Source organism: Hemicordylus capensis, chromosome 5, assembly GCF_027244095.1.
Source record: "Hemicordylus capensis ecotype Gifberg chromosome 5, rHemCap1.1.pri, whole genome shotgun sequence".
Lineage (NCBI taxonomy): Eukaryota > Metazoa > Chordata > Lepidosauria > Squamata > Cordylidae > Hemicordylus > Hemicordylus capensis.
This window is the reverse complement of record NC_069661.1, coordinates 170,281,171-170,420,203: the sequence shown is the minus strand read 5'-3', so window position 1 is coordinate 170,420,203 and position 139,033 is coordinate 170,281,171. Positions and strand designations below refer to the sequence as shown.

Genomic DNA, 139,033 nt, shown 5'->3' with positions numbered 1-139,033 from the left:
GACATCTGAGGGGGCCCTGCTCCGGGTTCCGACAATGAGAGAGGCCCAGCTGTCGTGCACTCGGGACAGGGCCTTCTCTGTTGCTGCTCCTAGACTCTGGAATGCTCTCCCAGTGGCCATTCGTTCCTCGGACTCCATCACGGCTTTTAGAAAACTTGTAAAGACTTGGCTTTTTACCCAGGCTTTTACATAATCATTTTTACTGCTGCTTCTGTGTGTTTTTATCTGTTGTACTGTTTTTATGCCTGTTTTTAAAATGTTTTTATACTTTTTAGTTTGATGTTTTTATTGTCTTTTTATTGTATGTTTTAACTTTTGTAAACCGCCTTGGGGTTGTCTTTTAACGAAAGGCGGTATATAAATGCAAAAATAAATAAACAAACAAACAAACAAACTGAAATCAAAGGAAGGAAGGAAGAAATATCAAGCAGTTTTGTGTCAGTGGCCAAATCTGAACCCTGCAAAAGAGCTATAGCATGGTGCTGTCCACAATATCTCTTCATAAGCCAACCATGTTATGCAGTGGCCTTTCTGCCACTATGCAGAGGGTGGAGGAGGGCCTCTTTCTTCTTCCATTGTGGAAGATACTACACATCTTTGGTCTAGTGGAGTTGCAGAAGTCAATGAAAGAGGTTGGAGTTTTCTGAGTGAGAAGAACTAATTTTGTGATAGCAAGCATGTATTGTCCACTTTGCTAAGCAGGGTCCACCCTGGTTTGCATTTGAACTGGAGACTACATGTGTGAGCACTGCAAGATATTCCCTTTAGGGGATGGGGCCAATGTGGGAAGAGCATCTACACGTATAAGGTTCTAATTCCCCTCCCTGGCATTTCCAGATGGGGCCGAGGGAGACTCTTGCCTGTAACGTTGGAGAAGTTTCTGCCAGTCTGTATTGGCAGAAAGCAGCTTCTTATGTTCCTTAGAATAGCAGAGAAGGACAGTTCAGCACAAATCCACATCTCAGTACCAGGCCATTTCCAGATTATCCATAGAACTGAGATGTCTGTCCCAGTCCTACGTTGATTTCACAAATAGTAGAGCAGCATCCGTATGCAGCTGACACTTTGATCAGACGTTCCAAATGCTTTCAAGAAATTAACTCGGCTTGCCTATAAAGACATGTAAAAAGGCATTTTCTGTTTGGGCATACAAGAGACAAATGAAGGCTATTTCATGAAGTATTATATAAACAATTTGCTTGTGAAATGCAGTTGCTGGAACTGCATGAAAAGAAACAGTAAATTAAAATTAGCAAGAGAATATAAAAGAGTGTTATTAATGGCAGATATGCTGCTAGACAGTCATTAGTGAGGAAACCATAGGGAACAGCTTTAAGGCTATTAGAATGCCTTATCTATCATAAGTGACAGAAAGTGAGGGAGTGGAAAGTAAGATATTTAAATGGGCTGATGACGATAACTGAACAGATGATCAAAATTAGTGACAATTTCTAGACTCAGCAGTATTTTTGCAGATTAACAAAATGATCTGTTAGGACACTGACATCATTAATCAAATTATGAGAAAAGGAAATAGATTAAGGAAGAGTTCCTCCAAATGGGGAGTTCTTCTAAAGTGGACCTATTTTTAAAAAATGGTGATTGCCAAGTTAAGACTTCAGTAGACAGCAAATGCTAAGACATTAGGCAGGCAGCAACGCATTAGATCAGTTAACAATCATGCTGGGGTGGAATGTTTAAAATGTTGTTCTTATGTGTTTTCTAGAATTTGCTGCATTCTGCCAAAAGTCAAATCCTGCCAGCAGTGATGGATATTCACATAACTTCCAAGCAGCTCACTACAGATTGATGCAGTTTGAATCAAATGCTTAGACCACGGGGGGAGGGGGGGCCTGTTGCTTAGTGGCAGAGCACATGCTTTGCATACAGAAGATCCCACACTCAGTCTCTGGCATCTCCAGGTAAGGCTGAAAAAGACCCATCTGAGATAATAGACAGCTCCTACTAGTCATGTAGATGATTTGGAGCTAGATGACCCATTTTCCATGTATGGCACATCTGAGAGCCTAAATTGCTCTCTGTTTGCTCACCTTCCTTGAGAACACATGAGAGAAGAAGCTAGTGGGAGCTCTAGTATAATTAGGAAGCCTAGCCAAGGGATTGAGATCCATCAGTACTAGTTTACGGCTTTCAGTGGGCAAAGTCCATTGAGACTAAGAGCTGTTCATATGTGACCTCCACCTTTTAGAAGAGATAGGGCTGTTGCTCTGTGGCTGAGCATATGCTTTGCTTGCAAAGGTCAAAGGTTCAATCCAAGGTTGGGATGTGAATGGACCGGTAGCGGAGCTTCGGTGCACATTCGACCAGCTGGGCCCGTCAAACTGATGAACCAGCTCGAACCATTTTGGAGCAGTTTGCGATCAAACCTTTTGAACCAGCCCAGTTAATGGCAGACTGGTTCTGCACATCCCTATCCATGGTATCTCCATGAAGAGCTGGGGAAGATCCCTGCCTGGAACCTTGGAAAGCTATGATCAGAGCATACAATATCAAGCTGGATAGACCAATGGCCTGACTCATGTATGGCAACTTCTTATGTTCACATCTCACATGTGTTCAAATGGCTATATGATTACTTAGAGGAGGAACAATCAGGATTTAGATCAGGACGTTCCACCATGGATCATGGGCTTGTTTTGCAGCACTTGATGGAAAAATACTCTTCTAATTCCAATAGGTCACTTCATGCAGCCTTTGTAGATTTCAAGGCAGTTTTTGATTTAATCTCTAGAGACATTTTATGGGCTAAACATAAGGATTCTACGACTGATAAATTTCTATTGCTACTTATTTATAAACTTCATGAGAACACAAGTCTGAGACTCCTGGCAGCTAGCCATGTAAATCCCTCTCCCCTTAAACGAGGTTAACGGAAGAATCACTCCGTTAACCTTATTTTTGTATTCGTGTATCGCTGCAGCACACAGTGACACACGAGTAGACCCCCCCCCGACCGGGAGGCTGCAAGCAGCCTCTCAGGCTCAGGGGTGTCTCCAGGATGCCCCATGCACTCGCGTGGGGCATCCTGGAACTTCTGGGGTGCACGCGGCCCCCAATCCTAGCAGCCCCCTCCAGGCCCGTGATAGATCCGGCAGACATGTAGGCGGCTGATTCGGCTGCCCAGCTATGAGCGGCTGCTCATCTGCAGGGAGAACGGGCTAAGCCCACTCTCCCCAAAGAACTCAATCAGGCGCTTCACACATGTTGTTAAAAGATTCAAGTACTTGGGTATTGTTTTTCAGGCCTCAGGGAGGAAGATGGCCCAGGTCAACTACATAACTGCATCAGCACAAAGGAGTTCCACAGCCATTCTGTTTTCCCGTTCAAATAGTCAGAGCTATTTACTAGTGGTTATTAAATTATTTGTGGCTAAGCTACTGGCGCATTTCCTTTATGGAGCCCAATTAGGGCCATATTCTAATGTTGCCATGCTTGAAAGGACACAATCTGGATTCCTAAGAGCATTGTTTTGCACCCCAAGATGGGTCTCAAATGCAGTTCTTCGGCTGGAGTCAGATTGATGAGGGTTGGAGCCAAAGACTGGATGTCTATTCTTGTATATTGGCTGAAGTTAAATTTTACTACAGTAGGACTGGCTGCTCTAACACTTAACAATAACGTTCACTCAAGTTGGGAGAAGGATATTGCAAGGAAATTGTTAGCCTATGGCTTCTTGGCTGAATACCTATTACCTCTGGGCTTTGAAGAGTCTAAAGAAACCCTCAGGCAACATATTATGGATGTGGAAGTTCAGAAAGACTTAAATAAAGCTCCCAGGCTTAAATAAAGCTCCCAAGCTCCAACAGAGCCCTCAAACAGAATCATAGTTTTGAGTTGGCCAATTATCTGATCACCTTGGATGTGCCTAAATACTGGAAGGTCTTTTCCAGAGTCTGCTTCAATGCCCTTCCATCAGCACTTTTGAAGGGCAGATACAGAAAGATCCCTTTTATGGAGCATAACTGTCCTTGTGACTCCTGAGCTGTTGAAACCATTGGCTATGTTCTCCTCTATAAAATCTTTTATAGCAACCTGCGTATTGAGTTAATTTCACCATTGCTAAAACATTTTCCAAGTCGTTCAGTGGAATTTTATGTTTCATTTCTTTTAAATGATAAGCAGATAGTACATGTAAGGTAGCCACATTTGTTGCTTTAGTTTGTAGATCCCACCAAGACATTTTATCACCTTTATAATATTTTAGCAATGCATCTGGGAGTAGCTGTTACATCTGCATGGATGGTATATATAATCATATATTATTTTATGTATTAGTTGTTTTTCTTCTTCTGCTGGTCTTTGACTGCAATAAAGGCTGATTGATTTATGATTAAGTTCTCAGCTGTGAAAAGCCTTGGTAATTTTTTTTTTAAATGCTCTTTTTGTAAGACAAAGAATTCTCAATAACAGTAGACTGGAAGAGTTGGATCTTTACCCAAGTTCTGTCAAATCTGAAGATATGCTGCTGGCCAATCACTGCTATACTACAATCCTAGATTTCTCATTTTTGTGTGTGGACAACATTGTCATTTCCACCATGGGGGAGAAAAAATGGTTTTTCAGTCAGCGATATTGTGTAATGAAAAGTCTTGTTATAAACAATAATGTTCTTGATCTTCAGTGAGTCTTTGCTTGTCCAGTTCCTGACCGTGACTGACATACTGCAAAACATGTACGTGTTGCAATGTAATGTCTGCACAGTTGCGCAAGAGGGTGAATTGGAAATAATGGCCATCAGTTGCGCAAATCTGTTTACAAAATTCTTGCATTTAGTGCACAAGCATTATTGCTGAACTGCGCAAATGTGAGGTTGCAACATGCACATAACATTGCACAACATGTAAACCCATGAGAGTAAGCCTTCATGGAAGTTAGATTGTGAGCCTGCTGCCTGCCTCCTAAGCCATAATTAAGTAGACTTTAAACATAGCACAAGCCCCGAGTATTATAATGTGTGAAGTGGTAACACAAATACACTTGTGTTCACCATGCCTTGCCAATACTTCCATCAACTACAAATAAGGTTTGGCCTGAGGAAAGAGAGAAAACAGACAGTCATAACAATTAACCACCAACTTTCTTCTGCAATCGCTGTTACTATTTGCTATCCAACGTTTGTACACCAGATATGCAACATCCTGCAATCCAAATTCCTATGAGATTGCTTGCTTTGCTTTATTAGACAATGTGACTTCGTACTCTGCAGCCATGTTTATTAGTCATTTCTTTGCAGTTTTCTCCCATATGTCATCATAACTTTTGCAGGAGTCTTAGCTCAAATATGCAGGCATTCTCAGTACCTGATGGATGAACTAAAGGATTGCTGGGAACTGAAGACTTTGTGCCATTATAGCTAGAATTGCATATTAATCAAGGAGCAATCTAATGGCTGTTTTTCATATATTAAGCTTATATTTACCAGCCATGCTGTCAAGAATATGTAAATAATTACCGTAGACCAAACTAACCAGTCATAAAGCAAGATTAATTACGTTGCTTAGCCTGGTATAATGATGCCGAACCTCAGAGAGAAGCCCACAACAAGCAATACACAATGTTGGAAATGGCTAATAAGTCTGAGTCTCCTAACTCCAAACAAACATACTTCAATAATTATGACACAGTGCACCTCTTGCTCATGAAAGCTCAAAAGCAGTTCATCATTTGATATGTTAGTAAGGAACACATATAGCCCTTACAGGAGCACTTAGCTGAAGCTATAGATTTTGTCTATGTACATCCTGCTTTTGATGAATGGAGATCTGATATAACCTATATATATGTACGTAAATAAATATGTGTGTATAAATATACACACACACACACACACACACACATTCACCCACCCTACTGAGCTGCATGGAAGTCTTGCTGAACTTTTGGCCTGCCAGAGATGACAAGGTTCCACACAAGGATCTATCATGCCTCTACCTATCCCAGTTGTGTTCTCTAGCCCTGCCCATGGTGGCGGGTAATTTCATTTTTAATTCTACTGTTAAGCCAATTTAAAATATGCCTCTGAAAAATGTCACATAATAAAGTATGCTCTCCTGTGTAGCTACTACAGCATCAAGCCCACTGTAAAACAACTATTGTTTTGATGTGTGAGGTTTTAGAATTGAAATCCCAATTCATTATAGTCTGGTCATAACCATTTTACCTTGTAAACTGTTCCATCGATTTTCCTTAATTATCCTAAGTGTTTCTCTAGAGACCTTAGGATAATTGACATTCCACTGAAGTTCTCTGTAGGTATAGAACTTTAGGAACTGTCTGTCTGTCATTTTAATAGGATTTGAAATGGAATTCAAGTTCAATATACATGGGTGACACACTTATTTGTTTAAACTGGGCCTGCCCCAATGATAAATTGAAAGCCCAATTTTAAGAGCAAAAGGAGCAAACAGGTGAGGGAAGCTGGACCCTGTCCCCTTTTACGCTTTACCTCCTTATTATTTATTGCCCAGACTCCTTTATCTGCTAGCTGGGAAGTGAGTATGGCACAAAAGTGCCTGTGGAAGGGGCTGCAGGAGATAAGCTATTGAAAGGTGTGTGGGTTCAACATCCTCCATCTTTGTGCCCCTTTTACTTTTTAAAATTTGGTAACCTATCCCAAAAGTCACCCTAAGTGGTGCAGCGGGGAAATGCTTGACTAACAAGCAGAAGGTTGCCAGTTCGGATCCCCGCTAGTACTATATTGGGCAACAGTGATATAGGAAGATGCTGAAAGGCATCATCTCATACTACGTGGGAGGAGGCAATGGTAAACTACTCCTGTATTCTACCAAAGAAAACCACAGGGCTCTGTGGGTGCCAGGAGTTGAAATCGACTTGATGGCACACTTACAAACAAACAAACAAACAAACAAACAATCCCAAGACCTGGAACCCACAAGGCATGCCATAGGGGGTTGCTGCACCATGGATAGCTCCTAGTGAGCAACTTGCTCTGACAAGGGCCAGGAGAAGAATGAGGTCTTACATATCTCCAAGCTCAGACTGCCCCTACCTAGCTCTTCCTCCCTGCCTGGAGAGCAAAGAGATTTAAAAGGATAGTCCTCTGGCTTGGTGTCTAGAAAACTGCTCCATCAAGTCACTCCTGTCCTGACCCATTGCTGGTGCTGTTGTGCAGGCTTGGGGATTGAGAGACATGACGTGGAAGAGGCTGGTTTATTGGAGGGCTCAAGCTCTGTGTGTCTCCATTTCCAGGGCCTCTGCTTCCAGGGTTTCATCTGGCTCAGGCCACAGCCTAATGACAGGATCTTCAACCTGGACTGGAACAAGAGCTAGCTTCTCCAGCCTGACTGCTCCCCTCCTCAGGTTCAGACTCCACACTATGCTAAGAGCTGAGGTCATGACACTGTATCTCCACTCTGGCTTTATTTATGATCTGGGATATGTAGGTTAAAGAAATAAGCCTGTCAGCATCACATGTAGTTTGAGCCATATGCCACATTTGCATGTAACACGGAACCAAGGGTCTAATGGACCCACAATTCTGATCCCCACCCATTCCCCACTCTCCTCTCTGAATTCACATGTGATGGAGAATACTCGCTCTGCTGCAGTCAGTGAGAATACAGAGAAGAGATGGGAATGGCTGTGGGCTTCCTTCTGCCATGAAGGACAGCCAGCACAGCCAATCATTATATATAGGGGAGTGGTATTACCATAAATGATACAAAATTAAATACCACTACACAAACATAATGTAAATTATTTATGTAACAAAAAATACAACTCTCCACAATGTTATTGATATATCCCCAATACAACAAAATAAATGTGTGTGTGTGTGTATGTATGTATGTATGTATGTATATATAGATAGATAGATAGTATATTTCAACAAGATTAACAAGATTTCACAATAAATCTTTGTTTCACAAATGCTGCATCAGAAATCATTATTTACAACCAAAAGTATATACCTGTAAACAGTTTCTTAGAGACAGAGTCTTCACCCTGGTTATGATATGTAATATACATTTATTTTGTTGTATTGGGGATATATCAATAACATTGTGGAGAGTTGTTGTATTTTTTGTTACATAAATAGTTTACATTATGTTCATGTAGTGATATTTTATTTTGTATCACGCACAGCCAATCATGGCTGGAGAGACAGAGGAGCTTCCCTGCTTAACGCCAGTTGAAGGGAACACAGCCTGAGGTTCTGAATTTAGATGCAAAGCAAGCTGCGTTGAACCTTGGGTCGGGGTGACAAAACTCACTACAACCCAAGGGTTCAGACTGAAGTTTCAAAAACAAAACCTTGGGTCGCTCACCTCACAGAATTGGAATTTCCTGCATTCAAACTAATGGGAAGACAACCTCTGCACACTTAAACCCCAGTTCCATGCTATGTACGAATGTGGCCATAGTTTGCAGATAGTGCAAGACTCACAGGACCTCTCATTGTTTTGTCTATGCAAAATTACATCCCAAGAATACTTTGTCTTTTTACATTGTACAATGCTGTCATTGTTGCATTTCTTGGAACAGTGTAGGCTATACTCTAACTACCTCCATTTTTGAAGAATAATTGACATACCTCTAATGGTACAGCTTCCAAACTAATTCCAACAGCCACTCTACTAAGAGGTGTGAAAGGAGAACATTACTTGTTATTACATTGCATGACACCATAACCAATCTCTCAGCCCTGGCTCACACATTAAGTGAAGCGGTGCTGCAATTGTGTGCTGGAGGAGTGATGTGAGTTCTGTGCAGATAGCTTGCATTATGACCTGAGCCCTCCATGTCAACAACAGCTTTTGTGGAGGCCTGATTTGTTTATTTCTCCTCCTCAAAAAAAGCAGAGAAAGATCTTACAAATTGGGGCTGGCCCACCTAAGGGCTGACATGCAGGACCAAGTCACATTGTGAGCTGTGTGGTGGAGAGTAAAGGCTCCTGCTGCTCATCTTACAGCCATCTTTCTGATTTCCTAAAGGGACAACATGTCTGAGGAATAGAAATGTGTAGTTCATATTAATATCAAGGCACAGTGAACAAAATATAGGCTGAGTTTGCTGAAGAAGCAGAAATGTAAATTCAAGGTTCATCTATCTGCATTTGCTATGTACATGGCAATAATATCACATTATCATAGTTGATGCAAATATTTGTGCTGACTTGAACAATGTGGTATTGAATGAATCAATATGGAAAGTGGTGCTTAAGTAGTGCTCAGCACTTCTCATTGGCTGGCTGCTTGTGAAGGATAGTTTGTTCCACACAGGATCTGTTTATTAAAAAAACAGACAAAAATTACTTCCCTTCTGGCTTAGCTCCCTTAATCTTTAAGAATGAACACCCCTCTGATTGGACCCTCTTAATCACTGAAAAATTAAAAGTATATGGACTGTCAATAGTATTTATATTCCCCCTGGGCTATGATAATGTCAGAGTGATCCTTAAGCAGCATATTATCGATATGGGACACCAGATAGATTTAGGTTGGGCATCAAGTTACATCAAGTTTGGAGCAGTTAAGCCCTTGCAAAAACCAGCCAACTATCTGTATAATCTGACATATCCAACCCACAGAAGAGCCCTGACGCTAGCCCAGATGGATGTGTTGCCCTCTGTGCTATTAGAGGGTAGATTTAGGAGGGTTCCCTTTTTGGAGAGATTGTGTCCTTGTGGGAATGGCGATGTTGAAACAGTAGGTCATGAGCTCCTGTATTGCTCATTTTATCGTGATCTGCATCTTAGACTTATTGTTCTTCTTGTTTTTAGATATCCAAATAATTCTGATGAGTTTTATATAAACTTTGTTTCTGATATGTATACCGATGTCTCGCATCTGGTGGCCAAATTCTGTACAGCTGAGATTAAGACCTGCATTCGGTGTGTCAGAGATGGTTAATACAGAGGCGATTCTCATGATTGGCCAAAATTGGGCTAAGGGAGCCTAGCCCGATTGCAGCCAAGTGTGAGGACCACTGCGAGCCCAGTTTCTCCAAAGCGAGTGACCCGCTGCGGCAGCCCTCCCCTCAAATGGGGTTAGCAGAGCGAGTGCTCCGCTAACCCCATTTATTTGATTGTGTATTGCTGCTGCACGGCTCCGCGCCGTGGCAACACATGAGGAGATCCCCGACTGGGAGGCTGCAAGCAGCCTTCCGGGCTTGGGGATCTCTCCAGGGGCATCCTGGGATTTCCGGGGGCCACACGGTCCCCGATTCCCACAGCCTCCGCTGGCTCTGTGATAGAGCCAGCAGTTGTGTGGGCAGCCGATCCGGCCACCCAGGGCTGCAGGAACGATCGTCTGCAGGATTGTTTTTCTAAGGGGAAGAGGCTACAAATCTGTAGACCTCAGTAAACTACAGTTCCCAGAATTCTTTGAGAAAACCATGGTATAAAACTGACATATTGTAAATGTGTAGCATTGATAGGGCCATTGTTTACCCCAGTTTAGTTCCAACATCTTTGTTGGAAGCATTGTGCCTTTTATTAGGACAAATAACCCTATGTCCTAGCTTCTTTTCTTGTGAGCTGGGATGGCAACTCCCAAGAAAAGAGAGTACTGTATTTACCTGAATCCAATACTAGTTTCCCCCCAAGTTTTTTGATATTAGAAATTGGGAGGTCATCTTAAATTCCTGTTCCTTTTGAGTAAATACAGGTATAACCTGCATTAAACCTCTACTTTTTAAGGGGGTGTTCTTCAATTCAGTCATCTTCAATTCAGGTAAATATGGTAAGAAAGTCAGTTTATATCCTCCTTTACTGCACACAATAAGAAAGAAGCACTAAGCTTGAAAATTCACAAGCTTTCCCCCCAGGTATCCAAGGTTAAGTATTGTAAGTTGATGTTCAAGCACAAGAAAGGCCTGTTGATTCCAAGATAAAAGGTTCATTGGAAGGGCAGCCAGAAATATTTCTGTGCTTCCTTTGAGCTTTCCTATAGTGCATGACATCACTTTATTTTATAAATGAAGGACCATAAAAACAACTTTGATTATATTAGACAGCCATAGATGCCTAAGTGTTTTTGAGAGATTTTGCTTCTTGTATTATGTCCAGCTCTGATGCTTCTATTTTTGTCCTGAACATTCTTCTTTAGTCACTTTTATTACTTTATGAAACTGAGGACTTAGCAGCTACTATCTACCACTTGATATACTCTAACAGGAAAACTGTCAGAAATTAAATATATGATGACTGCTGTCTGCAGTTTGCCTTGTTGCTTTTATATGGGGAAAGATGAATGCAGATATCTTGGTTAGATTTATAGGTTTTGTTGAACCAGTTTCCATGATGTTTTAGATTTTTTTCAGATTACCATCCTTCCTTGATAACCAGAGGAAAGGTTATTGCCTGTCATAGGCTGTGCTTTAAGTACACTTCATTTCATGCTACAGTATGTAGTGCATCATAACTAAACTTGTCAGTGTTCGGTTTTAGGTAATGAGAGATGATCATATCTTCACTGGCAGAGGTTTGACAAGGACTGGTGTGGTGTGTGTGTGGGATCATGCCTAATCCCTATTTTTTCACCTGTCTGCCAATATTTCTGCTGAGGGGCTGAGAAGGTCGTACTCTCTTCTGCTTCCTAAAACCATCTGTCTTTCCCATTCCCACTTCTGGGAATATAGACAAACACAGACATTTATCTGGCAGATGGAGATACGCTTAGACAAATTCTGCTTCAAGTGAGAGCTGAAAGTTTCATAGGCTAGAGAGATATTTTGGCATCCCAAGCATGTTTCCCTCCCACTGCAGTACACTCAGGTAGTGGGCCAGATGGCCACAGGTGGATGAAAATGGACTGTGCATGAGAATGAGATCTTTGGTTCTTCCTCTACAGCTGGACAGATACAAGTTACCTTTTTAACATTGTGGTGGCCTCCTGAATGTGTGATTATTTGGGATTTGATGAAGAAATCACGTAACTGCTTTACAAGTAGCTGAAGTACAGCAGTGATCAAATTAATTGACATTCCACCATCCAAAAGCTGTTGAATGTGAACTATGTCTCATAATCACTTTTAGAATTATTTTCATTAGCTGCTTATGTTTTGTATTAGCCTAGGTTAAGCAGTAAGGTTACTGAATACTTGCTGGAGTCCTCCATCGTTTCTCTAGTATGCTGTTGCAAATGCTTCACCCTCATCCTGTGGCATGATTTTTACTCATGAATAGGATTTCCCACTCCCAAGTAATCCCATTGGTTACATTGGGTGCCCGCAACTTTCCATTCCCCAAATGAGAATGTGAGTTGTTAGCTAAGAAAAATGAACATTCCAGACCCTACAGTAATGAGGATCCAGGCTTTGACATCTCAGTTCTCAGTATTTTAGTGGAAAGAACACAGCGTGACTGATCTAAAGGCAATACTTACATGTCTGGGAGCTGGTCGTGTATATTCTACATGCTAGTCTCCCACAATCATCACACCTTTTGTTTGTTTGGTCATCCTCGGGCAAACACTTCATATACACATACAAAACTGATGTCTTCTGTCCATCCAAGCCACACACAGATGGCAATGATTCCCTTTGTGAATGTGGTTGCATCTCTGGCTTGTGTATAATAGGGCTACATATGTCACCTCCTTGTTCATGAGAGCTTCTGCCAGCTGTACAATGCAAAAGTAATTATCCCTATCACAATCCTCTGAGGGCAGGTTCAGATGGACACATCCCTGCACACATGATAACACCAGGATCATGGCAGTCCCTTTTTAAGGCTATGTCCCACTAGGAGAAATGGGAAAAGCCCGGAAGCATACTGTGGATGGTTGATCCACTGATGCCAGGCTTACTGAAGCTGACATGTTGTGGTTGTTGCTGTTGCCATCCTTCTGGCTTTGTTTTGGAGAACTGGTCTGTAAGCATGATTTGTCCCCTTAGCTAAGCAGGGTCTACCCTGGTTGCATTTGTATGGGAGATTAGAAGTGTGAGCACTGTACAAGATTCCCCTAGGGGAATAGAGCCACTCTGGGAAGAGCAGAAGGGTTCAAATTCCCTTCCTGGCTTCTCCAAGATAGGGCTGAGAGAGTTTCCTGCCTGCAACCTTGGAGAAGCTGCTGCCAGCCTGTGAAGACAATACTGAGCTAGATAGACCAATGGTCTAACTCAGTATATGGCAGCTTCCTATGTCCCTGCTTCTCTGAGGTCAGATGCTTCCAAATGCTTTACTTGTTCCAAACTCTAGGTCTTACATTTTAGGAGGGATTGGCTTAATCTGCCATAACTCAAGAGCACAGAACTATACAGTGCCTCAGACTGGTTTTGATACACTATCATCATCAAGGGAAACAAAACTGAAGTTTCCAAAGAGAAACAGGGTGTCCTCCCCAATCCCAAAGGGCTGAATATGGGAATGGGGTAGAAATCACCCCACCATAGACCGGGCCAGATTAAGCTAGTGCAGAGCCTGTAACATATATTATAAAGGGGCCCTAAATTTTAAAAAATGCACATAAATATTAAAACATAAATTATTTTTACTATTGCATAGTAAAGTAATTCAGTTTTTTCATTTGCTATATTTTGGAGTATGGGAGACCAAGCCACAAACTCACACTTATTACAACAACAGTGAACATTTATATACCATTTTTCAATCAAAATTCTCAAAGTGGTTTACACAGAAAAATAAAGAGTGGATAGATGATTCTCTGTCTCCAAAGGGCTCACACTCTAAAAAGAAAAATGTGGTAGGCACCAGCAACAGCCACTGGACAAATGCTGTGCTGGGCCTTCTCTTAAAAGGGACATTTTGCAGAAAAGGGATATTTTATCTAACATGGACCAAATAAAGCAGGTAAAGTTTTAATGTTAATTCTCAGTTGGAAGCTGGGCATGCGGGGCCCTCGAAAATGCAGGGCCCGTAGCAAATGCTACATTTGCTACTATGTTAATCCGCCTTAGACTATAGAAAGCCCATTCATTTTTGGGGTGGTTTCTACCCCATTTTCTATCCAGTGTCATATTTTTTATTCATTACATAAATATCATAACTGGTGAGCGGATTTATTGTGTACCAAAGTACAGGTAAAGGTATGACAACAAAAACATAGCTGGGAGTGTAGTGGTTTGCTACCTCCGAATCCAGATGCAGTTCAGTTCACATGATCAGCATTAGGGTAGGAGAAGCCTTCTACCCTAATTTGGGAGCTCTGTGCAGTGTGTGTGTGTGTATATATATATATATATATATATATATATATATATATATATAATCAGTTAGAAACAAGGGTAGAGGCAGGGAGTTTGATTGTGAGGTAAGCTCTGATGGGTAGAGTGATTTTTCTTTCTACCTGGTTCTGAAGCTGGGGACAGAATCTGGGTAGGATGCTCATCCTACCTGGCTGGGACTTACCTTACGATCAAGCACCCTGCCTCCAACCTTGTTTTTAATCGATACACTATGAAAATCAGGAGTTTGCAGAGCTCCCAAATTAGGTTCCCGCACCCTAATGCTGATGGTGTGAACTACCCTACTATCTAAGGACTGATTCATACATGCATCCCCTTTGGTGGTAATGAGAACAAGACTGTTCGCAGCCTTGAAAAACCTGAACTACTCTTTTCACAAGGCAGTGGCTTTGAATGGATGCCTTATTATAATCCTTGTGAAGACAGCACCATCTCAAAGGGGGATGTATGGATCCTTTTTAACCTGCAGCAATTAATTCTTGAACTCCCCTCTCCTCTGGAAGTAGATTCTTCTCCATACCATTATCAGTAATATTGTATTCAGGCTCTTTTATGCAGTGATGGTTCTGCCCTCCAGGATAACTCATCCAATAAAAGGAAGCGATTCTGGCATGCTGGAATCTTGCTTTCTGAGAATGGGTCTACTGTTGAGAGATCTGTAGGCACTCTAAGCATCTTTCCCTGTACATCTTTCCCTGTACTTTCCCTGTTTGGAAGGCTCAGACTGTGGGGGAACAAGCAGTGGTTGGGTTAACCGCATTACATTGTCTTTCAAATGGTAAAACTGTACACTCTCCATTTGCACTGAGTGCTTTGGTATTTCAGTTATATATGTTCCACTGGATAGCAGCCAAGAATGAGTAAAGGAGAAAATGGCTGTAAGTGCACTGCAGAGTAATACAGAGAAGGCTGCCTATGTTCTTTGTGGAAAGATAAACCTTTTCAATTAGTTCTGGGAGCGCTAAGTGTTTAACATGTGGCCTCAGTGGGGAGATAATAGTTTCAGCACTCAGTACTACACAGATGTTCCTATTTTCAGGAGAGCATTTTTGTTTTGTTTCCTTTTTTAAAAAGGATTTTTATTTTTCATATAACACTTTGCATTTCTTTCCCATCACCTGCTGTTTTGAAATTAATGTGAAGGACCTCTGATTCTGTGTATATCTAGCTCAGCATTGATCTCTGGGACAATGCTCTGGGACAGAGGAGCATATTTTCAAGGGGGGGGGAACCACACACACGCACGCCACAAAACATTTTTACATGGTGACTATGTAATGGATATTCACTCCCTTTGGGGAAAGTTTATATATGTATAGGTTTCCTACCATGCAAAAGTAGATAACTGCAAAGTTCCGTTTGCTTTTCTGAGTGCTTTTCTCCTTGTGTCACCTGGAATCTGCTTAGTGGGTTGCTCTTTTCCATTGTAATCTCCAGCTGCCTAAAAGATTATTCCTAGAAATTAAACTCTGATGGTGGCTGTTAGGATATGAATTGTTTCCTCAAAAGGGCCCCGAGTGACCTTTAAGATCTGGCATTATCTGAGGATTTATAATGTCTTTGTTGAGAATACGAATCACTAACTACACTATAGTAATGAGCACTTCACTTTGACAAAATAGATTCCACATGTTTGGATTCTGAAGGAATTGCATTACCTCTTTAGTTAGATATAAGAGGCATAACATTGAAAATAATGTTATGATTCCCAGGGTCAATTCTGCAAAATGACATTGTGTGATAAAACTGCAACATAGGGAGCTCAACAGGGAACTACCAGAATGCTCACAATCAGGCAAGCATGACTATAGAAGCATGTTTTGAGAGTAAAAGATGTAATCTTGAAAAGGTATGATTTATGGAGAAATGATATTACAATTGGACATTTTCCCATAGTTACTCACGATTATAAATATGCCCATGGTGCACATTTGCAACCATAGAAATGCAATTATAATATAATATAATATAATATAATATAATATAATATAATATAATATAATATAATATAATATAACATTGCATTTCCTATGGTTGTATCTTGGTTTCTTGTTCTTGAAAGGACATGTGGGTGGATTAGAACATATTTAAAAGAAAAAATAACTACAGGAAAAAGGACAGGAAAATGTCACTTCAATGGAAGACTACATGAGAGCAATGTAAAATATTCCCCTGAGAGGATGGGACCGTTCTGGGAAGAGTGGCTGCATGTTTGCATGCAGAAAGTACCAAGTTCCCTCCCTGTCATCTCCAGGCAAAAAGAGAGTTTGAGGAACATTTAGCTAAAAGCATCAAGGGGAATAACAAAAGCTTCTTTAAATACATCAGATGCAGGAAACCTGCCAGGGAGGCGGTTGGACATTTGGATAATGAGGGAGTGAAAGGGATTATTAAGGAGGATATGGAGGTTGCAGAGAAGCTAAATGAGTTCTTTGCATCTGTCTTCACAGCAGAGGATACTGAGCATATACCTATTCCTGAAACAGGCTTTTCGGGGATGGAGGCGAAAGAACTGAGTCAGATAGCAGTGACAGGATATGATGTTCTAAACAGCTTTGAAAAACTGAAAACTAGCAAATTGCCAGGGCTGGATGGCATCCATCCAAGAGTCCTCAATGAACTTAAATGTGAAATTGCCGGCCTCCTTGCCAAAATATATAACTTATCTCTGCAATCAGGCTCTGTACCGGAGGACTGGAAGGTAGCAAATGTAATACCGATTTTCAAAAAGGGATCCAGGGGCGATCTGAGAAATTACAGGCTGGTTAGCTTAAAATCCTTTCCAGGCAAATTGATGGAAAGCATCCTCAAGGATAAAATTGTAAAGCACATAGAAGAACAGGCCCTGCTGGGAGAGAACCACCATGGCTTCTGCAAAGGTAAATCTTGCCTCACCAAACTTTTGGAGTTCTTTGAGAGTGTCAACAAGTGTGTGGATTAGGGTGATCCAGTGGACATAATATACCTGGACTTCCAAAATGTTTTCAACAAAGTTCCTCATCAAAGACTCCTGAGGAAACTGAGCAGTCATAGGATAAGGGGACAAGTATATGTGTGGATTGCTAACTGGTTGAAGGACAGGAAACAGAGGGTAAGTATAAATGGAAAGTTTTCACAATGGAGGGAAGTAAGAAGTGGGGCCCCACAGGGATCTGTACTGGGACTGGTGTGTTTTCATTTATTCATCAGTGATCTAGAAGTAGGGGTAAGCAGCGAGGTGGCCAAATTTACAAATGATACCAAACTCTTTCGGGTAGTGAAATCCAAAACGGATTGTGAGGAGGTCCAAAAGGATTTCTCCAAACTAGGGGAGTGGGCGACAAAATGGCAAATGTGCTTCAATGTTGGCAAGTGTAAAGTGATGCACATTGGGACGAAAACCCCCAACTCCAAGTATATGCTGATGGGATCTGAGCTGTTGGTGACTGTCCAGGAGAGGGATCTTGGGGTCGTGGTGGACAGCTCGTTGAAAGTGTTGACTCAATGTGTGGCAGCTGTGAAAAAGGCCAATTCCATGCTAGGGATCATTAGGAAGGGGACTGAAAATAAAACGGCTAATATTTTAATGCCCTTATACAAAACTATGGTGCGGCTGCACCTGGAGTACTGCGTACAATTCTGGTCACCACATCTAAAAAAGGACATTGTAGAACTGGAAAAGGTGCAGAAGAGGGCAATCAAGATGTTCAGGGGCCTAGAGCACCTTCCTTATGAGGCAAGGCTACAACACCTGGGGCTATTTAATTTAGAAAAAAGATGACTGTGGGAAGACATGATAGAGGTCTATAAAATCATGCATGGAGTGTAGAAAGTGGATAGAAATTCTTTTCCCTCTCACATAACACTAGAACCAGGGGTCATCCCATGAAATTGATTGCCAGGAAATTTAGGACCAGCATACAGAAGTATTTTTTTCACACAACGCATAATCAACTTGTGGAATTCTCTGTCACGAGATGTGGTGACAGCCAACAACCTGGATGTCTTTAAGAGGGGTTTGGCTAACTTTATGGAGGAGAGGTCTATCAATGGCTACTAGTCAGAGGGCTATAGGCCACCTCCAGCCTCAAAGGCAGGATGCCTCTGTGTACCAGTTGCAGGGGAGTAACAGCAGGAGAGAGGGCAGTCCCTCAATTCCTGCTGTAGGCTTCCAGTGGCATCTGGTGGGCCACTGTGTGAAACAGGATGCTGGACTAGATGGGCCTTGGGCCGGATCCAGCAGGGCTATTCTTATGTCCTTAAGATAGGGCTGAAAGAGATTCCTGCCTGCAACCTTGGAGAAGCCGCTGCCAGTCTGGTTAGAGAATATTGAGCTAGATGGACCAATGGTCTGACTCAGTATATGGCATCTTCCTGTGTTCATATATTTGATGTTTTCCCATCAAAGCTATCAATGTATCTTTGGAAAGAATGGTGATGGTAAGTCCCATTATTAGATTTCGATATGTTTCCTAACTTTATGACAGTCATGTTAATACCATTGGATCTATTAAAACATTCAATATTCATGACTCCAAAGGAGTAAGGGAAAACAAAAATAGTGAAAGCTCTTTTTATTATGAGTTAGCTGGGTTAGATATTGCATCTGATAGAAGTCTCCTCTTCAGAAGTATACTACCCTGTACTGTTGTATACTACCCTGTGATATTTTGCACTTTGCTTGTTTGGACATTTGTCCCAGGGTATATCCTGTAGAGAGTGTGAGGAGGAGTCAGAAAGAAAAAGGGAGGGAAAGGAGAAGGAGAAAATGGAATTTTTCTGAATAAACCTTTAGTTAAATCTACATAAGATTTCCTTGTGTGTATGAGGGAAGTAGCTATAAAAGAAGTGAGTAACAAGACCGTTGACAGTGGTTGTCTAGGAAAAGAACAAGATTCTGTGGCATATGTAACTCTCGCAGTTCTTTGTATCAGGACTAATATATTTTAAAATATAAAATGTAAAACAGTTATAAAACTTTGTGAAACAGTTCTTTGTATCAGGACTAATATATTAAGAATCAGTCTACATTTTTATTGAATTCAATGTAACAATTCCCAGTAGGCTGCAGTCCTAAAATCATTTAAAATTCTTATCCTTAGATCACTGGGTATAATATTGCCAAAGTGAATAGCTTTTAGGATTTATTAATTTCAGTTAAAAAAAATGTAAACATGTGTTCACCTATCCCATTGAAATAAATAGGACTTAAAAGTATTAAATAAAAATAGCTCAATTACAGATATTGGCTGACATCCTGACTAATGCAGAGTGCATGCAGCAAAGTAATGGTGTATACAGCTGCTGCATTTCAGACCACAGCAGTGTGGGTTCTTGTACCAAGGTGAGAGTGCATTTGCCGATCTATCCTTCCTTCAGAAAAACTCTATGCCACTAAAAAATATGTCCTACACTAGGGATGTGCGAACTGGTTCATACTCAAACTGGTTCAAATTCAAACCAGGGTGGTTTGATGGTTCGAATTCAAACCAAACCAGCCATCAGGTTCGAGCTGCAGCTTCAAATTCAAACCAAACTGAAGGTGGTTCAATTTGAACCAGTTCAAACTGGTTTGAACCTCCATACATGGGTGGTGTGGTAGCTGGCACCCATGGGTACCTACCTTCCAAACCCCAAAGCAATTGGACACTTGTATGATTTTTTATGAATTTTTGAAATCTATTTTTATTTTCCTCTCATAGGGTATAATGGGACTCAAACCAGCCCATTATTCCCTATTGTGGAGCACCCATGGTTGCCAACAACCACCCAAAGCCTGAAGCAATCGGACACAATCAAAGCAATCGAACCAGCTCCACAATAGGGATTAATGGGCTGGTTCGAATTCCATTTAACCCCATGAGAAAAAATAAAAATGCATTTCAAAAATTCATGAAAAATCGTAGGAGTGTCTGATTGCTTTGGGGTTTGGGTGGCAGGTACCCATGGGTGCCAGCTACCACCCCACCCACTTTTGGAGGTCTGAACCTGTCCAAACCAGTTTGAACCGGTTCAAAATGGTTTGAGTTCGAACCGAACCAGGGGGAGGTTCGAGCAAAACCAAAACTGAACCACCCCCTCCTGGTTTGAACCTGGTTGTAATTCGAACCAAACCGGGCAAATCAGTTTTGTGCACATCCCTATCCTACACTCTCTATAGGATTCCCACTGGGACAAACTTCCAAACAACAAAACACAAAAGATTACTAGATAGAATGCAACAGTATGTTTTCCTCTCCCTCTCCTCATTTTTAGTGATACATTTATCCAATGAGTAGAATTTTAAAAATTTAGTCATTTACATCCCAGTTGAACTCTAATGTGCAACAATGGAATATATGCACGTCTGTTTGCACCAGAATGCTGTCAGGGATGCACATTCATCCACTGAAAGTAATGTAATGCAAACAGACAACATCTGTACTCTGATGTGCATTCCAATGCACAACCAAATGGTGTCCAACTGAAATCTGTTCTTTTTCATCCAGCAAATGATATGCAATCTTCTTCTTTAGATTGGGATGCTTGAATAAGTTGACTGTACCTGATCACTGATCTTAATTTTAAAAAATCAAATAATGCAAGGACATCTTCAACAGGTTAGACTGCAGTTATCATATAACCCACATTATCTTAATGCAGTTAAACAAACATTGCAAGTTTTGCTGGTCAATGACCGAATAAACTTATAACTTATAACATTGCAAGCTATGTTTTAAATAGTGATATTAAAAACATGGAAAACCTGACAGACTGGCAGGATTAAACCTTCACATTTAGCAGTTGGAGGTGCCATATTAAATGACGGAAACCTTTTGGAAATTGTCTCAGTAATGTCCTTTGGAATGCTACCAAGGTCTCGGGATAAGAAATGGTTCATGGAGCTCTTACACACATGGCTTTTACCTCACATCTGCTCCGAAATGGAGGATGCGAGTTCACATATCAGCTGGCTTTACCCCAAAGACTCAGTAAGCTATTAGGGACGAGTTCTCACATGATTCTGGTTTCCCCCAAATTAGGGTTACGCATTCTAGCTTAGCCCGAATTATGTCTGGGGTTTAAAAAATCCTCTATTTTTAGCAGGTTTTTTTTAAAAAACCTGGAAACTGAAGGCTGGAGAGGAGAGAAACTACCTGTGATCAGTCATGCAGCTTTGGAAGTGTTTACCTAGGACAGATAGTGGGCAAAATAGAGCCAGCCACACATGTTTTCACTGGCTATGGGGAGGCAGTGTTGTGGTGCAGGGAACACAACTTTTGCGAGTAGGCTTTGGGTAGGGGGAGATCACGGTTGCTTCTGGCTGTGTTAAGAAAGTTTGGTGAACTTAGAAAATCCATTCCACGCTGGGCTCAGAGACAGTCCTGGCAAGTTGTGGTGGTGGTGGTGACTGGTGCAAGGTTCATTTGTGTGTCTATTGTGGAAGTGTCTAACGGAGGGGGCAGCTTTTCACTATGTGTTGGTGAAAATGTGTTCCAATGTGTTGGAAATTTTAAAAAATGAGAGGTTGTGACTACAATGATATTCTGCACATATTCAAGGGGCTTTTTTATTGCTACACATAGTTTGAAATGGTTCTAGGTGGGTCCTAGTACTAATTAAGCCCTGTTGAAATGTGAATTGTCAAGAAGTTAGCTCAGGATAGCATCTCTCCAACTTCTCATTCATTTTTGCAAGTTGAGAAAGAAAACTTTGGGATAATTCCTGTGTGTAGTGGGGGAGTAATCACTGAAAAATAGAGCCCATTGATTTTGTTCACACAAATAAATTATCCTAGAGGATCCCTCAATTGTTATGCATGCTGTAATGATAAAAATGAACCCCCAAAATTGGGAGTGATTTATATGGACATCCACGCAGATACGTTCACTGAGATAATGCTTCAGGTTAAGCGTTCTGTTGTTCTGACGAGTCAATCTTGCAGAACACTGCCTGCCAAATCATTAAAAAACGGTCTCTAGCCTCCTCCTCTGGGATGTGATTGGTTGGAGAAAAAACCCAGAGCAAGCTGTGGGAACGCACACGGGAAAAAGATCTGCAGGGAATGTGGAGAGCAGCCAGCCCTATGTGAATGGTCCATTTAATCCCCCAAATTAAACAGCTGTGAATCTGCTATGAAGCAGATTAGCTTTTAGGATACCCCATGGCATGAAGCCATATCTGGAAAAGCTCCTGGAAGCTGCTGAGGAGGAAAAATTCCTGCAAAATCACTATAGAACTGTAAATAGTTTGGTTTAAAAAAACCCAACATGCAACATCTATCATCTATACAGTAACTTTCAGTTAATCATGCCAGTTAGGGATGTGCACGAACCAGTTCGGAGGCCCTTTTATGACGTGCGCGCCTGCGACGTGCACATGCGCACCGGGCACTTCCAGCCAGTTCCGGTCAGGGAATCAATGGGGCAGCAAGGAGGTATGCTGCCGCTCCACCAGACTATTTTTACACAAAGCACCAGAGGGGGAAGCACAGTGGGGGGGATAAGTGCACCCTCCCACGTCCTTAAAGCTATCCCCTCCCATCGGCTCAAAGGGCACTGGTTCTGTGCACACCACTAATGCCAGTCATCATGTTTCAAAATAATGACGTGGTGAGTGTAATGACCAGACCAGTCTGACCACAGGAAATGTAAATTTTCTAGGGTCCAAGTAATGGCAGTTTCTATGAAGACCAAGAATCATGATGGTGGGGAGTAGAGTAGAGGTGGGAGAAAAGGCTGGCAAGAAGAGCTGGTCTTGTGGTAGTAAGCATGACTTGTCCCCTTAGCTAAGCAGGGTCTACCCTGGTTGCATTTCAATGGGAGACCAGAAGTGTGAGCACTGTAAGATATTCCCCATGGGGGATGGAGCCACCACTCTGGGAAGAGCAGAAGGTTCCAAGTTCCCTCCCTGGCTTCTCCAAGATAGGGCTGAGAGAGATTCCTGCCTGCAACCTTGGAGAAGCCGCTGCCAGTCTGTGAAGACAATACTGAGCTAGATAGACCAATGGTCTGACTCAGTATATGGCAGCTTCCTGTGTTCCTATGTACTTGAGTCCTAAGAGACCTTTTGTCTTTCCAGAGAAATGCAATGGCTTAAGAAATTGCACATCAGCTCTTTTTTGGGGGTGGGGGGCAAGGATTGCTGTTTGAATCTACTGTAGCCAATGACTGTGATATATACAGAGAATCTTACTTTATGTTCTTTATATAGTTGCATTTAATTTAACTAATTTAACTTGGACTCACACATATCAGATTGATGCAGCCTTGTTTCAAAGGCAAAACTTTCAGACAGGACATTGAGAACATAGTGCATCTCAAATCTTAAACTGTGTTTTGTTTAAAATGCCATGCTTCAGTTTATGCAAAAATTGAATCACACAAGTAGGCACACAAGGCGCGAATTAGTCAGTTGCATGAATTCTGAAACGTTATTAGTTTGGGTGGAACAGAACATACCCCAGTAGCAGATAACCCCTTCCGGTAGATGGTCCAATAGCAGCAAATTTTGTAACATTCCTTGTTGACATTGAATTGAAGCCTCTAAACAATTACAATACATGCTTTGCTAACTGAAAGAAGGAAATGTTTAGCGTTCACTTCTGTATCATTCCCTTCAATTATTAATTACATGAATGTATTTTGGATAGTAACCATTTTCATTACTCCTCTAGCTGTGCACCATCTTACACCCATTTGTGTGAGGTACTGTTGGAAGTGTAAGGCGAAGAGAGTGAAAAAGCCAAACGTAGTATAAACCTAAAAGCAAATAATTACATGAACATTCTTTTCCCCCATTTTTGCTTCTGTTTCAAATTCACCAGAATTACAGTATATGAACTCCAAGAAGCTGAGAAGAAATCTGTTTGTTTTTTCATCTGCAGGCTGCCATTTTCCAGCCTCTTTAGGCTGGAACATTTTGTGTGTTATTATTTAATTGTTTCTTCCAAGGGCTTTTTAAAAAATCGGGTAAATCAGCTGTAGGTGTCTTCATATTGAACAGAGGACCAACAGGGGTGTGTATGTGTGGGGGAGAGTATAATACAGCCACTAGTCTGCTCAAAATCACCCACCCCAAGCCATTTTCTCCTCACAAGAGATGGGTACTTTTTACCTATTGGGGAGAAAACCAGTTGTGGGGAGTTGAGTAGGCAAATGGATATGAAGGAAAGTTAAATAGTTACCTTCCATCCCATTGTAAACCTGAAGCCCCCCACAGCTGCTTTAGCTGATAAAAGAACAACAATCACACAACATTTAGTTCTCCCTTTACTCTTGATTGACATCAGCGTGGCTACAATGGCACACAAATGTTGAGGATTGTGATTGTATTGTACGAGGCTTGAGTGGGCTGCAATAGCTGGATTGTGGTGGGGAATTTTGTTCTTCAAGGACACATTAAAATGTAAAGAACTCAGAGGGCCTTTGCTTCTGTTGAATGGAATTTGCTGTTTTTGGCAGTTGAATATTGTAAATATGTCAAAACATGCACAAACTGAATTATTTATCAGTTTCATGCTGTGAGAGAATGGGAATGCCATGTACACTGTTTTAGTCTGTATAATATAAATCACTTGTTATGGCAGCATTACTGGGGTGGATATAACTCACACAGAGACAAATGTAAATTGGAGTCCATGGTGCGGCCTTCTAGAATTAATCTATGTAATGAGGTGATAGTCAGTAATCAGCTGGAGAGTCTTCAGGAAGAAAGACTGAGATGTGAACGGCTTGGCCCTTGGAGTCAGTTCAGCAAGAAGAAATGTCAGTATCCTTGACTGTCCACAGGCCACGGTGAATCAGCTCTTGGTTGCCATTCAGCTCATTTTTAGCATCTCAGTCATAAAGTAAAGGGTTGGGTTTATTTGCCGTCACCTAACTTCAGCTAGTCCCAAATGCTGCTGTAAACATACTTGTGGGTCCTTGTTGCTTCACATGCATTACACCACTCATCCTGTAGCTGCTTCATTGGTTACCAGTCTGCAAGTGCTGGTCTTAAAGCCCTACACGACTTGGGGCTGGGGTATGTGTCAGACCACATTTACTCATATGAACTTGCCAGGGCTTTTGTGCCACCACTGACTGAAGTTCTTTCTTTCTTTCTTTCTTTCTTTCTTTCTTTCTTTCTTTCTTTCTTTCTTTCTTTCTTTCTTTCACACATTTTTATTCCAACGGACGTTTTCTGGGTGGTTTGCAGTAGGTGGGGACTAAAGACAGAGCCTTTTTGGTTATGGCCCCTTGGCTTTGGAATGCCCTGCCAGAAAAACTTTGCCATACTCCCTCTCTCAGCGTTTTTAAAAAGCACCTGAAGCCTCATCTTTTCAGAGAGCAGTGTTTTATCTGAAGTTATATCTGGTGGGTTTTTAACTTTCAACTTTTACATTTGGTTTTAACTGGATCTTGTTTTTAGTTAATTTATACAAATTTTATTCACATTATTAATGTTATATTGTTGTATCATGTTGACTGGTTTATCATGTTCATTGTTTTACAGCATAGGGATGCAGAGGAAGACCATATAAGCTGTTGGATCCAGGCTTGATAGATAACTGCATGGCTGTGGTTTCTTTTCTTCTGATCACAGCATCTTCAGGATGTCAGAGGCTTGCTGGAGGTGTGTTTGTAGGAGTTCCCAGTTCAAGCTTGCTCCAGGCACAATGAATGAGTGCCTAGCTGCAAGCCCCCGCTCTCCCTTCAAGTGGAGACAGACTGCCTTGCAAAGATATACATGAATTATGAATATCTTGCATGATTATTCATCAAAGCAATCAAATAAATGTTGCAGCTCCCCAAGGCAAGATGAGCAATACAATCCAAACAATAAAAGCAGATTCTTATTGATGCTTGGTAAACCGTAAAAATTTATTATCAACAAAAGTAGTAGTGTTGCGTATTTTTTGTTTTGGCTGTTTTCTAGGTACTTAGTTGTTCTATATGTTGCTTATGGATTTTTGTTTATTCTTGTATATGTGGTAAATATACCTGTATACTTTGTTATGGACCTTATGTGGTGTGGTTTGTCTGACACCTCTTGCTTGAATATATGGGATATTATCAGATATTTTTCAATACTAATTTTGTCCTTTTTTGTAATTTGGAGGGAAGAGGAATGCTTTTATTTATGTATTTTATTTTATTTATTAAAACATTTTTATACCGCCCAAAACTTTTGTCTCTGGGTGGTTTACAACAGAATAAAAACAAAGTAAAACATTAGTTAAGACAAAAATGAAAAAAATTAACACATTACAACAATTTAAAATTTTTAAAAGAATATTTTAAAGAAATATTTAAAGAAAGACCACTAGGAATGTCTATAGATCATTCTGTTGTTGTTTCCTTTTGTTTGCGGCATCCCAGAGTGTTGTTTCCTTTTGTTTGCGGCATCCCAGAGTCAATTTTTGGAGCAGCGATCCAGGTGGACCATAATAGGCAAATGGCATCTCTAATTTAGTTGTTTGTTCCAGTATCAGATCTGGCCCTTCCCTAGCGTCTAATTACCATTAGAACTAGTAGGCATGAGACATAATGAGGTATTGGAAAATATCTCCTTCGAGCTTTGCTAAAGATACTAATATTTATTAAAATGTGCTTTATGATTTCCAAGGTAGTCTTTTTACCCCTGTTAAACTGCAGATTGAATAAGTTTTACTGAGCAAAACTCCCTATGGAGTCTGATAATGAATAAATTATTGCTCTGAGCACAACTGAAAACGAGGCACTAAAAATAGCTTCCATTTTACCTTGGGTGTCAGCATTAATATTCAGTGCCTTACTCTTCAACCTGACTGTATTGTATTCATGCCATGGCATCTACTGGAAAAAAGCCACTAATAGCTGTGTCTTAGACCATTCTAAATGGAGAACATTTGCCATGTGCCATAAAAGAAGTCATTGGTCTTGTTATTTTGAATGAGCTACTGTACACTGCTTGCATAACATTGCTTCTGGAGACCTGAAAGCCCTTTAAATATATTTCCTCCCCTAAATTTTATGGTCTGTAGTTCCAACGTAAAATAACAGTGGAAATATATTTCTGTATAAAACAATAGAATTGGGACAGCTTCTTTAGAAAGATTTATATTATCAAGGATCCACATGAGCATACCTGTAATTTCAATTGTAGCTTTGGGAAATGTGTTTCCAGAAAGATGGTTTAACCACTTGACAGGCAATTATTCTTTGAAAAATGTAGACTAATTAGACAGTTCTTCTTTGTCATCGATAGTCTGCCATTGTTCGCCACAGGAGCAGCTAGCTGACAGACATGCTGCCACATTCACAGTGAGGCACCAGGAAAAATCTGTTAAAATATAATATAAATGTTGATATTATTTTAATGGAAACCTTTACTACTACAAGAATGAATGCTTTGTAATTAGTGAAGAACATTTCTGCTTGTTCAATGTAACTGAAATATGAATGAAATCTGTAGTAAAGAAATGAACACCATACATGTCATATTTTAAAATAAAATGATAAGAGTAGCAGGGCGTTTTACTATGCAATTCCATGGCTACAAATGTACTGAAGGACATCCAAAATAATCAATTCACCCTAAAGTTTCCCTACATTTGGAAAAATGGAGCCAGTGAATTAGCATACTTCACATATATTACCTATTAAATTAATTGTACTGATATTAAATTTTAAAATCTGCATCAAAATATATTAGGTGTAACAGACCCGACAAACAGCTATTTATGGAAAGGCTGCCAAATGGTGAGTGGAACCTGAGATTGCTAAAATTTTTATAGTAGCTAACCAGTAATGAAGTCATGTTAGATATTAGGGCCATTCTGTACATTTCTTTGGAAAAGGTGCCAATCAGCTTGATTCTAGCAGTCTCTGGACTCAAATGTGGCTCTAAAAGTGCCTGTACCTGTAATATATGATGTGTGCTCTGCAAAACAAAATGAGTGTTTCAGAGCAGCAATTTTGCTTTGAAGATGAAATACTCCGTGAAGATGATACTGTGAGGCTCTGTGAGATCTGTGATGATACTGTGAGTTGGAAGGCTACTCTGGGAAGAGCAGACACAGCTGAGAAGCTGAGAAGGTGAGCAAGCCTTTCTAAGCATCTAGCCTTTTCTTCCTCAAACAAACTAACAAGAAGAGGAGAGTTTTGCAGGGGCTGTTTCTCTTTAAGGGGTAGGTCTTAGTCTCTCTATCTTTGTGAGTGTTACTTGTTAGGGTTCCTTGCTAGGGTTCCTTGTTAGGGTTAAGATATCAGAGGGCTAGGAGTTCTTAGGGTTCCCTAAAGGCACTGTTTGCTGATTGGTGGGGGTGGAGTCAGCTAGGGCTGGGCGGGGCCCCACATTTCCTTTCCTTTGGCTCTCATCCTGTGTGACAGTTGGAAGGCTACTCTACATATGAGGTGAAGGCCCGAGAGCATAGCGAACAGGGATAGCAAACAGGACGTAGGAGTTTTGCAGGAGTTTAGCGGAAGTGTGCGGGGGAGCCTGGAATGAGCCCCTGAAATCGTGATCGCAATCGCGATCACAAGGAGCCTGGTGGAGAAGAGAACGTAAGTACATATCCCTCCCTCATATTCTTCATATTCTTGGGAAAGGCTGTTTGGACAGTTAAATAGCTGACCATTACAGCTGAGACCTATCCTAACAAAATATCTAATAAACGGACAATAAGCTCCCTGTAAAGAGCTAACTAAAACAGTATGAAGATAGAAGGTCAGCAGGGGAAGGGGCACTTCCCAGTGTATTGCACAGAGTGCCACATGTACGACTACTTGCCCCATGGGCAGAAGTCGTGGGTGTGTGCTCGGTGCAAGGAGCTCCTGGCTCTCAGGGAACAAATCCATTCCCTCGAGACCAAGGTGGCGGATCTGGAGAAGCTCAGAGAGACAGAGAGGCATGTGGATGAGACCTTCAGGGATGTGATAGAGGCATCCCACTCCAGGGCCGGTAGCTCCTCTGCTGTCAGGGAGAATGAAGGTCTTGGGCAAGGAGGACATCAGTCTGAGGAAGAGGGAGATGCTCCTTTAGAAGGGACCCCTTCTGTGGATGATGAGCCCATATCCTCTCGCACAGGGGATACTCCTCTGGGAGATGGGGGCCTCCTTGTAGTTGGTGATTCGATCATTAGGGGGATAGAGAGATGGGTTTGTGACCCGCGTGTTGACTGCACGGTGACTTGCCTGCCTGGTGCGAAGGTTGCAGACATTACACAGCGTCTAGACAGGCTCCTAGGCAGTGCTGGGGAGGAGACAGCTGTCGTGGTGCACGTCGGCACCAACGATGTGGGGAAATGCAGTCGGGAGGTCCTGGAAGCCAAATTTAGGCTGATAGGTAGCATTTTGAAGTCCAGGACCCCCAAGGTAGCATTCTCAGAAATGCTACCTGTTCCACGCGCAAGTACAGTGAGACAGGCAGAGCTGAGGAGTTTCAATGCGTGGATGAGACGGTGGTGCCGGGAGGAGGGGTTTAGATTTGTTAGGCACTGGGACACACTTTGGGGCAAGCAAGGCCTGTACAAAAGGGACGGGCTGCACTTGAACCAAGATGGAACCAGACTGCTGGCGCTTAAAATCAAAAAGGTTGCAGAGCAGTTTTTAAAATGACACTTGGGGAACAGCCGATGGGAGCTGGGCAGTATCCCGTTTGGCAAAAGCCATCCTTTAAAGTGTGAGGCTGCAAAGAAAGCAAATAAAACAGAAGGGGATGGAGCAAAACCGCATAAAGAGCAGATTGGAGCCTGTGCCAGCAGGTCAAAGAGTCAAAAGAGTAGCACACATCAGGGGAGAGATTCAGCGTATAGGGGCTTGTATGCCAATGCCAGAAGCCTCCGAACCAAGATGGGTGAGCTGGAGTGCTTGGTTGCTAACGCAGAAATAGACATAGTGGGCATAACAGAAACATGGTGGAACAGTGAGAACCAATGGGACACTGTTATCCCTGGGTATAAACTCTACAGAAAGGACAGGGAGGGGCACCTTGGAGGAGGGGTAGCACTGTATGTTAAAGAAGGGATAGAATCTAATAAGCTAGAAAACCTAAGTGGACTGGAGTCCTCCACAGAAACTCTGTGGGTGACTATACAAGGTCGGAAAGGAAACGTGCTACTGGGGACGTGCTATCGCCCTCCGGATCAAAATGATGACAGTGACTGGGAGTTGCAGGAGGAAATCAGGGAGGCGTCAAGGAGAGGCAGGGCTGTAATAATGGGTGATTTCAACTACCCACACATAGACTGGGTAAATTCACATTCAAGTCAGGACAAAGAGGTCAAATTTCTAGATACGCTAAATGACTGTGCCCTAGAACAGTTGGTTATGGAACCAACCAGAGAGAAGGCGACCTTAGATCTAATTCTGAGTGACACACAGGACCTGGTGCGTGATGTCAGTGTCATCGACCCTTTAGGGAACAGTGACCATAGTGCCATCAAATTCAGCATACATGCGGGGAGAGAATCACCAAGGATGTCTAACACGGACATTTTGAATTTCAGAAGAGGAAACTTCTCCAAAATGAGGAGTATGGTGAAAAAAAAGCTGAGGGGGAAAATCAGGAGAGTCACTTTGCTCCAGAGTGCATGGAGTTTACTCAAAACCACAATACTAGAAGCCCAGTTAGATTGTATACCCCAAAGGAGGAAAGGTACCACTAAGTCCAGGAGGATGCCAGCATGGCTAACGGGTACCGTCAAGGAAGCCATAAAACGGAAGAAGACTTCCTTCCGAAATTGGAAGGCCTGTCCAAATGAAGAGAACAAAAAGGAACACAAACTCTGGCAAAAGAAATGCAAGGTGACAATAAGGGAGGCAAAAAGAGAGTTTGAGGAACATTTAGCTAAAAGTATCAAGGGGAATAACAAAAACTTCTTTAAGTACATCAGAAGCAGGAAACCTGCCAGGGAGGCGGTTGGGCCATTAGACAATGAGGGAGTGAAAGGGATTATTAAGGAGGATATGGAGGTTGCAGAGAAACTGAATGAGTTCTTTGCATCTGTCTTCACGGCAGAGGATACTGAGCATATACCTGTTCCTGAACCAGGCTTTTTAGGGATGGAGGCTAGAGAGCTGAGTCAGATAAAAGTGACAAGGGATGATGTTCTAAACTGTCTGGAAAAACTGAAAGCTAACAAATCACCAGGGCCGGATGGCATCCATCCAAGAGTCCTCAAAGAACTCAAATGTGAAATTGCCGACCTTCTTGCTAAAATATTTAACTTTTCCCTGAAATTGGGCTCTGTACCAGAGGACTGGAGAGTGGCAAATGTAACACCGATTTTCAAAAAGGGATCCAGGGGAGATCCGGGAAATTACAGGCCAGTTAGCCTAACATCCGTTCCAGGCAAATTGATGGAAAGCATCCTCAAGGATAAAATTGTAAAGCACCTAGAAGAACAGGCCCTGCTCGGAGTGAGCCAGCATGGTTTCCGCAAAGGTAAATCTTGCCTCACCAACCTTTTGGCGTTCTTTGAGAGTGTCAACAAGTGCGTGGGTCAAGGTGATCCAGTTGACATAGTCTACCTGGACTTCCAAAAAGCTTTTGACAAAGTTCCTCATCAAAGGCTCCTGAGGAAACTTAGCTGTCATGGGATAAAGGGACAAGTACATGTGTGGATTGCTAACTGGTTGAAAGACAGAAAACAGAGGGTAGGTATGAATGGAGAGTTTTCACAATGGAGGGAAGTAAGAAGTGGGGTCCCCCAGGGATCTGTACTGGGACCGGTGCTTTTTAATGTATTCATAAATGATCTAGAAGCAGGGGTAAGCAGCGATGTGGCCAAATTTGCAGATGATACCAAACTCTTCCGGGTAGTGAAATCTCAAACGGATTGTGAGCAGCTCCAAAAGGATCTCTCCAACCTGGGGGAGTGGGCGACAAAATGGCAAATGCAGTTCAGTGTTAACAAGTGTAAAGTGATGCACATTGGGACGAAAACCCCCAACTTCAAGTATATGCTGATGGGATCCGAGATGTCGGTGACGGACCAGGAGAGGGATCTTGGGGTTGTGGTTTACAGCTCGTTGAAAGTGTCGGCTCAATGTGCGGCAGCTGTGAAAAAGGCAAATTCCATGCTAGGGATCATTAGGAAGGGGATTGAAAATAAAACGGCTAACATTTTAATGCCCTTATACAAAACTATGGTGCGACCACACTTGGAGTACTGCGTACAGTTCTGGTCACCACATCTTAAAAAGGACATTGTTGAACTGGAGAAGGTACAGAAAAGGGCAACCAAGATGATCAGGGGACTAGAGCACCTTTCCTATGAGGCAAGACTACAACACCTGGGGCTTTTTAGTTTAGAAAAAAGACGACTGCGGGGAGACATGATAGAGGTCTATAAAATCATACATGGTGTGGAGAAAGTGGAGAGAGAGAGATTCTTTTCCCTCTCACACAACACTAGAACCAGGGGTCACTCCATGAAATTGATTGCCAGAAGGTCTAGGACCAACAAACGGAAGTACTTTTTCATACAACGCGTGATCCACTTGTGGAACTCTCTGCCACAGGATGTGGTAACAGCCAACAACCTGGATGGCTTTAAGAGGGGTTTGGATGACTTCATGGAGCAGAGGTCTATCAATGGCTACTAGTCGGAGGGCTGTAGGTCACCTCCTGCCTCAAGGGCAGGGTGCCTCGGAGTACCTGTTGCAGGGGAGTAATGGCAGGTGAGAGGGGATGCCCTCAGCTCCTGACTGTAGGCTCCCAATTGGCATCTGGTGGGCCACTGTGCGAAACAGGATGCTGGACTAGATGGGCCTTGGGCCTGATCCAGCAGGGCTGTTCTTATGTTCTTATGAGATCTAAGCTGGTGAGCTAACCTTGTATATGCTGCAGAGCAATATCCTAATAAATTAGCTCCATCTTTGCTGCAAAGTGTTCTGATGAAACAACTTGTGATTAGAGGTAACTGGTGGTCCTCTTCTGTGTTTCTTTGTTGTTTCAGCAGGGTCACCTCCAAGTTTCAGAGGTTTCAGACCCTTCTTCCTGGGTCCCTCCCTCTAAGGTTAATGATGGGATTACCTTAGGATGGGAGAAAGAAGGTAACAATTGAGTGGCTGTCATGGCATAGAGAGTCACTCTGCCACCACTGCACAAAGGCTATTGGGCACAGAGGTGGTCTTGGAAGCTTTTCGCAAAGGGCTTTTAAAGCCCTTTAGCTTGCATCTCTTCCGGAATGGAGGATGTGCATTCATGTATCAGGCAGATTTACCCCAAACTCCCTGCGACCTATAGGGGAGCACTTCACACACAATTCAGGTTTTTCACTGCACATTAGAGTGCAGCCCGATTTATATCCAGGGTGAAAAAAATCCACTTTTTGGCATCAGGTTTTTGGTATAACTTTGTTCGCAGTAAAGTCTCCCAGAAAACTTGTGGTAAAGCCTGCTATGTGGAGAACTCCTAGGTGGAGACAAAATACAGTCTTCTCACTTGTGGCACCCAGATTGTAGACCAGCTTACCTACGGAGGTGTGCTCAAACCATGGTTTGTCCAGTCACTATCTCTGACACACACACACACACACACACACACACACACACACACACACACACACACCTTACACTGCTGTGGGGATAAAATAGATAGGATCATGTATACCATCCTGAGTACTTTGGAAGAAGGGTGGGATAAACATTGAACAATAAACAGAAAAATAAAACCTATTAGTGCCCACCTTTCATGAGGCAGGCAATATTATTTTGCTCCAGGTCTTGACAAATTTTCTAGGAGCCAAAATTACAAGACATATTGATGGATATTGTGGAGGGGGAAAGTAAACTGCCTAAAGATCTTAATTAGATAGTGAGGGGGTTCCCACAATCAGTGGGAACTGCCGAGATGGGGTTTGCGTGGAGAGCAGGCTTAGTTCAGTTGGCTGCGGGTCGCCGAACCGACCACCCACACGACTGCCGTTACGGAGCCAGCGGGGGCTGGGGACTTTGAGGGCCGCGCGAGTGCGCAGGGCATACTGGAGAGACCTCCCAAGCCGAGAAGCTGCATTTAGCCTCCTCACCGGGGGTCTCCTCGTGAGTTGCTGTGGCGCGGAGCCACGCCACGGCAACTCACAATTTTAAAAGCTGGGTTAGCTGAGCACTCTCTCTGCTAACCTCGGCTAAGGGAAGGGGTATTCAAGTGGGTGACCCGCTTGAGAACAACCGGGCTCGGCTGTGAAACCAGTGGTTCTCACAGGCATACCAAATCGGGCTAGGCTCCCTTAGCCCGATTTGGTATGACCATGAGAATAGCCTCAGAGTATAAATGTAATACCTTTATTAGCCAGCGTGGTGTAGTGGCTAGAGTGCTGGACTAGGACTGGGGAGACCTGAGTTCAAATCCTCATTCAGCCATGAAACTAGCTGGGTGACTCTGGGCCAGTCACTTCTCTCTCAGCCTAACCTACTTCACAGGGTTGTTGTGAGCAGAAACCTAAGTAGGTAGTACACCGCTCAGGGCTCCTTGGAGGAAGAGTGGGATATAAAATGTAGAAATAAATAAATAAATAAATAAAACCTAATTGGGCTTCTCTATCCCATTTACAGGTAACATATTTAGAACAGAAACAGGGCTGCCTGGGACAAATAAAATTTGTATTAAATAACTCTATCCAAGTTTAGGTGTCACCATTAAACGTCTAGGCACCATAGGCCCCTGGTGCCTGGGATTTGTCAAGCCCTTTTTTATTCTATGAGTGCTTACTTAATCTGTCTACTTACAATGGCTTTAACTGTTGAGTTTAATTGTTTTTTTGGTGATCTTTATAATTTGTATTTATTATATGTAATTGTAGTTCTACTGTGGGCTGGGCTGCCTTGAGTATACTCAGTGTAGTATGAGGAGATAGAAATGACTAAAATAAAATAAATAAAGGAAATAAGATTCCAGGGAACAGGAATTTAAAGAACTGGTGTAGGTGGAAAACTGAGACATTAATGATGTGGGAGTGGCCATGGGAAGAGAAAAATGGCTGGGGACAGGATTGCTTGAGAAGAGACGGCAATTATATGAGTTGTATATTGGTTATATTTTATTTTAGTTAATACTTCAAAACTAAATAGCAGAAATGTATAAGGAACTTTATTTCTTGTCCCACTCCTCCCCCACCAACAGTGTTATTGTATTCAGAAATATTGCGGGGTGTAATGCAGTGTAAAATTTTATGAGATGCTAACAGCAGTCAAAACAGACATTTTGGCCCACACATCTAGCATATATCACCATCTTTTCTCCATTCTGTGTTTTGTTTAAATACTGATTTTATGCTGTTGTGTGTTATTGGGGGGGGGGGGGGGAGAATGAATGGCTGACATCCAGGCTAACATTGCACATGTCAAAAAGGTTTCATGTGTACAGTGTTTCATGCATGAACCTGTTCAGATGCCCTTTTACGGGCCTCCAAACAGGTTCCAACACGGGGCTGGTTCGAAGTTTGACGCCGGCAGGGGTGCTGCTTTAAGGGCAGGGCAGGGTGACTTACCCCTCCCGCCGCTTCCCCCTGCTGGCGCTTGTTACCGGTAAAATCCTTTGGGGCCTGTCTTACGTACACGTGACATTTGCACGCATACGCACGTGACATGTGCACACGCACCCGGGACTTCTGGCCACTTCTGGCCGAGGAGGGGGAAGGGGCGGCAGGGAGGTATGCTGCTGCCCCGAAGGTTTTTACTGGTAACAAGCATCAGCAGGGGGAAAGCAGTGGGAGGGGTAAGTGCACCCTCCCCCACCCTTAAAGCAGCACCCCCCGCCAGCGTTGAACTGCCCAGCCGTGGTTCCGTGCAAATCCCTAATCTCTTTACAGGGTTGTGGGAGCAGTGAAAATCATCTTCTGCCATCACACACACAATGAGATGGTGCACATGACCTCGCTGGGGAGGGCGGGCAGGCTATGGGGAAGGCAGGAGCTCACCTGCCTTCCCTGGCAGCTGAGTAGCCACCATTCTCCCCTCAGCCATGCTACGTGCCCACACAAGTGGCAATGCAGTTCTCCCACCCACCCTGGGCATGAGCCTGGCTGCTCAAGCACCGCACTCGACATGGCCAATCCTTCCCCCAGCTGCTGGAAATGTTTTTCAGCATGTGAAACATGAGTCTGTATGGCAGCCAACATAATTTAATTTTAAATTAATAAATAAATGCATAAATAAATGAATAGTTAGCAGCTTTCTAAACACAAGTATTTGCATTCCTTACAGGCCTTACAAACTGAGGTACTTTCTTATCTATATCTATATCAGGGGTGTAACTACTATTAGGCAGGGGGAGGCGGCTGCCTGGGGCCCCCCATGCCTCGAGGGGCCCCCCAGAGGCAAGTCACATGTGAAGTGAGTGTGTGTGTATCAGCGAGGGGCCCATTTTAAATTTTTGTCTCTGGGCCCACTCCAGCCTCGTTATGCCCCTGATCTATATCTATATCTATATCTATATCTATATCTATATCTATATCTATATCTATATCTATATCTATATCTATATCTATATCTATATCTAGAGTAGCAATACAAAATACTACCTGTTCCACATACCTTTTCAATTTGTCAGTATATATAATGAGAAACAGTCTATCTGGAAACAATTAAAGCCTTATATCCAGAACATATGAGGCACTGAGTGGGCCCAGATGCTCACAAATTCAGGCATGAAGACAGCAGTTCCAAAATTAGGCCAAAGTTGGTCCCAGTACTACAGCAGCTACCTGAACAAAAGGTCATTTTTGGATTCACTAGATTTTTTTTTTTTGCTGGAATATCTATATTTATAGACTTTATTTCTATTTAGGTTTTGTATCCATTTGACTCCTATAGGCTCAAGTCAGTACTCATCTTTTAGTTCGATTAGTAAATAAAATGATAGTGTGTAATACAATACATAAACCACTTTGCTCATAGATATGCAAAGGAAAAGGTAATGGATACAGTTGTAAAGAAAACAAAACAATCTATCATTGGAAGTCTAATTTTAATGATAATGTGCAAACAGATACCTCATGATAACTTTTGCATTTTTGGGGTACTGTTTATGCAGTTGTAGTATTACAATACTAAAAGCAGCCGCCGCTGCCACCCCAAACATGTGCTTCTTTGGCCACCGGATGCTCACATAAATAGAAAGCATGCTATTCCAAAGATATTCAAACAAGGCTTTTGTTCTTTACAGAAGAAGAGAGTTCCAAAGCTGATGATGGTGGGAGAGCCCCTAAGGTTCCTTCTTAGTGGGCTGGTTCAGACGAACACTGGCCACCACACATGATCAGGAGAGGATCACGCTTGAGAGCACACCTCAAGCATCCACTTCACCAGGACTGACCCTGTTCCAGGTGGCTCACTCCCAGCCCATCTTCCCGGTGGATCAGACTTTGGCTTATGACTACTTGTAGTGTAAAATGTATTGCTCTTCTTTTTCCTTAGCCTTTCTCAGCCTAGAAGCCTCTTGCACTCTTCCTGCACTCCCTCCTTCTTGGGCCCTACTTGCCTTTGATATTATGAGATAGAAACCCTGCTCCTCAGCCATCACTCACTCTTCCCCTCAGGTATGTTCTCTGAGCAATCTGCCAAGCTCCTCTACCCATACCTGCAGGCTGATTGATCATCATAGCCATAGCATTTGACTGTTCCAGCTGCTTCTTGGACCAATCTGGCTGGGTCCCCTGGACTGTCTGCGGCTGACACGTTTTCTCTTCAATATGGAATAATTAAGCATGCTTCAAGATAATAGATGCAAAGTCGGATACCAGCTCACTCAGAGGCTTGGTGAGGGCAGCAGGTCAGGCAGAGTGACATTTCTGTAGCTTCTTGTTGTGCCCACAGCCTAATATGTCCATCCACTAAATATCATACATAAAGCCCTAAACAATTTGGGCCATAGATATCTGAGCACACCTTAGATTGCTAGGTGAATCTACCAGCCTTACTATATCTTCTAGGGGGTGCTCTACTCTGCAACTGATACTGATGGAGAGCAGAACCTTCTCAGTTGTTGCCCCCGGTTGTGGAAGTCCCTCCCTGGGAAGATGTTCTCACTCACCTCTCTCGTGGCCTTTTGTAGGCAGCTCAAGGCAGTTCTCTTTCTTCAAGGCTTTGTTCGACGAGAGGGCACTGGTGGTCTTTTTTTTTTTTTAAAGTTTTCACTGTCTTGTAGTGAGTTTCCTTTGCTCATGCTTCTGTTTTTAGTCTGTAGTTTATTGTTGCTGTTTTTAGGTGTTTCCTAATATATGTATTTTAATGTTGTATGCTACTTAGGGTCCACATGACAAAAGACAGCCTCAACATACAATAGATCAGGATTTCTTAAACTTGGGCCTCCAGATGTTGATGGACTACAACCACCACCATCCCCAGCCATGTCCATTGGGCTGGGGATGATGGGAGTTGTAGTCCATCAATATCTGGGGGCCCAAGGTTAAGAAACCCTGCAATAGATAAATAGACATTGGACAAGCAGCAGCCAGCAGTGTATATAGTCAACAGGCTCTTAACAGGAGCAATCTACCTGAATAGTGAGACCATTTGAGTTGAAACATTAGTAACTTGAAAGATGAACACTTTTCTTGTTCCAGTGCTTCTCTTTAAATTTTTGCTTCTCAGAATTCTTCAAGGCTATGAAAAATAAGCTCAACCTAAAGATACTAGAAATATTAGCTAACTTTCCTGTGGTCAGCAGAAAGTCTCGATATCAATTTGAACGAGCCTCTTCTTTTTTTTTAAAGAACCTGTCCCACAACATTCTGCATTGGCTCATGGGTCAACCGAGAAACTCCAAATTCATCATGTGAGATGCCACATTTCTAGCCTCTATCATTCTGTATTGTTCCATGGGGGAAAGAATAGGAGGTCTATGAAGTGAACTGAAGCTTCTTTGCTCATTTATAAAACATGAAAAAGAGCAACTTGGAGCAAAAACCCCAACTTTTCCTTGAGTCTCTATAGACATACTAATACTAAGTATTAAATTTGATGAGTATGTGACATCCAAGAATAATGGCTTAAGTGAAGTTGGATGAGCAAGGGAATTTTATGGGACAGTTAATTTTTAAGGTGAGTTCACTGAATGACTTTGGTTATATGCAACTGCTGTAACCTGGAGAGTGGGGGTTCATGTTTTCAAAGATCAGTTGGCACCTGACTTTATTTGTAGGTTACCAACAAACTTGCACTTTACTTCATTTTAAAAAACTTTCTGTTTCCTGTGTGTTGTCTGTTGCCTCTTCCCTTGCTGCATGAATCCCTGTACAGTATATATTCTGTCTTTCATATCTAAATTTGGCTGGAACTTCTGTGAGCAGCAGCCTAGATTGCCCAAGGCTGCTGCTCACAAAAGCACTGGCCATCATAGTTATGGTACTTCCCCCTTCTCACAAATGGTGCTGTAACCGTAAGTGCCCAGCAGTAGGGGGTGAGTGACAGCGATGAGGAGGAACTTCCTCCTTGCTTTTGCAGCTATAACCATGAGTACTGCTGAACTCACTAACCGATTTGAACCAAATATGCTACAGCTGTAGGAACACATAAGGATGGCTCAAGGGTGTAGTTTGTAATTATGTCATACACCTTATTTCAAGATGGAGGAATGTGAATGTTTGAGGTGCAAGTGAAAACCGATTTGGACTAAATCTGGTACAGTTGTAGGGACACATAGGGACATCTCAAATGCATAGTGTGTGATGATGTCATCCACCCTGATTCAAGATGCCAGACACATGAATGTTTAAGGCTCAAGTGGGCTAACCTGTGAACTGCCTAACTGATCTGGGCCAAATTTAGAGTGAAAGGAAAGTAGGCAGATTAGTTCTTACTAGAACAACTTGTTCTACTATAAATTTCCTTGCAGCTGCTTTTCTTACCGAAGAGTGAAAAATTCAGGTACCCACATCTTATATTCTGTGGGGCAAAGAGGCTGTACTATGCAGGAGTGGAGTTATTTTTAGCAGAGGGGACAGGATTAAGAAGATTATTCTTCTTAATCTTGTGTAAGGTCTTACACAGGTCTTACACTATAGTCTACAGCTTCTGAAGCTGAAATTTGTTTTCTAAAAAATGGGGGGAAACGACACATGATGAGCATCACATGTCATTTGGCCCAAGGAATACAGGTAAAGAGAAGGAAGATGTTAAACTGCACAAAGCTGGGTTGGTACTGATGGTTGTTGGTGCGGAGGTTTTTTTGTGCTAACACGAGTCTTTGTTCTACCGATGTTTGGTTGATACATAGCTCTGGACAGAACAAAATTCCTCACGGAATACAGGTTGTAACAAAGTCACTATAATTTAAATTCATATTTGTTTCTTTGCTTGGAAAAGGTATTCAAGAGCATCAGGTCTGGAGCTGTGGCAGAAGTTTAAACAAAAAAAATTTCATTCCCATTTCCCCAGAGGATTTGAGCTTTCCATTGCTAAGAGGAGAAAGGCAATGAAACTGCAGAGCATATATAGGCCTAAATGTGCACAGTGGTTTTCAGCACTTCACAGGAGGTGAAGGAAGAACATCGTTTACTTAGCACAGCTGTTATCAATATCTCACATCCATTGGGGGGTTATTCATATATATAAATTTATTCTTTTTGTACTGCTAAATGAATTAGAACATTACTCGTAATGGGATATTTCAGTAGGGAGGAACAAATTCTTTGCACAACATACAATATAATATATAGCTCTGCTCTTAGGAAGAGATTCACAATGGTAACAAAAGCAGCTGTTTCTGTAGCAGCATAGATGTCTGGCTATTAGGATTTCATACTTAAGCACAGTTTTTGTAGATTTGAGACAGCGATGCCACAATTATAACGCTACCCATTAACACCTGGGAAATTAACACAGCCACTGCCAAGACTGTATGAAGCTTAAAGCTTTTCAAAGTCACAGTCCTTTAATGCTCAATTATGTTCATTAAAGTCTTATTGAATTAGTAGGCCATAACCACATATAACTAGTATGTCCATGGTCATCTCATCAATCTGTGCTTCTCATAATAGACCACCATGCACACTCACAATCCAAGCAGATAAAAAAGTCTGCACAGATTGAAAATAAATCTGGACTGTTTATTTTTGGGATGTGATGCATAGGAACAATGTAGCCTGCAGCCCAACAGTTTAGTTGCCACGGTCCTGGCCTGCTTATGTACCTTTAATAGCAGCTTGATGTTCAGAAATCCACAATGAGGAGTTTCAAAACATGAATGTAAATATAATCACTTGTGCATGTCTATACATCATAGTAGGGGGCAAAACGATAACGTTATGTGATCAATTTGTGAGGACAATGTCTGACAGCTGTTTTGATAAATTAGAAAAATGGAAAATAAATGTGACTGGAGTGACCCACCCAAAAACATGAAGAAAATTTGCAAAGCAACAAAATGCAAGATGGATGCCCGTAAACTTCAATTTTCACAGAATTCTGAGAAATATCTTTTTGGCGTCTAAATAGAGTTGCTTTGGGTCAATAAATTAACTTTTGTTGATGTAAAATTAGAGATTAGTTGAACAGGTTGCTAGATTCACAAGAAATTAAAATCGGGGGGCAGGGGCAGTAGTCAATGGACCCTGAGAAATTCTCTGAAAACCTTGAGATATATATTTTTTCTCTCCTGCCAAAGAGCTTCCAAATGCACCAGGGTCTGAAGTTGGGATAGCTTCAGTTTTTAGTGGGCTCATCTGGTTTGGTTGTCATGACTGATCTAGAAATCAGAAGCAGACCTTCCCTCTTGTACAATGTGGGAGGAGGACATGTATACCTGAGCTAGAGGATGCCTCATGAAGCTAGGATCAAATCTTGTCTTTACATGACTTCTGAACTGGGCCACTGCCAGTACATGATATACAATTGATTACAACAGCGACATTAATGTCTCACGACTTTATTAATATACTATGAAGCTATGAACATAACTGGGAGGCAGGGTAGGTAGGCAGGGTTGTTCCTACCTTCCCCCATGGTCAGTGGTGGGATGCACGGAAAGTACTCCCACATGATCCATGCTGCTCCAAGCAGCATAAATCTCTGGAGGCTGGGATAATGTGTCTTGGAGACTCGGATAACACATCTGAGAAGCCAGGATAATGCGTCCCAACAGTGTGGGGCATTGGGGGAATCCCATGACAGTTGGGTGCTATAGGTGCCAAATCTGTGTATGTTTAGGTTGCATGCAGCCCGAGCATACACACAACCCCAGCACCAGGGTTAAGGGTGTGCTCACAGCCTTAAATCCTGGCTAAAGGCCAGGATATAAAGTTGGGCTACTTGTGAGGGCAGCGCCAGGATTGGTAGGATTGAGCAATCCTGGCAGTGCACATGGGCGGCCAAACCCAGGCTGGCTGCCCTAGCCTGGGTTTGGTTGCTCATGTGCACAGTCTCAGTGAAGGTTCAGCAAACCAGGAAGGGCAACACCTCAGCAATATCTCTAAATTATCAATTTATACTGCCGAAAGAGAACTAGAGATAACTTATGCGTGCACAAAAAATGGTCACAAATGGATAACTGTACTTTGTATGTGATCTTTCTAAACTGTGGCTACCTTATAGGTCTCACCATGTAGACTCTTTGCTTTGATTTGGTCATGGACTGTAATAAACTTGTATTGAACTGACTCGCTGTGCAAAATAAAAAGCAATTTATCAAAATTTTGTACGGATGTTCCTCTTTCTACTTGCAATTTGAGATCTTGCTTTTTCCAGAATTCCAGACCATATAAAGGATATGCATGTATGGTTTTCTCCTTATCCCTTATCCCAAAACAGCTATCTGTAGCCATATCCACTCACCATGCACACTGAATTACATCTCTAGCTTTCCTAAGAAAGGGGCTGTACCTGTATGCACCATGAGAGTGGGGAGTCTAATTATCCAGTGATCCTGCCATCATGTGGAGGGACCTTTCTAAAGATAAACATGATCCTGAAGGTGATGGGCCCATCAGTCATCATGGGCCCATGATGAGTCAGTGGACCGATCAGTATCGGGGGCATGACCAATGGGTGCAATCCTTCCCAGCCATTTTACAGAACACAGAGAGGATTTTGTGAGAAGAGGGCTCCCATGATTGGGAACCTTGCCTTTCTAGGATTCCCATGTGTGGAGAGAGCCCTATGCATGTACAGTTGTATGCACGTGAATATTATACAGACATGCAGCTGAATGCACATAGACTGGGAATGGGACCAGCCACTTTGTGATCCTAATTCCTCACCCACTCTGGATATGTTACAAGATCAGGGCTCTGTGTCTCTGAGCATATGCAAGAAGCCTTCTCACAATTAAAGGCTGCTTCGGACATTCTAAAACAGCAAGAGGTAACCTTAGTGGCTCATGTTTTTATGCTTCAAGCAAAAGGGAAGATGCATATTTTCCTCATAGGGGCATGGGGGTGTTATTTGAGGGTGATATCCATGCCCTTTGCACCAGGCTCAGATGTGGCATGAGAGAACACAGGAGTCACATGTTGCTTCTGTCTCCACTGCTTGGGAAAGTGGGAAGTGGCTTTTTGTATAAGCAAAACCCTCTCAGACATTTGATGGCTTCTAAGCAGGTTTGAATCCTGGCACCTCTCTTTTCATAGATGATGTCTGTCTGTGTATATTCATTTGCTCAATAACACTCTCTTTTCTTCCACAGTGCTGGCTGTTCTGGGAGGAAAGGCTGTCTGCCTTCTCACTCTGGCTTGCACATTATTAACTGGCAATTTCTATGACAATCTGCCTTCTTAGCTGTGACTGACAGCCCTGCAGCACTCGGAACTGAGAATTGTTTGTCAAAAGTATCAGCCCAAGCAGCCCCGGAGTTTGCACACATTGAATTCTCTCACTTTCTGGATCAGTTACCATTACCCACTGAATAGGGAGAAAAGGCAGAATCAGTTTGGAATGAATCAGTTCACAGCACATGTCACCAACGATTGGTATTGACTGGTTTTCTTCATTTTGTTGGTGCATATGGTAAATGGAGCAGATTGGAAGCATTCCCCCCGCCCCACCCCCCTGCTTTTAAGAATGGTCTAGAGAACATGGCTGGAAATCTTAATATTCTTACTGGATTTTTGGGGGGTCTATTACCTGTGGGTCTATTAAAAGTGTAGAAATGGGACATTATAGATCAATACTACTGCAAATGTATAGTATTGACAGTCACAGTATTTCTCTCCTATATGCACAAATATCTCTTTGGAGTTCTGTGAAGGAAAAGATATTCTGTATTCCTTTCTTATTGTGATTAGCATCCTGTACAGAAATGTGGCGGGCGGAAAGCAGCACTGTATTGTACAGTGTCCCAGAGCATACCTGAAAGTCTCACCCTGGTGCTGACATGCAGGGAGGCATCCCCCTCCCCATGATCTTGAAGCTTACAGTGTTTGTCTGAGGCAAATGCTGTAAGTGTGATGATAGTTGCTTCTGTGATTGGAGCAGATTGCAAACAGGTCCCCCCCCCCTTTTAGGAATGGTCTAGAGCACATGCCAGGAAATCTTAATATTCTTACTGGCTGCTGTCAAGAAGGTCTATAGCAGGGGTTCCCAAATGGTGGTACTCCAGATGTTGCTAAACTACAACTCCCATCATCCCCAGCTAGAATTTATTGTGTCTGAGGATGATCGGAGTTGTAGTTCGGCAACATCTGGAGTACCACTGGTTGGGAACCCCTGGTCCATAGCCAGGGGGACTTGACAAAGGAGGACAATATGCAGTTAGCTTGAAGGAAAGGGGGAGCATGAAGCTGAAAAGAGAAGTGGCAAAGGGGGTAGGAAAGCAGGGAAACTCTCACACATAGCCTAGGAGGTGTTTTGGGTTGTGTAGTTAGAGATGTTTGGATTTGGGGGTGTCCACTGGGCCAGGGAGGCCAACAATGCAATGGGTCTGGTCTAAAGTACATAAGTAGTCCAAGTTTGAGCTGTAGAGCTTTAATAAGTGTTCCCTTTTTCACAGAAGTCTATTCATACATGGAGTAACAACTCTGGAAAACCTCCATGGATGTTTGACCAGGTGAATAAGTAAAATCAGTCTAGAGACAGAAACAATCAACAGCATCAAAATTGACAGGTAGGCTCTACTTGCTCAGAATACTCAGTATTCTCAACATATTATTATTGGTCTCTGTTCAAATCTGTTCCCCAAAGAGAGATGCTAGAGATTAGTTGTAAATTTAATAGATGACACTTCTGCTTCGCTCAGTGGCATTTGCTGAAGATTGTTGCATATGTTCTTCCTTTTCAGTTTGGCATCCACAGTGAATAGCTCCAAGTCTTTACTAAGCCCCCACAGCCCCAGCTACAGGCTTTTTAGTTTATTGACAAGCATACGGTCACCATTTCTTTCTCTGAAAGTCAATTTCATTTTTTTCAAAAGAAGGTCACATTATGTTGTATCTCAGCTATCGCTGAATGAAACTATGAAAAAATTGTTCCAGTAAGAACTAATCTGCCTACTTTCCTTTCACTATCCCTACAACTTGTCTACATTTGGTTCAAATCGGTTATGTGGTCCACGATAGACCTCTTGCGCCTCAAATGTTCACATGCCCACCATCATGAATCAGGGTGGATGGGATCATCACTAACTAATGCCACTGAGGTGTTCCTGTGTCATTCTATACTTAGGTACACTACAACTGTACCTAACTGTGACTAATTTGGTTCAAATCAGTTAGACAGACCACACAAGTTAGCCCACTTGCACCTCAAAAGTTTACCCGTACACCATCTTGAATCGGAGTGGATGGCATCATCACAAACTATGCCACTGAGGTGTCCCTGTGTGTCACTCACTACAACTGTACCAAATTAGGTTCAAATTGGTTAGATGGTCCACAAGTTAGCCCCACGTGCCTCAAATATGCTAAATCATTGTAAACCGCTTAGAGAGCTCTGGCTATAGAGCAGTATATAAATGTAAGTGCTATTGCTATTGATAAATGTTTATGCATCTGCCATCTTGAATTGGGGTGGATGACATCATCATAAACTATACCATTGGTGCATCCCTATGTGTTCCTACAGCTGTAGCAAATTTGGTTCAAACCGATTAGGCGGTTTAGATGTTCACCCACATGCGCCTCTAACATTTATGCATCTGCCATCATGCATTGGGGTGGATGATATCATGACAAACTATGCCACTGAGGTGTCCCTGAGTGTCACTCACTACAACTGTACCTAATTTGGCTTAAATCGGTTATACATTCCACAAGTTAGCCCACTTGCACCTCAATTGTTCATGTGTCCACCATCTTGAATCAGGGTAGATGATATCATCACAAACTATGCCATTGGTGCATCCCTATATGTTTCTACAGTTGCAGCAAATTTGGTTCAAATCGGTTAGGCAGTTCACAAGTTAGCCCACTTGCACCTCAAAAAGTGTACAGGTGAAACTCGGAAAATTAGAATATCGTGCAAAAGTCCATTAATTTCAGTAATGCAAATTAAAAGGTGAAACTGATATATGAGACAGACGCATTACATGCAAAGCGAGATAAGTCAAGCCTTAATTTGTTATAATTGTGATGATCATGGCGTACAGCTCATGAAAACCCCAAATCCACAATCTCAGAAAATTAGAATATTACATGGAATCAATAAGACAAGGATTGAAGAATAGAACAATATCGGACCTCTGAAAAGTATACAGTGTACTGTGCTTGATTGGCCAGCAAACTCACCTGACCTGACCCCATAGAGAATCTATGGGGCATTGCCAAGAGAAGGATGAGAGAAATGAGACCAAACAATGCAGAATTGCTGAAGGCCGCTAATGAAGCATCCTGGTCTTCCATAATACCTCATCAGTGCCACAGGCTGATAGCATCCATGCCATGCCGCATTGAGGCAGTAATTGCTGCAAAAGGGGCCCAAACCAAGTACTGAATACATATGCATGCTTATACTTTTCAGAGGTCCGATATTGTTCTATTCTTCAATCCTTGTCTTCTTGGTTCCATGTAATATTCTAATTTTCTGAGATTGTGGATTTGGAGTTTTCATGAGCTGTACTCCATGATCATCACAATTATAACAAATTAAGGCTTGACTTATCTCGCTTTGCATGTAATGCGTCTATCTCATATATCAGTTTCACCTTTTAGTTTGCATTACTGAAATTAATGGACTTTTGCACGATATTCTAATTTTCCGAGTTTCACCTGTATGCGTCTGCCATCTTGAATTGGGGTGAATGACATAATCACAACCTATGCTGTTGAGGTGTCCCTATGTGTCCTTACAACTGTACCCAATTTGGTGCATATTGATACAGGCGTTGCAGTTGATAGGGGGTGACGCACACACGGACACATGGAATGCTGGGTGATATCATGAGCCTACTGGAATGTATGCTAAAAATGGCTCTATGATCATACAAGCCTAGATGAAATATTAGTCCAGCAAAATCTGGTGTTTCATTTCAAAATTGTACTCCTTCATTAAGAAATAAATAAAAGCTGTAATCTTTCATCTCATGACCTTCATTTTGGGGTATTATTCAAACAGTCACAACCAAAGACTCCGCCTATTCTGGTGTATCACCACATATCACCCTAGCAATGGCCAGCTCAGATCTCCTTGCTACGAGAAGGCTCCTGGCAACAACCTAATTCCCCAAGCTTATCAAAAGCAAGTCAGCATGGTGGGCCCCCATTCTGGCTCCACTGTTCACATCCATCGACAACCACAGACGTATCCTAAAGGACTGGGCTCATAGTCATAATTCCCATCTTCAAAAAAGGCAGGACGGTTGACCCATCTAATTATAGACCTATTAGCTGGGTCAGTACAATCAGCAAACTCTATGGCAGACATGTGTAGTGGAAACTAAGGGACTGGCTAGAACAAGAAAACAACACCCTGGTGGATTTCCTGACGGAGGGGCAGGCTCAAGGAGGGATGCCTGCAATTGACCAGTGCCTTGTCCTTCAGCACCTAATCCAAAAATACTCTATTCACAACTCAGTCTCCCTGTATTCAGCCTTCATTGATCTCAAGTCCGCTTTTGACTCAATCATACTATGGGAAAAACTAAACGCCTCCTCAATTGACCAACATCTGCTATTTCTCATTCATACTTTGCATTATGACACATCCCTGAAAGTTAGATGCAGGCTGCAGCCCCCAAGGACACTTACCTAACGCCCTTCCAAGCCATAAGGGTGACAAGCAAGGTTGCATACTTCTTCCTTTCTGGTTCAACTTATATATAAACAACATGGTGGGCCTCCTAAACACCCCCCCACCCATGAAGCTGGCAGAGAAATCTATCTCCACCCTGTTCTACGCTGACTCAGCAATCCTCTCAAGGCCCCCCACAGGACTCGAAAGATCACTGGGGTCCCTCACCCAATACTGCAAAGACAACCTTCTGGAAATCAATTACCATAAAAACTAAAATCATGGTCTTCTCTAAGAGACCAAGGACACACTCCTGGCCTATAAATGGGAATGACATCGACCAGGTCTCATGCTTGAAAGACCTGGGGGTGGTCTTCCACGCTTCTGGGACTAGGAAGGCCTATGGCAGCTATTTTGCCCCAAATGCCCAGAGAATCCTAAAATTATTTTGATCAACAGGGAGCCAAAACACACCTGCAGTCCTTAAGCTATTTGAAGCGAAGTCACTGGCACAACTTCTATACGGTGTCCAGCTAGGCCCCATTTCCAACACTGCCTCTCCAGAGCTCATCCAATCCAAATTCCTAAGAGCAGTTCTGCAAGTCCCCCATTGTGTCTCTAATGCTGGTCTACGATTAGAAGCAGGTCTGGTGAAAGTGGAGGCCAGAATCTGGCTGTCCATACTCAACTACTGGCTGAGACTACAGTGGTCCCTCGACTTATGTAATTAATCCATTCCGAACGCATGTTCGGAGGTCGAAATTTTCGTAAGTCGAAGAGCGCACCACGGAAGTCTGGAAACATTCGTAAGTCGAGGAAACCGCATCTAAAAATTCGTAGGTCGAGTAAGCTGAATCTAAACTGGCAACTACTTCTGGTCTTTTTTGTCGCTCGTAACTCGAAAACATCGGATGTCGAGTAGTTCGTAGGTCGAGGGATTACTGTATTCCTCCTCTCAACAGGCCTAGCCCCCTCAACATTGGTGGATGGATTCCAATCCACATGGAAACTATTGCTATCTGAAAAACTATCCTCACTTGGACTCTCCCCTTCCCACCTACTTTCCTTGGGTTTTGAGTGGGCCAGAACATTTATCAAACAGCGCATAATGGACACAGATCACCAAACTGACTTAGAAAGGTGCGTGAACTCTCGTCTCTCTGGAAGTCTAAGGCACATAACAACCCCTGATGGATACCTTACACAGCTAAAAGTACCCAGCCACAGAAGGGCCTTTACCCTGGCTTGCTGCAATGCCCTCTCCTCGACTGTCCTTGAAGGAAGATTCAGGAAGATCCCTTTTCAGGAACGTCTGTGCCCCTGCTCCCTTGCTACTCCAGTACTTACAAGGACTTGGAAGTATCCTCTCAATGCCCCTCCCTTGAGATGGATCTCATCTTACCATTACACTGGCATACCAACTGGCTTATCACTCTGTCCCTGAAACCATCAGGGCCCATTTCACAAAGTCTATGGCAGCATCTTCAGATGTGTCACAATTCCTGACTTCTGTCAAGGAATGACAGAAGTCATGACAACATGGTCCATGTATCTTTGGACAGAACTACACTGTCTATAACTATTTCCTCTCTTATGTAGCTTCTGGTACACCAGTCCTACAGTCTTTATTCAATTGGTGACACTTAACCCTCCTTCCAGGTAAGATAGCTTGCTATTCTCCCACAAATGTGAATGCACAGATACCCCAGAAAAGAACAGGTTCCTTATCTATAACTGATGTTCTTTTCATGGTCATCTGATCAATCACATAACCCCCCCCCCTTTCCCACTGCAGCATTCCTCTCTCTTTTTTGCCTTCTTGACACTCTGCTGCAGTGGATTATGGAAATGAAGGAGGTGGTGTGTGTTATGCTGATTTGGACATGTGCTCTTACTCCATGCATTGGTGTGTGTTTGTGGGGTGGCTCTCCATAAGTGCAGATCCCATAAATGTGACTGCAGAAATGCCCACCTGAAGAACATCGGTTAACAATGAAGCAATCTATTCATCTCTAGCACTGAGCCCCCCACCACATTACTCTCTTGTTCATCTAATGTAGTAGTTTGTGAGCCTTATGAACAGGGACTATATCCTGTGCTGCACATCACACAATGTTGCTCTACAATACATTAATATGGAGTAGTTACCTTTTCCAGCAAAAAACTGGTGATGGCTTATTGTATTATGACTGTGTTGCACTGGGCATAGTTAGTGCATTTGGCATAGCAGAATACACAGAGGAAGCCTACTAATAAGAACAATGGGCCACATAATGTGGATGATTACAAAGTGTAGTTGTGCCAAGATGCAACAACAGTAATTTAGTCCTTCCTAAAATGCCAAAAATTATTCATGGCTATATCTTTCAAATTCCTTCTACAGTGTTGAGCCACATAAAAACAAACAAAAACCTCACAACAAATTATGTGAAATGGAATGAGCCAGAGAAAGTAATTCCAAACATAAATTCAAGGAAAGTCACCAAAGTGGCATTCAGACATACTTAGGAGACCATCTCTTCCCGCTACTTCTCATTGTGAACTCAGTTAGCACAGAGAATCTTCGTAACAACATTATGTGGAAGGATCATGAATTTAGAAGTATGATATTGTATTTTGGACACATGCCCTCTCTGTGAGTTAGGAATTGCCACACACAAGGTAAAATACTTTTAGACCCTGAATGTCATTCCATCCAACACTTTGTTTTGTTGCCATATGGTATATCTTTTTAAAAATGTTTATTCATAAAATATAATGTCAAAAAGGAACAAAAGAAGAAAGAAAACAGATGATTGAAGCTGCATCATTGTTAATAAATCTTGCATCACATTGCTTCTAGGCATTAAGTACCAACATTGTTTACATAAAGTCCAATTTTTGGGAAATGCCTCAATTATCTAACTGGGTTCTTTCCAAAATTGTTTATATCATGTGAACTTTGGAAGCTGCCCAGAGAATATTCATTATGGGGTGGCCAATAAATAAAGTTATCTATATATGAATTTCTCTAAGGCATATCCTTGGTATGTGTGGGAGCTCTCGCAAGAGTTTCTCACTGTGAGAAACTGGTGAGAAAATGGTGGTGGCAGCCAGCCAGCAAGGGGCAAAGAAAACAGCAGTGAATGGCAGTGGCTGGCTGGCCAAAGAAGATGGCCTGTGGGCGGGCATGGGAGAAGACGGCTGGTGGGTGGGCGGGGAAGAAGAAGGTTGGTGGTGGGTGAGCAGGGAAGAAGATGGCGGGCAGGGAGGAAAAGAAGGCGGCGGGGTGGGCAAAAAAGCAGTGGCTTGGGGTGAGGGGAGAAAGCAGCGGTGGTGAACTAGAGGCACAGATGCTCTGTTCCAAGCCCAGCTAGTTATTATTATTCATATTCATCAGCATAGTGTGCCAAACTCTTTGTTTTGATGCCTCCATAGATGGCAATTGTACAGTGTAGGCTTGTGAATTTCAATTCGGCAACAAAACATTTTGTGTCCGAAAATGGCTATTTTGGACATTTTGTACACCTTCCAAAAATTAAAAATGCAATAATGAAGAATTTTGTATCCAAACTGAAACGACCCTGCTTCAGAACCAGCAGGGAGGATGATAGCTTGCAATTTGGTTTCGGATTTGGAGCAAGTCGACTCCAAAAACAAAAATGGGGCATTTTGGGAGGGCTGATTTTGGACCCTCACCGAATTGGGGGGGCTTTGGATTCAGTCAAAAATGAAATTAAAAAAAACAACGAAATGCACACCCCTAATACAGTGCCCTCTTTCTTTGCTAACAGAATGGACTGGACGTCAACATATTGCTAACCATAGTCTTATGAATTTCTTCTATACCTTTGCAGACAGCCTAACAAAACTAAAATAAGGTTTTTTTTTAAATCAAAGTCTACAACATCTTTAATATAGTACAGGATCTTCTCCAATAGTTCTTTAGTAGCTGTAATCCCACTAAATATGGGATAAATTTCCTCCAAGAGTACCACATCTTTCATGGGGATGGGGTCGTAGCTCAGTGGTAGAGCATCTGCTTTGAATGCAGAAGGTGCCAGGATCAATCTACCTGTATGGCATCTCCAAGTAGGGCTGGGAAAGACTCCTGCCTGAAACTTTACAGAGCCGTTGCCAGTCAGTGTAGACAATACCAAACTAGATGGACCAATGGTCCGACGGTATAAGGCAGCTTCCTATGTTCCTAACATATATTTGAAGGTGTTCAAATATATGTTAGGAACATAGGAAGCTGCCTTATACCAAAAATCCTTCATGACCTAGATGATGTATACCACCTGTACAATAATTTGTAAATGTTCTCCCTGGAAACCATATCAGATATGTATCTAGAATATTCCTTATAGATATATACCCATTATTCCTCATGAATATTCCTATGGAGTTATCTTTCCTATCAAATAGTAGTTATTTGTATTAGTGAAACATATCAAGATTGCATAGGTTTTGAAAGAAGCTTTTTCTTATTGTCTTCTGGTAGCATACATTCTTAAATGGAGCTAATGGTCTATTGAAATTGGCCATCTAATATACATTCTGTATATAATTACAAATTTGTATGAACTGAAAAGAAGAAAACATAGATTCCCAGATATTTGGCAAGGTTAATTGTACAACATTACTACAACGTCTTGTGAAAAAAATCCATAAACCTATTAAGATGATTTCTAGACTGAAGCTCAAAATTTGTAGTCTCTCTTGCTATCTGAAAACCTTCAATATTTAGCAGTGATGTTCATGGTGATGTATCAGAAGCTAGGGTTTGTCTGAGTTTATCTCACACCTTGTTTATCTCTGATCTGATTTGGATAAGCAGTTTGCCAGCCATGCTTGGCTAACCAGACGGAATCCCTTAATAGGATATATTTATTGATACTATATCAACTGCTCATGCTGCGGACTCCTCCAAATCAGCAAACTGGTGGATGAAAATGTATAGGACACTTTATAGCAGTGATCTTCACTATTTTCCACTATTAGATGGAAAACAGTGATCTTCTACTATTAGATGGGGGGCACTTTCGCAAAACAACAACAACAACAAACCCCTTCAATGTGGGAGCCATTTCCCACTGCTGACCCCTGCACAGTATTGTACTTTTCTCAGTGTTCCATCCCTTTAAGAGAGATGGAGCCCTTTCTTAAGAGCTCTGAGGGGAAAATGCTGGGAAGGACTACACTCCATGCACTCCTTCCAAGAGGACGCAGGGGCTTAAGAGTACCCCATTTCCTTTAAAGGAGCCCCCTGGTGCTAGGCAAAGCACTGGACTACACAGAGAGAAAGATCATCTCTGCATGGTGCCAATGGGACTATGCAGTATATTCAGCTTCCGCCAAAGATGCACATAGGTCCAATAAACAATTAGTCAGAGAGTGACAGTCAAGGCTGATATGGCCGCCACTAGTTCCCGGGCCCTACAATGAAGAACGCTGCTTCACAATGTATTTTTGTAGGAAATCTACATATATGAACTTGTGTCAGTTGTTTGTTACTAAATTAGTCTTCTGAATACTTCAATAGATGTTTGGATTGCAATTCTTTACATCATGGGAAATTTTCTCAAAGTAGTTTGGACCAGGATGTGGTCACAAGATCTGCTTGGATGTTGAGGAGGACCCAAAAGCAATTTGGTACACCCAGATCCAGGTAGGAAGTCGACTTGGATGTCCTCACTGTTAAGAATGACAATGAAGGTAGGATGAGACAAAAATGATGTTATCTACAAAGAACAGACAGTGCAGAACTAGAAATTTGTGACTTTAAGTAACAATCCCTCCGTTTCTCTCTCTACCTTTTATGCTCAACTTTAATATCTTACTATACTTCCTTGAATAAATTGCCCCATTTTAGGAGCAGGATGCAAAATTAAACGTAACACTCCATTACCGTCTTACCTGCGTGCTCTACGGATTTATAAATCCACTCAAAGGCTTCACGTGCCCTGTTTCCCTCCCCATAGCCTCACTTATCTTTCTGAGAACATAAGGTACAAAATCTCTTTACTCCCAGCTGTCATCATCCTTTTGTACCGTACCACTAACTGCACCTTCTCTGGTGCTAAGTAGTATAGAACTCCAGCAGAGTATATTAATTTATATGTAGCTGGTGACATTTGTTTTCCATAGAACATTTGCTACTTATCACATTTGCTGCTCTTTTTAAAATGCAAACATAGTAATATATGCAGCAGAAAGCTTACTGGGCAGGATCCCAACTCTCCTGTTTTTCTTAACTCAGAAAAGGCACCTAGTTAGTCAAAAAACATGGGGATTATAAATGTTTTGTTCCTCTGTCTAGGAACAGCTGTTGCGGCTGCTACTACTAACAATAGTGCAGGCCTGTGAAACCCCACTACTTGGCTTCCATCTCCCTTCATGCCTCCAGCTGCCCCCCTGAACACACACACACCTGTAGACTGCATCTGTTGAGGGTACTTCCACTGAGGCTACCCAACAGTTGGCACTACTTCTACTACTTTTTGATCCATAATCCCAGGCCAATGGTAGCGATTGAAAATCTTTTCCCATCTGTGTTTGAGCCACTGTCACAGAGAGAATTCACATGGGGACACACTTGGTGCTTCATCTCAGGTGTTCCTGGTCTAGGTGTATGAGAGGCAGTAGTTGTAGCTGGTGTCTGTGCTTGTGCTCTCAAAGGAAATAGCAGACACATGGAGACTTTGCTTGGGATGTGGCAGCAGTGGGCCTACTCACACACTGAGACATTAGCTTTCAGCAAAGTACTATTAGGGGTCAGCTACTTTGGGGTCAGCTACTACCATAGTAATACTATTACCAAAGTACTATTAGGGGTCAGCTACTTTGAGGCTGCAAGAATTTTGACCTAGCCTATGCATGAAGCAGAATGAGATGGGAATGTGTCCATGCGCAGAATGAGGTGGGAATGTGTCCATGCGCACACATGAGTTTGTGTTGTGTGTGTAAACACTACATCTGGCAGTTTTAGATCAGTACACCACAATACTTCCCCAAACTAGCACATCAGAGACTAAGGCCACAACCACACGTAATGTTGAATGGGCCTGCGGTTCAGTGGACGTTACGTCCGAATGGCAGGCAACTTGGGTTACACACGGTGACTAAACCAAAGATTCAGATTTGGAACTCAAATTGAATCCTCGAATTATAGTGAGTTTCTTTGTTGCAACCCAAGATTCTAGGCATTGGACCCATGGTTCCGCATTACATATGAATGCGCCCTAAGATTCTAGCCCATTTGTTAACCTATTGTGCTAGTGTCCACTTACAAAAGGAATATAACCTAAGAGTCCTGCTGAAAGACCAAGGATCTTCCTAGTTGTTATTTATTATTATTTATTTACACAGTCAGACAGGTGTTATTGACTGGTTTGTTTTATTCAGACATCGAGTCCTTCCCAAGGATTTGGGATGGCTGAATTTTATTGTCAATGTTGTTGCTGTTGTTGTTGTTATTATTATTATTACATTTTATATCCTGCTCTTCCTCCAAGGAGCCTAGAGCGGTGTACTACATACTTAGGTTTCTCCTCACAACAACCCTGTGAAGTAGGTTAGGCTGAGAGAGAAATGACTGGCCCAGAGTCACCCAGCAAGTATCATGGCTGAATGGGGATTTGAACTCGGGTCTCCCCGGTCATGCACTCTAACCACTACATCATTCTGGCTCTCAAGTTCTGCATCCTGTTTCTAGCTGTAGTGAGCCAGATGCTTCCAGAAGACTCAGAAGCATGTCATAAAGGCAGCAGTTCTTGCCATTGTTTGCCCTGTATTATGCAGTAAACTGACTCCGAACAAAGGTAGTCTGTAAAGCTATCATGGTAATAGCCACTGATAGACCTATCCCCCATGAATTTGTCTAATTGCCTTTTAAAGCTATCTAAGCCAATGACCATCACCACATCTTAAACAACTTTAATGCAGGAGTTCTTTCAAAAATGTGATTCCCTTCTCACCTCCTCATTCTGTTGCACGTGTAGAGCAGGCCTTTCAGGAAGCAGTAGGCAGCCTCTGTCAAGAACATGAGATTCTACATTCTGCTCCCCCATTTGGCAGACCATGGAACTACCACAGCCTACCATAGGACTTGCGGCTCCTAGGTTGACCCTGCCCAAGCAGGCTGGGCATTGGATCCTCCCAATGCAAGGAGAATAAGGTTTCACCTCAGAATCAAGATGTTTTTGTCTTCTTCTTACCTGCAATTCTTGGTTGACTGTTTGCTTTGACCCTTGGCTTTGGCTCTGACTTTCAGCTTGCTTCCCCGTCCTGGTTGTCTATTTGGCTCGCCTCTTGGCTTGCCTTCTGATTCTCGCTGCTGGTTTTTCTGACAAGTTTGTCAATTTTAACTTATACTTTGAAAATGATTTTTTAAAAACATCTCTCTCTCTCTCTCTCACTCACACACACAGAGAGATTTTCAAGTAGGGGTGAGGCTTCTGCTTCTCTCACATGGGAAACAAATCACACACAAACAAAACAAACAATCAGATAAAGGTTGGGTTTTTTATGTTTTGCTTTCCTGGAGGGAAAGCCCGCAGTCAGCTTCTTTCCACCTTCCATTACCATTCAGCAACTCAGTTCTCCTCCTGGCTTTCTGCTTGTTCTAAAATTACAGTACTGTACTTCCAAATGCTGGCCCGAACGGGGAAGGAGCACAAGATGCCAAGAGAATGAATCAGGCAGCTGCAGCTGCTCCTGCTGGACAGGAGGACTAGCAGCAGGAAGGGAAGTCTGACTCTTTTTGACTCTGCTGCTGGGACCTGCCGATCTGGATATAAATTCACAGGGGATGCAACTGAACCCTTGTGCCTTATCAGCACTTGCACACTCACCCCTGGTTCTGCCCCTGCTGCTTGCTCTGTATTTGCTGGGCTGCTGGGGCTCTTGAGTGGGAATCAGGGACTGGGGAGAGCTTCTGCAAAGGAGAGCTTCAGGAAGGCCTGCAGGCAGGGTGGCCTCTGGAAGCCCCACCCACCACTGAACAGCTGAGAGTTGGGGCAGTGAGGGAGCTGTAGCAGCCTGCATGGAGCCTTTCAATAGCAGACTGTACAGGGCTCCTGCAGCACTACAGGTCGGCCGGGCAGGAGGAGAAAGATAAATTTCTGCAGGGCAGGCTGCTCCAGTGTAAGGCCTGTCCCAGCTCGGGGCTTGGGTCACCACATCCAAAAGACGGCCCTGCCCCCAGTCCCATCTTTGGACTCCAAGCCATCCTGTGGCAAGCTGCTTATGTCCCCACTCTGATATCCTTCTTCTTCCTCTGGCCCCATCATTAGTATGTGCGCAATAGTGTTGGCTACCAGAAGAGTTCTATTCAGATGCCAATTTTTAACAGAGCTACAGTTCTGCAAAATGTCAACACATTTTAAAATTACATTATTATTTAAAATATTTATACCCCACCCCTCCAGTGAATTACTGCAACATTTTTTAACATTCAAGTGCAATGACGTGCTCTAGTCTACACAGTGAAATAAGTGGTGCAAACTAGGATGTTTGTTTTTAGAATGAATGGAACCTGATACAAATGGCTGCCCCTCATTGGTTCCATTGGTTCTGAAATGAATGGGCTGAAGGGACATGAATGGATGTGCATTTTCAGAACCCACATTTATTTTAATTTTTATGTAAAGGTTACTTTCTTGTAACTATAGTATAGTTACTTATTTGTAACTATAGTGAGCTTGTATCTGTAGGAGCTCCAGTGTACAGTCATTTCCTGGTGCCATCTTAATAGCCATTATGTCCCAGAATACAATATTTTTTGTAGACAAGTGTGGTTAAAAAAATTACTACTGCCATGAAAAAATGGTGGTCATCCCTTATCAATGCTGCAACTTGGAGCAGAAGGGTACTAAAGGTGATAACCTACCTCACAGGCTTATTGTGAGGATAAATATAACAATGTTAATCATTGGATGACCTACGCTGGGAACTAGACAGGGGGAGTGCGTCCCTGTTGGTTCTGCTGGACCTCTCGGTGGCGTTCAATACCATCGACCATGGTATCCTTCTGGGCCGCCTCTCGAGTATGGGAATCGTAGGTACTGCATTGCAGTGGTTCCGGTCCTTTCTTGGGGGGAGGGTCCAGAAGGTGGTGCTAGGAGACTGCTGCTCGGCCCCATGGCCGTTGGCCTGTGGGGTCCCGCAGGGTTTGGTCTTGTCCCCCATGCTGTTTAACATCTACATGAAACCGCTGGGAGAGGTCATCCGGGGATTTGGACTGAGTTGTCAGCAATATGCGGATGACACTCAGCTCTATCTCTCCTTGTCACTGGATCCTAGCGAGGCGGTGGATGTCCTGAATCGGGGGCTGGAGGCCGTGATGGGTTGGATGTGGGCTAGTAAACTGAAATTGAAGCCGGATAAGACGGAGGTACTGTTGGTCAGTAGGAGAGCCAATCGGGATGAGGAGATTCTACTGGTTCTGGATGGGGTTGCACTCCCCTTGAAGTAGCAAGTACACAGCTTGGGGGTACTACTGGACCCGGCTCTGCTTTTGGAAGCTCAGGTGGAGGCAGTGGCCAGGGGTGCCTTTGCATGGCTTCGGCTAGTGCGCCAGCTGTGTCCCTTTCTCGAGAAGGCAGATCTGGCCATGGTTACCATGCCTTAGTCACGTCGCAGCTGGATTACTGTAACGTGCTCTACGTGGGACTGCCCTTGAAGAATATCCAGAAACTGCAGCTAGTGCAAAACGCGGCAGCGAGGGTTTTATCCGAAGCTGCCCGTTGGGAGCACATCACGCCCATTCTGAAAGGGTTGCACTGGCTCCCGGTTCGTTTCCGGGTCCAATTCAGGGTGCTGGTTTTGGCCTTTAAAGCCCTTAACGGTTTGGGCCCGGGGTACTTGAGGGACTGCCTGCTCCCAAGGGTTGCTGCCCTCTTGACGAGGACATCTGAGGGGGCCCTGCTCCGGGTGCCGACAATGAGAAAGGCCCGGCTGTCGTGCACTCAGGACAGGGCCTTCTCTGTTGCTGCCCCCAGACTTTGGAATGCTCTCCCAGTGGCCACTCGCTTCTCGGACTCCATCACGGCTTTTAGAAAGCTTGTTAAAACTTGGCTTTTTATCCAGGCTTTTACATAATAGTTTTTACTGCTGCTTCTATGTGTTTTTACCTGTTGTATCGTTTTTATGCTTGTATTTTATAGATTTTAAATTTGGTTTGTTTTTATATTTTTTTAGCTTAATACTTTTATTGTCTTTTAATTGTATGTTTTAACTTTTGTAAACCGCCTTGGGGTTGTCTTTTAATGAAAGGCGGTATATAAATGCAACAATAAATAAATAAATCACTCTGCGTTCCTTGGAGGAAGAGCAGGATATAACTGTAAAAACAGAAATAAAGATGATGCCCACAGGAAGCAGCTGCACATCAGAGCTCCACATAAAGTTATGTTACAAACAAGAGAGTAACCCCACCCCCCGGCCCGGCACTTAAAGCCCTTTAAAAATGAATAGGGTTATGAAAATGAATAGGGACCCTTGAAATGACTTTAAAAATAAATAGAAATAGGCCTGAATGAGCCCAGACAAAAATAAATGAAACTTCAAAAATGAACGAGCTCTGAAATCACAACAACATTTTTGCAAACTTGAAATGTTTGGTCTGTCTTGTTTCCAGTGACTGTTATTAATGTGCTGAAAGTTTATCTCATGCTGTGAACATACAGAGCATATGTTGTAAGCTTATTGAATGCCAAAAGAAAATTTTCACTTGAATCAAGGTAACATAAGCCCTCTTCGGACATTAAAAACAAAGGATGCTGTACCCTTACACAGTGACCCAAGAGTGTGCCTGCAAGCCCTGCCCCAATCTTCCAGTCATGGACAGAATCTGTCCGTGGTAGCTTTGGACAAACACTGTCAGTGTGGACAGCACTGGGTGAGACTTCTGAACGCATCAGTGCTGGAGTGCGGCATGTGGTGTGCTCTTGGGATGTTGCATAAGTACAGTGTACCGTTTTTAAATATCTGAAGAGGGCTATAGCAGTTATACAATTGTGACAATAAGAGAAGACCTGCCAGGGAAATAAAACACGTTAGAGCACAGGGAGAACCTTCTTGGTTGCAGCTCCTCAACTCTGAAATTCTCTGCCTAGGAAACACTGTCAGACTCAATCATAGTAGATGTTTAGTGTCTAATTTCATTCCAAACTGATTTATATCTGCTTTTTTAAAATAAAGGTGTTACTGTTTACTATATATTGGTATTTTCTGGATGTTGTTTGATTCCTTTGACAAAGAAAGGCAGAACAAATAGATTCCACATTTGTTGTGGAATCCACCTTTGGGACTGGATTGACACAACAATGTGGAATCAAGTAACACCTTTTTAAAAAATTAGTTATCAAAATTTAAATAACTTCTTCATTTCCCTTTGCTAGGGTACAAGCAAAAAAAATTCTAACCATGTGCTTCAGTTCTCTTTCCAAAGACCTTTTATTGCGCAAAAGTTTGATAAAGGTTGGTACAAATCAATCAAAACCGTTTCAGCATACAAGCCATCATCAGTTTACAATCAAGCACAGAAAAAGACCTCTTCTGTTTCGCAGTTGTTAAATTCCTTAACCAGGTAACTTTGTTTCATGACTGGTGGAGAGATAATGAGGGAGGGAGGGAGAGGGAGGGGAGTCACCTGATTTTCTCACAGGCCAATGAATCTTATAGCATCAGCTAATGCTTCTCAAGCCTTGACATCTGTTTTTAACTTTCCTATAAATAATGCTTCCTTTATTTTCCTTTTTTGTAAATTCCTCTCAATCCCCCAAATAAATATTTTAGTAGGCACTACTTTGCCTTTGTGCTTTTTTCTCATATGCATTGACCAGGGCTTTGTTCTCTGAGCACTATACCTCATATCTGCTAGATGTTCTCTATACCTATCTTTCAGCGGTTTACCAGATTCTCCTATATAAAATGAAGTGCAACCTAAACATTGAATTTTATATATATTGCACCTTTCTTTCCACAATTTCTTTCCCCTGTTCACAAATTTCACAATCTAGTGCATCACATCTCCTATCACACAATCTGGAATTAACTAATTGTTGTTTTAATGTTATTGATGCTGTGCGAACTACATCACTTTAATTCCTTGTCTTTCCAAGATTCTCTGGGTTTGCCATGTAAATCTATCCATAATAAAATATATTTTTAGCACAGGCAAACCCTTAATGAATCTAACTCTTCTCCAACTTTTTGAAACAGGCAATCCATACCCATTCTTCCTGACTAGGTTTTCTGCTTTCTCTCTAGATTCCTCTTGATGTTCAACTGTGGAGACATTCATTGCCCTCTTTGTCACATTTTTCATAGTTTGTATTTTCACTGTTTTGGGGTGTGCTGACTGATTATTTAATAAAAGGAGAATCTGATAGGCTGCTGAAGATATATATAGAGAATATCTTGTCTGTAGGGGAAGTAAGTTTTGCACAGGCAAGCTTCCACATGCCCACCCACCCACTCTCCCTTTCTCCTGGTCATGTGAATATCCTTTATATTTACCCAAATATAAGATGACACTGAATTTAAGACAAGCCCTTTAAAAATAGAGATCAAATACAGGCTATACCCTAATTTACCCAAAAGAAAGAGGACCCTGATTTCTAACATGAATGAATTGGGAGAAAACACTAATCTCGGATTCAGGTAAATACAGTAATTGACAATTCCACTGAAAAGTATCTGTGCGTGCCCAGCTGCACTGAACCAGCATACCTTAGAGCAGGCCTGCTCAACTTAGGCCCCACAGCTGCTTTTGAACCACAACTCCCATAATCCCCAGCCACAGTGCCCCATAGCCAGGGATTATGGGAATTGTAGGCTAACATCTGCAGGAGGGCTGAAGCTGAGCAGCGCTGCCTTAGAGAGAGCCTTCTTCTGTATGATCCTCACTGCACATTGAGATCATCTGGAGAGTACCACCACTAGTTACTACCAGTATGTCTGGTGCTGAATCAGAGCCAGGCCTTCTCTGTAGCTGCTCCAGGACTGTGGAATGCATTCCTGGCAGAAATCCATAGTTTGGGCTCATTACTGGTCTTCAAGAGAGTCCTAAAAACTTAATTGTTTGGTCCTCAAAGGTTTTTAAATTGTTCTTAAATGTGTTTAACTGGTCTTGAATGATTTTAAACTATTTTAAAAAGTTTTTTATATTATTTTGATTGTTTTAAATGGTTGTTTGTTTCTTTTGTTGTTGTTGTACATCATCCAGAGCCTTTGGACAGGGCAGTATAGAAGTGTAATAAAGAAACAAAACAAAACAAAATGAATAGTGTGCTCTAAGTTTTCTCTTGAACATGATATCAGCAAATTGTTTTTTTAAATTAATGACAGAGTTATAGTTCTTTGCTTTCACTACAGAAGGTGCATTTGTATAAACGGAAAATAGAATAGATAATTTGACCTATACAACCAGTTTTTCCTTTTGCAGCGTTACCAATCATTTTATATGGCAGCTTCCCACTAGTATTTTCATTACAGTTTAAGAACTGCAGGAAGGAGAGAGTAAAACCAGGAGGTGCCTGCAAATGACGATGCTTTGGATGTTCATAAATAGATGCTTTGGATGTTCATCCAGAAGTGATCATATTTTAAATCTGAGTAAGTCAGAGTTTCAAGTGTTTAAAGGCAGTATCGGCACTATCCTGGTCCCACAGCAGAACTTCCATATGCAGTGAAAGATAATCAAACAAACAATCTGTTTATGTGTTAAGTCTTTGGTGGGTAGTTGTGATTCTTTCTAGATAAATCCTATGGTTTGTCTATAGTATTTTAGTTTTACAGTGGTATTTTTCTCAGTATGGTAAGTATCCAGTACTGTTATAGGGGTTGTTTAAAATGTCATAGAGTTTAGAACAGGTGAATACTGTTGGCTTGTGATCAAATTGCAATGAATTTGATGAACTATATAGTCATCCTGCTACAGATTATATTTCTGGCTGCCTCTTTGCAAATGAATAGAGCTTGGCATCCTTTCCTGTGCCAGGTCTGTCTGTGTAGTTTCTGTGACCTCAGAGAGATAAAGTGATGGCAATGTGATTTTCAATGTGATGGCATATCATCTTGGCATATCTTCCTACTTCTAGAGTTTGCTAGAAGACTAGACATAATATATATAGATATATGACATAATGCCATATCGTAGGCATTATGACAACCAATGCCTGTTCATAAACAGGCATTTTTTCTGGACAAGTCTGGTTATCTTTACCATTTCATCCTGGTTTATGGGAGTAAAAGTACAATGGTTTATGGTTTATGGGAGTAAGTTTGCTATATATGCCTTGTTTTGACACTGAAAAACATTCCATCTTCCTACTGGATGATTTATACCTAGAACTAAACCAGCGGGGGTGTGGAGGGGTAGTGGTTCTGATAGACCTCTCAACAGCTTTTGATAATATCAGGGCTGGTATCATTCTGGATCACCTTGACTTGTTTTAAGATGGCTCCAGTCTTTCCTGGAGTACGGACTCCAGAAGATGATGCCAGGGGACTCCTGCTGGATGTTTTGACCTCTGCCCTATAGAATTCTGCAGAGTTCAGTCTTGTTCCCTATGCTCTTTAACACCTAAATTAAACCACTGGGGGATATCATCTGGGGATTTGAAGTTGGCTGTCATTAGTATGTGGATCATATGCTGCTCTTTACTAGGGATGTGCGAAACGTTTTGGGTACAGAAAGATCTTTACCCGAAACTGCCCGTTTTGGGTGATTTGTTGCCAAAACGAATCACCCTCTTGCCCTCCCAAAATGTTTTGGAGCTGAAATAAATCATCCCTATTTCAGCTCCAAATAATTTGTTGTTTCGGCCCTGCATTTTGTGTCCGATAAAGTGCTGCTCCTTCCTCCTCCATTTTGAGTTCTGACATCTACTTGAATTTCCCACCTTTTTGCCTCCCATTGACTTCAATGCAAAAAGGTCCGATCTGATGTCTACTTGAATATTGGGTCCCAGGGCCAAAATAGTGGGGTGGGGTGGAGGTGGAGGCTACCACCCAAATTGGTGGAGGCTACCACCCAAATTGCAGAGGAATTGGGCAATTTTTGCTTGGGATTGTGAAGGAATGAGGCTTGAATCTTCTCTTGTTGTATATAAGACTTCTGTATTGCAATTGCTTTGCTTACTCCCTGAGGCTGTTCTCACTAGCACCTAAGAAATAGCTAAGGCATCCAAGCCTGGGCTTGGCTGCCTGTGAGAACCGCTGGGATACATGGGCAAACCCACCTACGGAGCCTGCCAGTTGGCTGAGGTTAAGGGTGCGAGTCTGCCCTTAACTCGGGCTAACTGCTTGTGTGAGAGTGCCGGTTGCTCCCAGCCGGTGCTGGCACAGGAACAGGTTCTTGGCCATTGCCAAGGGGGATCCCCACAATGCACCACACACTTGTGTGGTGCATTGTGGGATTTCCAGGGTCTGGGATGACACGTTCCGACCCCTGCACCTCTGCACTGCCTGGGGTAGTAGTGGACTGTCTGTGTGTGCGATCTGTGTGCCCAGCAATGTCTTGGTAATCATCTGCAGGGAAGGGAAGGTTATGCAGCCTTCCTCCCTGTCCACCCTCTCAAATGGTTATAGCAATGGTCCCCCATGTTAAAAAGCTGAGCAGGGGTCAGAAGTTCACAGTTCCTGTTCTACAGTTTGGTTTGGGAGGGTGAATTTATAGTTACTGTCTGTTTCCCCACCCCACACGGAAGCCTTTCTACCTTACCTAACTTTGAATAAGAAAGAGGTTTGGAAGGCTGTTTTAGTAGACCCAGCCAGGGGAAAAACAACAACAAAAGTCTGCTTGGTGGCAGTGGTGAAGCTTAGGATCACGGGACTGGTTGAGTTATGACACATGGTAACAGCACGGTGAGATCTGTGATAGGGATGGATGATGTTGGTTGTATAGATTCCTTCTCATGGGATTTTATTATCTTTAATAGTTGTTACAATGGTTTATGGGAGTAGGTTTGCTATATAGGTAGTTTTTAGCAATTTATATTTATTTAGATTTAGTTTTGAAATGATATATAGAATTTCTCAAGATATGGTTTTATGTTAGATTGTTTACCAAGAGTTGGAGGCTTCAGTGTGCCACTGAAGAAGACCCTTTGTTGGGAGGATAAAAATGCATATGGCTACTACTACGAATACTTATATACCGCTCTTCAACAAAATTCTCAAAGCAGTTTACATAAAAAAATAAATAACACATAAATAAGATGGTCCCCTGTCCCCAAAGGGTTCACAATCTAAAAAGAAATATAAGATAGCAACAGCCACTGGAGGGATGCTGTGCTGTGGTTGGATAGGGCCAATTGCTCTCCCCCTGCTACATATAAAAGAAACACCACTTTAAAAGGTGTCTCTTTGCTCAGAGCAAGGGTGGCTACTAAGAAACACTGAAGAATTATCTCCTTTGAAAATCTTGATCTTGAAACTTAAGATTGTTTATGGAACATTACTCCCTGTATATGAAGATTACATCACACAGACTCCTCTCATGTGGAACTAATGAGTAACTTCTTTGGATTGGAGGACTTTTAGAATTTGCGACCTCATGGTCTTATTTGAAAAACTGTTTTACATGTTGATAATTTATATTTGAAATACGTTATCTAGCATTTTATATGTGATACTTTAGGACTGTAGTACCAAGTTATATCCCATTGTTAATGATTTTTTCTAATATAGATGTTTAGAGCAATTGTTATATAATTTTAAATGGTAATACTGTATATTAAATGAACATTTTATATCCTGGGAATAATCTTTTTAGTTGATGTAGGGTTTGGTTTGTTTGCAGTTCCTTCTTGACTCTCTGAAACATGGGCCAGGTCATGCTAGGGGCTAAGGGGGTGTATAGGGAGTCCTGGTACCAGACTCCATAACAGGCCAAGCAAATAATTTTTGCCCTGAGCCCCACAGAGACAGCCTTGGTTTTTTTGGTTTTGTGGTTGTTGGGGTTTTTTTGGGCGGGATTGTGGGTATAATTAGTTCGTTGCCTTACATTAATTTTATTTATACTTGCTTTAGCAATATTCAGTTCACAAAGCACTTTCGTTTCTTGATCTTGAGAACAATCACACTGCAAGAAAAAGTGACATGCTCAAAGCCACCCAGTGACAAGCTTAATGCCCAAGTCTAATGCTGAACTTGGGCCTTTCATCTACATTATTATTTTCTTTGACAATTCATTGGTGCATACAATAATCCTGAATGCAAGTCAATATTATATGACAGTGCAGTAAAAACAATGGGAGTTTTTGGCTGGCTGAAGTAAAATTTGGTTGCAATCCAATGCGGAAGCTCAGGCATACGGGTTTTTCATTATGCTTCTCCTGTTGCACCATTTGAAGCTTTATATATTTCATAATTCTATTATGACAGCTTTCCTTTCTCTCCTGCTTCTGTGACAAAATTTCTTTCTAAAACATTCCAGCGTTTCATCACATGAACAATAGTGTAAAAATTGAATTCTGTGAGTCTGCTGAAGATTTTTTTGTGGCCTTTAGTGGCATTGGAACTTGGAGCCTCATAACAGTACAGTACTTTCTTCTTAAAGTAATCTGCTCAGAAGTTCAGTCGGCAAAAATCAAAATCAGAAGGGTGTCATCCTTGTGGTGACAAAATTAGGACGAGACTGAAACATCCTCCCACTCTGCTTTGCATTCCAAAGTCACCTGTAACACTGTGTATTTAGCATGGCATAGCTAATGAGTATTGCCATGGTAACTCTGTAAAGACAATATACCAAAGCTCATTTTGTTTTCCTGGTAAGTCACTTTATTACAGTCTAATTAAAAAAGGAGAGCAGTATGTCCGACAAGCAGAAAATGTACAACAATATGAATTATTGTAAGATGAAAATGGAAGCTGGCCTCTTTGGTTTCCAAGAGAATGTCTGCTTCTATTGAAGACAGTAATTATATCTAGACATGAATGCTACCCTACACTGCCAGAGAACTGGCAAACCTCCTTTTTTCATTCATAGCTCCTAGAATGCCTGTTAGTGACTCTTCAGTGTAACCTGCGGTAAGTCTTGTGTCACCAAATGATCAAGAGCTCATGCTGCATGACAAAAGGGACTGTTTTGAAGACAATGGGTAGCTATTAAAAGACTGAAAGGAAAAGAAAGGAGTGAATGAGTAACCCAGAAGGACTCTTAATTTACTAGGATGGTTATTGAATTTAGTTGTTCAGGCAAGTAGAGCACAAGGCAGGAAAAGCGCCACAGGAGGTGTTGTGCAGCAAGCATAAATTGCAGTAGAATGAACCTCTAGAGAGTAGCAACCGCTGAAGACTTTTGTGATTGTAAGTGAGGATCAGTGTGGCTGAGTCAGGTCTAAGTCCTGGTTCATATATTTTAAAATCCCCTTGTGTGGTACTTCCCCATTGTTGCAGCCATCTTGGACAAGTTAGGGGTGAGGCAGGTTATCCCTGCTGACATCCCTTGGGATCCCCACTCATACAGTTTCCTTCCCTCAGAAAAGAGGAGAGTAGGTCTTCCTAGGAATTGGGTGCTAGCAACACAGACACTTCTCCATGTGCCTGCGCAAGATGCTCTCTGCCTCAGTTCCCTTTCTGCAAAATATGATTAATATTTAATTAATAATATTTCCTTGCAATGTTGTTGTGAAGATATGAGGCTCATAGTAAGGATGCTCATGTGCAGCTGCAGGATCCGTGTGGATCCCGGCACTCCCACCCAGCCAAACCCCACTTTATATTCTGGCTATTAGTCGAGGTTAATGGTGCGAGTGTGCCCTTAACCCAGCTGCCAGGATCATGTGTGTTGCAAGCAGCACAAGTGCACACAGAAACAGGCACCCAAAGCACCTGTCTCCCAGGGGAGTCTCCCAATGCACCCCCAATTTTTTAAGGGGTGGGAGCACAAGGTCAAGTGAGGCTAGCATTCCCCCATGGCTGGAGCATTCCTCCAATCTATCCCAATTCCCCCAATGCATCATGTGGTACGTTGTGGAATATATGGCCTTCAGGCTACTCTCACAGTTATATGCTCCTTGATAGAATCAGGAATTCTGTCTGCTGCTCCACTTTATTGTGCTAAGAATAGTAATCTAAGGTAGGGATGTGCTCAGATCCTTTCGGCACCTCTTTGGAGAGGCGCCAAAGTTATTCAGCTTCCCATGGCTGAAACATTTTGGCGTTGGGCAAGGGGTAGCATTTAAAGGAGGCAGACAGGTCATACCTGCTCCTTCAGTGAGCCACCGCCGCTCTGCGCAGACCCATCACAGTGCTGTCATTCTTGAAATCTAGCTTGAAAGCAGCAGCCATGCTGCTGTCCCCTTTAAACTGCTGCACTGCACCGATGGGATGCTGCTCCCAGCAGCCCTTGCATAACATCAGTGCCATTTGCATGCTAAGGCCACGCGAAGGCTGCTGGGAACAGCATCCCATTGGTGCAGTGCAGCAGTTTAAAGGGGACAGCAGTGTGGCGGCTGCTTTCAAGTTAGATTTCAAGAATGACACTGCCATGATGGGGCAGTTGGTGGCTCACTGGAGAAGCAGGTATGACCTGCCTGCCTCCTTTTAAAGGTACCCCTCCCCATCCCCTGGGATATGAACAAAGCATTTCATGCACACCCCTAATTGAAAGGGGCAATCTCAGAGATTCTTAGGCAAAACAGGACAAACATTATTTCCCACAAGAAGAGGCAGATGACTCCTGTCTCTTAACCACACCTAGTAACCAGCCTTATGACTTTTGTGTTCTCCTAGATGAGCAGTTAGAGGAACGTGTAGGCCTAGACACCCCATCTTTAAAGAAAACAAGATGTTAGATTGCTCTCTTTCAAGTGTAGGATCCAATGATTCAATGGTAAAGGTAAAGTGTGCCGTTGAGTCGGTGTCGACTCCTGGCGACCAAAGAGCCCTGTGGTTGTCTTTGGTAGAATACAGGGTTTACCAGTGCCATGCATCATAGACAAATATAAGAGTAACTCTATTGGAGACTCCCCTTTGCCAGCTCCAGTTAAATCAGTATATAAACAAGATATACAAACCCCTCAGGATAGAGTCTTATATAAAACACAGACAACATTAATATCTCTCTCACTTGAGATAATTGGCATTCTTACAAAATAAAACCTAAACATGTAGATACCACAGACCCAAACCTTCTTGAGGTATCTAGCTGTTAGAAATAGGGGACTAAAAAGAGAGGATACTCAAATCAATAGGCTTGTGCCATGACAAATTATCACCATATGTCTGAGCCAGAAAATGGTAACTAGGACCCTAGATTACTCTGCGTAGAGAAATTCCCCTGGAATAAAAATAACCACAAGTCTCACAGATTTTCAGGTAAATATATATGCCAACAAATTCATCCTGGCCAGGTTTATTACTCTCTTTGGCCAGGTGATCATGGCTCAATTAATTCAAATTACTGACTGACAACCTCCGCTGAAAAAGAGGTCCATTTTTCAGTTTTATCTTGGAATATAGCTGGCTGGAAATCCCATAAAGGAGATGAAGATTTTCTTAGACTAGTACAAAAACATGATATAATTTGCATATAAGAGTCCTGGGTCATTGGAATAGAAAAGGATGAACTTTATATCCCAGGCTATAATGTCTGGTCCCTCCCAGCAAAACAATCAGAAACCAAAGGTAGACCAGCTGGAGGCTTGGCTATTTTTGCGTCATTAAGGGTGGGGGGGATCTCCAATACAGGCTTCTAGACTTTCAGGAGAGAATTCTGGCCCTTGTAATTAAAGCATAATCCTGGTTAATTTGAATATCCCACCTAAGAATTCAAAGTATTATTAGGATTCCTGCTGGGACTCTCTCTTCATCTTGGTTGTGTAACTAGATGAGTCATATCCCCGCACAGTTGTAACTTTAACTGGAGATTTCAATGCAAGAATAGGTAGTAACCATGACCTCTTGGCTGCAAAGATCAGTGCAGAAGCAGAAGATGATTTCTTTCTGCCTCTCAGAAAAGCTATGGATTATTTTATTAATGCAAATGGTACTTCCCTTTCTTCTCACAGGGGTATCAGCACTATAGTCTATGGACCGGGTCTCATGATCTGTGAGACCCGGTTTGGGGAAGTGAGTGGGAAGAGCGGGCTAAGCCCGCTCTCCCCGCTCACGAGCGGGGAGGGAGCCCTGGGCAGCCGGATCGGCCGCCCATATGATGGCTGGGTCCAAGACGGCGCCGGCGGGGGCTGCGCGGCCCCCGCAAGCCCCAGTATGCCCTGAGTGAGGGCATACTGGGGAGACCCTCGAGCCGGGAGGCTGCTTTTAAGCCTCCCGGCCGGGGGTCTACTCATGAGTAGGTGCGGCGTGAAGCCATGCCACGGCTACTCATGATTCTAAAAACCAGGGGTTCCCGAGTGGGTTACCCACTCTGGAACCACCGGGCTCGTAGCCGAGCCCGGTGGTTCTCACATATAGCAAAAATCAGGCTAGGCTCTCCTAGCCCAATTTTTGCTAATCATGTGAATGGCCCCTATGTGTGTCTACCTGTGACCTCACTTGAGAAGATGATTGACTTTACTGTAATACTGTATGGAGAGAGTGACCACCAACATATTTGTGTACAATTAAAACTATCCCTTAATTGCTTTAAAATTTTAAATTGTGTTTTAAATTTCTTGTTTTTGTTTTTAATTAATTTTTTTAAAAAAAAAAATCCTGTTGTAAACTGCCCAGAGATGTAAGTTTTGGGTGGTATAAAAATATGTTAAATAAATAAATAAATAAATAAATAAATAAATATTTAAATTGGTGGGCCCCATTATGTCATATATTTGACCACATAAATTGCACTGGTAATATACCATCAGGATGGAACCAAAGCATAATTATTTTATACATAAAAGGGGAGACAAAACCCTACCCTCCAATTACAGGCTAATAAGTTTGATTGATATAGTAGCAAAAATATATGCTAAGTATTTGCTTATTAAATTGGAGTCCTGGGCAACAGAAAACTATGTGTTCAGAGAAGAGCACGCAGGATTTAAAGTAAAGTGTGCCGTCGAGTCAGTGTCAACTCCTGGCGACCACAGAGCCTTATGGTTGTCTTTGGTAGAATACAGGAGGGGTTTACCATGGCCATCTCCCACGCAGTATGAGATGATGCCTTTCAGCATTTACCTATATTGCTGCTGCCCAATATAGGTGTTTCCCATAGTCTGGGAAACATACCAGTGGGGATTTGAACCAGCAACCTCTGGCTTGCTAGTCAAGTCATTTCCCTGCTGCGCCATTAGGTGGCTATGGGTAGTGGATATTCCACCCTGGATAATTGTTTTGTCTTAAATCATCTCATGATTTAAATGATTTGAACAAATATACTAGGAAGGGTAAGTTATTTGCAGCTTTTGTTGATCTGTGAGCAGCCTTTGACACCATTGATCAAGAGCTACTGTAGTCTAAGTTATCTCACTCTAATATTGATAATCGTCTCTTACTTCTAGTTAGAGCACTTTATTCTAATACTTTTATGAAAGTGAGACTGTCTTCTTCAGGCTCCCAAGTAGCAGAGGTGTGAACAAGGTTGTGTTCTGGCTCACTTTCTCTTCAATTTTTTTAAATCAATGACATTGTCCAATTTATGGAGGACAACCCCGCTCCCCACCAAACACTCAATGGTAGAAGTGTACCACTCTAATTATACTCTGATGATATGGTCCTTCTTTCTTATACCCAAGTAGGTCTTTGCATACTACTGGCCAATTTGGAGATAAAAACAAAGATTCAGTCCCAATTACTCTTTGGTTCTGAGATTTGGAGTTTCCAGATTTCCAATGAGCTGGATTGTGTTAAGAATTGAAGTTAAGAACCATATACTAGAGACTCCTCGATGCACCCCAGCCCAGTATTTACACTGGGAAACAGGATCCTATGTTTGATCTAGTAAGATCTACCAGCAGGCATTCAGTTATTGGCTAAACCTTAAAGAAATGTCAGAGTCACACATAGCAAAGCAATGTTACCTGGAACAACGAACTAATATTTGGCAGAGAAAGAAATTTTGATATCATAATATGATAAGTTTACTTCAGATATTTGGTTTCTCAGAGTTATTTTTCTCAGGGCAATTGTGCCCAGGTAAAGAAGTAATTTAAATTATGTACCAATGACATGTTGCTTCATACTGACCTATCATTTCTCAGATCAGCCTACTGATGCTGACCTTGTTGTTTGATCCAGTTTGAATGACTGTAGACTAATTGCATTTTCCAACTACTGCAAAGGAAATTATGCCGAGATAAAAATTAGAGGAAGAGTTTAGCAGATATGCTAATTGTATTAATGGATTTGGATGTTCCAGAATCACATTTCCATTATAAAATTTTACTATTTATTTATTTTTTTAATATTATTATTCTTAACTCATTTTATGGTGTGACTTCTTATTTTAAACCAGGTAAATTTCCAATCTTCATTTTATATTGTGAACCCTTGTTTTAAATTTTTGTAAATGTATTTTGTCATTTCACATTGTGAAGCCTTCAGTTTTAAGCAATATAGTGTTTGAACTTGAACAAATACAAATACAAGTTGCACCCTGTGGCAGAAAGGTGGACCCCATCAGACTGGAACAACACTGGATGGGTTGTTGTGATCCCAGGGTGGGAAATGTGATCCCAAGGTGGGAAATTATTGTGACACTCTTCAATTTGAAAACCCCCTTCCACATTCTCTGTTGCAATAGGTCCGTCTTCCCACAAAATAACATTGCCAGGGACCCTTGCTCCAATTAAATTGAAGTCCCCTTTTACCTGCTAAATCACAAAGATTCATGCCACCCAAGTCCAACTGGGAACAAAAATGTGAGGTGCTAATACTTCTTTGAGCTCAAAAAACTATCAAGTGGACACAGATCAACACGCACAGAAGAGCCTCTGCTTGACCAGCACCTATCAAAACAATATTTTTATTAATGCAGAATTGAAACACTTAACATCATGAATATAACACTTTAAATTGTACAAACATCAACACCCAATGCTTTCCCCCAGGAATTCCCCCAAATTCAAATTCCCACATTTCCCCAGGAATTCCCCCAAATTCAGCAGGGCCTTCTGTAGCACTGCCCAGAACTGGAACTGTGACAGTGGTTTCTCCTCAGAATGAACAAAAAAGCAGTTGCCTTCCACTTGGTGCATCCCCAAATAAACCCTCAAAGCTAAGACTGCAATGTTACATTGCTCACCTGGTGCAACTGGGTAGTCTGACCCCTGCCCTGCTGATCCATCTTGGACCTACACAGGAGAAGATAAGCCCTACTGTCAGTAAATGATACATCACCCAATTGTAAACAAGAGGACCTATTCAATCTTGGGCATGGCAAAGCTTCAGGCAGCTGAAATGCTTCAAAGATGATAACCAGATCTGTTACCCTGAACACTGCCATCTCCCAGGTGGAGAAACATAGTGCACTCAGGATAGAGTGTAATAATTCAGGAGAAACTGGCCTTCTAACCCCTGCTAACTGAGCAAAGAGGCACCTTTTAACGTGGTGATTCTCTTTTATTTAGCAGGGGGAGAGCAAATGGCCCTATCCAACCCCAGCACAGCATCCCCCCAGTGGCTGTTTCTGGTGTCTGTCTTATGTTTCTTTTTAGATTGTGAGCCCTTTGGGGACAGGGGACCATCTTATTTGTGTATTATTTATTTTTCTATGTAAACCGCTTTGAGAACTTTGGTTGAAGGGTGGTATATAAATATCCGTAGTAGTAGTAGTAGTAGTAGTAGTAGTAGTAGTAGTGTCAGGCACTGGAGGGCAAGCCCAGACTTCCAACATCCTCCTGATCCTAAAGTAGACAGTGGGCTCTTCCCAACCTCTTGCTTTTGCCTCAAAGGAAATAGCCAAGACATAGCCTGGCAAAGTGTGCATGGCCCTTCCAGATGACTTAAGATGAACTAAAAACTGCATGATGTTTTCAGGTGGAACTGGTCATAACTCTCCAAGATCTACCTGTTGCCCAAAAACATTGAAAGCTGCCACCTTAGTGGCATAACTTGCACTGGTGCTTGGAGCCAGTGACACATTGATTGCCTAACATGCCTCTTATCACCAAGGCTCCAAATTGCTTCCAGGAGTTTATCTGGCTCTACCATTGCTTCCAGAATGAGCTCCCTGAAATGCCCTACTTGAAAGTGAGATAGGATATCTGTGGTCTCATTCCGTAGGCCTGTTTAGGGTTAGGCCAAGCCATAATGTTAAAATGGAGAGGCCACATGCCAGGCCACAATGTTAAAATGGAGACAACATGACACAAAGGAGTTCAAGAGAGAATTAACCTGGGAGAATGAGAGGTTTGTGCATTGATGACATGAACAACCACCTGGTTTTAGAACCAAAAGTGGACTGGGGAGTTCCTACTTCTGCCTGAAGATGCACTGCTACAACAATGGGGAACAATTCGAGGAACATCAGGTCCCTGGTCAGCCACTTCAATTGCCAATGCTCCGGCCAACTGGCTGAAGCCCACCAATCCCTTACAAGCATATAAGTAGAACAGATGAAGGCTACGTTCAGCTTCTTTTGATTTGGCAACTCTTACCTAGAACACATTCCCATGTGATGCAGGGTTGAAGGGTATCCACTTGTTAGCATTTGGGTTACAAAGGGGTGCCACCTATATTTTGAGTGGCTGACATCTTGAAATAACATGGCAGATCATCAAACAACCATAAACAATCCATCAGAGTTCTTTAGGACAATGTGCTGTGAATTTGGTTTGCATCTGAATGTCAGCACATGAATTACAAAAGGGTATTGCCTATACTTTATGTGGCAGTCATTCCGAAGCAACATTGTGGATCAGAAAAATCGTCCCTGTTGGGGTCCTCATGTGGCTGAGGACCCAGTGTTGGCACTGCCCTGTTGGGTAGCCCAGGAATTTTCCCTGGGCTATTATCCAAGTAAAACGGGGTGAACATGCTCTTCTACTGGGGATTCCAGTCATGTGTCTGCCTGCAGCACGAGCAGACACAGAGCTGAGCATCTAGAGTGCTTGGCTTGAGCGTCCCTAGAGTACCCAGCTTGAGATGGAATCTCCCAATGCACTATGCTCCTTGTGCACTGCATTGTGAGACTTCTGGAGGCTGGGCAGCATTTTCCCGGCCTCCAGAATGCCGCACCACATGCCACAGTGGCAATCACAGCACAAGAGCATAGAAGATTGTGTAGGGAAAGATAGGCATACCCATGCCTTCCCCCCAGCCGTCTCTAGCCACCAGGGATTTTTATCATATGAACAACCTTAATGTTTTTCTTAACAGAAAATGACTTGGTGGAAATGCCTTAAAAAAAAAAAGTTTGTTGATGAACCAGCAAACCAGGCAGTAGGCTCAATTGGTCTCTTAAGCCAGATTTGAAGCATGGTTTGACCTAGTGAAAATGCAATAGAAAAAGCAGATTGCAAATCTCTTTGACATCGATAGAAGGCTGCCTACATGTTAAAGAATATATAAATCCACTGGTTCCAATATATGCGTATGTGAAAGTATCATTGTAAATTATTAATGCTAACATTAAATTCAAAGGCATTTATGGCATTAGGAAAATCAATGCATTTTATATCTACATAATTTTTCCAAGCCAGAAGCCCTGCCAGTTTTTGATATAAATTGAAAGCAAACTTCTTAGTATGAAAACTGTAAAGATTTGATTTCTTTGGGGGACATCCTTCTCTTTCTTGATTATAGTTAAAACAAACCCTTTTACAGCAGAAACCTACAATAAAGTCTCAATTGAATTTCAGTTAGAGACAGCAAACATAGTCAGAGACATTCAGAATGCACGGAATGCATGACATGCAAAAGGTGGAATACAGATGAACTCAAACACCCAGCTTCTCTAGAATGCTTAGTTTAGTAGCAGTGGTTTGGGATATACATTACTGAACATAATACCAAAGTAAGTGGGCCCTTTTGGACATAGTGTGAAACCACGGGTTGAGGAACCTGAGGTTAATTCTTGAACTTGGGAATCATCATACAGACGATCTTCCAACCCAGGTTGGGTAACCTCTGGTTTCAGGGCAGAGGAGCCACTCCCTCTTCCTGGTCCGCTGAGGCCACATCCCAGCAAGCCCTGTAGTGCTCGTGTCACCAGACTGCAGGCAAGGTGTCAGCACTTCAGCAGGGCAGCAGCCACTGGCCACAATCTTCAAGGGGGCATGCCCATTGCGATTGTGCCTTTTTGGCATGGATCACCCACCCTTGCCAGGGAAAGGGCATTTAAACCCTTTTAAAATGGGCATTTTAAAGGGGCATTTAAACCCTTTTCCTCACATCACTTGCACTACCACCCTCTCAAGAGTCCCGCAGCCAGCCTCTCACAAGCATGATTACTGGTAACGGGGAGATGGAGAGGGACACTATTTTTCTGTTACTCTGGGAAGAGAGCAGGATGACTTTCTAGGAGGGAATATGTATATGAGGGCAGGCAAAGGATCCTGGGGGTCTGGTCCATTATGACAAAGGATGCTCTTGTGATGGCTGACCTGGTCCAGGATCCCCCAAAGAACTCCTGCCCCCTTGTCAGCTTGCTGGCCAGGGATTAGCCCTCTTATGGGTCCTCTGATCCACTGCAGACTAGAGGCTCCATCTGCTTCAGGACTCTGTTGGACTGCGTCCTTATGAGTTAGGCCATCCAGCTATAGAAGGTTCTGTTGATGTTTGCCCCTGGTATATCTTTTTAAAATATATCTGATACTCCTTGTCTTCCCCTCGACACTCCACTCCTGTAGACACCCATGGAGTCCAGGCCACTCCATGAGTCTGGCCGTTTCCTGTGGGCTCAGTCTGGCAAGATCAGAGATGGCTCCTAGAACACACTCAAAATTCCCCGGCTGAGATTGGCATTTCAGCATATGCAGATCAGATGCTGCAAGGAATTGTGGGTGAGAGGAGCCCCTGTTTTCAGCAATCCCTGGCAGGTTGGGTGGCCATGCTGGGCAAAAATCAACATGCATATGTGCCAAGGGACGACCAAACTGCCAGAGTGAGCAGTTTCAACTACTGCTGTCTGCCATTCTCCACAACCTGGAAAGTGTTGGTGTGGTAGCCTTCCTTGGGGCTTGGTGGATCTAGCAATGGGGCTGGGTGGTGACAGCCCTCCATCCCACATGGATGTCTGTGTGGCCTACCACTCTCAAGAGAGAATAGTCCTTGGGACAAAGGGCACCATCACACATTATTAGTGATCCAGCCCCTGAAACATCATCCCGGTATATCCCAATATGGTTCTTCTAATGAGTAATGCCAGAGATTGCATGCTTGCACCCAAGGAAAAGGGACTGGGCCCCTCTTCCCCTACTAATTTGTTCCAAAAAATAAAAATAGAGCACAGCCACTCTAGAATTCCAGGGACTGCCTTTCAACCCAGACATCACTCTCCTGGCATGTGGTTTCTTAGTTGGGAAACAACTGGGTTGACCAGTTTATGGTGCCACTGGGACTCCATGTGCTTGTGCAAATACTTCTTCATCACTTGATGTGTGGCGACCTCTCCACGAAGTGCCAGTCTTGTCATCCAGTCCTCTTTTCTTTCAGATTGCCAAAGTGGGGGAAAGATGAGACACTGGAAATCAAGCATCCCCCAATGTGGCTTTTCCCTTTGGCATGCTTTGAAGCTTGGGATGTGGCAATGTGGCGTCCCTGTTGCCAGGCAACAACTGGAGGAGTGTGGAGACCTCGGAGAGGTGGCCAGCCAGAAGTGCAGCAGGCATAGAGCTGCCGCATTTCTGGGCTGGTCTGAGCCACCCTCTTTATGGTTTTGGCAGCAGCCACAACACAAAATCCAGGTTATGGCAGCAGCAGAATTTGGATGACATGTTGCCACCTTCAAACCTCACGTTGGAGCAGTGAAACTCACTACGAACTGAAAGTCCAGATTATGGTTTCAGCTTGAAAACCTCGGGTCACTTTTGTGTTTTATGCATTCTGTTTCATACCTTCAGACAACCAAGAAATGGAACATCTGACTCATTTGCCTACAGTTTGGCATTATGTGAGAAGGTGGCCAATGTCTCATTTTTGATACAAAAGTGAGTGTGTGATTTTCATTTAATTATTTGTAATTTTGAAAAATGGAACAACCCATACTCATATCTATGACTAACAGGAATGTATTTTAATGTAATACATTGAAATGTAAGTGTAGTACAAATCATATACACTGGTAGTGGTGCCCTAGAGTGCCTTCACATTGCCTTTTTCCATAGTAGGAGCATCTCTTTTTCACTCAGGGTTGATATGGATGATACTATGCTGAGACATGATAAAGGAGGAGTCATATCAAGAGTGCACCCATTGTAATATCTGTGGAAGATATTCCAGCATGCTCCTGGCATGTTTTTATGGGGATGTGGGGGCTACTAATCTGTTTAAACAAGTATGTAAACAGTGTGTGTAGAGGGGCCATTCAGATAATAAAGGGACATGCTGAGACAGACTGTGTTAGGATGTCCTCTACTGAAGTCATGATGGGCATTTCTGGTTTGGAGTATGAGTTTTGTAGCGCTTGTTACTATAAGCGGTAGCAATAGTGGCAGGACTAGTTTTGGGGTTCATGAAAGAAGCAGGAAATTTTGGATCTCCTGGACTTTGACGGGAGGACACAATGAAACATACATAGCATAAAAGAAGAAAAAGCACTAATGAATCATTTCTGCATGAGATTTAAAAACAAGATATTAAAAAAGGGTGGTGTGGGATGTTATCAATATGATGATAACACCCAAATCTATTTCTCCATGTGAACTTCATCAGGTAATGGCTTTATTTCCCTAAATGCCTGCCTGGAGGTGATAATGGTTTGGATGAGGGAGAACAAATGGAGGCTGAAATAAAACAAAATGAAGGTATTTATTGTGGGAGGTTGGAACATAGGAAGTGTTCTTGATCTGCCTATTCTGGAGGGAGTTACACTCCCCTGGAAAGAGCAGGTATGTAGTCTGGGAGTACTTCTGAACCTAAATCTCTCCCTGGCTTTTCAGGTTGAGGCAGTGGCCAGAAATGCTTTCTATCAGCTTTTACTGATATAGCAGCTATGCACAGAATGGGAAATGGGTGGTTTACTTGTTTGGGGAAGTGAAAGCAGGGAAGTTGAGTGTTATATCACCAGAATCTGGAAACAAGCAATGTAGAACAACGTCTGAAATTAATTAATCTGCAGTTATTTTCTATAATAGTTTACAATGTAATCAGAACTCAGTAAAAAGTAGTTAACAGAATTATGTGGTGACATAAAAGGAAATACATTGCTGTCTGCTCTCAACTGCAATGAACTCTTATGAGAACCAGGGCAATGAAGCACGGAAAGCAGAAGGGAGAGAGTTCAAATGCAGGAAGTGAGGGCATATGACATGCAGTTGAAAGAACAGTAGAGCAGTCAGTGGGAGTTTGTCCTCCTGCAGTACAGAAAGTATCTTCACAAGTCGAGGCATTTCAGCACAATAAGTCTGTTTAATCCCCAATGAATGATATAACGTGGTTTTGTGCAAGGTGATCCTCATTGCACTGTATCAGAAGAATAAGCAGACTTTAAGGTAGCAGAACCGTTTCCCCCCCTCCACCTTGAAGTCTACCAACTAGGGTTAGATACAAATAGTGGCTCAGGAGAGCAGATATACTCTTAGAAATAAGGAACAGGATGTGTCAGAGCACATGCTCATCCAATACATTTCTTTTTGTATCAAATTAGAATTTACAGCCCTTACAACCTTTTCACACAAAAATCTACTTCTGATTTTTCTTCAAATTTTATTTGTTTCAGCAGCCTAATTTCTTTGGGGGGGGGTGTTTGTTGGTGCTGTTGTTAAACAATTGGTAAACTGAACCTCTTTCTACTCTTTTGCAAATCTCTGTTGCAAAAAAGATTTGTTAGTAGATGCAGGTCTACTTTGTGTTCACCCCCACTTTGGCAGCGGGATTATGGCACCAACATTTTACTTCAATATTGATGTAAGGTTCCTCTACTAAATAATTTCTGAAAGGCTGTGATCCTGTACCCAACCACATATATGGATGTCAGTTCTTACAACTAGACTCAGGAATGCAACCTATCCTGGCTACATACATAAGAACTATCATGAAAGAATTCAAATGGACATTTGTGTGCATAAGTGTCTGTGGGCCTGGTGTCTAACGGAAGCTCTGTAATGAATGTTTCAAGGATGTCAGCTAAAGGCCTTATCTATCTAATAAATACCAAATTTCTTTGTCCTCATAACATTTTTTGGGGCTATATATGTGTGGAGTGCAATATAGGTATGTCATCTGATCAAATTGAGTGACAGACAATCTGGAAAGCAGGGCCAACTATTTCCGTTAATACTAATGTAAGAACAATATAACTTAAAATCGTGCCAAGGCTTTGATGTTGACCAATGTTCCTGCCCTGAATTCAAAAAATGAAAAACAAATTTTGAAATCTTCTCCACCTGTAGTTCAGATTATAGTCTCCTTGGGGGTAGGGACCTATCTTTTGTGATATGTACATTGATAGTGCTATATTTAGTAATAATTAATATCAGGAAGACAATGAGGTCATTCACATGACCTCATGCCACCACTCAGGAGGGCTGGGGGCAAGGCAGGAGCTCGCCTGCCTTCCTCAGCAGATGACCATCTTTGCCTCCGTTGTGCAACATGCCCACACAAGCAGCGGCATGGCGGAGGTCAAAGCCAGGATCAGGAAGAGGAAGTAATCCTGCATCCCATAGTGCCCCATGCCAGCAGCCAGCACTACCACACACAGCTCACTGCCCCAAATGGTGGCAGGCCAAGGGGAAGCCTTCTACCCGGCGGCGATCACCCAGATTAATGCCTGCCGAGGTAGAACCCCATGGTTCATTCTACCTCATTAAAATGCTGGGTAGAAGAACAGGGCTACCCTTGGCTGGAGCAGCTGGGAGAGGAGGACTCCTAGTGCTCCAGATGACACGAACTGCCGGGGTTACCTCAGGCAGCTTGTGTCATGAGAATTGTTGTCAGAACAGCTCTATTTTGGGGGCACAGAGAGCACCCCCACCATGCTATTGGAACTGTGGGATCACATTCTCTATTCTGGATACTTCAGATCATGGGATCATGAACTTTTCACCTGCCCATATTTGACACAGCTGGTCACTTGATATGAGCAAAGCATAGGGCAATGCATTCCAAGGTCATGATAGCTAAGACTACAAGGGGTCATCCCCAAACCCCTCTCTTTATCTCAAGAGAGGGCAATCAACCAGCAAGTAGACTTAATTCAAAAGGTACACCTTAAGAGAAGAGAATACTCCATTTCTGCAAGGGAGATAACCTTGCCAACACTCTCTGCTGTAACTCAGATAAGAGCAAGCGTTTCCCAACTCACCATTAATAGCTGGATCTGGCCTCCAACCAGAGTGGAGGCAACTCATGAAAATCCCAAATCATATAGCTTTGCACCTGGAGTGTCATCACTGTTTCAAGATAAGCCTTAAGCCTGGCTATTCACACATACACAGCCACAATCTCCTCTTATCTTTTGTTTGGCAAGTCACACCCAAGACTGACTGGTTCCTGTAACTATGAACTTCGTTGTTCTACCCGGGTTTCTGCCCCTCCAGGAAGCGAGCTTGGCTTGGGAATTGTCTTAGAGCACATTTTCTTAGTATATGGCCAAGCCACATGGCCTCAGAGTCTGCATGGATTTGTACCCCGCTGGTTCTCAAGAGTGCAAATGGTAGTTCTTTGCTCCTTGACCTTTCTTCTTCCTGTCTTCCTGCCTTTTTCCTGCAAGGAGACATAGGAACATAGGAAACTGCCATATACTGAGTCAGACCATTGGTCTATCTAGCTCAGTATTGTCTTCACAGACTGGCAGCGGCTTCTCCAAGGTTGCAGGCAGGAATCTCTCTCAGCCCTATCTTGGAGAAGCCAGGGAGGGAACTTGAAACCTTCTGTTCTTCCCAGAGCAGCTTCATCCCCTGAGGATGAAGTGCTCACACATCTTGCATTGGTCACACATCAAGTCTCCCATTCATATGCAACCAGGGCAGACCCTGCTTAGCTATGGGGACAAGTCATGCTTGCTACCACAAGACCAGCTCTCCTCTCAGACCTACCAGTGCACTGACCTGCAAGTGCACCAAACACACCACCAGACTAAGGATAGGTAAAACTAACCTTCTGTCTCTTTGAGTGCCCTTGCCTCCCTTCTCTTCTCTATATTCCTGCCTCCAAGCACTTTCTACAGCAAGCCTTAAACTGCAGTTTGGACTCTAAGCTAAATTACCTCCAATGAGAATCTTGTTGAAACTGTCAGTTAAGATTTTGTTGCCTTGCCTAAATAACGTTTGTCTTCCTGTATCCCCCCCCCATTTATCCTTAATGAAACTTTTAAACTGCATTTATGCCTCCTCATCCTTTCCAAGACCATCCTTCACTCAAATTCCTTTTATCAGAATGCTGCCTGTCCCCCAGTTTGCTAGAAGCCCAGCAGAGGAGAGGTAGAGCCCATCTGCTTCCCATTCAGTGCTGCCTGGTGTGTGTGCCGTTGGCTACTTCTGCTGTTACCTGCCTGCTCCTTGTTTCCCCTGTTGGACTGCAGCCTCTGTGGAACATCTGTGGGGAGTGTGTGCAGGACTGGGACCAGGGGTAAGTTACTCAGCAGTTCCTGGTACCATCTGCCCAGCTCTGGGCCTTTTATAGGAACACTGCCTGTGGCAGCGGGCCCGCCACCAGCGGGGTCACCACAGAAGGGGAGACACAAAAGGGGGTTGCCCCTTTGGGGGAGTCACTTCAGGGGATGGCGAGGGCCAGGCTGTCTGGCTCAGGATTCTTCACAGGTGTGTAAAGGTGGGTGGGTATTTTAATCCGGCTTCTATTTTAAATCCAGGGTGAGTTTGGTTTTAATGTGCCTGGATCTTTCTGGATATGGGGAGACAGGGGTTGTATCTACTGATTATGGGGCAGCTATTTCAGTGGTAGAGCCACCTAATGGCACAGTGGGGAAGTAACTTGCTTAGGGAGCAAGAGTGTGCTGGTTCGAATCCCCACTGGTATGTTTCCCAGACTATGGGAAACACACCTATATCGGGCAGCAGCAATATAGGAAGATGCTGAAATGCATCATCTCACACTGCGTGGGAGGAGGCAATGGTAAACCCCTCCTGTATTCTACCAAAGACAACCACAGGGCTCTTTGGTCGCCAGGAGTCGACACCGATTCGGTGGCACAACTTTACCTTTATTTCAGTGGGGGTTGAGGATAGAAGAAGTAACACTGTCAGGTCAGCAGGCCGTTGCAGGAGGATGGAAATCAGAATCTTAATTGCTGTTTCCCCTTCTGGCTGTCTGCCACCTCTTTGACCTTGGAAAGTAATGCCAACCACCCACAGAGCCTTGCCTTGCTCCTTTGTTATGCCAGGTCAGTCCAGAATAAACCTTATTTCATTCATGATTTGATTCTGGATGTATCACAGAGACCTGGAATGTATCACAGAGACTTGGCTGTGGGAGACTGGTGGCCCAGTCTGGTCCCAGCTTCTCCCTCCAGGTTACTCTTTTGAGGAGCAGGGGAGGGGATGTGGCCATGAGGTAGATTGGCTGTGATCTATAAGAACAACATCTCCCTTGCCAAGATCCCTGTGGAAGTGTGTGACCATATGGAATGTGTGTACTTAAGTCTGGGGACCAGGGATAGACTGGGACTTACCAATCACCCCGCTGCCAAAAAGAGTTCCTAAATGAACTGATGGACTTGGTCTCTGACTTGGCATTGGAGTCTCCCAGGCTTGTGGTGGTGGGGAACTTCAATGTACACTTTGGGACCAATTTGTCTGGGGCAGCTCAGAAGTTCATAGCGGCCATGACAACTATGGACCTATCCCAAGTGGTCTTGAGATCGATGCATATTGCTGGTCACATGCTTGATCTGATCTTTCATGCTGATCAGGGTGGTGTTCCGTGGGTGGGGACTCCTGTGATTTCCCCATTGTCACAGACAGACCACCATCTGGTTAAGATTGGACTCACGACCACGTCCCTCCTTCGCAGGGGCAAGGAGCCCATTAGAATGGTCCGCCCAAGAAGTTTATTGGATTCAATAGGATTCCAAGAAGCCTTGGAGTTAAATCATTCTGGGTTGGCTCTGCTGGTGACCCTGTCAACACTCTGGTGGCGAATTGGAACAACCTACTCACCAGGGCAGTGGACACAATCACTCCTAAATGTCCTCTCTGACCTGCTTCAAAACTGGCCCCTTGGTATACAGAAGAACTACGTGGGCTGAAGCGGTGAGATAGGCGACTAGAGCGCAAGTAGAGAAGGATTTGACTTGAATCCGACAGATTATAGAGCGCATTTGAAGATCTATGCTCAGGCGATACGTGCGGCAAAGAAGTGATTTTTTTCCACCCATATCACATCTACAAGTTCACATCCGGTGGAGTTGTTCAGGGTTGTGAAGGGCCTAGTGTGTGCCCCTTCCCCCTTGAATCAGTATTTGGAACCAACAATTACTCGCTGTGACATTTTTAATGAGTTTTTTGTGGGGGGGAAATCTCTTGTATTTGGGCTGATTCGATTCAAGCTCCACAGTTGTTACAGTGTGATGCCAAGGGGTCCAGCAGCTCCTCTTATGTGATTACCCTGGATCAGTTTCAGTTCATGACTCTTGAGGATGTGGACAAGTTGCTTGGAATGGTGCAGCCTATGAAGCCACATAATGGCGCAGTGGGGAAGTAACTTGCCTAGCGAGCAAGAGGTTGCTGGTTCAAATCCCCACTGGTACATTTCCCAGACTATGGGAAACACCTATATCAGGCAGCAGCGATTTAGGAAGGTGTAAAAGGCATCATCTCATACTGTGCAGGAGATGGCAATGGTAAACCCCTCTGGTTGCTGCCCCAGGACTATGGAATGTGCCTCCCTATTGAGATACGATCCTCCCTATCTCTGACAATTTTAAAAAAATATTTAAAAACCCACCTTTTTACTCAGGCTTTTTCAGCTTCTGGATAATTTATAGGTTTTAATTCTGTGACTGATTTTTAAATTGTTAGTTTTTATTTTTTTAATGTGTTTTATATGTGTTTTTAACTGTTCTATATCATTGTGAACTGCCCAGAGACATGGGTTCGGGGCGGTATACAAGTGTGATGAATAAAAATAAATATGTGGCAGAGAGAGGACGCATATTTATTTATTTATTTGTTTATTTAATTCAATTTCTATACTGCCCTTCCAAAAATGGCTCAGGGTGGTTTGCACAGAGAAATAACAAATACATAAGATAAAGAAAATGGATCCCTGTCCCCAAAAGGCTCACAATCTAAAAAGAAACATATGATAGACACCAGCAACAGTCACTGGAAGTACTGTGCTGGGGGTGGATAGGGCCAGTTACTCTCCCCCTGCTAAATAAAGAGAATCACCACATTAAAAGTTGCCTCTGCCAAGTGCATAATTGCACAGCCATCCACCAATGCAAGTGTCTGTCCTGAAGCCACGTTGGCACACCTGGCAACAGCACAGGAGGCTCCATCCAAATGGTGTGTTGCAGCAGTACAGCTCTGTCCAACTGGGAATGCTGGGAGTCGGGTGGAACTATCCAAGTGCTGCATGAACAGATTCTCCCACACCATCACGAGGCGCAGTGCAATTTCTGGATGGATGGACAGGCAGCTGCACAGTATGTAACATAATGGAATTCACAGCTATCTCTAAAAGATACCAAAGTAATCAAAGCGCTTCAATTAAAAATTGATACCATATCATTTCCTTAACTTCAGCTGTCACAACGACACTGAAGTTAAGGAAATATAGAATCATACAGTAGGAGGGGCCCAATGATTTGCCTAGTGACTTTCTCACAAGAGAGAGTGAGGGAGAGGGGGAAAGGAGTAGAATGAAGGAAGGGGGAGAAGGAGGGAGGCAGAGCAGTTTGGTCAGGGTAGGGGGGAGGGATCAGGAGGGGGAAGAGAGGGGGAGAGGAGGAGGGGAGATGGAAGGCAGGGCACGGGGCAGAGTAAGGCTGTGCGCAGCCACCCAGAGGTGTGATTTGGCCCCATTAGTCAGGTTTGCCCTGCCCCCCTTCGATTAAGTTTCACACCCCGGGCCTAGTGTATCCCACTCAATATCCTATATCAAAGGCATCCTTTGATAAGAGCTTTGATAGCATTAAGCCCTGGAGTCCTGGCTAGGAGTGACACAAAACCAGCTGGCCTGGTTCAGTTTGAGTCCGAACTGGCCCGAAGAGGCACCAGTTCAGTTTTGTCCCCCATCGAACCCCTCCCCCATTTCGGTTCAGAGGGTTCATGGGTCATTTTTTTTAAAAAAGAAAGATTGTTAGTGCTGGTGATTCTCCAAGGTTCCCCCGGAGGTTCCTCCTCCCCTCACTGTGCCAAAAACCACCCTGTTCGGGCATTCTTCGGCCCTTTCCAGGCCTTTCCCGCTTCTGACAACCATTTTGGAGGCCACCGTGCATGCTCAATGGGCCTCTCTGTCGCCTGGGTTGTGGTCGGCCATGCAGGGGCCCATTGCACATGCACGGTGGCCTCCAAAATGGCCACTGGGACAGGGAAAAGGCCTAGAAAGGGCTGAAGAATGTCCAAACCAGGTGGTAGAGGGAGCAGTTTTGTCCCAGTATCTATCTATCAATCAACAGATTTCTATACTGCCCAAAACTTGCATCTCTGGGTGGTTTACAATTAAAATCATTTAAACAAAATCATTAACATTAAAATAAGTTAAAACCCAATATCAAAAGTATTAAAACTATAAATGCAGTAAATAAAAATAATAATAAATCTAATTAAAAGCCTGGGTGAATAAATATGTCTTCAGTGCATTTTTAACAGTTGCCAGAGATGCGGAGGCTCTTATTTCAAAGGGGAGTGCATTCATAGGAACATAGAAAGCTGCCATATACTGAGTCAGACCATTGGTCCATCTAGCTCAGTATTGTCTACCCAGACTGGCAGCAGCTTCTCCAAGGTTGCAGGCAGGAATCTCTCTCAGCCCTATCTTGGAGAAGCCAGGGAGGGAACTTGAAACCTTCTGTTCTTCCCAGAGTGGCTCCATCCCCTGAGGGGAATATCTTACAGTGCTCACACTTCTAGTCTCCCATTCATATGCAACCAGGGCAGACTCTGCTTAGCTAAGGGGACAAGTCATGCTTGCTACCACAAGACCAGCTCTCCTCACTTCCAAAGCCCAGGAGCAGCAATGGAGGACGCCTGTCCCCAAGTGGCAGCCAGATGAGCTAGTGGCAACTGCAGACGAACCTCTCCAGACTATCTTAATGGGTGATGGGGCTCATGGTGAAGAAGACGTTCTTTTAAATACCCAGGGCCTAAACTCGTTAGGGCTTTATAGGTAATAACCAGCACCTTGTATTTTGCCCAGAAACCTATTGGCAGCCAGCGTAGCTCTTTCAACACAAGAGTATCATGGTCTCTCCTAGATGACCCAGAGACCAGCTTGTTCAACTCTGAGGGATCTAATGCAGGTTTCTTTAAAGGAGGTCTAATAATTGCCTCCTTAAGACAAGGAGGCATCCTGCCCTCTCTCAGAGAGGAATTTATAATTTCCACCAAACCTCCTGCCGGAGGCGTATCTAGGGAAAATAGCGCCTAGGGCAAGCACTTAAATTGCGCCCCCTGGCCAAACATCTGACACCCATCTTTCAGATAACTTTACCATAATATTAGCTGAAAAATACAAGTCAAGCTCATTAATCTTTTAATATTTCAAAAACTATTTAGCAGTGGACATAACTAGACCAGAAAATGCTGGAAAACTACAAATTTCAGTATTCTGGGGCTCATGAAATACGCAGATACTATGTGGAGGTCTACTTGGAAAACTACACAGAAGTGCCTGTCTAATTCGCTACTATGCACTGTAGCATCACTATTACATAACTTTTAAAAATAAATGGAGAATCTGACTTTTCCCAGATACTCTGAAAATAATTAAAGGATATGCAGAGTAAACTGTGTCACTGCTTGGAATATATTCTGGTATTTCAGAAAGACAGTTAAAATGAGAGAAAGAGAGCAAGAAACTCCCAGTGGGCCTTAATACTAAGGATTTCACACTGATTCAAAGACAAACTCACCATTAATAGCCATATTACTAAGACATCACATTTAACCCACTTATCACAAGAAGCAAAGTAAGCGCAAATGAATACAATCCTAGCTCATAAGCTTCAGCTCAGTATGCATAAGCCCTGATTCTGTGTACATAGAGCCAAACTGAATATGTGTACAGTGACTTATATCATATTTATTTTTTGTTAAAAAATTACCTGTAGCCCCTTTGGGGGGCTTCCTAAAGGCCGGGGGGGGGGTGTCTGCAAAGGTTCCCCCTCCCCCCACTGGCCTCTAGGGCCTTGCATGGACCATTTGAGCATGTGCAGTGACCATTAAAAAAAATGGCCGCTGAAAACAAAATGGCCACTGTGCGTGCTCAAATGGCCTCTGCAAGGCCCGGCATGACCTAGGGGCCTCGCAGAGGCCATTTGAACATGCACGGTGACTATTTTGTTTTTGGCGATCATTTTTTTTTAATTTTTAAAAATGGCACCCCCTTCAAGTGGTGCCCGGGGCACGTGCCCTGCCTGCCCTATCCTATATACACCCCTGCCTCCTACAACCGTCTCCTTGCTAGACAGAACAAGACGTGTTGGACAAGGGTCAAGAGAATAAGTGGTGGACCTCACTGCCCCAAGCAGCTTGTCCACATCCTCAGGAGTCACAAGCTGAAACCAATCCAGTCGAATTACATATGAGGAGTTGTTGGACACCTCCAGACAGTGAATTAATGATGGAGTCTTGCTCTAAGTTGGCCCGAATCCGAGAGATTTTATCTTAGAAAAATTCTTTAAACACCTTATAGAGGGTCACTGATGACTCCAAATTTTGCAAGAAGACATATGAAAATCACATATGTCTTCTTAGTTATGGATAAACAGAAAAGCATAACTGTGTGCTTAAATATCATCAATTAGCTTTTTAAAAAAGTTTACACTTGAGCTGAGCCATCCAAGTGCATATAGTGCCTCTTGCAATTGCTGATACAGGACAACAGTTTGGCTGTCTGTAACAGAATGACTAGAAGTCTGGGTGGGATGGTTGGTGGAAGGAGGTATGAGACTTCTAAGCACAAACCCTGCATAGAAAAAAAATTATGTAGAATACATTGGCTGACATTATGAGGAAAATTATTCAAAGCAGTCAAATTAAAAGGACAAGTTAAGCAATGCCTAATTTCAATGGATAAACCACAAAGTAATTTTCCTCATTGTGTCAGCCATGCTTGCAAGATATGTACCTTTGAAAACTGGATTATTTCTTTACCTAGGTATTTCATAAATGCTAATTTGAATTGAAATTTATTAAGCCGAAGCTTAATAAACAATTAGATTCTCCAAATTTTTCTGCATAAGATTAAGAGCATTAATGTGTACTCTGTGTGTGTGTGCATGTGCACATGCATGAGCACGGATGCATATGTATATGGAATCTGGAGGTATACAAATAAGCAGGGTAAGCAGACCAATAAGCAGACCACAAATGGCCAAGTGATGGTAAGTTTGTAAATGGAATATTCTATGTATATATAATATGCATTATATGTATATTATATACATATATAACTACCTAGAGCCTTTGGAGCCAGGCAGTGTGTGTGTGTGTGTGTATATATATATATATATATATATATATATATATATATATATATTTATTATTATTAATATTAATAATAAATAAATAAAAATAATGCAATCATATCACTCAGGAGCCATAGCACAAACTACTATATTATGCAAACTAATTTAATTATAAGGATTCTTTGGACTGTGTCTGTGATTCAGCCTAGCAAATGTATACAGCTGATTCAAAGGATCTGATCCATATCATTGCCCTCCAGTTTGATACTTGGTGTGTATAAAATAAGAAGATAAACCACAAAGGATTATTGTTCCTGCTGCTAAACATCAATATTTAGTGCTCTTAATTTTACAGCAGTAGGAGCAACTGTGAGTGGGCTGCGTCAGTTCATGACTTGAAATAATGAAGGTGGTGGAGCATCATTACAGCCTAAGATTTATCTTTATGTGTGTATGTGTGAAGCATTCCTTCACTCTCCTTAATAAGTACCACATGTGTTGTTTGCAGCATGGTAATACTTTCTAAATCCATAAAAGCCATCAGATTTCTGAGACTCCAGGTTGGTTTTATGAGTTCTCTTGTGAGGATTTTTACTCTTTAGCAACCAGAAAAATAAACAAAGCTAAGTGGGAAAAGCTGCATTTGTACGTGCACGGGAAGTGGGATATTCTTTGACATACCTAACAGAATACTAAATTTGTAGGTTTCTGATAGTTGTTTACTTTGCCTTTCTCTATTGGGATTAGAAGGGGGCATTATTCTCTGCCATTCTTCCTCAATGTGAGTTATACAGTGCACTTTCAAAAGTGAGTTTTGGCTTGAGTGGGGAATATTAAGTGGAAAACAGGAGGGGTGGGGGAGGATGTCCAAGAGTAACTCTTAGGTCTCATTTGTATACAACCTCCTTTTGTACATTTCACATGGTAAAGCTCTGGAAATGGCACTGGGCTCAGATTAATATGCATTGGACCTCCAGTGTGTACCAGGATTCTAATGTGCAAATGCCTATGCAGGTTTGATCTGTCTGCTTGTTTTCCACTGCAAGATATTGTATGAGCAAGGCCGGCCTGAGTAATTTGTATGTGTAGGCCTTGTTTACCACTGAAGGTTCTACACATGGTGGGCAAGGACTCATCAGCCATTGACTTACTCTTGCCCTTTGTTGTATGTCAAACCTACTTGTTGGTGTTGTTCTTGGGCATAGTAGTTCCTGTAGCCAACTAGGATGAAGCGTTGCTAGCTGGGAGGAGTTTGACGACACAGGACACAGGAAGTGAGGAGGAGAAGCTTATGCCTGGGCTGAAGATGGTTCACTGAATGAAGCAGCTGTAGTTACTCATGTTTGGTTATAAAACTAAACCTTGTTGTGGACTTTATTTGTGGCCTGTTGTTTCACAGTATAGTTGATTTTGAATGTGCACTGGACTTTGGGATTTCCTGTGCTGAGGCATGGTTCATACATTACCATGTTGTGTAATGTAAAAAAAGAAACACAACTATTTCATTGTGGTTGGGACTCCATGTTGAAAATTTCAAAAATGGCAACTGTTTGTGAGGAGACAAGGGCCTGTGTCTAGAGTCCTGCCTTGTCTTTCTGCTATTTTTTTCAGGCCTCAGTTGCAGGGGAGGTGGTTAGTATCACCCTATTCCTCCCCCTGCTGGACCATAACTCCTTCCTGAATCTGACCTCTTCCCAGAAGCCACAGATTCTCCCTGGGGTCCTCCTCATCACTGGCCTCAAACCATTTAAACAAAGAGGAGCAGGCTGGACATCCTCCCTGAGCCCATCCCTTCCACCCCTTGTAGCTTTTATTAGGACATTGTGACATTTTCCTCCTCACTGCTGACCCTTCCTGACTCCATTGAGTCCCTGCCCAGCCTCCCACTCTCCTGTCCCTTCCTGATGCCATAGTTTCTGCTGCTCAGCTGGATCTCCCAGTCCCAACACTGGCCAGCTGATGTCGTCAGGGATCGCTCGTTGCATTCCCAGGCCTTCAGCCTCAGTCACAGATGGGTTCAGTATCTTTGCCTACATTGTGGGATTCTTCTACTTCTTCCCTTGCTGCTGAACCACCAGGGAGTTCAGCTGCTGCCTCCAGGACCCTTCCAGCTGTCAAGGTGAGTGGTGTGGAGGTGCCAGTAGGACAGTATGCATGGAGCTCATAGTTTATTTCCCACAGAAGTGTAGCATCTCCCAGGGTCTGAAGGATCAGAAATCTCAGGATTTCTTATTAACATTGCATGGGTAAACCTCTACAACATGTATTCACATTTGCCAGCAAACCCTCCCTTTATAGATGTACATGTTCTGTAGAAAAGACAGCAGTCTTTTGGGACATGGCCAGATTATCTTCCATAGATGGGGCAAGTTTACTGCTAAGGAGAATCTAAAATGGATCTCAGTCTCTTAGATCAAGTGATGACACTCCACTCTAGGCAAATGAGTTTCTTGCTGGGAAGTGGGCCTGAATGGGATCCTGAAGCAATTCAGGATCCTGAAGCAATTCAGGTGGGCCCGAATGGGATCCTGAAGCAATTCCCTTTAGTCCCTTTGAACTTGTTTCAAGGAAGTGCAAGATTTCTCCCATGATAATGGTGCAATTACCATGCCAGCTGTATCAATATTAATTGCTATTTATCAGGGGCGTAGCAAGGTTGTAGTGGGCCCAGAGACAAGATTTTAAAATGCCCCCCCCCCCGACTGAAGCCACAATAGAACATCATTCTGAATTATTTTTTAAAGGTTTTGTAAATTGTGGATGATGCAAGTCATTTAATGGTACTAGAGAAAGACGTGCTGTTCTGGTAGCTCCAGGTCTTAACACTCACATCAGTTTGGGAGGATGAATACAACTGAAGGAAGTCCAGGCGGGTGCGTGGCTGGGGGAGTCAGTCATATGATTTGCCTCTGGGGCCCCCCCAAGGCTGGGGGCCTCCAGACAACTGTCTCCTCTTGCCCTATTATAGTTACGCCCCTGCTATTTATGAAAGCTTGTGAATTAAAAATCCTTCTGAACACTACATCTTGTGTCACCAACAATATACATTAACATGCTTGCTAATTAAGCCACAGCACTTCAGCGAGACTTTGGGATAGCATATTTATTACCCACTTCTTTGCCAAAGCTTTGATTAATACTTAATAAACATATAAGGAAACAAGAGTGAAATGATAGCTTCACTGCTTGGATAGGATTGCCATTTTCTCTTAATAATTTACTATCCCTTGCAATTGGCTGGGACAAATATATTAAGCCACCAGATGTCACTATGACCTTCCTTCTGTAATAGAGTGTAATATATGGATAATTCTCATTGTGCTTAGGCTCAGTTGAAAGTTTGTACAGATTTATCTAAGATTTTTTGAGAAGTTTTATTTTCTGTTCTTGAAAAGGAAAACAGATCTAATTGTGCCCTCAAATGCCAACAAAGGCAAAAAATCAAGTAGAAAATCCCACATACCAGCTGACCAATTTTAGCCAAATATTTCATTTGCACAAGCAGACCAATAATGCAGCTAATATGTAGCGAGGGAGAAACTCTTCTTTGTTATAATCAGAATAGTCTTGGTATTTATAAACGTTCTTAGAGAACATTCAGAAGTTTATCTGTTTTTCAAAAGTTCTCTCCTGACTTGTAAAGTTGGTGAGTGCTTGTTGATGGTGCCACACATATGCAGAGATATGAGTGTTCTGGAAAATTTTGAACTGGGAAATTTTTTGGGGGGCGGGGGTAAAAATCTGGGAATTTTCCAGGAAAACGTCCCCATGCATTGTTCTTATTTGCATAAAATTTGCATGATTTTTTCCTCAGAAATTTTACTATGCACATGTTTTCTGACACCCTAAAAAGACTGTGATCCAATCTGGCATGATGTTTGACCTATATATGATAGTAAAATAACAAAAAAACCCAACAACAAAACCCCACAATACTGCCCTCCTGATTACAAATCAACATATGTACTCTTCCCTAGCCTTTCTGATTACATGGAAAACACAACTCTAAAATTGCCAAGCTTGACATATATTGCATTAGCATCCCTTCATTGTTACTAATGTATTTTATGAAACAATGAATTTTTAAAAATTGAAAACTTACCATGGAAAAACAAAGTACCAGCAACTGCCTCATGCTCATGCTTCTGGCACCAAGCTTGTCCAGTTTTGGTGCTGGAGAGGAGAAACAGCAACAGCAGGCACCTTGCACTGAGCTTTGCCCGTCCCTGTATCTTGTTGCCACCGCTGCTGCGCCAGAACCCATGACCGGCTCACTCTTTCCCTCTGTCTCATAGATAAATAAATGTGATTAAGAAGCAGAAGCCAGGGCAGGGTTAGGCAGACAATGGTTCCCACTGAGTAACGGGGGACAAAGTACACAGGCTGCAAATTGGGACACAATTGAGGAAGCAAAACTTCTTTCTTGCACCCAAACCCCAAGAAGACACGAGACACAGGAAGTTAAAGTGAAAAGGGCCACCGTTGTATTAATTTTTGCTTCAACGTAACTGAAATGGAAACTAGGATTGGTTCTCTACCCCCACAGTGCGGCACACAAGAACATGTCACCTACATGGCAGCCTTGTCTAATTCACGTGGGCGAAAACACCTTGGCTCCAGGCAGCCTCATGGCTCTAAAGCAGAGGATGCCCATCTTAGCTGACCTAAGGCCATGTCTCTACCCTTGACTGCACCCCCCCTCCCACACAAAGCTGCCAAGCCTCCTGATAGAATAGAGTGGACTAGATCAGAGTTCCCTGAGCCGCCAAGCCTCTAGGGATCTCACCTGCTGATCAAGCCAAATGCTTACCTAAAGGTGCTCACCAAGGCTTCGATGTTACTTCCCACTGCACTGTACCTGCCACAGCGGGGTTTAGCCTAGCTTAACACCCCACACCGCCCACCAACCACACGAAACCAAAGCCAATTCCTTCTGCAGATCCTCCAAGAAAGTCTTGGTAACTTGAGGTGAAAGATGTACCCCATAACCCCTATAGAATTCTGGAAAAGAAAAAAACTATATCCGGGTGCGCCAAACCACTTCCACCCAGGGTCTGCACAAAATAGGTCAAGGCTGCATCACTCTTCTTCCTAGCCCTGTCAGTCTTACCCTGTTGCTACCCCCACTATACCCTGCATTGCAGCAGGTCAGACCACATGATAATTAAGCCTAGGAGCCAATGCTGGACCAATTCAAGATCTGCCCGCACCCTGCAGATAAGGGAGAGCCCTGCCTGCAACCTTGGAGAAGCTGCTGCCAGTTTGTGAAGACAATACTGAGCTAGATTGACCAATGGTCTGACTCAGTATATGGCAGTTTCCTATGCTCCTAGATCGTTCTCCCCCAGATGAACCACAAGAATGTCGAGAGGTGAATTATCTTCCAGGAACTCCAGAAGCACTGGTAAAAATTCGGCAAATAACATACCCAGCCGACCGATCCTTGAAATCAATGCCCACTCCCTCAGTCCCAGTTGCATCCCGGGTTCAGCCCCACATGCCTTCTTGTGGGCCCAGAACACAATCAAGTGACCAAGGGTGAGGATCCTAGCCTGCTCAGCTGGCAATGCTAGTCCTTCAAGGAGAAGAATGACACTAGTGACAATATTCAAGACTCTACCACACATATCTCCGGTAGATGCCTGAGTGCCAACAGCCAAACCTCTGAATGGCTGATCTGGAGTAACTCAAGTGGGAGGCTGTGGAAGCTGCACATATTTGGAAAGAGTTCAGCGATGGGTGAGCTGTGGACACTCTAGCAGCTACCAGGGCCTTATGCACAACTGCCCAAAATTGGAACTTTAAGAGTGGCTGTCCATCCACATGAACAAACAGGCACCCTGCAGCAGATCCACGCAGGGTCGCAAAATGCTCCAGGGCTCCCATGTGGCACATATCAGGGTTATCTGACCTGTGCAAAGAAATAAGGAGTCCCCAACCCTTCTGATCAGTTTTGGAAAAAATATAAAAATAACTCAACACGCCCAGCCCTGAAGGCGAGGTCATCACATTGCAGAACTCTTGAGGATGAACTACCTCTGCCTTTAGGAAATAACTCACCTGCCTAGAAAACACCAAAGAAGGCAACTAAGGTGGCTGCCTGAAAAAGGGCTGCCTCATAAGGAGATGAGTAAATAGACCCGAAGTGCCCAACAGCGCTCTGCAGTGCCTTGGGTATAAGCGGCAACTGCTGCCACAATTGCTGGTGTGCTGTTTATTCCAAGGAATTGTGGGATCTAATGCTGCACACATGTGGTACAAGCAGTTTTAGTGTCCCCAGGTGTTATACTTGACTAAAGCAGGGCTCTTTGTGGGCTGCACCTGCAGGACCACTCTCATATATACTGTGAATGCAGAAAGCCAATTTGTTCAGTTTTGCTCAATGGGTTTGCGCTTAGTTTTTTTCCTGATCCCTATTCTGTTCACCTTCTTTGACTACTGGTTTTGGCTCACGAAATAGCTGCTGGAATGCATCAATGAATTCCCCTCTCCAAATCTGTTCCTTCACTGAGGGAAAAAGATGATCACCTAGAGTTAGTAACGTGTCACCTTGAGGATAGTGCTCTTGAGTGGGAACAGGCAATGCCAGTGTTGTTGCTGTAGCCATGGGCCACCCTGTCAAACTGGGCATGTTCAAACCCTGCCACATCTGATTGCATGGACTGTAAGGGTTGGTTGCCCAAATTTTGCTGGATACCATCCATAGGGACCTGGGTGAACCCCATATGGGTGCATGCCCCAAGGTCAAAAATCTTTGGGATACTCACCTGTGCCAGTGTTGCCAGCCTCACAGCCATCTCCTCCAGACACATCAAGTTTGGGCATGGATCCTTCCTTCTCATGAGTCAGGTCAACCGGTGCCGGTGTGGGTCCAGGCCTGTCTGCCTCCAGGGCTGACCATCTATCGGATAGAGCCTGCATAAGCTTCACCTTTTTTGTTCCCCTAGTAAGCTTCTTAGGCTTGGTTGGGACCCCAGAAGGCACACCCTTATCCTTCCCATCCGGGGGTGCCTTCTTTTCTTTCTCTAATGCTTTAAGGCACGCGATAATGGCCCTAATGGTACCCATGTCAGCGCCATCATCGGATGATGAGGAATCTGGAGAGGCAAGCCGTCTGGGTGGTCTTACCAGCCTCCCCCACCTTTTGCCACTAGCTTTCTTCAGTGCCATGACTTTGCCAAAGGTATCCCCCCCACGTGCACTCTGAATCACACCACAGTGAATGTAATAGCACCCAAAGCCACTTTAAAACAAGCAGGACCCCAGTCAATTCAGCAATCCCCTAAAGCCCCACAAAGAGGGATTTGACTGATCCAGTCTATACTGGAAAGGACCCTACACTCCTGCCTGGGTAGTCCCCCACAGGCCTGCAAGTATCCCGCACCAGCCTCAGTAGAAAGCAAACTGGGCAGGCCGTGTTGCTGGGCTGGTATCAGGGCCCACAACCCCCTCGCACTCCAAACCAAACCAGGGGGGAACCCCCGACGCCACAGCCTTCTCGCCACTCCCAGGGTGCCCAACCACAGGCCGCAGCCATTACGTGTCTGCTGCTCTGCACCCGGCGTCAGCCACATTCTCCATGTGGAGGGCACCACCCGAATCACTGCCACGCCTGGGTTGTGTGAACAGGCCTTGCTCCTAAACTGAGCAGGCCACCCGCATGTCTGTTCTCTTTGCTTGTTGAGAATGGTCTGAATGGAAGAGAACACTGATGGCTGTTAAGGGCCAAAAGTCCCGCCCCCTCGCAACTTGGAGCTGATGGGCCCAAACTCTTGCCTCATGCTCCTTGCAGGAGGCTGGGGCAAACAAGCCACGCCGCCTGTTCAGGCAGCGAGTGGCTAGATTACCCCGGATAGTGAGATCACCTGAAGTAAACATCAGATTTACACTTATTGTAGTGGGTAGAGTAAAACATACTAGATGTAGTGACTAGGTATGTAGGTGGTGGATTGGGAAAGTGACTGAAATTCATGTCCCTACCATTGAAACTCATCTTCCTACCATCTTTCCTACCATTATCATACTCATACAGTAAAGATACACAGCCTTGGCAGCAGATGATGATTAAACTGGATACATCTTAAAAGTATAAGGGGTTGCTGATAATTTTAGACTATGGCTGCAGTCCCAAAAAGTATCTTTTCCAGGGTAAGTTCATTAAAGTCAAGGGTCATATTCATTCTCTGGTCATATTATTATTATTATTATTATTACATTTATATCCCGCTCTTCCTCCAAGGAGCCCAGAGCGGTGTACTACATACTTGAGTTTTTCTTTCACAACAACCCTGTGAAGTAGGTTAGGCTGAGAGAGAAGTGACTCTGAGAGAGAAGTGACCGAGTCACCCAGCTAGTTTCATGGCTGAATGGGGATTTGAACTCGGGTCTCCCCGGTCCTAGTCCAGCACTCTAACCACTATACCACGCTGGCTCTCATTCATTCATCCATATGGTGTAAAAAAGCTACAGGCATTACTTGTGAAAGAGAGAGAACTGTTCCTTTCAAATGTCTTGCTGATTGTTACAATGACTTTTTTGCTTTTATTATTTACAGTCATCTTTTCTACCAATGTGCCTTCTCAGTCTAGGTCCATTTCACTCTCGATTTCCTGTCAAAGTAGCTGTGAGAATTGGATTCTAATCTCCATTAGTAGTTGCTAATGGCTACAGTTCATTTCTTTAAGATACAGAGCTTTTGTGGGAGTTTCTATGGCATTTTGTAATTTTCTTACTCAGAAATTAAGAACTAGCACGAACACCTTCATATTCTATTTCATAGGCAACCCCTTCACAGTTCTTTTGAAAACACCAAATATATAACATTATAAAAACATCCTGTGAAATGGTGTCATAGGAACATAGGAAGCTGCCATATACTGAGTCAGACCATAGGTCCATCAAGCTCAGTATTGTCTACTCAGTATTGTCTGGCAGCAGCTCCCCCAAGTTTGCAGGCAGGAATCTCTCTCAGCTCTATCTTGAAGATGCCAGGGAAGGAACTTGGAACCTTCTGCTCTTCCCAGAGCGGCTCCATCCCCTGAGGGGAATATCTTACAGTGCTCACACATCAAGTGTCCCATTCATATTCAACCAGGGCAGACCTTGCTTAGCTAAGGGGACAAGTCATGCTTGCTATCACACAGGGGTGGAGGGAGGCCAGTAGCAGTCTGGGTTCTGCTGCTGCCGTGACTTCCCTAGCCCTGCCCCCTGATGTCAGATACAGGGAGCATTTAGCCATACCCCCTGCATCTGACGTCAGATGTGGGGGCATGGTTTAGTTCCCGAACAGGGCCGCACTGCCCTGTTTGGGAGTTAGATTGGCCAGCACTGCATTTGCAGGTCAGCTGGAGCAGCTCTCCCTGCCTTTCACTCTGGCCGCAATGTGAATGCAGTGCTGGCCTGTTTAGCTCAAAAATGGGGCTGCACAGCACCATTTAGGAGCTAAATCATGCACCCATGTCTGATGTCAGATGCGGGGTGTATATCTAGGGCACCAGGAGTGGCTCCTGAGGGTCAGCAGCCTGGGTTCTTTGAACCCGTCCATTCAATGGTGGCTCCACCCCTGCTATCACAAGACCAGCTCTCCTCTGTCAAAGGATGCATCTAGCATGCCACATATTCCACAAAGCAATGGTTTTTAGCCACTGTTCAGTGCAATAGTGGGCAATACACAGAATATTTCCTCCCAGTTTGATGCCAGGAAATGGCAGGCAGGCGTGAGATGGGACTAAAATGACAGAGACACCAGAAAAATAGTATAAAAACAAGAACAGGTTTACTATAATATAAAGTTACAGAATTTTTTTAAAAAAACCTTTACAAACGATGAAAAGTTAAGTTGGCAAGAGTACAAAAAATAAAATAAGCTTGCTATCTATCTCTCCTAAGGCCTAGCAGGTTCCGGTAGGACCAGCTCCCTCACTGCTACCTTCCCTAACAGTTTCAGTCTGATCCAGCTGGTATTCCAGCCTTCCAGCAAACACACCATTCAGCAGCAGCACACCCTCTCACCCAGTCCACCTCTTCCTCCTGGCTGTTCAACCCTCCCATTTATCCAGTTCCAAAGGGATACATTAACCAATCAGGTTGCTCCTTCCCTCAGGCAACCAGAACCTTCTGTCTCTGCCTGAAAACAACAAATCACAACACTACGCCCCAAACAGGGGCGTAGCTATAAATGAGAGAAAGGGCTCAAAGAACCTGGGGCCCCCTGGGCTCCTGAGGGCCCTGCAGCTCGCCCCCTCCCTATTTTCTTCATTATCTCCCTCACTCTGGGGGGCCACCAGAGATAGGGATGAACACGGGCCCCCTCTCCTCTAGCTACGCCCCTGCCTCCAAAACTCTGCAGCAGACAACTTTTACCTCAGTCCTGGCTGTAAGAAGTTGCTACTTTTTAACCCCTGCAGAGCCTGGAGAGTACACAGAATAAACTGAAGAAAACATAAAACAAAATGGGAAGGAGGCATTCCTTCACAACAACTCATAGCTGGAAGTGAAATATCTGTGCTCTAAGTTCTGTTACTGTAGGGATCATCGCTATCTTCCCCTGGTATTTCACTTATCTGGCCCCTGGAGGAGAAGGAGGCTTGAGTCATGTCTATATATTGTTGCTCCTGTCAGTATTTATTTCCCCTATTTTTAAGTATTTATGTATTTATTTAATGTTAAATTTGTATACTGCCTTTCACTAAAACAATCCCAAGGCAGTTCACACAAAAATTACAAACAAGACTATAAAAATGACACAATTAAAATATTAAGCTAAAATATACAACAAATCTGACTGAAAAGATTTAAAATACAAGCATAAGAACTGTACAAAATACAAAGAAGCGGCAGTAGAGACAATCATATAAAAGCCTGGGTAAAAAGCCAAGATTTAACATGCTTTCTAAAAACTGTGATGGAAACTGTGATGGATGTATTTCAATCACATTTTAGCATTTGTGTCTTTCATCTTTGAAATTTATCATATGCACAATAGATTGTACCACCCCTATCATATTTATGGCTTGCTGCATAATTGAACTGTCATACAAGGGCTTAAAAATTTGGAGGCATCACATTACATAGATTAAGAACCAACTATCAGACTAAGCGTGTGTTTGAAAATATAGCTAATAGGATACTAATTAAGTACATGATTAGAAGCCTCAGCTCTAAAACTTGACTAGCTAATGGAATTAAAAATTGCACTATATCTTCTCAGTGCTTTTTTAGCATATTTGTCCATTGGATTTCTATCTCTAAGTTTAATAACTGTCTTTCCCGCATTCTGTCAGCTCAGTATTCATGTAATGGACATGTTCTGCAAGATGGGTCCCAAGTCAAACCAGGGTGGTATATTTTCATTAATTTTTTGGTGTAAATTCTGTTCTCATTCATCTTCCAGATTCTCTTCTTTTCAACAACAAAACAAAAAACAAGCAGTGTGTTTATATTATATAAATTCACTGAAGAGGTTGATATACATATCAAAGCACTCTCTGTTAAACCATACTGCCATTCTGGAGTAGACCAATCAGAAAACAGACATTTTTAATTAAAATAATTACAATATGCATTATTCTTCACTCTTTTTGTATGAATTCTTTGACTTTTAATATGTGACTGTCTCTTGTTGTTATTATTTGATTTATTAGCTATGTCAAGATGATTTTGATAATGTGAGTTAAAAATATATGATAGACAAAATTGAGCATCTGCTTCTTCTGAAAGGCATGCAAAGTCTCTGGAAGACCAGCATGAAAGCTGACAGAGACTGTTAAAAAGCAGTATAAAAATAGTAGTAGTAGCAGCAGCAGCAGCAGCAGCTCAGTAGAGCAGAGGCAATATTTATTTGTTTGTTTGTTTGTTTATTTATATTGTTCGATTAACATACCACTTTTCATTAAATTAATATCTAAGTGGTTTACAATATAGTTAAAACAATACACAAAATATAGAAAGTACAGTTATAAATATAAATATAAAAACAATCTATTTAAAAACTTATGTAAAACAATAATAGACAAAACACAGAGCAGCAGAAGTAAAAACTAATCTCATTTAAAAGGCTGGGTGAGGAGCCACATCTTTACTTGTTTCCAGAAAACTGGTGGAAGCTGAGGAGCAGATGCTTCTCATGTATCTCTTCTTCTTCTTCTTCTTCTTCTTCTTCTTATTATTATTATTATTATTATTATTATTATTATTATTATTATTAAATTAATTTATGTACCGCCTGACATCAGAGCCTCTCTTCACTGAGAATATAAAGATGTGTTGACTCCCTACTAGGGGTGTGCACGGAACTGGCTGGTCTGGTTTGGTTCGAATCTGAACCAGATCCAAACCAGACTGGGTTAGTTAGGTCCGGCACCCCCCTCGGAACCCCCCCCCCAATTCGGTTCAGTCCAGTGGGTTCGTGAACATTTTATTGGTTATTATATTTTTAAATGTATTTTTTTTAACTTACCCACTTGGGGGAAGGGTGTCCTGCGGAGGCCCCCTGCCTCTGCTGGCCTTCCCTCATTTGAAAATGGCCCTGTTCAGCTGATCTTTGGGCCTTTCCCCTGGTGCAGCAGCCATTTTGGAGGCCACCGCACCTGCACAATGGGCTCCTGTGAATGGGCCAAAGATTGGCCAAACAGGGCCATTTTCAAACAAGGGAAGGCCGGTGTGATTGGAGTTGGTGGTCAGAGTATATGGCAGCATTCACACGTAACGCCAAACCGAAGGTAAATGTGGTGAGGTTTCAGTTTGTAACTCCAAATCATGCCACAGACGTTCACTAAACTCCAGTTCCAGGAGAGGAGAGCCCCACCCTTCTTCTCTGCCACCGATACCAACAAGCTCCACGACTCAGCTGTGGGCAAAGCATCACCAAGTCTGTCGCCCAGATGCAATTTGCCACGACCTCGAGGGTGTGTGTCCTCCACATCATCTCCTCGCACCAATGACATCTTAACCACTCCCTCACGGAACTCCCAGCTATGTTGCCTTAATACACATGCAGCTGAAAAGTGTATCGTGGAGCTGATACTTGGCAGTGGAGAGGCACACATCCTCATGGGGTGTGGTGGGGGTTGAAGGTCATGGGCTAGGGGCACAGTTGCTTTTAAGGCTCCACCACAGGGAAGGTCCGGGCCCTTGGGCTTCCTTACCACAACTGGTGCTGTCTGCCTTTCCCCCAGCCCCTTGGCGCAGCTGCTCTGAGAAATCATCTTCCCCTCCCCACCACACATACCAGATGTGGAACCATGGGCCCACACACATCAGCATTGGGAAGAAGCACTCTACACACACACCTTCAAAGGCATGTGGCCCGTGCGGCGCAGACCAAGTCTTGTTTGCGGGGGTGCGGTCCCATCCAACCCCCAAAAGAGGCAAAATCAAACCAGAACACCTGCATATACTGGCTACTGGAAAACAGATTGCGCTGATGTTCTGTTCCATACTCATCTTCAATTACAGTCAATATGGGAAACTCAAATTTAAGTCAAAAAAGAATTTTTGTTAAGAACAATCATGATCATCCATGTAGATTTTAATAATATAGTAAATATTGAATATAATAAGACCTGTTGTCAGTAGTCTTCTTTAATGTCCTTAAGCTTCAGCATGCTCTGCTTCCTATTCCCCTCATAACATTGTACTAGCTGACCCTGCACAGAGCATCTGTGCGGTCTTGCACTGAGCCTGTAGCATCCCACACCAACAACTCTCTCTCTCTCGCGCTGCTCCCACAACTCTTTCGCTCGCTCTCACAGCCCCCACAATGCTCTCGCTCGCTCTCGCCGCCCCCCACAATGCTCTCGCTCGCTCTCGCCGCCCCCACAATGCTCTCGCTTGCTCTCGCCGCCCCCACAATGCTCTCGCTCACTCTCGCCACCCCTGTAACGCTCTTGATCGCTCTCGCCGCCCCCACAATGCTCTCGCTTGCTCTCGCATGCTCTCGCAGCCCCCCATGGCACAGCTCAGCCAACTGCCTGCCACCCACAGCCCCCAGAGCCAACTCTCCAGCTCCCGAAGCCTCCCTCAGCCTCCGAGCTCCCTGATGCTTCACAGCGCCCCCGAGCCAACTGTCAAACTGCTTTCCAGCCGCCCTGCAAAACTCCCTGCTTCTCTGGAACTCCACCCCCCTCTGTCAGCAAGTTGCCTCCTTTCTACCATGTCCTCATGCATGGCCCGTCTTGGAGAATTAATAATATAGATAAGCCTGTAACATGAGTCATAAATGTATTGGGTGGGGTTTTTTTGGGGGGGGGATTAACCCTCAAGCTGGTAAAACTATTACCAGAAGAGCAAAATCTAAATCAATTACTTTGTAATTTCAGGTAACTGTTGTTTCTAGTATGGGTGTGCACAAAACTGCCTAGCCCAGTTTAGTTTGAGTTAGAACTGGACCTGTATTGGACCGGGCCAGTTTGGTTTTGTTTCCCATTGAATAGCTCCCCTCCCACATTTGGTTCAGTTCAGGGTGGTTTGTTGAACCTTTTTTCACTCCCCCCCCCTTTTTTTTTTAACTTACCCACTCTGGGGGGCCTCTCCAAGGTGGTGGTGGTGGTGTCTTGCGAAGATTCCTCCTCCCCCCACCGACCTTCCTTTATGCAAAAAGTACCTGGTTCAGGCAGTCTGGCCCTTTCTGGGCCTATTCCCTGGCATCATGGCCATTTTGGAGGCCGCCATGCATGCACAGTGGGACCCTGCATGGCCTGTTTCCTCCAAAATGTCTGCCACACCAGGAAATATTTATTTTATTATTTATTTAACATATTTGTATACCGCCTCAAACTCACAGCCATCTAATGGCACAGCAGGGAAATGCTTAACTAACAAGCAGAATCTTGCCGGTTCAAATTACCATGGATACTATATTGGGCAGCAGCAATATAGGAAGGTGCTGAAAGGCATCATCTCATACCGTGCAAGAGGTGGCAAAGGTAAACCCCTCCTGTATTCTACCAAAGAAAGCCACAGGGCTCTGTGGGTGCCAGGAGTTGAAATCGACTTGACGGCACACTTTACCTTTACCCAAACCTACATCTCTGGGTGGTTTACAACAAAGGAAGAAAGATGACAACAGAAAAGGATAAAACATTAGTTGAAACAAAATAAATGATAACAGAAAAGTTAAAACATTAGTTAAAACAAATGACAACAGAAAAAGTTAAAAAATTACAACAATTTAAAAGTTTAAAACAATATTTTAAAGCAATGTTTAAACTATTAAAACAATATTTAATTAAAAGCCTGGGTGAACAGATACATCTTTAAAGACTTTTAAAAAGATGTTCGAGATGGGAAGGTTCTTATTTCAGCAGGGAGTGCGTTCCAAAGCTTCGCGGCAGCAGAGGAGAAGGCTCATCTCCGAGTAGCCACCAGAACAGCTGATGACAACTGCAGATGGACCTCTCCTGATGATCTCAATGGGTGGTGGGTTTCATGATGAAGAAGACATTCTCTTAAATATTCAGGGCCCAAACTGTTCCGAATAGGTCGGGAAAGGGCTGAAGACTGGCAAGGGGAAGGGGAACCTCAATAGCCCCACTGCCACCTCAGAGAAGCCCACTGGAGGTGATAAGTTAATTAAAGATAAAATGGCTTGACCAATCCCCAAAGTGTGTGTGTGTGTGTGTGTGTTCCATCTGGGACTGAGCTGAACTGGGGGTGGTTCGGCTTGACCCCAAATCTTCTAACCAAACTGGTTTTTTATTGAACCAGTTCGGATTCAAACCTGTTTGCAAATCCCTAATTTCTAGTGTGTTCTCTCTTTTATGCCTTCTGACAACTGCTCTCTTCTGGTTATGCTAGCCTGACTCTTATATAGATAACAGGCATAGTTATTTTGATTAACTTACTAATAGCAAATCTATCCAAAAGAAATTTAATCAAACCCTGCTTTCAGATTCAGAAATCTGTGTTTAAGGTTGAGGGGAATAGCTGCTAAGGAAAACAAAGAACAGAGAGCAGGATGCATTTGAGAAATATATAATAAAGTGTTATTTTGTTTTTCATTGCCTGGTCATGAACAAAGTGGGCATTGCTCAGGATCCAGCAATGTCAAGGGTTTACCTACCTTGGAGAAATCTATTGCATCTGACTGCCTGGGAGTATGCCTGAAAATGCACTGGTGTTTACTGACAGAGCTTTTTCTCACAAGCAGAGAAAGGGCCCCCATGGGGTGAGATGAGGAAGCCTAGAAAAGCTTACCATTCCCATAAACGAGCAGGTCCTTGCCTCTGGGTGGGAAGATCGCTCGCCCAGACAATCACCAGCTGCTGCTGGTAGCTCTGAAGGTTGGAGTGCCAGGGCATGTTGCCCCGCCCCCTGGAGCTCCAATAATGCACCACACAAGTGCATAATGCATTATGGGGATCCCCCCTCCCCAAGAGCACTGCAGTCTGTCAGCCACGGCAAGCAACTGCAGCTGACTGATGATCTAAAAAATAAGGTTAGGAGAGCACTTGCTCTCTTAACCTTGTTTTGGAGAGAGGCTCCACAAGTGGGTTTGCGGCCGTGGTGCTGCCGGGATCAGCCCAATTCTGGTGGTACATGCATACACGCAAAACCAGGTTGGGCTTCCTTAGCCCAGTTTTTCACACACGTGTGAATAGCTTCATAGGATGGCTGCTTCCTAGGTTGCTTCAATCCATTGTTTCTGATTGATCTCTTTGCCCTTAGTTTATGGAGTTTAGGGAGTGTCCTATTAATGAACCTTTCCTGCCACCTTCATCAGCTATTTAAGATACTTCAGTGATAGGTTGCTTGCAGATGAGGTTATTTGACTAGGTATGTCATAGGCAAAGCAGTAGTTATTGTTTATTTCTTAAATACATTCCTCCCTAGTAAGACAATTTCTGCTGAAGAACATTGGGTACTCTGCCATCTGCTAGGCCTCACTGACTCTGAGTTTATTTTAGGATAGTAGCAACATTTCACTATTTAATTTAATAAATAATGTCAAATTAATATTACAAAAGTGGAAAGGGAGTGCCAAGAGAAATAAATTTGGGCAGGGGAGAAGAAATGAATGGGAAAGAGGGAGGAATTATAGAAATAAATTGGAGCAGCAAATGAAGGGAGGAAAATGAAATTAATTTGACTAGTATAGAGGGAAATGAATGGAAGGAAATAAACAAAGATAAATTAGAACAGAAAGGGAGTTGGAGAGTTTTGAACTGACGATGAAAGGGGTGTTTAGTGCTGAGTATAAGGTAATACTGATACGATCTCATGAACATTATGAGTCTATGATCTTATGGAGAATATTAGCATGAAAAGGCTTGTTGGCTTCAGTATAATCCAGCACATGTTTATTCAGAAGTAAGTCCTACGCAGTCCAATGGGACTTATTCCTAGTCAGTGTGCAATGTGAATACATAAGTGTGCAGCCTTGAGGCCTTAGGCTTTTGAGTTTGCCAAGTTGCTCTGCTGTGGGTACAAGCAGCAGGAGGCAGGTGGGGTCATGAATATCTAGTGCTAAAGGCAATCTACAGATGCTCAGAAAGAATCTGCAGCTTCAGACTATTTTCATAATAACCTTCTCTTTTTTCAGGTAATCTCAATCCTGCCTGCAAGCCCTTCTGACTGAAGATGGGACACTGGCAGTGCTTAGTAGTACATAGTGATGGATTTTTCTCATGTGCACTGGTTTGAGATATGTATATGGTGAGCCAGCCTGCTTGCCCTAGCCTCAATCTATATATTTAATTCTCTAAGATGTACCCATGGCTAGTCCCATGTGTGTCAGCTCTCGCAAGAGTTCATGAAGGATAGTGATGGGCATGGGTGGGCGGGGGGAAATGGTGGAGATGGCAGCTGGGCCAGTGAGAAAAAAGATGGTGGGTGCCTGGGGGGGCATAGAAAATGGCAGGCCAGGAAGAAAACAGTGGCCGTCAGGCAGGCGGGTGGGCAGGGAAGAGGTGGTGGTGAAGAAGGATGGCCCACACTGGGGCTGCTGAAGAACGGCCGAGCAGGTGGTGACGAGGACATCGCACCACAGCCTCCATCTCCGGCCCACCTGCTGACCCAAAGGAAGGCACTGGGGCCACTGAAGAACAGCCAAGCAGGTGGTGGAGAGGGCGGTGCAGGCTTCCTCTCTGGGCCTGCCTGCTAGATAAATGGCCAGCGAGCGGGGGATTGGGGGCAGAAAGCAGGGGCGGGGGGCAGAAAGCGGGTGAACTAGAGGCACAGATGCTCTGCACCCAGTTCAGCTAGTTATTATTATTTGTTGGAAAGAGAAACATGCTGTATGTCATCAGAGGCAGGCTACTTAGAGGTTGGCTAGTTGTGAGCTATGCTGTAAGGAACTCTCAAAAGCTTAGCACTGCCATTAACACCCTGGATGGTTTTCAGCAAGCCATTGTGTCTGAGTGCTGAGTCTCAGATACTTAGCAAGCCATTGTGTCTGAGTGCTGAGTCTCAGAGTCTCCTTATTAGTGGAATTATTTTTTACTTTAAGGGATTAGGCTAACAATCATCAACATGAATAAGAAAATACTTTTTATCAAGATTAAAGTGATCATTACTAAATTAAATTTATAAAATATCATGTTTTCTTAAAGTATAAGTAGTAGTAGCTTATACTTTGCCGAGTATAATGATAAGGCCCTTCAGTGTCTTAAAGTGTCCATGGCAATTCCCATTCTAAAAGCTAAAATTGCTGCATAGAATTATAAAGCACTATAGTGATCCTTAAGTATTAGTGTCCTGTTTTCCAACACCACATTTAATAATTATTGTAATTAAGATGAAGTAAGTAAATACTGCAACGGATTATAAAGAGGTCTTGAAAATACCTTGATATCTTATTTGTTTTACTTCACAGAGAAGCGAATGGTCAAACTCTCCATAATTTGCCAGATTAACAAAGTTTCCATTATGAACATGGGTTTCAGAATCTGGAAAGCAGATCTTCCCTGGTGCCCATTTTGTAGTATTTAGACTACAAGAGTTTTGATATGACCTCTCTTAGGGTAAAATGTGTTTAATATTCCTCCTTCAGAATTAAAAAAAACCAACCCAAACAGAAATGCAGCTACCAGCCAAAACCAGAAGGGAGGGATGGCTTTACAAATTAGTGATTAGTAAACTCCATGGTGAACCTGTGTTTCCATAGAGTACCCATATGGCTTTGGTGAGGAAAATGGCACACATATTATGCACAGCTGCTTAAGTACTGATCCAAAACTGGTGACCATCTGCTGTAGAAGGCATTAGCTAAGGTTAATGTTTATTCTCTTCACCTCTTGCACTGGACAAAATGAGCTTGCATAAATGGATCTAATATAAGAAGACAGTTCTGATCCTGATCCAAAGTTTGTGAAAATTAATGAAAATGTTCTTGTTTATATCAGATACCTAATATTTCTGTTCTGAGACCACAGAGCCTCAAATGGTCCCAGTAGCAAAGCTATCCTTTAAAAAATAATATTTTTTTTTAAAAAAAATTGAAACATTTTCACATAAGATGAAGAAAGAACTTCAGCATAAGTGTGACAAGCATAGACAATATACACAATTGCAACTGTATACATCATATATGACTTAAACATAACATATTAAAGTTAACCCCCTGTACTAACACTAGCCTTTGTCAATTAATAAGTAAAAGATAGACTTTTCACTAGCAATAGACTTAAGTAAGTGATGCGGATGAGTTGACTGGATGTTTGCCCCCTTCTGTGTACAGGAGAACCTTGATATTTGCGGGGGTTCAGTTCCTGATTGCAGGTGCAGATATGGAAACTGTGAATATCGAAGCATTGTAGTCAATGACTTTGTGGGGGTTAGGTTCCTGGTCAGCCAAAAATGACCAAAAATGCCCCAAAATTGGCAACATATCATGAAGAAATGCAGGGGGGAGTTCCTTACCATGCCTTGCTGCTCCCCCAAGTCAAGCTATGCCCCGGAATGCCCCCCAATCAACAACAACAACAACAACAAAATCACAATGATCTCTCCCCTTTTTTCTCCATAAACGGAGCCATTTTGTAGCTCCAAGAAACAAAATAGCAGCAAGAAATGACCAGGACTGGATTTTCTGCAGGGAGGTAAGCTTTTTAAGGCTTCCTCTCTGCTAGCCCTCTTGCCCTTTCTCACTGCTAGTGAGAATGGGCTCCATGTTATCTTCAGCGCCAAACTTCAAGTGTTGCTACTCAAGAGTAATTTTTAATTGACGCCTTCTTTTTGAACATAGTGCAGCCACGGAGACTGAAAACTGCAGTGGAGGAAGACTGGTGCAGGAGAGGGGCGTTCTTCGCCTTTTGCTCTTGGAGAAAAGACATGGGTGCCCGAGGAATGTTCTATTTTGGAGGAATGCTTTACAAGTGAAATAGCATCTGTAGTGTTGGAAAGCCTTCCAGATATCCTAACTTCTGATATTTTTCATAAACCTGGCATGGCACTTTGAATGGGGGCATGCTGCCATCCTAACAGATGGATGTAAATATAGGTAGCTTAGTGAACATGTTTGCTTGTCAAATGTATTTCTTGAAAGAAGCTTTTCCGGCCAGAAATATGAAACCAGTTCTTCATTCTGGTCTGTACCTAGGGTAAAAGATTGTTATACTAGTTAGAGCTACTCTGGAAAAAGAACCTTGTTGTTCCTACAATGTTTTTATTCCAAATTATTCATCTGAGGTAATTTAGATTAGAGCCCTCTTTTTGTTCTTGTCCTGGTCAGGTTAAATTGGGACCTCTGAATATAAGCTGCTTTGTGTGGATACAGCATATTTTAATGTGCTTGTAGACATATGTATAATGCAGGTACGCATGTCAGGGAGCCAGGGATTTCTGTTGTTCTTGCCAGCTGGTGCAGCTCCCTCTTGAAAGTACACTTGGTTACAAACCCAGATTTTCTACTATATTACAGGTGAAATGGCTCTGAGAGATCATGGCTTGCCTGAGGAAACCTCATGAATTCAAGGCTGAGATGAGGCTTGGAGCTCACCTTCGAGTGGAAAGGAAGCCTTGATATGCTTACCTCCCTGCAGATGATCTGGGATGCTGGTCTGAGTGTGGAGATTATGTGCCCAGATGCACAGCTGCCCTCTTGGGCAGTGTGGAGGGTTGGGAGTCAGGGTGTGTCACCCCATCTCCCAGAGCTCCCATTATGCACCACGCGAGTGTGCAGTGCATTATGGGGATCCCCTCAGTGCTGGCCAGGAGCTCCGCAGTCTGCAAGCAGCCGGGACTGGCAGAAGATCCTAAAATCAAGGCTAAGGGAGCGCTTGCTCCCTTGTTTTGGAGGCAAGCTCCAGAGGTGGGCTTGCCACCATGGTGCTGCTGGGAGCCAAGCTGCTCCTGGCAGTTCTCACGCATAGGGGAAACCGGGCTGGGCTTCATTAGCCCAGTTTCCCCTGCCTGTGAGAACAGCTCAAAGACAAGTTCATATGATGAGGTTATTAATCCATAATCAAATGATGCAAAGAAGAACATGACATTTTACTGATGACAGGTATTTATAATTTTTGGAAGAACAGATCTGAAGAAAGTGGTATTATAGCAAAATTTCCACAGATTTCCTACTGTATAATAGCATAAGTCTTTAAGTGTAAGAGCCATACCATACCTCTAAACATTTTTCACATTACCTATCATTATCGTTATGTAGCACATCATTAAATCTCCCCCCATCCTTTGTACCTTCAAATCATTTACAATGCTAGTGGAGTCATTTTCAGAGCTATATTTAGAGGAAAGTAGAATCTGGATTAATTGCTAAGACATCAGTAGACACACATTAATCAGTATTTGAAACTGGTTTTGTTCATTTCCCTCACTGTTCCAGAAGAGAATGCATCACAGAATTAAAACAGAAGTTGTGGTATTTTTAAACAGTGTAAGCCTAACCATCAGTATTAATGTTATGACTCTCTGCTGTGTATAATGTTGGATCTGAGTGATGGTGTTCACTGGCCCTGGTCCAGACCTCTGAGCACATGAGCTCCTATGGTACTGGTTGCCTCATTAAAGGAGCAACAAGCAACAATGCGTTTGATAAGCACAAAGCACCTGATTAGAGGCATGGCAGTCAATTACTAAGGCACTTGACTAAATTTTACAATTATTACTATAGTTACACCAAACTATGCAGAAGTGTCTCATTCTCTGAGTTGGAAAAATGAATCACAGCTGAATGAACCTTATAGTTCTATACACGTTGCTATGGAACCAGAACTACAATCATGGCTTTCGGTGAATATTGTAGTATAATAGTAAAACCAATGAAATCTTACACACAAAAGATTGAAGGGTGTGCGGTAGTAAATATTATCTCAAAACATATTGCTGGTGCATGGCCATTTTAAGCTGGCTACCTTTTATTAAACTTGACCAAGCATGGGAAATACATTCATTCATTAATAACCACCACATCTGTATATTATTTTTTATATAGGATGTCACAGACCATTATTGTTATTATTCATTGGGGTTCTTCTTGTTTGTTTTCCTACCAGTTTGGGAGCACTCCTTTCTTCTCTGCTTTCTGTGTTTTTAACAGGCATTGAAGGAATATGGTGGATTCTAATTTTCAACAATTAGGACCCTGGCAGTAGTTTAATTTATACCACCTGTTCCACTAGTGGGAGCACAACAATATTAGGACACTAGTGTAAATGATCGAGTTAATTTACACTGGAGTCATAATATGTTGTGCTCCCACTAGTGGAACATAACTTTTCATTCTGCTGTTACATGAGGATTTAGCAGTAATCCTATCCTGACTCAGCAGATGTAACTCAAGGTCAGGATTGCTCTGTAAATCATGCAGCCCATTCAGAAAATTAATTTATTTGGGAGGAGAGGAACTGGGGCAGGGCAGCTGTAGCAGGCACAGGTGGTGGAGAAATACTTGTGCAATGTCACTGAATACCAACACTGGGGCTTCATCGCGTGATGATGTGAGGGAATGATGACTTGTCCCTTGTGCTTGAATTATTTTAATGGATGGTTGGTTGGATGGATTGTCAGATTTGTATACCGCCTTTCATTTAAAAATTCCAAGGCGGTTTACAGTATCTTTAAAATGCAAGTATTAAACACTTAATACAAATATTAGATTTAAATATTAAAAATAGTACAAAACTATTAAAATATATATGCAGTAAAACAACACAACAAAACAATATCCAGAGCAGCAGCAGCACACAACACTCATCTAAAAGCCTGGGTAAAAAACCATGTTTTTGCTTTCTATAAGCCATCAAGAAAGCCAAGGAGAGGATACCCGCCAGGAGAGTATTCCAAAGTCCTGGGGCCATGACTGATAAGGCCCTGTTCTAAGTGCATGGCAGCCGAGCCTCTCTCATTGTTGGCACAAGGAGCAGATACCCCTCAGAGGCATGGGGGCAAGAAGAGCATTTGGCACCTCGCTTCAGCTGCCACAATACCTTGAACAGCTGTGACTCAGTGTTTCCCATTGCATTGCTCTTTCTCACTGAATTACCAGGCAGATCATTCGATTGTCTCCATGTTGTCATGTCCATTTTTTCTTATCCATATGTGCCCCATCCCTCTTACTTATAAAGACTTATTCCCATCAGTCAGATTCAAATACAAATGTATTTGTGCAGTGTGTTAGAAACATTATCTTTGTGAAAGCATTGGTACTGCAGCAGGATGCTAATACTTCTCCTGCATGGCTTGTGACCTGTTTGGTTCTATGTGTAAACCTCCTATTCATGGGCTATGGTGCCTGTGATAAGGGAGGAACTATGGGCTCTTCCTGGCAATCTGCTTCTACATTGTGTGGGATGGGATGTACGGTGGGTTGGATGATGTCATCTCAGCATTTCATGGCATTGCTGATTGTTGATTTTGTGTATGGTTAATGTCTGAGCACCATCAGTGAGCAACACCGTGATCTGTGATGATGCCCTTTCCTGGACTGTCATTGCTCTTTTGCCCGACCATGTCTGTTTCTGAAAACATTTCAACCTGTCTTGAGGTAATACAACTGTGTTCTGATGATTTAAGACATTGTCAAAAGAAACAAATTTCTTCCATATTGAGTTCTGAATGTGTAACCTGAGAACACACAAATGTTTCCCCTTATTTCAAGATGAAAAAATATGTAAAGGGTTATTCTTCAGGACAGTAGCCTCTTGGGATTAAGGAAATAAAAATGGATTCATAGAGATTGCTGATTTTATGGAAGCTAGCTGAGCTGTTATATGTTTGGCATTGATTTGAGACAATTGATCCATAATTCACTTCAGGTGGGGAAAGCAAAACAATTCAGAGCAGCTATATCTTTAGGGAGGACAGCTGTCCTGGGTTTGTTTCTTAACATTTCAAAGAAACTGAAGTATTGTATTTCCCTTTTCATTACCAAGTCAAATGTATCAATTTTTTAAATAAAATGTGACCAGATTTTTTGAATAATTTCATTTGGTGTCACATCAGTGGCCAATCATTCTGTTGTTGTTTTTTTCTTTTAATTTTTTTTAATAATAATTCAGAAAAACAGACAAGGGATTCCTTTTCTTGGAAAAATGCTGTGATTAAAAATATACATCAGTTAAACTGACTTATCATTACCACATGTCACTACAAAACTACTACTCTGAATTTTGTTTAGGCAGGAGGGGGACCCAGACAGCTCAGTTACTATTGTTAGTGACTTCAACATAACAGGAAAAAAGGGATTCGCCTAAATTAATTTAGATATTAGATGTCTGTCCAAAAATTGCTGACATATTGGAAAATTAAAATTACTGTTTGGCTCCCCTTTTAGTGAATCAAATGATTTGGAACATCTAATATGAAAAGTCAAATTTTGAAGCAATACTGTGGGAAAGAAATGAACATAAATAGCTCATTCGCTGCAATACGATCTATTAACCTGAAGAAGAAGGTGGTGACATCCTAACCTGTGGAAGGTTTCCAGTGGCGTAGCTATGATTGAGCAGCTGGGTTCAAAGAACCCAGGACCCCCAACTCCTAAGGGCCTCCCAGGTCCTCCCCTTCCTAGTTTCTTCATTATCTTCCTCACTCTGAGGGGCCACTGGGGAGAGGGGTGAACACGGGTCCCCTCTCCCCTAGCTGCGCCTGAGTTCTGTGTAGAACTCTCCAGTGCTTCTTTGTGAACTACACCTAATATGTGGTTCTTTCTTCTCTAATGAAGCCATAGGCGTAACTATGGGGGGGCAGGGGGGCACGTGCCCCGGGCACCACTTGGCAGGGGGCGCCAAAAAGTGCCCCCGCCGATTTGCCGGAATTTTTTTTTTAATTTTTATTTATTTATTTATTTTTTTGCAGAGCAGTCCCCCTCCCCTGGTCCCGGCGCCCCCCCCATTGGCATTGCTCATCCAGCACTGGGCACTGCGGCATCTTTGTAGTCCAAGTCTCTGACTCTCACTCCCCGGCGCGCCCCGCCGCCCCGCCACCAGTCGCGCATGCGTCGAGAGGAGGACACGCACCAGAGCAAACTGCCTGGACAACTCCCTCTTCTGAACAACTTCCTGAATGCCCGAACCAGTTCCCCTTTTTGCTCATTCAAGTCCTTCCTCCCCTATAATCTAACCACGTTTTAACTGAAAAGGTTCAGGGAGAAGGAGATGGGGGGATGTGGAACCTTGGGTTCCACATCCCCCCATCTCTCCCTTCCTGGACTTTTTCACTATGTAATGCAAGCTAATTTAATTATATGTCATCATCAAAATGGATTAGCTGTTTCAGCCAATCAGGAAAGTCTAAACCTCCACCGATTTAATTAACCAGACTGAAAATCAGATGAACAGAGAATGTTTTAATGAAAGGTGGTATATAAATTTAACAATAAGTAAAACTATCATTAGGAGCAATTAGCGATTACTTAAACATTGGTGCTGCCAAGCAATTTGTAAATAAAACTAGAAGCCCTTTGAAAATAAGCTGGAATTAATTGTACGTTGGGCAGGGGGTGAAAGTATATACTTCTAAACATTTATTGTTAAATTTATATACCACCATTCATTAAAAACAACCCCAAAGTGGTTTGGTTTTAGTCATGGATTTTAATTTTAATTGCTCTTTTTGTCAATGTGATGAAGATTAGTTAAATCTGAGTGGTCTTAGGCAACCAATGTTGCATCTGAAATGCCATTTCATTTTTTATTGTCATAAATACTCTCCAACCAATTTAAATAACAAAGGTGTATATTATCACTTTATTCAATTGCAGGGAATCTCAAAAAAGCAGGATTTGCAACTAAGGCAGTGCATATCTTCTCTAAAATGGCCCTTTTATAGTTTTTCTAACTTTGAAATCGTAACATAAAACAAAGCATCAATGCATAAATGCTTCCCCCTCCATTTGAAACCTTTTCTGGTGTAAATAGTGCGCGGTTTTGGAAAAGGGGAGTCTTTCTTTAACAGCGGGAGAATAAGGAGTCTTTAGCACTATCACCCGAGTCCCTCGAATTACTTTGGAGTCCTTGGTTTTCGTTTTGTTAAAATACAGTCACTCACAAGGGAAAGTCAGGAACAGAACCAGGGCGTGAGGGAGGGGCATCATAATCATAATAATCATCATTGCATCATAATTCTGATGTTTGAGATACAAGCCAACTTCACAGGGTTGTTGTGAGGAAAAACCTAAGTATGTAGTGCATTTTGAAATTTTTGGTAATTTTTGTAATTTTTTAAATTTTTAAAATAAAAGTTTTCTGAAACATGTGTGTCAGTCAGATGTATGTTGGGGGCGGCGGCGGGGGGGGGACGCGGCGGGAGGGGGTGCAATTTCAGTGCTTGCCCCGGGCGCCGTTTTCCCTAGTTACGCCTCTGAATGAAGCCACTCTAAAGCTCCTTTGCTGATGCACAAAGGCAGAAGAATGGGCTCCTAGTATTTATATCAGGCCTTGTCAATGCAGATGCTTAAACCTCCTGGCACTTGCTGGGCCAATGTCAGATAGCACTCCTCTTCCCTCTGTATCTGAAATAGGCTCTGAGAATTAGGGATGTGCATTGAATTGGCGATTGATGGTTCAAAGTTGCGGGATGGATAACTTTAAGGACTGGGGAGGCTGCTCTTCCCCCCACCCCCACTGCATTTCCCCCACCAGTGCTGTCATTAAAATCGTGACAAGCGACATTGCGACATGCGCATGTGCAACGGACACTTCCGGCCAGTTCCGGTCTGTGACGTACTGGGGCGGCAAGGAAGTATGCTGCGGCCCCACGGGATCAATTTTAATGACAGCACTGGTGGGGGAGACACGCCAGGGGCAAGGGGGGGGGGGAGACCATCCTCCCCAGCCCTTAAAGTTACCCCCCCTACTTTTGAACCAGCTGGACTGCTGGACTTTCAAACTGGTTCCGAGGTCCATAACAGGCCTCCGGAACTGTTCAGTGCACATCCCTACTGAGAATACACAGTCCATAGCACCAACCACAGCTAAGTTCCAGGGCCAGACTTTGAGGTTTCCAGTTCAAAACCCAAAGTCCCTTACATTGTATCTCTGTGCTGTTCAGCCTGCTTTGTTCACAAGAGGATATTCCCTCACACTTTGCATTTTTTTCAACATATAAAGCAGTTCAGTGCTCCACACTGGGTATTTTATTCTTATCTTTGAACAGGGACTTGTATGAATATTGTACAAAGGCTAAAATGCACTGATTATTTGGTTCAGTATTTATAAACCACAACTCAAAAATGTTAAATCTCCATTTCTTGGTGTGAGTACTGCCAACTTGGTGAAAGGTTTATGCTCACACAGTTTTACTTTGCACCATGTTTAGATACCATGTAAATCTGAACCAGCATCTACAGCTGCTACCAGTTTGACTGGCAACTGCTCAGATTTAGGTCTTTTCTCCTGAGCTCTGGAATACACTCCCTGCCGAGATGCGCACTATGACTTTGTCAGCCTTTAAGAGGGCCTTAAAAATGCACTCATTTACCCAAGCGGTTGGCTATATTTGTTTAGTATAACTGTTTTAATTTTATGTATAGCTGTTTAAATTGTTTGTACACTGCCTAGAAACTGATGTACAGAGCAGAATAAAAATTTAATAAATGAATAATAATATCCCTCCCCAGGGACCAGTGGATATTGCTTGTATGGCATGTAAACACTGTATGAACCAAATGAATTCCCATGCACCTTTGCATGTACCAGACCAAAGTGGGAGCACTGACATGAGAGCACTGACACAGTGGGATACCTATCTGAATAAAGATACATGTTTAAAAAGTCTAATTGTTTTGATTTTAGGAATACAGTTCTTTTCTCTGAACTGTTGTTACTTACACACACACACTTTAATTGAAGCATTCTGACTTCACACCCAGGGTTACCACCTTTAAACTTGCAGATTGTTGAGAGTTCATCTCTACACTACACCAGGGGTGTGAAAGAAGATAAATAAGCACAACCATAGTATAAAAGGTATTTAGCCACACCATCTTAATTATTAAATATAGAGTTGGAAACATGTCAGTATTCCCTAATGGTCATGAATAGCTTGTTATTATCCCACATAACAATTTCAGTTTTCATAGTGGCATGCCAAACAGTAATATGCAGCATATTTTCATATATTTCTGATTTTTAAGAGCATACTTCCTGTTGGTCTGTGCTGCCTTTAGAAGAATAATAGAGTGTGCTCTGGTGGTAAAGCAAATTAACCCAAGAGATTAATTTAACCCAAGACAGTAGGTTGTTAAAAAACCAAAGATTTATTAAGAGGCTAAACATCACATACTAAGATAGCCATTGAACAACATACCCAAACAGGCACTAGCCTTCAACAACAACTGACCAGTTCTTACTGACCAAGACAGACCTATTAACATCTCGTCAGGCCTCTAGTGGCCAGACAAGATTACTGGGGTGCTAAGAGCAGTGCTTTAGAATTCTCACCTCTAACAAAAACTTGTAGCTGTAGTGCTGGTAGTCAACCCTGTTCCAGGGGACTGTCTGTCTCCATGTGGGAAATGCTCCAGGCCTGGCACTGAGAAAGAGTTTCCAGGCTGTCACAGTTCACTTTCACCATTGAAGGCTCACAAGAGTCATCCCACCCTACCTTGACTCAGCCATATTATTCATCAGAATGGCAAGATCCACATGGCAAAGTCCTCCATTTTCTACACTGCTATCCAGAAATCTCCTTTTGGTGCCAATTTGCGGGACGGTCATACTTCAAAGGCTACCTCTCCCCCTACCCGCCCCAGGATTTCCGCCTGTGAAAAACACTCTGATTATGGAGACAATGTATGGAAGGAGCTTTAAACATACTAAAGAAGTAGTTGAATGCTCAGTGGCGGATTTAAGGAGAGGCAAAGTAGACACTTGCCTAAAGTGACAAAATTTGAGGAGCGGCATATTTTGCCAGTCGTCAATTTTTGCTGCCCTTCTTTGGGGGTGAGGAGAAAGTCACCCCTTTTTCCTTCTAAAAATCACTGCTGTGCAGGAGGATGGGGGCAGCGAAGGCCGCACAGTGGCTGCTGTGGGGAGGGGGGCTTGGGGATGGTTCCCCCCTTTCCTTTAAAATGCATGTGTGGAGAAAGGTTCAAAATGGGTTGCACACAAGGGTGTGCAGTCATTTGGGAGGTAGGAGGGGAGCTGTAAGGAGCTCTCCCTTGCCACCCCGCCATGCAGCGGCATTGCTTTAAAGGTAAAAGAAGGAACTTTCCCCTCTCCCCCCCACCACCACCCTCCCTTCTGCAGCCACTGCTGCCCCATCCCACCACACAGCAGTGTTTTAAAGTAAAAGGGGGAAGCTTCCCCTCACCAACCCTACTCTCGCTGCAGCAGTGGGGGAGGCAAATCCTTGGCCTCCTATGGGCGGCAAAAGGCTTAATCCACCCCTGTGAATGCTAAGTATTATTGTTGTTATGTGTTAGTTTCTTTCATCCAGTCAGTAGGTTTTCTGCCTGTTTCTTCATCCTTCATCAGTAATAATCTACCTTGAAACCATTGACTTGAATGCCAAGGTCAATTTGTAATCGTTTTGCTTTTAGTTCTGTGCTTACTTTAATGCAGCCTACTATGAGAACCTTCCTTTATGTATAGATGTGGGGGTGGGGGGAGTTTATTTTGAGAGATGAGAAACTCTGTGCCACATTGCAATTCAACTTCTCACAACAATTTCTTCTTTAAAAAGTGTGTTTTGAAGTTTCTAAAATGATTAATTTCCTTAGGGATGCCAGTAACAGGCTGAAATTAAAACACCATGAACTACTGTGCAACCACTGGTCATTTTGCCCTCTACATGCCTGCTCCAGTTCTTCAAAATATTCCCCAGTAGGCTATTTAGATGCTAGACTCAGGCTTGCCTCAGGACTTGTCTTGGCTCAAAAAGCCAACAAATTTATTTGGGATTTGTCACACTTTGGAGGATGCTCTTAGTAGCTCAAGGTTTTAACTGGGCTCAGACAAGTAGCCTAGAAATGTTTTTGAGGTGATTTAAGATTTTAAATGTTTTACTCCTAAGTCTCTGCTACTTGGAAATTTTCAGTAATTTTATAAGGTTATAAAAGAGGAAGAAAGTTTTCCCCTGGCATACGTTAATGCCACCTGCTTCTGTTATAGGATTGATATTGCCTTTAAAAAGCAACTACCTTTTTCCCTGGCTGTATAAAATAAACTAGAGGCTTTAAAACCACATTCCAGATAACTCTGGTGTTCCTTGGAAGCTTATCCTCAATGAGAAAAACAGTAATGGCAATCAAGTTTCCCTGAAATTCAGCTTGCTCACTACAACTGATCTTCACCATTCCAAATCCAGGAGGGGACTACAGAGGAATATGGGGTCTCAGTTGCTACAGCATGATGGAGAAACACAATAGGCTTGGACTGTGCCCTGCATGAACTGAGTGTGTTTCCTACTACTCACCTCAGTATTTTATATAGAGCACTATATAGAGCACCTAGGGTTTCCAAGCTGAATTGCAGGTGGCCCTTGGTAGATAAATTAATGTGGAAAACATTTCCTGGCAGTAGAATGCTTGTTTAAGAATGCGGAACCACGGGTCCAATGGATTCACAGTTCCACTCTCCCTTCCCCCACTTTCCTGTCTGAATTTGGACATCACAGGGAGCTCCCAAGATAGCAGAGAGGAGGAAGAACCAGCTACCAGGCTTCTTTCTTGACTGAAAGACAGCCCTGGCAGCCAATAGGAGCTGGAATGATGGAGGAGCTTCCTCCCTTAACTCTGGTTGCAGAACAGGCTGACTGCAGTGCCGCATTTGGATAAAACGGTGGCACCGCTAAATCGGAGGTCCAGGTGGCAAACCTCACTACAAACCAATGGTACAAATCAGAGTCTGGGGAGGAAAACCACGGGTTCATTTTCTTTCTTAACTGCAGTTGCCTGCATTCAGATATACACAAATTGAAACCAAAGGCTCCTTCACCTCCAGTTTCATGTAACATGTGAATGCGGCCAATGGCTGACTGAAATATAGAACCGAGGGTACAAATGGCCTGAGCAGCCCTTCAATTAGGAATAGGTAGATGCAGAGCTGCTCCAAAACATCCACTATTAAGCCCCCATCCTCAAAGCAACCAGTTTAAACTTTTCCAACCACCAAAAACTCTAGAAGCCCCCTCCCCTCCATTTTTGTCACCTCAAAATATGGCAAAGAAAATGGGAAGGCCATTTTTGGAACACCCCTGAGTTGGATTGGATCAATTATATTTAAAGCAATGTTGAGCATAATGCACATACAGGGGTTTTATTTTAGTAGATGTACTGATGCATCAGTAGACACTGATTCTCTTAAAGCTTCGTCATCTAGCACAGAAGACTGTGGCTAAGCAGAAATAGAAATTCTCACTCTGAATAATGAGAAATCATAAACTTCCAAAATGGAATGTTCAAATGGAATAAATTCTCTCTACCTCTTACAGGATGTGCTTTAATCTATTTTTTAAAAATAGTTGTCTTTGGTTATGTGATAGCGGTGCTCTAAGAGGACAATTTAGAGTTGGTATTTTATTTATAACCAGCAGCAAGAGTTTGTATTCCATCTTATGGAAATAACCACATCCACGTTCATTAATAGGCTTGTATAATGAACACAATATTCCAAATATGTATAAACATATTTGGAACACTGTGTAACAGAATTAACTTACTTTAGAAGATCAAAAAGGAATGGAAATCAAACAGATTTGTACAGTTATTTTTATTTATACTCCCTTACCGTTTTTTTTGTTATTACTGGATTGTATTTTTGTATGAACAGAAAATAAATAAATAAATTAGCTCTAACCAATTTAACTCCTTCCTGAAGTTTTACTCATATAGTGCATGAGAATAGTGCTGATAAAACACATTCACATTTACATAAGTGATTTTTTTTTTGGTTCCATCATCCTGAAAGGGCATTGTACACATTTACTGCTCTTAAATGGCAATCCTATACACAATTCCACTTGAGACAATCTTGGAAAATTGGTGGGATTTACTTCCAAGTAAATCTGCATGGGATTGTGTTGCATGCCAAATGTTGGTTTTTTACACATAATCTTGTTATCTACAGTATATTACTTCAATTGCTTCATCTAAAAAGAACATGTACTTGTATGTCATTCAGTCAATTTTCTATTTGGCTAATTAGTGATGCAATCAAGATTCTACTATTTTTGAACAAGTGCTAGGTCATATGTGATTGAGCAAACCCTCAATAGGTGTTGCTCACTCTTTTCTTTACAATGGCTTTAGCATAACGTATTTAGTATTATACAGGCACTCCTGTAAAGGTGGGGTGTGATTGCTGCATCCTACCATTACAAGTCCTGGATATTCTATCAGTTATAAAATCCAAACCATCTATCCAAACTGCCTGAAATTTGGCATGGAAGAACTATGTGACAGGCACCACCAGCTGCTTAGATTTCATGGAGCTCCACTGAGAAATGGCTAAGATATAGTAATTTGAAATTGAACCCTAAGCCCTTCCTTCACATGTTGGTGACCTATATTTGTCAAAGAGCCAGATATCTTTCTCTCTTTCTTTGTGCAAATGTTTCAAAATATTCAGACCCATAGTGGAATGTGTCATGGGTTTGTTGTTGTTGTGTTGTTTTGGGGGAAACCTATTCAGTATTTCTTGAGACAGTAACCTTTGATGATCCCATTAAAACAGGTAATCCTCTAAGGACACAGCTTACAGATTCTGATTGATCAAGTATTTGAGGGAAGAGTTGTGAGGGAGAATACTGGTAGGTAAATGTCTGAGAAAGTGATGTCTGCTTCTTAAAATGGTTGCCTGAGAGGTTAGTGTTTCCCTTACATTGTGTTGGGAATGTTTCAGTCACTGGGACAACATTGAGGGGAGGGGGTAGCTAGTTCCATGTTGAGGACTTACAAGGAGTTTCTTCTTTTCCCCACCCTCAGATGTTGTCCCAAAGCTACTGAAAATTGCACCAAGAATGACATGAAGCTTTCTAGCTTTTCAGTATTTTTTCCAGTTAAAAAAAAAATCACTGTACAAATTTATTTATTTATTTATCTATTTATTTATTACTTTTATATCCCGCTCTTCCTCCAAGAAGCTCAGAGCAGTGTACTACATACTTGAGTTTCTCCTCACAACAACCCTGTGATGTAGGTTAGGCTGAGAGAAAAGTGACTGGCCCAGAGTCACCCAGCAAGTTTCATGGCTGAATGGGGATTTAAACTCGGGTCTCCCCAGTCCTAGTCTAGCACTCTAACCACTACACCACGCTGGCTCCACTATCCAAATGATACTATCCAAATGATAGTAGAGTACTCTCTCCGCTCCCCTGCTCATTTCCTGTGTCATTTCCCACGTTTTGTTTACTCTGAGCACCCATTTGCAAAATTATGATAACAGAGTAGCACAATTATTGTAATCAAGGAATTAAAATGTCAAAATATATTTGTTTAAGATAAAAGTTAAGGTGCTTGCTTTCTTCAATCATGCCAAAAAGCATGCCAAAAAGCTCCACCTATTACTTATCTGCAACAAACCCTTCTCCACCCTTCATTCTGAGGGTGACTCAAGGTGATGCCTGTGCTCTCTTGGGCCTTGTTCTTAACTGATCACTAGGTTGCAACTCTTCCTGGCTGCAGGCCCCTTGTTTCATTGTATTTCTTTGGCTGCCAATGCAGAAAAAAAGATGGAGACATATGGTTGCCTCAACACATGCTGACACATCCTCCCCCTCACCCCAACAGCAAATGTTCAGGAGGCTTTGGAGGTGGATTTGAACGTGTTTGTGAACCACTCTCCCCTCCTTATTTGGCTTAACTCTAAAGCTCTAATTGGAGTGGCTGCTGCTGTCCTTGTTGCTCAGTGTTACCTTTTAATCCTCCACTGCAAGACAGATATGCCTTCTCAGTTTGCTTTATTCTTGAAACGTAATGAAAATAGATGTCATTACTGCATCCAGTGCCACTGAGTTCCACAGATCAACTGGCAAAATAAATGATTATGACTATGGCATCATAGTCATTTGCAGACATAAAATTTACATATGATTTTTCAGGTTTTAAACAAGTACTTAAATGTTCTGGATGAATCAAAGTCTTGATCTCTCTCTCGATCTCTCTCTCTCTGCAGTTTCTCCAACTGTGGATGCCACTTGAGTTGAAAGCAATTGGTGTCAACCTGAACAACTTTCAAAGATTAAATACTTCTAGAATCCAGTGTAAGATATTTGAATGCCACATCTGGATGCTGTGAGAATCTAGATTGACTGCATGATAACCCAAAAGTCCATTTGTAGATGCTGTGGATAATGTCACAATTATCCATCAGGCAGACAACTACTAGGTACATCTGCTGCAAGTGATTGTGGATGATGCATCTGTTTAATATCTGCTATCTAAAGTCATTATTGCTTACATGGTGTGAAAGTCAAGGTGACAAATAAATCACCAAATAATTGTAAACACCTGAACTCTCACCTTGAACTGACTGTTTTCTGACATTTTAATATACAGCACAAAGCAAATAATATTGACTGGTAACACAGAACTGAAGAGGAAGCCAGTCGAGCATTACATGATTAGTGCATTCCTGCAACTTAGAGCCACTAGATGCTGCTGTTGCTCACAAGCCAGTTTTATCCCTCTTGCACATTCAGAATTTGTCATTACTAGTCACATACTAGAGTCATGATTGAATTGGCAGCCAATCCTTGTAACAAGAGAAATGTGATGGGAAGGGGAGAAAACCTTCCATAATTTTAAATTAAATTATTTTAACCTCCAGGGAAAATTGTAAGTTATGGCATTGCACCAAAACATGCTGGAAGGAGAAGACTATTCTGGGAACAATGTGTGGGGTTTATTTGTTCTTGGGGCAGAAAACATTATATTGGTAAGGAAAATTCTCTCACGTTCTCTTAGGCGTTGGGTGACCAACTGCTGAGGACAATGTTTGTGATGAATTCATTCCTAGATCCAGACCAGTATTTTAGAATGTCTATGGTTAATCACAGGCTAGTTCATCCTGGACTTAAGCCTTAGTCACATGTCATGTTCAACACATGTACAACCTGTGTACAGTGCAAGCATGCACAGATCTGTACACATGTGCAGTCATTCGCTTATTATGTTCAGTACACATACAATAGTATGTTTCCTATTTGTACCTTGCATGAAGGGGCTTGTACTAAGGTACGCTTTTAATACCTGATAACTGAGCACAGATTCTCTTCTATTATAACTGTCCCTATCCAACCCAGCACAGCAACCCTCCTGATAGTTGCAGGCGGTATCTACTTTATATTTCCTTTTTGATTGTGAGCACCTTTGGAATAAGGAACCATTTATTTATTTATTTATTTATTTGAACTCCTTTGAGCAGTTTTGTTGAAAAGCAGTATATAAATATTTGTAATAGTATTAGTTGTAGTAAGGTAAAGTGTGCAGTCAAGTTGATTTTGACTCCTGGCGCCCACAGAGCCCTGTGGTTTTCTTTGGTGGAATACAGGAGGAGTTTACTATTGCCTCCTCCCGTGCAGTATGAAATGATGCCTTTCAGCATCTTCCTATATCGCTGTTGCCCGATATAGTACCAGCGGGGATTCGAACCGGCAACCTTCTGCTTGTTAGTCAAGCATTTCGTAAAATGAACTCATGGATACATATGACACATGTACATGTGTACAGACACTTATATGTGCACACAATATGTCTTAATAGGGCTTTATACTGGGCTGGAAGGGCTAAGGATATTTTAGATGAAAGGATAGTCTGTTTGTTGCTGTATGCAGAAAAGGAAGCTGAACACTGAAACCTGCATGGGTTAGGCCTGTACTGCATCTTCAGTCTATTTCCTAAGAGACCTTATGCTCTAACCATTGCTACCTGAGAAGAACCAGTGGGTGGGGACATACAGAGAAGTGGATCTGAGAGCAATCCCAACAACTGATGCTGCTATGTCATCATGTTGTTTTGCTACAACCCACCGGGTCTTCCTTAGCTATTTGAGTTGAAGGGGAGCAAAAGGGGAACTCCATACATGGACCTTCAGCTGTATAAGCAGCTGCATGTGCCTGGGGGTGGGGGCTAAACTCATCAGTGGCTCAGCAGTGTGCATGTGTGAGCTACGTAGTTTGCACATGTGAACAAACTGAATCATGCTGCTGGGTTTCTAAAAAATGCAGATTTGCTCAAAAAACATTGTAACGTAGATACGTTTGCACTCAAAATTCTGCAACTTGCCCAAGGGTCTTTTTAAAAAAGCAAAACACAAGAGAAGAAGCAAAATCTCAGGCCAGTACTTAAGAATGATGCTTTATTGATATTTGTAAATATTCTGATGTGGCTTGATTTAAAAAAAGAGAAGATTCTGATGCAAAAAATACACACATGCATACACACATGTATGCGCACACACTCGGTCCCTATATTGTAGTAAGTGGCCTGGTTGTGCACTTGAAGTAGGTAGCTCAGAAGCTGAGGAAACGATTGCTCTCTATGCGAAGTGTTGTTTCATCTTTCTGCCTGGGCTGCTCATAGTCACCCCACCTCTAACATCTGGATTTAAAAATGTGCCTTTTCAAAAAGCAGATTCTTCTGCATAGCCACCCATAAGAACAATTGTTCTTAACAGGCTATGCTAGGCAAGTTCCTTTAATGTCTCTGGAGTTCAGGAAGCAGTAGGGAAGGGCCATTTAATTTGTCAGCTGAGTCACGCTCAGACAAGAGAAGCACCAGCTTGCCAGGTCAGTAGTGAGAAGATTAAGGAGCAGGTGCAATGTGGGGAGAAATATTCCAACCTGGCAAGCCAGGTTCCTCAAGTAAGTATGGGGGCGGTGGCTGTGTCACTTCAGCTACTGTGGGCAGAGATAAAAAGAGTGTCTGTGCCTGGCCCAGTGGGAGGAAGAGCCTAGGCTTGGCTGAGGATATGTGTCAACAATAAAAATGAGCTAGGCTGCTATTTTAAAATGTTCAGTGACAGGAGTAGCTCTCCAAACAATAGACGGGGTGTTTCTTATGTATCATTTTAAAATGTATTATCTACCTGTCACAAATGATGGCCAGTAAAGCAAAGAACTACAAAACGCAGGGAGGGGAAGAAAATCCTAGTGAAGAAGAAGTTAAAATATCAGACAATGTTAGTATTCTTGTTTCATGATCTCCTTAAACAGGAGACAGTGATAATCCCCCAAACATTTCCTGAGACACGTGCCACAGACTTGCGCACATACATTTTCTCACACTTGGAATTCCAGACTGAAGTTCTCTGTTGGGTAGTATACTTCATTTCCTTCGCTTTTTTTCATTTTTCAAAAGCAATTCATAACACAATCAGTAATAGTACACATTTTCCTTTATTAAAAGTGGTGCAAATATTGCATTTTAAAAGCACAATGTAAAACGAGGCAAAAATGAAAATAGTGATTGGAGTCCTTTGCCTTGTTTAGGTGCAATTAAGAGCCATCAAATTCAGTGGGGCTCTTGTGATATACATGGTTGCAAGATGATTGCAGTCCAAATACATAGATATACACAATAAGTTCTACTTATTTCAGCGTGGTGAAGTTTGCATAATGATTTGTGACATGATAGTTAACATAGAGATTTACATAGGCAGTATAGCAATATGAATGAATGAATCAATCAATCAAAACAAAACATAGAACAAAGGGACATAATAGAAAATGATTAAGGGAAATAAACTTTCCTACTGGCATTTCTGCTTGTGAAACAATGTTAATAGTGCAGCAATGTTGTTATAATGTTTAACTTCATTTTTATTGTGCATTTCTGCCATAAAGAAACTCAGGGTGTACTGACCTGACTCAGTCCTGCTTAAGGAATGCCCTTTCTTTCAAATGTCACTTTTCAGAATGGTGACTAATTTCAAATCTCTTTTTTACTGTAATCTTTCAATTAGGTGATTTTCCATAAATGGGCGAGTTGTCATGATAGGAGACTATTGACTGTTGTACCATGTCATGATGTGTGGAATGGCTTCTTTCTGGAATAATATAATACAGAGGAGATTGAGCAGGTGCAATAGGTTAGGCAGCTCTATTACTGCATTGGTAGCAGGCATAAATGTTAGATGTGGTATTATGGAATTTCATTTTTTTTAAAAAAACACACACTTTGTGTGGTACAAGAATAGGTGATGGTGGGGGATAGACTTAGCTGAATGGGTGCAGAACTGGCAATATCTCAAATGTATGCCAAAGTAGATGCTTTTCAGACTACAGAGGTATCAATGTGAACATAATTCTTCTTACTTGATGTAGTAATAATAATGTATAATGGGATTGCTACTAGATAGGCAGCATGCCTGAACAAGATTACTGTGACAGTTTACATTGGATACCAAGTTGACAATGAATGCAAGTTGACAATGAAGGTATGTGCAGCACTGCATTTTTTCATCTCTTTAGAATCTGGGTACCAGTTTGCAATTGTGAGACCACTTATATTGAGGATTATATGAGATTACTTGGGAGTTGGTAATTGTGGCTCACTTAAAGGGGTGTGGCTCACTTATTTTATTTCTAGCATGCCTTTATAGATGTATTTGGTTTGGGATATTATTGTTATCTTTATCAAAAACTTTGGTGGAAGCAGTGCAGGAATAACAAGGAGAAATGATGCTTGCAATAATTTCCCGACTGCCCATTTAATGCAATTAAGGCTTAGCTTAAAAACCATAACTTTTCACTGTCAAAGAGGACTGATCACGTCACACAACCATCACACCACACTGCCTTTTCCAAAAAGCAAATTAAGTGTGCACTATGAGACCCAAATTTTCCAATGTTCTGTATGGAGGAACCTCCTTGCAGAAAAAACATGTGCATCATGAAATGTGATGGATTCATGGCATTTAGTACATGTCATGATGCTGATTGATGCACGTGATATCCATGTGGGAAATCATTATATGTGAAAGGGTTCTGACTGGGTCTTTGTATTAATTTCTCCTTTGCTGAGCACTGTCACTCTCAATAGCCCTCCTGTGTCTAAGAGCAAAATTATCCAACTAATCAAAGCAGTAGGAATGTAGATGATGAGAAAAAGAATGAAAGCAGTAGATTTTTAAAAAGGAAAGGAAGTTTTTAAAGGAGGACAATCAACAGGAGGAAGGATCAGAGAGAAAAGTGGTCAATACTGTATTTCCCCTGCTGTGATTGTACTGTAGGAGATGTGCACATACTGTGAAATGTCCAGCATGGCATGAATCCTTTGCAGGGCTGTGGTGCCAGTGAGTCTTCATGCACAGAGCACACAGTTGTCATTCCCTTTCAGGGTCTCTTGAGAGTTCTTCTCATGTTCCCTCTGCTGTAAAAGTCAGTGGCTCTCATTGATCTCTGTGGAAGGCTGCAATTGGGAAGACTGTCCAAGTGGCAAGTAATGCATGCCACTCTTTCCTGAAAAGGGTGTCATCAGTTCTGGGGGAGGGAAGGGAATTTCAAGTTTTGCCTCTACCTTCACTGTCGCTCAGCTTTGCAGCTGTATGTTTCCAAATGATGCTGATTATACAAGATTATTTATTATTTAATAATAATATCCCACCTTAGCTTAGATTGAAAAAAGGTCACATACTTGTTTGACCCCTGCCCCCCTTGCTAGTTTGGCTCAATCATAAAACACATCATTTTGACCTATTGTGTCATCCAAATTTCTAGCTGCGTTGCCCCTTGCTCAGGTGGAAGAAGATGCCTGATGGAGGGCAAGCAGCCACTGGCACCATCTTTGCGATCTGCTTTGCAATTTTGCAATATTTTATCAGCAGAAGAATGTCGAAAGTCCTCATAAAGACCATCATTTTAAATTGCTTGCTTATGGACCTAGCATTGCTGCTGCTGCTCCTCCTCCTCCTCCTGCTCCTCCTCCTCATTTTAATTTTTGTTATCAGAAAGATGGAAAAGTAATATTAAGGCAACGGCATCTGTGAGACTGAGGGGAGATCTGAAGATTTAAGCATTAGCTCACTTTCTGGGTGTCATTTGAAAGAGAGCGCTGGTACCTGCAGCAATAAATACCCTAAGACAGCAGTTCTCAAACTTGGGACTGCAGATGTGTTAGATTATAACTCCCATCATTCCCAATCACAATGGCCAACACATCTTAGGACCTAAGTTTAAGAACCCCTGACCTAAGACAATGGGGTATGGGCTCATTACTGATATTGGGAGAAGCATGATTCTAAATCAATATCCAGCTCTGTACAACCAGTGGTGCTCTTATTACCTAGGGGTGTGCAATTTGGGATTTTGGGTGATTCGGCTCGGGCCTGAACCGAATCACCCCTGTTCTGTTTTGTGCCCGAATCTGGGTCACCCGAATCACCCTTGATTCGGTTCGGATTCGGATTTAATCCGAATCCGAATCCGAATCTGAATCGATTCGGGGGGGGTAAAAAGGGGCCCAGGGGCAAATTTTGTGGTGGGGTGGTAGTGCCTAATGGGTAGAGTCTACCACCCCAATTTCAGGGGGATTGGGCAAAATCCTGATTTTTGGTGAATTTCTGAAAATTTCATGTCTTTGGGGCAGATTGGGGCATATTGGGGCAGAAAGTGGGGCCTGGGGCAGAATAGTGGGGTGGGGTGGTAGTGCCTGATGGGTGGAGGCTACCACCCCAATTTCAGGGGGTTTGGACAAAGGGGTGATTTTTTGAGAATTTTTGAAGTTTTAGTGACTTTGGGGCAGTTTGGGGGCAGAAAGTGGATCTGCCCCAAAATAGTGGGGTGGGGTGGTAGTGCCTAATGGGCGGAGGCTACCACCCCAATTTCAGGGGGATTGGGCAGAGGGCTGATATTTTGAGAATTTTTGAAGTTTGGGTGTCTTTGGGGCAGATTGGGGGCAGAAAGGGATCTGCCCCAAAGGAGTGGGGTGGGCTGGTAGATAGTGCCTAATGGGTGGAGGCTACCACCCATCCCCAATTTAAGAGTGATTGGGCAGAGGGGTGAATTATGGTGAATTTATTTGTATGAGGTTTGTCTTCATAAGGTGAAGTGTGCTAAATTGATTACTTCCTCATATTATTCATAGTAAAGGAAAGTGTGAAAAAGTGAAAGTGGGGTCATGAGAGTTGTTTAATTGAAAAAAATCTCATTTGCTATGATAGAATGAGAATTCACACCTCAGAAGTTTTTTCTGAGGTGTGAATTCTCATTCTATCATAGCAAATGAGATTTTTTTCAATTAAACAGCTCTCATGACCCCACTTTCACTTTTTCACACTTACTATGAATATGAGGAAGTAATCAATTTAGCACACTTCACCTTATGAAGACAAACCTCATACAAATAAATTCACCATAATTCAACCCTCTGCCCAATCACTCTTAAATTGGGGATGGGTGGTAGCCTCCACCCATTAAGCACTATCTACCAGCCCACCCCACTCCTTTGGGGCAGATCCACTTTCTGCCCCCAATCTGCCCCAAAGACACCCAAACTTCAAAAATTCTCAAAAAATCAGCCCTCTGCCCAATCCCCCTGAAATTGGGGTGGTAGCCTCCACCCATTAGGCACTACCACTCCACCCCACTATTTTGGGGCAGATCCACTATCTGCCCCCAAACTGCCCCAAAGTCACTAAAACTTCAAAAATTCTCAAAAAATCAGCCCTTTGTCCAAACCCCCTGAAATTGGGGTGGTAGCCTCCACCCATCAGGCACTACCACCCCACCCCACTATTCTGCCCCAGGCCCCACTTTCTGCCCCAATATGCCCCAATCTGCCCCAAAGACATGAAATTTTCAGAAATTTACCAAAAATCAGCCCTTTGCCCAATCCCCCTGAAATTGGGGTGGTAGCCTGCACCCATTAGGCACTACCACCCCACCCCACTCCTTTTGCCCAGATCCCATGCTATGCCCCCAAACTGCCCCAAAGTCACTAAAATTTTAAAAAATCGCCAAAAATCAACCGTGAACCCAATCACCCGAATTTTTCATGCCCGAAATTCGGGTGACTCGGCTCATGCCCGAAAAATATCGGGGGACATCGGGGGTGATTCGGTTCAGCCCCGAATCACCCGAAATTGTTCATTTCGGGCACAGATCGTTCTGTGCCCGAAATCTTTTGCACATCCCTATTATTACCTCTGGACTTTGGGGCCGAAGTCCAGGGCCTTCACACCCCCTGGGGACTCGCAAATCCTCTTTAGTCTGTCCTGAGTGGTGTGGTTGCTGTGCTGTCCCTCTGGCCTGCGCTCTGCCCGGCGGCTGATTGTCATTGTAACTTGAGCCAGGTGTTTTGGAGAAAGAGAGAGAAGTGGAGAAAGAAATATGTGGGATGGGAATATGTTGAGTTGTGTGTTGAAATGTTTCTGCTTAATGCATATATTTGCATAAATGTACCTGCTTTATATTCTTACAGTTCAGTTGCTGTTTGTGCTCTCATGTATTTAAAATGCTCTCTCTCTGTGTGTGTGTAGGGGGATGATGCTTATCTTGCAGGGGCGCGGGACGGGGAGGGGGGATCCAAAGGCCTTCATGTCCAGGCTCCAAAATTACCTAGGTGCACCTCTGGTTACAATTAGTCAGTATTAGACTAGTGTTTATTTGTTTGTTGTCTTGGGCTTCATTTTATGTGCTTCTTTTGACAGTAGTGATATTACTACTGTGTGCCCAAGTCATGAAAACATCATTTTATAAGCTAGAGCATTTATTATCATCAGTAATTATCACTGCAGTGTTATGATGCATAACTATACTGAATTAGTGACTTTTTAAAAAGAGTAGGCTGTGATAACTACTAATTACTCCAGCAATATCAGTAGTTCATTTTAGTTACAGGTCCAAGCACAAGCATAATAATTAGTGCTGCTAGTAAATGTTCTAGCTTTTGGGAGCATGTTTTCATGGCTAAGGGCTCATGTACACAGCTTTACACTATTAACGCTAAGCAGGTAGCATTCGAGAATTTTCAGAATGGCAAAGCTAACCTCATGGGAATAAAGTCCTATAAACCATGGGTTCTCAAACTTGGGCCAACAGGCTTACTCGCGGAAGAATAAACAGTTTTTTGTAAACAAGTTGCACAAATTTTACATTTGCACAACTTATGCTCATTGTGCAAATGCAGCATGATGAGGCTGACATACTCTTGTGCTGTATGTCAGCCACCATATCTGCCTAATGTAACTACGTGATTATGAGGATAAAAATTGGGGGAGCATATATTATATGCTACTTTGTTCTTCTTGTAAGGTCGGGTAAAAATAAAATCAATAATGCCTGTATGTTAAAATGTACCATATTTCTGGTGGTGACAAAGATACAACAACGTGAAATTTTTGCATTGAAAATTAGGAGTGTCTTTTTTGGTGGTGCTATCTCATTATATATACTAATTGTGGTTGACATCCATACTAACGAAGTATGCCCATAGATAGCACATTTGAGCACGCAGCAGGACTGCTCCCACCACTCCATCAATTCCTTTACGTACACATTTTTGCTCAACAGAGCCAGTGGTCAGTTTGCCCAGAGCATTCTCTTGTGCTCTCAAAGCCTTCTGTCACAGCAGAAACACATTTTTGCCCTCCACGGCCTTAGGGGGATCCAAATTGGGACTGTGATTGAACAGATGTATCTGCTGTTTCTCACATGCCATTGTCCTAATCCCCCAATCCAGATGCCCCCTGCCCCCGCAGCAGGTATTTAAAAGTCAAAACAAAACTGAAAGACAGAGCTGCACTGATGCATTTATCTGCACTGATGCACCACAAGTAGTTTGTGTGGAAGACTCTGAAATATCAGGACTCTGAAATATCTAAAACTACAACATTCAACCTAAACTCTCTTTATAATGAATTTAGGGGAATGTTGCTTTCAGATTAGCCCATTCTCAATGCATGCATACACACACAATAGGGATGTGCATGGAACTGGTTTGGAGGCCCTTTATGGGTCTCCATATTTATGAGGCCCTTTATGGACCTCCAAACTGCTCGCCTTCCACTCTTCCCCTGCCAGCACTCCTTTCCCCCAAAGTTAATGGGGCGGCAGCATACCTCCCTGCTGTCCCGTTGCCCCTGTTGACTGGATACAACTGGAAGTGTCTGATGTGCCTGTGCGCACTGCCACAGGTGCGCATACGTCGCACATGCATGTGCATCAGATACTTCCGGTTGTATCCGGGCAACGGGGGCAACAGGCCAGCAGGGAGGTACACTGCCGCCCTGATTAACTTTGTGAAAAAGGAGCATCGGCAGTGGAAGAGCAGAGGGAAGTGCACCCTTCCCTGCTCTTAAAGCAGCACCCTCACTGACATCAAACCACCCCCACCTTGTTCCGTGCACATCCCTAACACACACACACACACACACACACACACACACACACACACACACTACTTGCTATTCCAAAATTCCATGACTATTGCTTACAAAGGAGGAAATTGTTCCTTTTCAAGGAAAGGTACTGTCCCTTGCAAAATAACCCCATACAGTTTTTCACACTTTGCATTAAGATTTTCAGAGTTTTTGGTGGGGAGTGGGATTTGTCAATTCAAGGTGTCTGTAGTTTGTGGATTGTAGCATTAGTGACTTCAGTAGTCTTTGGATCAGACTCAAACTATATCTGTTTTATTCTAATGGAAGCATAAATCTTCATTCCTGCATTTCAGAGGAAAATTAAATCAGAGCAGCAAAATTACTGAGGCAGAACTTTTTCGATTTCCATAAAGGGGTTCATTCATTTTTGAACATGCAAACATCATTTTTCCCCTATGACTTGACACATGCAATTTTGCATTCTGTGTTTATGAACTATCTCTTCTTTTTACAAGGTGCAGACAGAATCTTGTAAACAATGGTACTATGCTATAAAATCTTGGTAACTACATTTTTAAAGAACCAAACCCCCACAAAATTGTTGTATTAATGAGACAAAACTGCCGGCTCCTTCAAGATCATTGAGAATGCAAAGGAACGACTGAATGGCAATCTATCTATTCTAAGCAATGGACAGCAAGATCAATTTTGTGATTTTTTTTTTAAAAATCTTGCTACTTCAGCCAGTACTAGAGATGTCACTTTGTGCACAGGATCTTTCTGGAACCTGACTGGCAGAAAGTGGTACTACCATAGATTTCTTATCAAGCACAATGTACAAGGAGTTGATTTTTTTTTTTTTAAATGGAGACACAGCAGACATGATCATATTATTTCCCCATCACCGAATCTCCATGGTTCATATAAATGTGACAAACAAATAGTACATATATCTTGCAAATGTGTTGCAAAGGTAGAGAAGATAAGTACTCTGGCTAGCATCCAGAATAATGTTGCGCACGCCAAAAATGTTTTGTGTGCGTAACAGGGGAGGGGCAATTTTTGCCAGTCTCCTCTGCAACTGCCTGTGCATCTTGAAAACATATCCCTAAGGGTCCTGCAACCGCAGAGACAAATATTTGGGAGGCACAGTGGGTTGCAAAGGGAAGGAGAGATTGGCAAAAATCACTGCCCAGCATTAGGCACAAGGAACATTTTTGGCACGCACAATGTTAGTCTGGATGTCAGCCTCGTTATAATCATGTTTACAAGGTGTGTGTAGGTGGCAGAGCAAAATGACACCTGCTTATGTCTGCTGGCTCCATTTTTCCCTAGGATGTTAACCTCACATTTATTAACTTGGCAATTGTCTCTGTTACATGGGATTGCATATCCCTAACTAAGAAGGCCATGTACCAGGGCTGTAGCTATTACTGAGCGGATGGGTCCCAAGAACCCGGCCTCCACCAGCTCCTGAGGGTCCCCCAGCTCCACCTTTCCCTATTTTCTTCATTATTTTCCTCACTCTGAGGAGTCGCCGGGGAGAGGGGCAAGCATGGGGCCCCTCTCTCCTAGCTACGCACCTGCCATGTACTTTTCCAGTAGCCTTCCTGGAAAGCAAGCCGTCAGAAGTAATATAAGTTTTGCTCTGTAGAAAGTACAAAATAATAACACATAAGAGAAAGTTTATAATTACTCACTTCCACAAGGACCCAGGCAGTTGCATAAAGAATACCATTACATCTCCCCTCCAAAATTGCGGAAGTGAAGACATTAAAGCAAAGTAGCATAAACTCTTTCCCGTAGTTAGGAACATAGAACAGCCTTAAACAATTAGCACAATTTCCTTGAGACTTTATGGGAACCCCGAAGCATGCTGGAGAACAAATGTTCTGAACAGAAATTAAAGAATTCTTATAATCAATATCTAATTAGCTGAGATAAAAGAGTTTTAGCTTATTATGTCTCAAGAAAATAATATAAAATTAAGTCTGATTTTCAGATATTTCCTCCAAACACTTACATAAGTTCCTTTCCACACAAAATATAACAAATCTGTAGTATCCCCCTTAAAAAGAAAGTACAGCCAATAGGTTATGGCCAAGAGGATCACACTTTAACCCCTATAGAGATGGAACCTACCTTTATCCTAAAAACTGCTGAAGGGACTCAAATAATATCCAATATTTACAGAGTATTTGTTTTTAATCATTTAGTCTTTTTAAGTTGTGTTCAGTACAATTAAATGTTAATTGTCCAGCTATTAGAACTCCTTTGTGATTGTTCACTTTTTAAAAAAATAATGGGAGCGTTGATCAGTGTTCACTCTAAGAGGGAACACACACACACACACACACACACACACACACACACACACACACACACATTTTTTCATGCCAGCTCAATTAATTTTAAATCCCACTCAGGTTGAATCAGGAAGGTCCCACTCTGAATGCTTGTGTGCACTCACTGCCTTGATACTGGCACCCAGAACAAAATTCATCCTGCACATAGATTAAAGAATTAGATGCAGAACTGCTGCTGATCTGTATTTTATGTTTGTAAACATGAGCTCCTGGTGGCGCAGTGGTAAAACTGCCGCTCTGTAACCAGAAGGTTGCAAGATCGATCCTGACCAAGGGGCCCAAGGTTGACTCAGCCTTCCATCCTTCCGAGGTCGGTAAAATGAGTACCCAGAAATGTTGGGGGCAATATGCTAAATCATTGTAAACAGCTTAGAGAGCTTCCAGCTATAGAGCGGTATATAAATGTAAGTGCTATTGCTATTGCTATTGCTAAGTGCTAAACTCTGGAGCATTACTTAAAATGATTCTGATTCTAAACATGTTATAACTACGACAATGATAAAAATGTATTTACCATTTTTCAAAAAATGTTCTCAAAGTGGTGTACATAGAAAAAAAAAAGATGGTTCACTTACCCCAAAGGGCTCACATTTTAAAAAGAAACATATGGTAAACACTAGCAACCAACCATCATTAAAGGGATGCTGTTCTGAGGTTGGATAGAGACTGTTGCTCTTCCCTTGCTAAATAGAAGAGATGCTGTGGCCTACTTAGGGAAAGATCAGGGTTAGTGGATACACCCAAACTCCTCCCTTTGCACATGTACAGAGTTATAATGCATGCAGTCCTACACATGGATGGGGCAAGAAAGCCCTTGGGCCTGGCTATGACAAAGAGACCTATACTTCTATGCTGCTGTCTGCATTTCAGTGGTCTACAAGTAAAATCATCAAAACTCTAGGAATGGGGGCAGGAGGTCCACATATGTTCTGTGGCTTGCACTAGAGGGACTCTAGCTCATATTTTTAGATTTGATTCCTGACACACTTCCTGTAAAAGTTGGCCACCATTAATCTCGTTGATCTTCCTCTCCCAAAGGAAGGACCACCCAGCCTAAATACTTAAAATTTGTATAACCAAGGTCACAAGTTATGAGCAGGATCAGTGTGTGTAGTCAGTTGAACCTTGACTATGGAATGCAAGTTGCACACCTAATAACTTAGATGACTTACTTTCAAGGTTGTGTTGAAATTCCGGTCACCATTCCTAACACAGGTTTTCTCTTAGGGTGGGAATGTGACAGAAGGGGGAACCTGGGTCATGGGGCCATTAGGGACATACAGGAGAACCTCATTATTTGCAGAACCACTATTCATGGTTCTGCATATGCGTGTATCTGTGGATACTGGAAACACCTGTTTCCAGTACCCAAGAATATTAATGGGTTAAAACCCATGTATTCATGGTTCCTAGAGAGCTGGAAGTGACCATGGAGGTCACTTGTGTCTTGAAGAGAGAGGAGGACACAGGAGAAGCCATTTTGTGGCTCATTTCCTGGGGGAAAATGACATTTTCCCTGTGTTTTCACAGTTTTGGGGGCCATTTCATCCTTTGGAGGGCATGCCTGGGCACATGGGGGACCCGTGGAGCACACCACAGTAAGTTTGGGGCAGTTTTGGTGCCATTTGGGGGCTTTTCCCAATTTCCCCCTGCATCCTGGAACCTAACCCCCCCCCCTTTCCCCATAGCCGTATGCCTTGTTACTTGTGGTTCCACTGCTCGCAGTAGTAGGCGAAGAACGGAACCCCTGTGAGTAACAAGGTTCTCCTTTATTTTAGGAGGCACAGAGAACTGCAGAAAGAAGGGGTGTGTGCAAAATGATATTCTACATGTGCAATGTTAGTCTGGATGTAAGCTGGTATTTACAGTATTACTTAATTTCAGATTCTAGTAATGAATGACCAATTAAATAAAGCATACCCTTTTTTGCAACCCCCCTCTCTTCGATGCCTCAGATTATGAACATATTTTACATGTTTATGCAAAAGTATAAATTGCAACATTTGTGTTCCTTTTAAATATCACTAGTTTTCCATCACTATCATCATATCACTAGTTAGAAGTAAATATCACTAGTTTGAAGTAAAAACAGTCCACTGTTTTTACTTCAACTTTAAATGAGTGAATGAGTGGGGGACAGACCACACATGTCACAAGAGATCTTTACCCCTG

General features: G+C 42.7%; 1 protein-coding gene and 1 long non-coding RNA gene across 12 annotated transcripts; both read right to left on the bottom strand.

The window, feature by feature from the left end:
* Window positions 1–52,659: 52,659 nt before the first annotated feature.
* Window positions 52,660–56,851, bottom strand: LOC128327773 (uncharacterized). The gene is made up of 2 exons (XR_008308779.1): window positions 56,411–56,851; window positions 52,660–53,888 (listed from the first exon to the last, which is right to left on the bottom strand). It is a non-coding gene; the product is annotated as an uncharacterized LOC128327773 (long non-coding RNA).
* Window positions 56,852–60,631: 3,780 nt separating this feature from the next.
* LOC128328567 (uncharacterized) lies at window positions 60,632–100,579 on the bottom strand. Of its 11 annotated transcripts, none has more exons than XM_053258697.1 (6): window positions 100,207–100,579; window positions 96,612–96,745; window positions 93,947–94,128; window positions 73,393–73,441; window positions 72,959–73,096; window positions 66,961–67,318 (listed from the first exon to the last, which is right to left on the bottom strand). In XM_053258697.1, the coding sequence occupies exons 1-5, from the start codon at window positions 100,326–100,328 to the stop codon at window positions 73,035–73,037; spliced, it is 549 nt and encodes a 182-aa protein (XP_053114672.1). In that variant the 5' UTR covers window positions 100,329–100,579; the 3' UTR covers window positions 66,961–67,318; window positions 72,959–73,034. The 11 variants fall into 11 exon arrangements, with proteins under 11 accessions (XP_053114665.1, XP_053114672.1, XP_053114673.1 ...); XM_053258698.1 differs by lacking the exon at window positions 100,207–100,579 and adding an exon at window positions 97,385–100,186; XM_053258690.1 differs by lacking the exons at window positions 66,961–67,318; window positions 100,207–100,579 and adding an exon at window positions 60,632–60,800 and having other exon boundaries at window positions 96,612–100,186.
* Window positions 100,580–139,033: the final 38,454 nt, after the last annotated feature.

Excerpts from the sequence above, each read along its gene's own strand:
- LOC128328567 (XM_053258690.1), bottom strand. The coding sequence starts at position 97,014 with ATGGCACTGAAGAAAGCTAGTGGCAAAAGGTGGGGGAGGCTGGTAAGA. Across the intron at positions 94,129-96,611 it reads GGCTGGCAACACTGGCACAG|AGGGAAAGAGTGAGCCGGTC; the intron begins GTGAGTATCCCA and ends TCTATGAGACAG. Across the intron at positions 73,097-73,392 it reads AGACTACCCAGTTGCACCAG|GTGCTGGTCAAGCAGAGGCT; the intron begins GTGAGCAATGTA and ends TTGTTTTGATAG.